This window comes from Canis lupus, chromosome 2 (assembly GCF_003254725.2).
Source record: "Canis lupus dingo isolate Sandy chromosome 2, ASM325472v2, whole genome shotgun sequence".
Taxonomy (NCBI): Eukaryota; Metazoa; Chordata; class Mammalia; order Carnivora; family Canidae; genus Canis; species Canis lupus.
Window position 1 is genome coordinate 63,223,224 of NC_064244.1, and position 142,130 is coordinate 63,365,353.

Genomic DNA, 142,130 nt, shown 5'->3' on the forward strand with positions numbered 1-142,130 from the left:
AGCCACCTGCCGTTCCAGTGTGGCCACCAGGGAGTCCAGCAAGCACAGGCTCACCTGGCCCCAGCAGAAGCACATCCTGTGCTGTGCCCTGTCTTCCTGCCTTCTCCAGTCCTGCAGGGGCCTGCCTGCAAGCACACAGCTTCAAGTGGGGGTGGGGGCGTCAGCACCCTTGGAGAAGCACCCGAGACTCAGGCCTGGGATAGAGCCCTGTGTCAGGCTCCCTGCTCAGCGGGGAGCCTGCTTCTCCCTCTCCCTCTGCCCCTTCCTCCGCCTGTGCTCTTTCTGCCTCACACTTTCTAATAAATAAAATTTTCGAAGACAAAAAAAAAAAGGTGGAGAACCAAGTCTCAGTAATTGGATAAGGGGTAAGGGCAAAGCTGCAGAGGATGCCCAGGTTTCTGGCTTAGGCTACTCAGTGGACTGTATCCCCCTTTACTAAGCTTGAGACAAGTTTTGGGGTAGGATGGAGAGTTTGTTCGGGGGCATGCAGTTGGAGCCCCTTGTTAACTGCCTAGAGATGGTTGTCAAGGCCATGGCAGTGGATGAGATCCCCAGAAGTGAGGCTGTGGAGAAGAAAGGGGGTCAGGACCAAGACTAGAACGATGTCGCCATTTAAAAAATGTTTTATTTCACAATACTTACAGATTCTGCAGGGATAGTACAAGAGGTCCCAGGTACCCAGTTCCAATGCAGTAGTTTGTAAAGGAGGATTCTGCAAAGCCTCAGGAGAAGCTAGAGGGTCCCATAGGGCCTGATGTCAAGAAAGTTCTTTCACTGAGCATTCAGTTTGGTTGCAAGAGAAAGTGGTTTGCACAAGCGACAAGTTGATTTCTTCCTCACTGAATAGTCTAAATGGAGGTGTCCAGGTCTGCGGTAGAACTCCTATTCCTCGAGGGCACAGGCTTCCTCCAGCCACTCCACCGTCTCCAGGGTAATGTCCTTGTCCTCATGGTCCAGAGCAATGGCTGGAATTCCTGCTATCACATCTGCTTTCCAGGCAGCAGAATGGGAGAGGGGATGGAGGAGAAAAGGGACAACAGGAATAGACAAGCTAGCTCTTAGAAAAGATTCCCAGAGCTGCCACAGGACACCCCCTTGTGTGACAGAATTGAGTTGCGCGGGAGTCTTGAGAACCGTAGTCTTCGTTTTTGAACTCAAAACCAGAGGCTCCGTTGCCAACAAGAAAGGGAGAAGGCGTACAGGGGAGCCACAAGCAGCCTGTGCCTGGAGTCCCAGAGCAGAAGAGCGGAGGAGATTATGAAAGGGAGACGAATACAGTCCCCGTGATGAGACACAGCCACGAGGTCAGGAAGAGCTGCGGAACCAAAAAGTCAACGGCAAGCTGGTGAGGACGGAGCCCTGGACGCTGCCTTCTCTACTTTTCCCAGAGGTGGCTTCGGTCAGGTGTGTGTGTGGGGGGGGGGGGGGGGGGTGCAGAAGACAGAGGTGATGGCCTTAAGGTGCTCCACAGTCCGACCGGGGCCATGGTAAGGCAAGCAGGGCGAGGGGTCCGGGGTGACAAAGGACCGCGGTGCGCTGGGGCGGCGAGGAGGAGGTTCTTGCGGCTTCTGGGACCACGAGGCCGGCGTGTGTGTGTGGGGGGGGGGGGGGGCTGGAGAGGAGCGACACCCGAGGTCTGTGGGGAGCCTGGGAGTGGACGCGGGGCGGACGCGGGGCCGAGGCGGCGCCACCGGGGCGGACCCCTGCCTCCAACGCCGCCCCAACGCGGGCACCTGCCCCAGCCTCGAATGTGTGCCGCCGCATCCGCAGGAGGCCGTCGCACCTTCGCCTCTTCCCCGCGGGCCGGGGCACCGCAGGCACGGGCACGAGGCCGCACGAGCACACGACGCCAGCGACCCGAGGCCGCCGCGTGGCGCACTTGTGCGTCTGTCAGTCCACTTCCATCGGCCGGCGGCCGCGAGCCCCTGCGGACCGCCGCCCCGCGCGACCAAGGCCCACCCGCCACGCCGCCCCACTCCTCACCGCCCTACTGGCGCTTCTCGGGATCACTTCGCAAGAAACGACGTGACCTCAAATCTCCATCTCCAGGATTTTCTCGTGAGAAAAGCCAAGCAATGAGGGCGCCCAGGCTGGGCAGCGGCAGGCGCCGGGTGAGCGGGGCCCGCCGACGCCCTCCCGGGCCGGGCCTCTGTCTGCGCTCCGCCGTCCTCAGGCACCCGCCAACATGGCCGCCGCCGCACGGCTCACAGCCCGCCCACACACTTCCTCCGGAGCCCATTGGCCAGAAGAGGGTCACGTGACATCGCCTCAGCCAATCACTGGCAAAGGGGATGGCTGGCCGAGGGGGCTTGGACAAATCATAAAACGAGTGCAGGAGGCCTCCTGCTTCTGTGCAGGTGTTTTAAGAAGGGGAGCCCGAGGCCGAAGGGAGGAGACGGCGAAGAAGAAGAGCACGAAGAACCCGAATCCCTCATGCCCAAAGAACGGCTTTACAAACTCAAATGTTCATATTTGGTTATGTTATAGATATTAAAACGTCAAATAGTGAAAAGACAGAGCTGGTTGATCCTGCGTGTCTTTCATTCATTCATTCATTCATTCATTCACATAACAAGCATACATTGAGTGTTTACTATGCCCTCGCCCGCAGGGAGCTCACAAGCTACTTGCTGGGTCTGGGCGGGCAGATAAGAAAAAAACAGAGCACTGAGCAAAGGACAGGCTGGCAGAGGCACGACGTAGGCATCCCCTGATGCAGCTGTTTCTTCACCTACTATGCACCTGCACCCCTCCCAGCCACCTAGGATCCTGCCGGCCCCACACAGCCACTCTCCTCCAGGAAGTCTTTCCTGATTCCCCAGGCGTCCAGGATCTACTCTGTCCCTGAGCCCCCTGCGATCTTGGATGGACCAGGCGCAGGGCTGCCACTGCCTTGGCTGCCTCTGAGGTGTCCTGTCTGTTTGTCCTGTCCTGTCCTGTCCTCCATTAAGGCTGAGGGATCCAGAGGGAGGGGGCGGTGTCCCCAGAGCTGACCCACAGCCTAGGCTGACCTGGCAGGCCCAGGCCCAGCCCTCACACCTGCCTCTGGGCTCCTCCTCTCTCTGTCTCTCCCATCGATTTCTTATTTCATAAAAATCAATTTCTGTCCCGTTTTTGCCATGTACATAAAAGACTATGGCATCAATTAGCCTTAGTTCTCTCTCTCTCCCCCTCTCTTTTTCTTCCTCGTCTTTTTTGGAAACCTCTTTGTAGGGAAAATCTCATATTTCAGCAATTTGCATTATCCACACACTCAGCTTTGAAGTTCTAAGTTATGGTAAGAAAAGGACCCACTTATCTGCCCATAAAAAATGTTCAAAGCTTATAAATTCCCTGAAACAGATGTACATTATCATTGGATTTGCCTTTCTTTTTGCTAGAGCATGCCTAATAGAGTTTCGGCCGCCCCCTGGCCCCCTTCCCCCGCCCCTGTTAGCATCTTGTCTCCACAGAAGCCCGCTCCCCACTGGGCCAGACTGACTTCAAAGGTCCCAGGCTGTCTGTTAGAAGCAAAGCACAAAGTGGGAACATAGGGGCCTTTTAAATCCCCCGCGTTTAAGTCAATATCATGCCTCCCTTCTTTCCCCTCTTCTGGTGGAGGGACATAAGTCAGCCATTCCTTTTCTGCCTTCCCGAGAGCCAATTCAGCAATTACCAGAGAAAGAGAGAGAGAGAGAGAGAGAGAAAGAGAGAGAGAGAGAGAGAGAGAATTGAGGACTCTTTCTCTCTCAGCCTCTGTCTTTGCCCTCTTGTTCTTTCCAACTTTACTTTCTGTTACTTCCCTCACTTAAAATGTCGTTCAACAAGGGAGGTATCACTGATCCCTGGTGTAGACAAACAAGTGGATCCTTAGTGCATTTGTGGGTTAAGAGTGTCACCAGCAACTTCTGACAGGCTGACATTGTGTCCTCTCCAGGCTCTCGTCATAATCTCCACAAAGTGACCAGAGGGCAGGCCCTAACCACCCTCCCCGCACCTGACCTTCCAACTTCTTGATGTGTCCTCAGAGTAATGAGCAAACTCTCCACCATGACCTTCCACCCCTGTCCACAGGCCCTGCCCATCCTGGGTGTCCTCCTTGCTGTGTTCAGCCTCACTGGCTTCCATAAGTTCGTTCAATGGCCCACGCTTTCTCCCACCCCAGGGCCTTTGCTCAAGCTTTTCACCTGGCTATTTCCTCCTTAACCTTGAGGTCTCTACCTGAATGTGGCTTCCTGGAGAGGCCCTCTCTAAACCTGGTCTCAGTCATGTCCCTCTGTTATTCTCTCACATGCCCCCCCAGAACTGATCACAGTTGAAAATAATGTAACTTTTGTGGGACTGTTGCTCCCCTACTAGATTGAAAGCTCTGTGAAGGGAGGAAGGAAGGATGTCTATTTTATTTGGTGCTAAGCATGGCTCCTGGCACAGAGTAGTTGCTCTGTAAATATTTGAGAGGACACATGGAAAGAGGAATCTAGAGATGAATTTGGAACAGGTTTGGTCCAGGGAAAGGTCAGCTGGGCCTGAGAGGAACCTCTCTGAACAGTGAGTACCAAGGTTGGGTCCCCTTTGGCTCTGACCGGGCTTAATCTCGCAGTGGTCAGCTCCCAGAGACAGATTTGTGGTAACCAAACCACACAGCAAGGTTGAGTGAGATACGTGAATACTAAATTCTCCACAGTGAAGGAGGGAAGGAAGGAAGGAAAGAAGAAATGGAGGAGGATGGGAGGGAGGGAAGGAGGGAAAAAGTTCACATAGACCCCACTAGAATACTCTGGCTAGGAATTTCTGAACAAATTACAATCAGATGTTGCTTTTTGAGGATAGAGTCAGAGGAAATTAAATCAGGTGACAATGGCCATCTGGGGAGGATCTGGACAGGGGACAGAGACACTCAAAGTCACTCAGGTCCCGTGTGCCTGGACTATACTGGGAGCCCATAGGCCAAGCACAGTGGTGTTAGCCCTCTCTTCCATGCTGCCCAGAGCATCCCCGGTACATTCCTGGCGTTCAGTCGGTCCAAATGTTGCTACCCATCCCCGAGGGCAGAATCAACAGATCAGTGAACCAGAGCACAAGTCTGTGAGAGGGGAGGCTCCCTGCACACCTGTCTTTATGAATGCAATCAGCAGAGAACCTAGAGCACCAGGGCAGGTGCTATGCTGGGTCTAGCCCTGGGGCCATGTGGGGAGGCCAGCAAGGCACTGTCCTCCAGTTGCTCTGCAGAGATTTAACTTGTGCTGATCTTTGCAGGGCCTTTGGGATCACAAAATGATCTTTGGTGAGCAAGACAGTGCTTTGGTGGCAATAGATGTTAACTAATCAGAGGCACAAACAAGTATGTACAGCCAACTCTAATTAGTCTTGATTTATGAATTTGCCTACACTCTAAAATGTATTTGTCACCCCCAAATCAATACTCACGACGCTTTCACAGTCAATCGTAGTTATGTGTGGAGCAGCAAAAATTTAAGCCACTTAGACATGCGTGTTTCCAGCTTATGTCAAACACGGCGATGATCTGCCCTCTTGTTTCAGCTCTTACACTACAAACAAGGGTCCCTTCTGTAGTCTATTTTGTGCCACACTTTTGGTACTGTGTGCCTTGCATTGGTGATTTCGCTGTTTAAAATGCCCCCCCAAATGTGGTGCTGACACGCTGTCTAGCGTTCCAAGGCACTAAAGGCTGTGATGTGCCTTACAGAGAAAAATGCATGTTAGATCAGCTTTGTTCAGGCACGAGTTACACTGCCATTGGCTGTGAGTTCAATGTCAACAAATCAACAAGATATTGTAAATCAGGTGTCCTTAAACAGAAACACACACCTAAACAAGGTTAGGTATTGATGGTGGATGTAATATGGCAACCAGAGGCTCGCAGGAACCTAACCTTGTATGTCCCCTAGGAGCAATGGCTCAGTATTTGTTAATTCAGGGTTAGCAGTGACTTTGCAGCACATAACAGGCTCAACTATAATTATGAACAAGATCAGTGCTATGAAGAAGGGGACAGTAGGGGACCATCTTGCTGCCACTGGGGTCTCAGGCTTCCCAACGGTCCCACCTTCCAAAACATCCCAAACTCACATTTGCCCAGACTTGGCTGGGGTGATGGCAGAGGAGAGGGTAGGACTGGTCTTTGTTCATCTTTGTCAATGTTTGAAGGCCCCTGGAAAGGGAGGGTCAGGTGGCTAACAGCTTGCCCTCTGCCCCTTCAGGTGTCACTCTGTGTTTAACCCTATCACACATTAACCATGAGCTTGGTTGGTATAAGTCACTTAGCAGAATAGTCAGTTTCCTCACAAGGGTGTCCTAAAGATGTCAGCAGATGCAGGCTGAGCATACAGTAGGTGCTCTATAAGTGATAGAAATGGCAAATTAGACTCCTCCGTGATGCTGGGGCTCAGGGCCTGGTCCCTTGAGGGGCTGGACCAGACTCTCTGAGGACAAGAAGAGTCCCAGATGTGGGGCAGCTAAGAGCTGACCCAGAAGCTCCATCTCCCCCACTGGTGGGGACAAGGAACTACTGGGCATGGCTCTCAGGGTGCCAGTCCTACCACTGCTACATCTGCCACTCCAAGACCCAGCTTGTCTGAACCACAGGCAGCTTCATTATGCAAATGAGATTTAAGGGCCCAGCCAGAGAGGGTGGGTTCTTGCCCAAGTTCCCAGGGCAGGTAACGTCTGGGAGGCGTGGAGTGACCCTATTGAAAGTGGAAAGGAAACAGGGCAGGCGAGGTGGCCCTCGAGCGTGCAGCTGACCTGCAGCGGGGCTGCAGCCCAGGCGGGGGCAGGGCAGCCTTCCAGACTGTACCTCCTTTCCCATGAGCCCTGTGGGGCCAGATCCAGATTCTCATAATAGCGGCTGCTGTCTCTCGAGGGCCTACTGTGTGCCAGGCTCTGAGCCAAGCACTCCGCACCCACTGGATCATGTACTCTGATCCTCACAATGCCCCAGTGAGGTGGGTACTCTGATGACCCCTGTGTTACAGAGAAGGCAACGGAGACACACGGAGAGGGTGGGCTGCTGGTCCCACAGCTGGGAACTGGCAGAAGCAGGTCTCAGTTATAGTCTGCTGACTGCACAGTCCATACTCTCCACCACCTGAGCTGGGCCCCCAAGCCTGCGTTCCGGGGCATGGCTACTGGATCTCAACACCTCCTCAAACTTCACCCACCAAACCAGATGTGCAGCATCCAGGATGTCATATCCAGAGGTTCTGGAGCCACATCCTTCCCCCCGACCTATCTCGGATCTGCAGACGGGAAAGGGCCAAACTCCTAACCTGAATGGTGAGACGCAGCCCAGAGAGGTGGGGGCCACGCCTAGTGCTGGGCCCCGATAGGGCAGTGCTGGGCTTCCCCACGTGTCTGAGAACCCCTTCTCATCAGCAACCTTTAGCTGCCCCCTCCAAGAGAGCCGAGCCATACGGGGATTTGTCCAGGGCATTGAATGTGTAAGAATCTCCTGTATTTCTCCCCTTGCTTACATCTCCTAAGACCCTGGAGCTAAAGCAAAGGGGATCTCATTAGACCTGTTTTACAGAAAAGCAAACTGAGTCTCTGACTACTGAAGTCACTGGCCCATGGTCAATAGCTCAAAGTAGCCCAGGCAGATGGAACCCAGCCAGAGTCTTTTGAGTTGGGGCTCTTTCTGTCCACTTTGCCTCTTTATGCAGTGATGGCAGGGTCTCATGCAGGATGGCAGCCTCCACGAGGGGCCCCCAGCCAACCCTGCCCCAGCTAAAGGAGGAATGGGGCCATGTGCTGAGGGAGGATTTCTAGAACTGGCCCCAAGGATCTTCCCCATGAAAATCCTCCCGTGCCTGAACCCTCTTCCATCCCCCACCCCCTGCTGCCTCTGTTAGTGTCCAAAACTCTGCCTTGGGCAGCCCTGGTGGCCTAGCAGTTTAGCACAGCCTACAGCCCAGGGTGTGATCCTGGAGATCCGGGATCGAGTCCCACGTCAGGCTCCCTGCATGGAGCCTGCTTCTCCCTCTGCCTGTGTTTCTGCCTCTCACTCTCTGTCATTAATAAATAAATAAAATCTTTAAAAAAAAAAAAAACTCTGCCTTGAGCAGGCCCAGGTTTCCATGGGCATCACTGGGCCCCGCCCAGAAGGTGCTTGAGCATCTTCAGGGTTATGAGCTGAGATGCTGCAGGGCCAAGCCGAGGAAGGCCCACGTGTGCCAGGGTGACAGGGCACCAGGACATTGGACCTTATCTGAAGGGGTGTCACCACAGCTCCTGGGGAATCACTGCAGTGGTGGGAAGGTGAGCCTGGAGGAATTGCATTTTTTGATCTTTGTGAGAAAAAATAACTCAAAGCCCAGATATTTGGGTGACACCTTCAGATTTGGGAAATTAGTTGAAAATGTTTGAGACCCCAGATGGGTCAAACACGACATGTTTGGTGGGCCGTGTTGGGTGTAGCCCGAGGGACCAGGGGCTGGAGGAGGAAGACTGGGAGGCTCAGAGCAGGCAGGGGACAGGAAGGGGAGGAGGGGGATAAGCTCTCAGGGTGTGGGGCTCTGACCACACACGTGGAGTCACAGCAGATGCTCCTGCTGGACTGCCAGTGACAGGCCTCCAAGAGTCTGGCTGCAGGTGGCTTTGCCTACACAGGCAGGATCACCACAGAGGCCCCTGCAGAGCCCCCGGCCCATGACTGAGGCCGTGGAAAGCCTCTCCCCAGACGTCACAGATGCTAGCCTATCCCCACGTCTCCCAGCAGGCAGCTGAGGCCACAGACTAGAGAGGGGTCCCAGGAGCTGGTCTGGATTCAGCTTCAGGAAGGAGTGTCAACGTGGATGGCACACGCCTCCTCCAGCTTCAGTTCTCCCGTCTTTAAAATGGGGACAGTAACCCCTGCCCACCCACAACTGGCGGTTCACAAACACAATAAACATGCAGCCAAATGATCACTGTTTTCCAACAGTGGTGGGATGAGGTTGTGGGGGGAACCCCCAATGCAGTGAGAGGTTGTTCTTTCCAAATAAAGCTCAATTTTGTCCTTTTTTTTTTTTAAATTTTCTTTAAAGAGTATAAGACTGTAGTTTTCTTCTCTTTTCTTTTCCATTCTTATTTAGCAAAATTAGAAGTCAGTGATGCTGTGTTGTTTTCCCAGACTTTTATCTGAACTGCGACTGCTTTGTAAAACTCCACAGTCAAGGACTCCCCAGCAGGAGAACACCACAAACCTTCCAGTCAATAAAGGACCTGCAATCCCCAGTGTCTTCCCTCCCTCCCTCCCTCCCTCCCTCCCTCCCTCCCTCCTTTCTCTGACATTCCCTCTTTCCCTTTTAGTGACCACCTACTGTGCACATGCTGGGGCCGGGCAGTGTAGAAGTCCCTGTGTGCCTGCCTGCGAGTCAGGTCGGGGATGTGACAGCCTAGGAGAAGCCAGCAGCCACAGCCGAGAGGCCGACAGCACTGCTGGCTGCCCCTTTGTCTGGGCACCAGCTAAGTTGGTTCCAAGAAGTGAGGCCTTGTTGTTAAAAGAAAAAAATAGAGAGTCAGCTTTGATGAACTTATCCAGAATTTTGCAATGAGAACTATCTAGAAATGAGTTTATTTTAGTGGAGCAGGGGGAAATCAAAGCCAGGGGTGCGGTAGGGAGTTGGCAGTGGTAATCCTGTAGTGTTCACAGTCCCTTAGGGCTTTCGTCCTTCTCTGCCCCCCCCTAAGATCTGAGTGGTGGCCCAGGGGTTCTGGGACTGCTGGCCTCCTCTAGTACCTCCCCAGACCCTGGCAGTGACTCTGTGTCTGGATAATCCCACCCTGGTCCTTCTTCGAAATCTCTAACACCCCTCCCTGCATACCTCTTCCCTGCAGACATGAGGGATCAGGACAGGCCCTCCAAAGGGTCAGCCCTTGGGACGCCTGAGTGGCTCAGTGGTTGAGCACCTGCCTTCAGCCCAGGGCGTGATCCAGGAGTCCCTGCATGGACCCTGCTTCTCCCTCTGCCTGTGTCTCTGCCTCTCTCTGATTCTCATAAAGAAATAAATAAAATCTTTAAAACAAACAAACAAAACAAAGGGTCAGCCCAGATGTGGCTCCCAGCGCAGACCCCTTGCAGGTGCTTGGCCATCACCGAGCCTGCAAAGAGGGTCAGCTGGTGGTGGCATCAAGCCCCTATTTCCCAAGGCCGGCCTTGACCAAGCACCTGAGCGCCTCCTGCAGCAAGCAAGGACCACACAACACAGTAGGAAGATTGAGAAAATCCACCTGCATCTTCCTGAAGAGCCAAGGGAGGAGGAGGATGTGTGGTGCACACACCAGGGCTTCTGTGGACCTGTCCTAGTTGGGAGCCATGCCTAGGACTCTCCCTAGAGCTGGCTGTCCTTGGGTGCCTGTGGTTTTACCAGGGGAGGGGCAGGAGGGCAACACCAGGAGAACTCAGCCTGCACCTGGAGGGCTGTTACTGAATTATCCAGTTTTGTCCACACCCGAGGGTGTGGTCATGGCCACACGCTCCAACATCAAGAGGCTTTTTGAGGCTCCCACTGGGACAGGGGCATGGGGAGCTCCCTCTGCCTCGTTTATACCTTAGTGGGTATACTCCTCAGGGTAGGGCTGCTAGGTTCCACCCTGCTTGTTTGGCATAGGTCCTGGGTTTCTCACACTGTGACCAGTGGGCCCAAGTGCAGCACCATGCCCTGGTGGGAGGGGGAGCTTGTCAGGAGCCTTGATGCCTGGCGCCACCCCAGACCCACACGATCTCACTCTACAGGGGTGGGCCTGGGTACCTGCATTTAACATGCTCCACAGGAGATTCTTACGATCCCTGAAGTTAGGTGTTTCCCTTGCATGGGACCTTCTGAGGTCATCTGGGGCAAACGCAAGGCTTGGGGTTCTCAACCTGGCTTGCCAGAAGTCACTTGGAAGATGAAACACCTTGATGCCTTGCTGGACCAGCGAATCAGCATCACTGGAGGTGGGCCCATGAACTGGTATTTGTACAAACATCCCCAGGTGATTGGGAACACTCAGGATGAGAGGTAGAGGTGGTGGACACTGCACTCTGCCCTCCCCACCCCTCACCCTCACAGGCTGGTCTCTGCCAAAGTCACGTGTGGGGGGTCTCCCGTCGAGGTAGAGGCCCTCTTGTCTCCACCAGTCTCACAGGCTGAATGCACCAGGATTCTTCCCCTTTGTGGAGAAAAAGTGGAGGGCAATAAGGCCCAGGGGATGGTCAGTGGGAGATGGGGAATAGAGGCCAGGCTGTGTCATTTCCTCCCTGGGGTCACTTTCTACTAGAAGATGAGTCTCTCACTCATCCCCCTCCTCATGCTGAAGGAAGATGCTGAGTGCAGAAAGCCCTCTGTGGAGACGTACATAAATCAATGGAATCATTCAAGGGCACAAGCCCCAGATGGGTCAGGCTCAGAGGTCTGCTGGTCTGGGAGAGGGGAACAGACCAGATCAGGGCCCCTGACAAGGCAGCAATGAAGCTTTAATGATTGGGGAAGGGTGCCCTTGGCACCGCTTCTAAGGAGTCACTTCTAAAGTATTCACCTGGACCAACCGTATCAGCGCTGCAAAACCAGCCGTGTGTGTGCCGAGAAGGGGTGAAGCTGGGCTGAGCCCACGGGACTTGGGGGGCAAAGGCAGGGCTGCGAGGGCAGAGGCTCGGCGGCTGCGGGGTCTTCGGGGGCACACCACCCCCAGGTGTGGGCCGGGTGAAGCTCTGCCTTCAAGGAGGAGGTGAAGGCGGGGCCAGGGGGGTGTCACCGGTTGCTTACACTGAGCACCCCTCAGGGGTCCCCTTTCATTCCCACGATGCTGACGGGGCTCACAGGAGCAGGGTCATTAGTGGCGGCAGCTGACAGAAATGGTACATGAAGTGCAGGCAGCCCTCCCCTCCTCCCGCCAGCTCCAAGGCTGCTCCCCTCTGGCCCCGTAATGATGTGACATCTACACGCTGAGAACAATGAGGGGGAAGCAAAAGAAACTGCTCCCGGCTGTCTGCTTTGCCAAAAAGTGTAATTGGCACGGCTGGGTGGGAAGTGCATGAGCTCTGGCCGCAGTGCTCCCCGGAGGTGAGAGCAGGCCTGGGAGCAAGAGCGCAGCCTCAGCCGGGCTGGCTGCCTGACACCCCCGATGTCCTCAGGGCCCAGCGACAGATGAGCGGATGCGGATGCGGATGCGGATGCGGGGCACCCCAGCCACCAGCTAGGCAAAGCCCAGTCCTGTCCCCCACCTCCAACTTCTCCAGGCCGAGGAGCTCAGAGCTCAGTGTCCTGGAGCAGCAGAAACAAGCAGTTTCCTCTGGAAAGGATGGCAGATTTGCGATCAAGACAGAACCCCCCCACCGAGGGGGGGGGGGCGGGATGGGGGACACACATGTGCTCAAAGCCTCACCAGGAAGCGTGCTTGATCTCTTCCAGTTTCCTTTCCCCTCCCTCCCCCTTTCCTTCCTTCCTTCCTTCCTTCCTTCCTTCCTTCCTTCCTTCCTTCCTTCCTTCCTTCCTTCCTTCCTTCCTTCCTTCCTTCCTTCTTTTTCCTCTCTTCCTCCGTGGCTCCTCTTCCTTTTTCTCTCTCTTCTTCCTGCAACTTCTAACTATTTGCTACAACTTCCTTGAGCAGTTGTTTACGATCTAGCAGCACTGACGTCGCCCAGGCTCTTGAGCTGAGCCTGTCCATGCTGGCACTGTCCCTCTTGCTCCTGCTGCCGGGCACCGGGACCGGTCACTCGCCAGGCCCCCCAGCGCCCCATGTCTGGCCCGGCCTGGGCTGAGACTCACAGGCCCGGCAGGAGGGGCTGCGGCAAGTCGGTGACAGCACCGGCCTCCGAGCAAGAGAAGGCTGCGCAGCTGTTGGAGGGAAGGGGGCCGCGCTCCAGAGCCGCCGGGGCAAGCTCTCCAAATGCATTAGGTCACAGAGTGAAGGCCTGAGTATGAATACTATGTTACTCCTTGGGTAAAAATAAAAAAGTGGGGGTGGCAAGGGGATTAAGCAGCCAAGGCAGTGTTTTCTTTCTTAAAAATAGATCTGAAATAAATATTGTAAACTGTCAGCGTTTGTCAAACTCGGGCTGTGAGTTCACAGTTACTGTTACAGTTTCCTGTTTCAAACCTTGTTTGAAATATTGGATAAAATAACAAAACGGGCCAGGGGAGCGAGGAATGGGTGGAGCACAGAAGATTTTTAGGGCAGTGCAAATACTTTGTATGGTATTATAACGATGGGTATGTCGTTAGCTATTTGCCCAAACACATAGAATGTCCAACACCAAGAGGGAACCCTGAGGCAAACTATGGACTTTGGGTCATTACAATGGGTACCCCCCATAGGTTCACCCTTGGCAAAAATGGTACCATTCTGCCGAGATGTTGATGATGGGGGAGGCTGTGCATGCATGGGGTGAGGAGTGTGTGGGAAATCTCTGTATCTTCCCCCCGATTTTGTTGTAAACCTAAAACTGCTCTGAAACAAGCCTTTTCAAAGAATTCAAAATTTAAGCAGGGAGGAATCTTACAGAAATGCATTTATTCCTATAAATAATGGCAGCTACCATTTCTGTGATGCTCCCCTGGTCTGGGCATATGTTAACTCAGCAACAACCCTATGGGGTAGGTCTCTTATGATCCCTCTTTACAAAGGGGAAACAGAGATTTGAAAAGTTCCACGTATCCCTTGGAGCACAGAGCACTGAGGAAGTCGGAATTTGAACCCAGGCAGCCTGGGCCCAAAGTCTGTGCTCACAACCACCGAGCCTCACCGGATGGCCCGGGAGGGGGTCAGGGAAGGCTAGACTCTGGGGATTCCGGAAGAAAGCGTTCTTCTTCCTGCATGCCCATTCTGTACTCTCTGAATCTTTAACATGTGCACAGGCTACGATTTTTCAAAATGGTATTTTAAATAAATCCCAGTCCCTAAGAAATAACCACATCCCGGCAGACGTGGGGTGGGAGGGATGGCGTGGGACCCCCTCTCAGAGGCTGAGGGGATGCTCTAAAGCCACCGCAGAGAGACTCCCTGTGTGGACCCAATCCCTGGTTCCTTTTCACCTTGTAGCATTCTAGTCCTGGCTTCCGGCCCCTTTCTTCCCGCAGACTCTGCCCCCTTGCCACCCCAGCAGAAGATCCTTTCCTGTCTGGCCGTGGGGCTCAGAGAGCCAGCAGCACCCATAGACTGGCGAAGCTCCTGGAGGTAGAAGCATAAACCCAGAGAGGGAGAGCCAGCACCCCGCACATCTCCGCTTCATTCACACCCTGGCTCCTAGCCTCTCAAAGCCAGCTCCCTCCTGCCTTGGTTACATTCCCAGCCGTTTGAGTTGGATGCTGAGTGATAGAAACCCACAGCTCAAAACAAGGGAAGTGCTGACTGAGTGGTGAAGCCCTCCAGGGATTAAGGGGGTCACAGGGAAGACTAGAATCCCAGCTCTGCACCTGCTGTGTGATCTCAAGCGAATTAGTTAACCTCTCTGAGCCGGATGCATTTCCTGAGCTCACTATCAGAAAAAACTCCTTACCAGCCATATTAGACCAAAACCAGAGGCTCTGCCAAAGGGGATGCTAGCTGGCAGCCAGGCAGCAGAGAGGCAGACAGTTGGCCACTCCTTCTTGTGTCCTGCCACTCACTCTCTGCCTGAAAGAATGGCCATGTGGCCCTCAACAACAGCTCCCTGGCCCTGTGGCTCCCTCTGGCTCCCAGGGGCTCCAGCCAATGGGGTCTCAGCAGGATGCAGGGCAGGAAGGAGTGAGGGCGGGATATGGATCTCCCTGTAGGGTCCCCGCAAGGCCGGTTGTATCCCCGCGTGACGGCCACTCACAGCCCCTTCAGGTGGCTCCCCTAGCCCCACCACTCTGTCTGCTGAAGATGACTCCCACCCTCTTTGCACCACACACCGCTAGCCCCAGATCCTGTATTCTTGCGGAGGCTTTGCCCACACTTTGTAAGCATTCCCTCAAATTACCCAACTGCAGTGTGTGTCACGTTTTTCATGGGACCCCGCCTGGTGGACAGTGGTCCTTTTCCTAGTCTTCCCAGGCCCGCATCAGATAAAATCGCACTCTGTGGAGGACGCTACTCCAGGGCCCCACCTCTGGCCACTGTCCCCATGGCCCTCCTAGCTTCTAGACTCCAGCAGGCCTCTCCAAATCTGTCAGACCCTAAGTCCCAAAAAAGGGGTTTGAAAAAAACTGCGAATGAGAGGCAAGTGCCTATTCGCATCTGATGGACAGTGGTCTGAACAGGAGGCGCACAAGGTGACATCTGGGCTCAGGAAGTGTCTAGAGAAGCAAGCCACTGACTTCTGTACACTGGAAAAAGTACCTGAGTGTATATTTATAGAAAGATACATCGAAACGGACAGCTGGCGCCTAGCTATAGATATAGGAAGCTCTGTTAGAGAACCATGTAGGTACGTATATATTTGCCAACGGTAGAGAACAGGAGGTTTCCACATCTTCGGCCACAACCAACAACACACGAATGCCCGTTCTTGGAAAACCACGCTTGTTTGTGTGGTTGGGTTCCCTCTCCAGAGGTTTCCCAAAATGAGAAGGCTGGTTTCAGGGGGCAGTCCTTAAATATGTGTGTGTCTTTCTAAAGAAGAGAGAAAAAGGGAAGGGAGGAGGAGAAGCGTATTTTCATGTGGTGCACGGCAGAAAAGATGGGACTGGCTTTGGGCAGGGACGTGATCCCACCGGAAAGGCGTGAAGGGGAACTCCGGAAAGAACAGGGGTTTCGAGGTTGGGACATGAAAACACAACAGCCAGGAAGGTCGCGCGTCCGCAGTCCGCTGAAATCCCTTGTAGCACATTACAATCAGTTAAGGGCAAAACAAAATCAGAATAATACTAAGAGGTAGCAGCTGTTTATCTTCTCGGAGATTTTCGAGGGTCTCTGGAAGCGGGCCAGGTAAGGGTGTTCTCCTGGAAGAGACTAGGGGTAGGGCACAGTTCTGGCCGAGGGATCCCCCAGAGCCGGCAAGGGTGCGGACCAGCCTGCGTGGAAACTGCAGCTCGGGAGCCCGAGCGAGCCTCCACCGTCAACAGGCCACTTCCAAACCCAGAGTCATTTCTTGGGTAAGTTATGCAGTCCTCACAACATATAAATAAAAGTTTAGTTCTGTGTTTCCATATATCTTCTACATGGAGGCTAGCTGAATATTAGTGGAGTAACAATAATTATTAATAACAATAATCGTCATAATAACAATAATTAATAGAATAATAATGCCTTGGGGGCGCGGGGGAGGAGGGGTCCTTCATATGGCAGGGCTGGGGGTTTCTGGGGAGGGGTCTATGTCTGGTAGAAGTGGTGGTAATGGTGGTGGTGTTCGTGATGGTGGTGGTGTTCGTGTCTCTGGACCGCCTGGCCGGCCGGGCTCTCATACACCACCACAGCGGGCAGGTCCCTCCCGCGGTCCCGCCCCACGACACTGCTGCCCACCGCCAGGGGCGCCTGCAGACCCCGGCCCCCCTGCTGGCTCTCCTTGGCTCGGTGCTTCTGCTTCTTGTGCCCGAGGGGCGCCAGCGTGGGGAGGAGGGCGGGGCTGGCGGCCAGGTGGGCGGCCGGGGACACCGCGGGGACGGCGGGTCCCACGGGGGGTTTGCTTCTTGCCCCTCTGGCCACGTGGCCCACACCCACGCTCTTGCCCTGGGCCTTGGGGGACCTCACAAAGTGCTTGCTCCCGTCCTGGGTGCCCCGGAGCCGCTGCTGGACCTCCGAGACCTTGGCGAATGGGGTGTCAAGGAAGTGGAAGGAGCCCGGGTCCGCGCCTTGGGGCTTTCGGTGTGGGACGTGGATGGCTTCTGGCTCATGGGAGCGAGACCGAGTGGGGTTGGAGGTGCGGGGGGGCAGCTCTGACTTCTGGGCCACTGATGGGGAGCCTAGGAACCAATTTAACAGATATTTAATGAGCACCTACTGTGTGCCCGTGCTGCCCTGTGCCCCAGAAACCACCTCCACCCCCCTGGCTCCGAGTGGTAACTGTTCTTTCTCCCCACCCCGACTGCTGCTCCTCACTGCCTCGGAGGAACCTCTCTGGAAGGGAACGTGGCCATATACGAAGGGGGAAGATCTGCTTCCTTGTTAGGTCCTTAAAAATAAGTAATTGCCTTTCCAGGAGAGAGAGGAGGAAGAGAGGCGGGTAGCTGTCTGAGGTCATGGGATCGGAAGGAAATCTAGAGGTGCGCTCCTTCACTTTGGAGGTAACCAGCACGCGTGGTAGGAGGAGGCGGAGGAAGGAGTTGGGCTTGGGCGTGTGAAATTAAGTAGGCTACCTCTTCATTTATCTCAGCCAGGGGTCAACAGAGGTCAGCAGCTGATGAGGGCTGAGAGCGGTGTTTTGCTTGGAACAGGGGAGCGGGCAGGAGCGGCCTGGGGGTGGGGGGCGCAGAGCTGTTGTTTTCACTGTATGATAGACCCTATCGATACTATTTGATTTTGTTCAACCTGGGGCATGTTCGTTTTTAAAACGTTTTTAACGTCATCTCTTCCGAGAAGTCACTTTAACCCATCCAATGAAAGCTGCACCTTCTCCCAGCCCGGGGTGGGGATGCAGTGAACGCCACCCCGCATGGCCCCCCCAGCTGTCCCCTCGCTCCCCCTCCCAGATGTAGGAGCTCCCTTACCAGGCCCAAACTGGGATGTGTAGTTCTCTATCCCGGCGAGATCTAAGTAGTGGTTTCTCCTCTCAATATTCTCATCCACGCAGTGGTGGTAGCAGCCAGACTGCTCCAGACGGCTGTCACCCTGGAACCTAGGGCAAGAAGGCAAGTGAGTGGGTGGGCCCTGGCCCTCTGTGGGGGTAGCCCCATGTCTACCGGGGAGCCACCAGGACAAAGCCTTCTGGACCCTTCATTCATTTCCTTCTGGGTCTTGGGAAGGGGCTCGGGTGGGGGAGGGTGGGGAGAGGGAGTGGTCATCGCAGCCACCTTTGTTTCCAGTTTCTTCCCTGACAGCAGAGATGCAGACCTTTGCTGGCCTCCCTGGGCCTTCTGGGGAGGACTGGAGAGGCATTTGCTTTGAACAGGTCCAAAGTAAAGTTGAGAGGTTACTGGTCAAAACTTAGGGAACCTCAAAGTCAGGCTTCAAACCACGTGCGCCCGCAGTGGACAGGACACCTAAGCCCTGGGCTGGTTCCCCAGAGAGCATGGGCAGCGGAAGCCCCCAGGCCACTGCGGCTAAAGGGGGCAGGCTCTGTAACCTGCCCCAAAGCCAAGAACGGGCCTTATGAATGTATATGTAAGGAGGGAGTCTGAGCTTCCCTGCAAGGCTCTCCCATCTGCCAGCCCCACCTCCCTCATTACTCCCCGACCCCCTGCTCCCTGCACCTCCCCACACCAAGCTGGGGCCCCTGCTGGGACCACCTCCCAGCTTGCCCCTATGCGTGGGTGCTTCCCACAATCCAGTTACGTCCTTTCCCTTCCATGCAGGTATTCCCATCTCCCCCCTTGACTTCTGGGCCGCTAATGCCTCCTACGTCCTTCTGCCTCCTAGGCTGCTGTTACTTTATATTCCTGTTTACTCAGTGACTCAATGTTTTTCTTTAAACACACTCTCTCTTTGCGTCCCTCTCTCCATCCCCCCTGCAGTTAAAAGAAATAACAGGTGGAAGAGAACCGCAGCCTCACAATCCCTTAGCCACAATTCTGACACCCAAAAAAGCCTGAAGACAAAGATTTTCTCATTACCTTGGGGCAGCCCAGCCTGCCCTAAATGGATGTGATGGGAGCCACAGCCTTTATATCATATCACTTTGTGTGGATATTCATATGTCTCCGTGCAGAAATTTCAGTGTGCTAAATCCCAGGGTGCTGCCCAGATGCCAAATAGAATACATGAGAAATACACCAGGAACATCTTTTCTAAAATCCAACAGATGCTCGATTCCAAAACATTTCTGGCCCAAAGAGTTTTGGACAAAGGAATGTGGACCTACATTTAGTTATTTTTTTAAAAATTGATTTGTGAGCCTATCCTCCGAAATCACTTGCCTCCAGCTCAGTCCCTCAGGTGCAGGTACACAGCTAGTGTTCAATATGTGGTCAGGTGCCTTGGGCTGCTAGCCACCCCCCCCCCACACACACACACCCCCACTGTACCTGAGTGGGGCTCGCTGCTTCTTCTCCCAGCTTCGGAGCTCCTCGGCAGGCTTGGTCTCCGCTCTGGGCCTCGTGCCCTGCAGGTCTGAGTCCCACCCGAGAAACAGCCAGGTGAGCAGCTTGCACCTGTGCCCACCAGCTTCCTGGCTCTGCTGAGGTTTTCTGAGCTCCCTGGCATGTCACCCTTGATAAATGGCCCACGATTGCTCACAATGGCTCTGTGGGAAGGGTTCTCCAAGCCAGGACCCGACAGAGGGGTCTCACATCTACATGGCCCCTTACCTCCTGCCCCACCCCACCCTCCCAGACTCACCTCCTCCCCAGACTCCTTGGCTAGCCTGCATTATAGCTGCATCCATGCCCATGCCCACCTCCAGGTTTGCCTACCCAGGGTCTCCCACCCGCAATTCCTTTCTTATCCAAATCCTGCTTTTTCAAGGATCTGCTCAAATTCCACCTGTCCACAAAGTCCCTCCCAGTAAAAGGGGCTCCTTTCCACTCCTCCCAGGTAGGGTGGTGATCCTTCCTGAGATCTGGGAGTGGACTGGCCCCTGTGGCCTGGGCAGCCCTCCAGCCCCTCACCAGGGTGATTGAGAAGGATGCCCTTCTTGCCCTGGCTTCCATCAGGGGCCACTGTGAGCTTCACCCGCAGCGTCTTGCTCGAGGTCGGGGAATGGTTGACAGAGGAGTCAACCACCTCGTAGATGGTGTGCAGCAGGCTGGTGATGTCCTGCAGGGGAGCAAAGCAGAAATCCACGGGGGGTCTTTAGCCACCGTGCATGCACAATACAGGAATCAGAGGGCTTGTGAAACCTGAGAAAGCGAAAACCCCCTGGCTCCCTCCAAAGTCAAGCCTAAGGGACAAACTTGCACATGAAAGGTTCATCCAGGAGGGGATCCTAGGACGGAGGGGATCCTAGGATGCAGGAGCCAAGGGGCAGGGAGCAGTGGATGAGCTGAATGAACAGGTACAGCCAGGGGCAACGGGACTCAGTTGCACTTGGGTCCTCAGAGGGACTGTGTGGAACCCACCCCAGAAAAGTCTCATCCCTCCCTGGTCGAGTTGCCCTGGGGGATGATGATGCTACATTCCCTGGACTTCCAGGCTGTCCTGCAAAGACTGAGCTACCTCCCACCAGGAAAAGCTCTTCTGGTGGGCACCATTCACCTCGGCAGCAGGTGAACTTAGAGGCAGGCTGGGGAGCCTAGGGGAGGGCCTCAATGGCACCTGCTTCAGGTCTCAGGAGCTCCTTCTTTTTTTAAAAAGATTTTATGTATTTATTCATGAGAGACACATAGAGAGAGGCAGAGACACAGGCAGAGGGAGAAGCAGGCTCCCTGCAGGGAGCCCGACGTGGGACTCGATCCCGGGTCTCCAGGATCACGTCCTGGGCTGAAGGCAGCGCTAAACTGCTGAGCCAACCAGGCTGCCCTCAGGAGCTCCTTCTGAATGAAACATGGAAAAGCAGATGTGTTGCTAACTGTTCTGTGAGAGCTTGACCAAATCTCATCTCCTCTCTGGGCCTCGGATATTACCTCAACCAGAACAGAGATGTCCGACCCAAGCTCCGTGAAGCATCTCAGAGACTTCTGACTGGGGACTGGAGGGATAAAATAGGTCTCCCTTTGTTCTGGGCATCTGCTAAGGTCATTTGCCTGAGGGGAGGCTTCCAGCTCTAAATGATGTAGGAAACCTTTGGAAAAGGTATTTGCTCTTTATAGGTCGGGGGCCCCAGATAGCCAATTACCCACCCTTATGGCTCTTCCTACACAGATAGAGCCCTCTCCTTACTCCCCACCCACAAGCCCTTCAGGCAGAGGTAGCAGAGGTGACACCAAGCACTGCCATGGCTAGGCAGGGATATGGATGAGTGACTTGGAGTGGGGAAGCACCCACAGATGTGGCACCCACTCAGCACAGCTGATATGCCCTGTGGCAATGGGGACAGGCATCTCAGAAATCCAGAATCTTCTGCTAAATCTTCAGAACCTTTGATACTGGAAACTCATCTAATTTTTGCCAACTCCCCATTTCCCCATCTCCCCAGCCGCTGGCTATCAGCACTCTACTTTCTATGTCTACAAATCTGACTATCCCAGGGACCTCAAAGAAGTATTATCGCACAGCAGCTGCCTTTTTGTGACTGGCTTGTTTCACTCAGCACAACATCCTGGAGGTTCATCCATATTGTGGCACCTGTTAAAATTTCCTTTCTTGGGGTCCCTGGGTGGCTCAGTGGTTGAGCGTCTGCCTTCAGCTCTGGTCATAATCCCAGGGTCCTGGGATCGAGTTCCACATCAGGCTCCCTGCAGGAAGCCTGCTTTTCCCTCTGCCTGTGTCTCTGCCTCTCTCTGTGTGTCTCATGAATAAATAAATATCTTTTTTAAAAAAAGAATTTCCTTTCTTTTCAAAGCTAATACCACACTGTATGTCTATGTTTATCCACTCACCTGCTGACGGACACTTGGATGGCTTCTGTCTTTTGGCTCTTGGGAGAAATGCTGCCGTGAATGTGGGTGTACAAGTATCTTGAGACTCTGCTTTGGGGAGTACATACTCAGCAGTGGAGATCATATGGTAATTCTGTTTAGCTTTCTGAGGGCCCTCCATGCTGTCTTCCACAGCAGCCACACCATCTGACATCCCCACTGATAGTGCACAGGGGTTCTGATTTTGTCACTTCCTTGGGGACACTTGTCATTGTTGGTCAGTTTGAGGTTTTTTTTTGTTTGTTTTTGTTTTTGCTTTTGTTTTTGTTTTTAGTAGCCATCTTACGGCATATAAGGTAGGATCCCACTGTGGTTTGGATTTGCATTTCCTAACGTTAAGTGATGTTTAGCACCTCTTCCTATGCTTATTGACCATTAATTTATGTATCTTCTTTGGAGAAATTATCAAGTTCTTTGACCATTTTTAAACTGGGTTGTTTGTTTTCCCGCTGTTGAGTTGCAGTTCTTTTTTATATTCTGTATATTAATCTTTCATCAGATACGTGATTTGCAAATATTTTCTCCCATTCTGTAGGTTGCCTTCCACTCTGCTGTGTCCTTTGATGCACAGAACTTTTTAATTTTGATGTAGTCAATTCATCTATTTTTGCTTTTGCTGCCTGTGATAATTTTTAACAAAAACTTCTGGGGGGCTGGGTTGGAACATCTCGGGGCTACATCAGGATTGTGGAGGCTGCCAGTTTGAGACTCAGGCTCTCTGGCTCACTCAGCAATCTAGCTCCTCTGGCAGGGCCCACAGAGGACTCCTTTTCTCCTCTCTTCTGCCCTTGAGCTTCTCTGCACCCACCCCCAGTTTGCCCCCTCCTCTTTCCATCTTAGGAAGCCCATGAAGGAGGTGCCAGTATATCCATTTTACAGATAAGAAAAGTCAGGTCCACTAACATCATCCATCCAAGTGTCCTCTCCCAAGCGGGGGGCGGGGGGGCGGCGCATTGATTTGGGGTCTAGGAATAGGCATGCTCCTGCAATCCCAGCTGAAAAATCAACTCCTGCCTGCGCGGGGCCCAGCATACAGAAGTGGGTGCCTGTGAGTATTTATTGCACAAATGAACAGGTACTTTCTTCTGAGTTGGGAAGTGAGCCCAGAGCCGGCTCTGGGCTGTAGCTGCAGCGAGGAGGGAGCCTGTCTGCTCTAGCGCAGAGAAACATGCCCACAGACGGCCAGGGAGCATGGAGGGGACTGGTATTTATAGCCAACTTTGAGGAGTGGCCTTGATGCTAAAAATAGACCAAGGGGAAACACGAGGCTGGGTTCTCCCTGGACTGGAAGCCAGCCTCCTTGCTCCTCCTCGGCAGGAGGAAGACACAATGCAGGGATGGCCTTCTGTAGGCCAGTCTGAGGCACCCTCCTTGGGAAATCTCCCTTCCTGGCTCTTCCTCTTGTAAAGGAAGGCAAGATGCAGAGCCAGATGGCAGTGTCTGGCCGTGGGTTTCTGCAAGGCCTCCGAGGTGGGGGGCAAGCCCTCTCCTGGTCAGCCTTTCTGAACCAGCAAGGAATGAAGACGGCAGCTAGCAGGGGCAGGTGGCAAGCAAGGGGCAGCATGGTCTTCGTCCCCACATGCATCAGAAGAGAAGGCGATGCCACTGAGAAGCCCAGGCTGGCTGCCTGCGTGGCCTGGACAGCCAGCCGGGGCCACGGCCATTCAGCTCAGTGACCAGGCATCCAGGCTACAGTGTGCTGCCCCATGAAGGTAATTACACCGCAGCTGCCATTCCCAAACAGGACGGGGAGGAAAGGCGGCTCTTGCTCCAGGAAAACCATAACCCCTCACACAAAGCATCCCAGCTGGAGGGACGAGGGTTCACCTAAGCCCTCCCCTTGGCCTTCCACAAGGTCTCCAACCAGGAAGCATTTCCACTGCTTCCCAAGTCCCCAGGCGCCTTCTCAGGGCTTTGCCTGCCCAGAATCCATTCCCCCACCCCCTGAGGACAGTACCTTGATTTTATTTTGGGAGCCAATTACACGCCCCCCTCTCACTTTTAGTCTCTGTGGCTCATGCATCGAATAACATCCTCTGGCTCCAGGATGTGGAATAGGGCCATCTGAAGCATTGCAAACCCACAGCAAAAATGACTGGATCAGGGCCATTCATGTGAGGCCGTGGGAGCCAGTGAGGTTTGGTTCTGGAATTTCTGAACTGGAAGGGTTGCTGAAAGCCCCAGACAGAGGAGGAAAAATATTAGCCATTACCTTGCTCCTGGCCAGGGGGAAGGCTCTACCATGGAGCCTCTGGATCCAGCCATGCCTGAAGTCAGCCTCCTGGACCACATTTCAGTTACATGAACCAATATATTCCTTTTTTTTTTTTTTTTTTTTTTTTTTTTGGACCTATAGCAGTTTGCTGGGAGTCTGTCACTTATATGCCAAGGAGTCCTGAAGGACTGAGAGTCACTCACAGCTTCTTCCTCCACCCTGTTCTAATATTCCTTAAGCCACGGGCTGAGGAAGAGGTGCCCTATTTTCACCCAGGTGTCCCCTCTGGTAGCTTCTCCTGTACCAGCCACATCCCTGAATTAGGCAGGGAGAGAAGACAGCAAAGCTTCCCTGGGAACACACCTGGCACCCTTGAGAGCCGGATGGCAGGCACATGTGGCCCCCGCCAAGCTACTCTCAGAGCCCTAGGCAGATCTGTAGCAGGTCACACATCTGAAAACCAGGGCCTCCAGGGGACGGGGAGGATGTCGCAGAGGGTCAGTGGGGAGAGAAAGGAGGCGGATGGGGTAAGGGTGAGGCCCAGGGTATGCGGGAGGCAGAGACCCTGCAATAGTTCAGACCAGCTCATGCCCCTGCTTAAACCAGCCCACCACCAGTGGCTTCCCCAAGCACCAGGAACCAAAGCCAGGGCCTGCCCTGCTGGCTCCGCCAAAGCCAGGTCTCCTGTGAGCAGCCACACCAGTCTCCTCCAGTGCCTTGAACACCCGAGCGCCCGGCATCTGTCTCCCGGCTCCACATGCCATGCTCGGCTCTGCGTCACCTCCTGCAGGAGGCTTCCCTAGACACAGGGACCCTTCCCTTCACTGGACCCATCACACTGTGCAATTGTCCCATAAGTGTTTGGGATTTGCCCCCTCAGGTGGCTGGATGCTGTGTCTGTGCTGTCCTTCGCCTTGTCCCCACACCTAGGGCATAGTGAATGTAGATAGTGGGTGCTCAGTATTCAGACAGATGCAGGGAAGGAGGGTGACGGGCACACGGAGGAGAGAGAGGTGTGGCAGGACGGCTGAGGGGAGAGATGCAGGCGTTCAGAGGGAGACGGGCGGTGAAGAGCAGGCCGGGACAAGGCCATGCGTAGAGCCACTGGCAGAGCTCTCAGGGCCCGGGGGTGCTCATTCCGGGATCGGCAGAGGGAGGCACCGCCTGGCCTTCATGTGCCCACCCGGCCCCAGCTCCTGGGTAGCCTGTCTGAGGTGGGAAGCGGCCTGGGTGGTCCCAGGCCTGCCCCAGCCAGAGCTCCCTGATCTCAGAGAGGAGGACGCAGGACAGGTCTCTGTGGGGACTCGGGGTCCTCCTCTGGAGAGACCTTGGGGCTCCACGCCTGCCTCCCACCCTCCCCCTTCCCCTTCCCCAGTGGGAGCAGTGCCTCTCCTGGGTGCAGGGAGCCCAGCTGCCCCTTCCTCTGTCGCCACTGCCCACTCACCAGGCAGCTCTGGGATATTCTTCCAGGACCCCCTGGAGCTCCAGCAGCCTTGCTCCCCCCGACACACCTCCCTGCCATCTGTTAGCCTGCCCTCAGGAGGAGGACCAACCCTAGGAGACACGGAAGGTGCAGAAGTGCCTAAGGGGGTGGCCTGTGGCAGCAAGTCTGGCAGGTGCACTCACCTCGCGGGTGACCTTGCCATTGTTGTCAAAGTCATACAGGGTGAAGGTCCACTCCTGCCGGCTATCCTCTTCCACAGACACGTCACATTGGAGCTCCTAGACATGAACATACAACACACAGGCATGGCTGGAGTACCCAGAGGCCAGGTCGCAGGCCTGCTGCCTTCCCACTGCCCTCCCCAGACCTTGTGCGAAGGGAGAGCACGATGACCCCAACATGGAGGGACAGGAGGGTGTGGGGGGAGAGGCCCGCCGGGCAGGGGAGGTCCAGGGAGAGACGCCGGCAAGGGTGCCCGACAGCCTCTGAACCTTTGAGGGCAAAGGAAACACTAGAGGCATGAATTGAGGCGAGGCTTTGTGAACCTGGATGGAGGGACAGAAGTTACTAGAAGACACAGGGAGCAGTAATAAGGAGCCATGGCAGGACTCCCAGGGTGGCCACCTGACCTGGGAGGCAGGAGAGGGTGAGCAAGCATTAAAAGGTAAAGCTCCAGGGCAACCTGGGTGGCTCAGTGGTTTAGCGCCGCCTTCAGCCCAGGGTGTGATCCTGGAGACCTGGGATTGAGTCCCACATCGGGCTTCCTGCATGGAGCCTGCTTCTCCCTCTGCCTGTGCCTCTCTCTCTCTCTCTCTCTCTCTCTCTGTCTCTCATGAATAAATAAATAAAATCTTAAAAAAAAAAAAAAAGGTGAAGCCCCAGGTACATGGCCCTTCAGAGCTTTGTGGCCCTGGGCATGGCTGCTCTGTGGCTTGGTTTCCCCTCATATAAATTATGGAAAAGACGAGTACTGATCTCCTAAGGCTGTTGGGAGCATGAACTGCCCACTGCCCGTGTCCCCTCGGTGCTCCTGGGCCAGTTCCTGACCTCCCACCTTGAGCATCCAGCTCCTATGTCCCACGAAGACCTGAAGAGCCGGGGATTGTAAGCCCAGGACACCCCAAGGCGTTCAGCATGGCCCTTCTTGGGGGAAGGAGGTTCCCAGCGGGACTGAGCCCCCGCTGCCCTGGCAGTGATCCCGTTAACCTACTGGTTTGGGCTTCCCTCCTTTGCTGCTCTCTGGGATCACCTGCCAAGTCCTTGCCTCCGGCTCTGCGATGGGGAAACTGGAAAAAGCGTGGAACTGTTTGGCACTGAGAGAAGTCCAATTAATGATAGTAACTGCCATTGTCTTTGCTGTAATGTTAACATATGAGGTACGTAATGCTAACAATGGCTTCATTATCATCACTCACAGGACCCGACATGTCTAACCACAGGAACCTGCACTGGGAAGTGATGAGCTCTGTCCCTGGCAGTGTGTGTGCAGGAGCCAGCAGAACACCAGATAGAAAGTTCTAGAAAGGCTGGCTGTTTTGGGAAAGAGATTCACAAGATTCTATAAAAACAAGCAAAGATCCTTCCAGGCCATTCTGTTTCACGTCTTGCCTCAGCTCCCCTCTCTTTTTGCAGGAAGACAGGTTCAGCCCCCGGGAGAGGGGTGGTACCTGGCCTCTGAACGCTGGCAGGGATGTGCCCGAGCGCGGCGTCCCTGCCCCCAGCCTCTGCAGCTCGAAGCCAGTTCCCTCCAGCAGTCCTCGGGCGGCCCACGCGGAGTTCAAAGTCAGCCTTCCCTCAGTTGTGACATGCCCGTCTGATACCTGCCAAGTGCCCGCTCTGCTCTGCAAGGCACCGTTTCATGTAGCACAGCACTCGCCCTGCACACATGCGCGCACGTGCACGCACACACACACACACACACACACACACTCAGAGCGTTTACCGATTCCTTCTCCCTGGCCCTTCTGCTCGGCTCTAAAGGCAGCTAAAGCCTCAGTAACTATCCCTCCCTCTCTCAACTTCTGTCATATGTGTCTTCTGTCCGCCCCCGCCCCTCACCTGGACTTCTCAGGTGAGTCGTCCTCATGGGCCATGGACGAGTCCCAGGCAGTTAGCCAGGCCCTTTCCAGAAATCAATACAATGCAGCTTGTTTGCACAGAACGGGCGGCACTGGCAGGCTTCTGGGCCTTGCTCCTGCTGTTCCCTCCACCTAAAGTGTTCCTTATCCCAAAGGCTCCGTGTCATCACCTCTCCCAACTCCTAGTCCTACACTCAGAGGCTCACTTCAGACTCACTCATCCTCCCAACCTCCGCTTGCAGCCACAGCACTGCATGGAGTCTGGAACAGCCACACGTCCGTCACTCTGCAGGCCTCCAGGCTCGGGTGGCCACCCCCTCCGCATACTCCCAGATCCCCCTCACATCCCCGACAGTGCAGTTACTGGGTCTGGGTCACTCTCCCAGGCCCCTCACCACACTGTGGTCCATGAGGCAGGAGCCATGCCCAGTTCACTTGGGGTCCCCAGGGAACCAGCGGGTGTCGATCAAGTGTGGTTGGAAGGGAGAGGAAAGTGCTTACGTGATAGTGTACAGGCACCCCTTTGAGCACGTTAGATGCATTAACTCCTCATGCTTACAATACCCGAAACAAGACAGATGCTGTTGCTACCCCCATTTCCCAGGTGAGGCCAGCTGAGCTGTGGCAGAGCTAGGACTTGAACCCTAGCCTGCTGGTTCCAGAGTGATGGCCTAGTGGTCTCACGGAGGGAAGCAGAGAAGGAAGGAGAGTGAGGGCAGGGCAGAGAGAGTGTAAGCTCCATGCCAGATAGGCTGGGCAGGGAAGGCCATCACCCAGTACAGTGATAGCAGTGCCAGAGCCAGCCGTCACCCCTCTCATGTGCTCTCCCAGACCTCTGGGCCACAGCCCAGTGGCCACAGCCCAGCTGCCACCCCACATTGCAAGTCTGGGTAGCCCGGGCCAAGAGGGGTGGCTGCACACGTCCTCAGGACCTGCATGGAGCTGGGGCAGCCCCAGACATGAAGGGAGAAGCCTCTCACTGCAGGCAGCTGTTCACACAGGAGGTATAAGGCCCTCACATCTGCATAGGCCTAGTTTACCTCCTAGAAGAGCACCACTGGGGGGACAGAAACCCTCCTCTCCAGAGCCCAGTGCCAGGAAAGGGAACTTACTTCAAATTTCAGCTGCTTCTTGGAGCCAGGGCAAGATTCGCTTGCCTTCTCCCTCCTCTTCTCATCTCCGCTGGTCAGCCCATCTGTCTTCTCTGGAGGCAGGGCCACTGCAGGGAGGACAAGTGAGACAGCATGAGGACAGTCCCCAGCTGGGCCTCGGGGCCACCACACCCACTGTGGCTTTGTTCTGGTGACCATGTGGAGGAGCGCCAGGGTGCTAGGCCTCTTTCTTCCCTGTCTGTGTGCTCAAGTCAAAATCACTTTGCTCGGGGCCTCTGGGTAGCTCAGGGGTTGAGCATCTGCCTTCGGCTCAGAATGTGATCCTGGGGTCCTGGGATCCCACATCGGGCTCCCTGCAGGGAGCCTGCTTCTCCCCTGCCTCTCTCATGAATAAATAAATAATATCTTAAAAAATTGCTTCACTCTCTGGCCTTTGGTAATGTCCGGGGTACACATGTGCTGGCCACTCAACTTACCTCCAGGGTGCATCTGAGGCCTCAGAGGCCTCCATTCTCCGCCCCTTATAAGTTCGGATAAGCAGCCTGTGGCCAGCCAGGGCTGTGTCAGACCAGGGGCAGGTGGCCAGGGAGCTTGTGGCCCGTGGCCACGGTCGGCACAGCCTCACTGCCTTTCCTGCTGACATTTGGGCTTCCTCCAAGATGCTGCCTGCCCGGGGCCCAGCGTACGGCACACTGGTGGGTGGTCAGGAGGACTGAGGGAAACGGAGGCGTGGTACCTCTCTCAGCTAGCCTGGGGAGGTTTAGTTTCTGCTTGGATCCGGATCCTTCTGATACTGTGTGTGACCCAAGGTGGGGCATGTAACTTCTCCAGATATCTCAACTAGTTTCTGCAGTGATAAAACAAGGATCAGAACAGCCCCCTCCCCACAGGATCCTTGTGTGGATTCAGTGAGCTACGACCAAGACCAACCGTCAAGGCCAAGAGCCCAGGGCCAGCACACAGGGTCCCCGCCATTGGTAGTCACAGTCAGGGGAATGATGTCCCCTCCCCACTCAATCTTGGGCATCAGCATAGTTGGTAGCTAAGTTTTCTCAAAACGGAGGCTTCGGGGATACAAAAGGGACACGCAAGGATCATATCAAACACAGGCAGTCCGGGATGGGGAACAGGACGGGGAGGGAAGAGCTGAAGATAAGGATGCTCCGGTCACCAGCCCAGACGGGTGAGGACAGGAAGGCCACGGTGGCAACAGACTGACCTGGCTCCTTCTACAGCTCCCCTCCCAGCTGGGCCTGAGTGCCCCCTTCTTTCTCTTCACCCCGGGTACACCCAGAGGGATGCAGGGGGGTGGGGGAGGGCCCCACCCTCGATGCCCACATCTCAAGGCAACAACTCCCTAGGGATCCAGCTGGAGACCCTGCCTCGGCCACAGATCCCAGTTCTCTCCCAGTGCTTTCACAGGGAGGTAGATAAGGACAAACCTCAGAGGAGATCCAGCTCCTCGGAGGCCATGGGGCGGGGGTGGGGGGCAGGGACTGATGCTGACCACTTCTGATATAGTGGATAAAACCAGGTCCTGCCTTCCCTGCTCCTCCAAAGCAAACAGTGTAATGGCCAGGAGGTGCGCCACTCCCATGCAATGCTGAGCCCTGGGGCAGGTAAGCAGGCGATTAGCCAGTGACCCAAGGATAGCTGAGCACACAGCCTGGGCCACCCTGATCCCCCACCCCAAATCTACTGGCATCCTGCTGGTCCGGACCAGCTGCCATCATGGGACCAGACAGGGTGCAACGCAAAGCCACTTTTATCCAGGCCACAAAGCGGTGGGTGCTGCTGTCACCCCCATTTAGAAGAAAGCAAAAAGGTCTGGAGGCTTAACAGAGCGAGTGAGGGAGCAGGGGCTCTCTCCATTCCCAGCCCTCAGCTATAGGAACCCCCAGCATCCAGTGGGTGCAGCTGAGCTTGGCGAGACTGTCCTAATTAAGAGGACTCAGAGTCTGGGTCCATCTCCTGGTCCTGCTGCTGACTGGCCTGGGCAACCTTGAGTAAAGCACTAGACTTCTCTGGATCTCAGTCTCCTCCTGTGGAATATGGGGATGAAATGGGTTCTTCCTCACAGGGTTACTGGAGTGGTGGGGGGAGGCAATGAGGAAGGTGCCTACTTAGCACTGTGGCCTACATGTAATAGGTACTCGATAAATGCTGGCTGTGCAGAAGATGGTCCATGGTCCCAGCTGATAGCTCAGATCGAGGTGATGCCCGTCACCCCCAAACCGCCCCACTGGAGAAACCAGGGTGCTCTCCTGGCCTGCAATATCCTCTATTCAGCCCCCCTGTGGGGTGTGGGGAGTCGGGTGGGAGCGGAGAAGAAAGGAAAACAAAGCCCAGCTCCATCTTCAAAGCTGCAGCCTCCCTCCACAGAGGTCCTGGCTGGAGATGTAAGCCAGCCAGGCTTATCGAAACCAAACTTCAAGTTCAAAGAGAAGTTATCAGAAAACCACCTTCAGGTTCAACATTGCCTTTCAAGTTCCACTTGATAAAACCCAAAGAAAAGAAAGCTCTGTCCCTGTTCCCTCCTTCTCTGGAGCACCCCTCCCCACATGTGGGTCCTCCCTACCTCCCCTCCTTTCTCCTCACCCACGGCAGGTGGAAAACATCCCCCTCGACCACTCACCCTCATCCTGTGTCTTCTCCAAAGACCAGCGTGGTCTGGATTGCCTTCTCTTCACCAAGAGGTCCTTCATCCCCACCCCATCCCCATTCAGAAAACCACCCCAGGCACCTGTGGCACTGGCCACTGATGGGTCATAGGACTGGGAGCCCTCCTGCCCCCAGAGCCCTGGGGGCCAGAAACAGGGAGAGTCAGCACCTTCTGCCCCCGCCAAAGTCCCTTCACCCTGTCACTGTCCCTTCCACTCCCCAGTGACCAGAGGAGATGTCACAGAGGTGATGGGAAAGCCTAGCAGGCCCTGAGTGCCAGGGGCAGGGGCCGGGACACAGGGCCCTGCTCCTACACCCACATATGAACCCTCTCAAACCAGACATTAACCAGCATCCGGCCCCACCACCCTTGCGCAGAACAAACCTCTCTCCCTCCATCCATCGTTGGGCTCGTGGGCAGGCATAGGAAGGGTAAAGGGTGCTCACTTGGGGCTGCCAAGGTCCCACCAACCAGCAAAGAGAATGGCATGTTTGTCACAATGGGCTTTGGGGCCAGATTCCGAGCCCATTCTCTGTCTCCTACTCCTGCTCAACCCAGAGATTTTTTTCCCCCAGAGATGATCTTCTGGGGGCGGGGGGTACATAATGTCAAAGGGACTCTGATCACTCTTTAATCACTCACAGTAACAACAGGAGATACTGCTAATTTGAAAGAAGAAAGGAAAGCTGGAGCAAAGGTAGGAAAAGGAAGGGAAGAGATGGAGTAAGGAGGAAGCAAAGCCTTTAAATTCAAAGACTCGTATTCTGGGTTTACATCCTGCATTCACATCACTGTCTGTGATGTACCTTTGGATGACTAAAAGCAGGGGCTGGCAAGCTACGCCCTGTCCACCCACCACCTGCTTTTGTAAATAAAGTTTTATTGGGACACAGTCATGCTCATAGGCACTGTGTATGGCTGCTTGGCTCTACACTGGCAGAGTTCGGTTGTCACAACAGAGACTATATGGCCCACAAGGCCTAAATGATGCACTCTCCTGGCCCTTTGTAGAAAAGTTTATGAACTGCTCTTAGGTAAATGCAGCCCTCCCTTCCCGCCAGGGTACCCTGATAAGCAGGATGCAGGCTGGATTTCACTGTACTGCTCACCTGCTTCACTGGAAACTCTTGTGCAGTACACAACCTGCCCAACCATGCACAGTACGCATGGAAGAAAGAAAACATCAACTCCGCTTTCTCGAAACCAATTCTCAGCTCAGATGAGTCTGGGGGCGGTGTGTGGAGCTCCTTCTCTTTGGAAACTGCTCCCTGTCGCTCCTCACACCACGGCTGCAAGGAGCCTGCTGGCTGTGTTTACCAGATGATGGATCTCTCCCACATTAGCTCCCAACCTGGCATCTCTCCACCCCCAGCAACTGCCAGATTAAATGCATTACTTGACCATCTTCACCGGGCTCCCTTTGATGTTCCCTTCTCAAGCTTCAAAATACCTTTTGGAGGGAGATCAGACAGCATTAAACAGAATTACTAATTAATTAAGCAAAGTTAAATTTTAAACACTGTTTGTTGTGTTCGCCAAAAGCCTGAACAGAACAGACTTTTTTCCTCCACTGAGATCAAAGACGGTCTCTTCCCTGTCCCTCCCCCAGTTTAAAAGAAGAGGGGGCTGGGGAGGGAAAGAGGGAAAGGAGAGAGTCAGAGGAGCACCAGCGAGTGAGGAAAGACCCGAATGGGGATGGTTGTTGGCGATGATCACGGGGCCAGCTCCCGGCCCCCACCCCACAGCCACAGCCCCAACAGGAGGCATCAACAGCTCATTTGGGACCACATGCTGGGAGAGCCCCGGTCACCTTCTCCAGCCTCTTTAGCCTGGCAAATAGCAGTGACCCCGGGAGCAGGATGGCACAGCCCACCCAGCCAGAGCTGCTGACAGCTGGCACCACCCAAACAGCATGAGAAGACGGCTACGAAATAAAACAGATCCGCCCTCTCGCAGCCCCACTTTCCCTGGCACCCAGGCAGGACCAGCACCTCAGGGCTCTTCCCTGCAGTGGGGGTGGCTGGGGGGCTTGGGGGGTGGTGGTGGTACTCGGGGTCATCTGGGAAACAGGTTGGGTTGTGCCATGTACCACTCTAGGGGGCGCCATTCATAGACTGGGCCTCATTTTGGACAGATGGCAGAAAGGTGTCTTGCGGGGGGACGGGGGGGGGGGGTGCTCCTTTCTCTAATTTGCACAAATGAATTTGTCGTGAGCAGAGCGTGGTCTATCCCCATCCGGCCCAGCACTTCATTCTGAGCAATCTGATCTGGGATCTTCCGATTCCTTCACAAGAGCCTGCCACATCCTGGCAGCCAGACTGCAAGTCTCGTGGGAGCCTGGACCCTGCATGCCCACAGTGCACAGCATGCAGCACGTACCACGCACATGCACGGAGCACTGTTCCAGCCCAGAATGTTAAACTGCACCAAATCCCATAGGCGGACACAAGGAAGGCACAAAACAAATGCACCACAAATTCTGGCTTGTTGGAGATTGGGAACCAGCGTGAGAAAGGGGGTGTGTGAAAGAGGTAGGTCTGTTCTTGAACCCCATACTTAGGCTAAAATCCAAACCCTGGATGATAGCAGCAAACGCCAGCTTATTTTAACACAATCCAGAAAGGCCTGGTTGATAATAAACTTAGGAAGCAGGGACAAATTTGAAACACCGTTACAACTATTATCAGCCCCCTCCCGCTCTGCCCAGAGACCAGAAATTACTAACACTCAGACGGGCTCTCTCTGCCCGGTTACCTACCATGTCCTCAGTTGATACGACATAAGATCTAACACAAGCCAGAGCTTCCTTGCTGGAGTTTGGACGCCCGCCCTAATGTCCCCACAGGCCCTTCTCAATTGTCCACGTACAGATTATCTGCTGCAAATATTTTAGTGGCCCTGAGGGTGGCTGGCCAGGATGTTTCTGACTCCCCAATCCTCCAGCAGCAGCTGTTAGAGGGAATGCAGATGAATTTTAATATTAGCCTATGCCAAATATAATTAGGCGGGTAAATCTGCTGCCAGTAAAAAGAGAAAGATATCATATGTGCATTCCAGGCCAAATGGTTTCTCGCATCATTTGTGCGAGACTCTCCTGAGGGAGCCAGGGTCCGAAAGACACACAAATCTGTTTGTCAATGAGCACAAGGGCAGGCTGGTGAAGGTAGTGGGTACGTGAAGTATTCTATTAGGGCCTCTCAAGAGCACCAGGTTGGGTAGGCTACTGTTTGCATTTTACCAAAGAGGAAACCAAATTTGAGAAGTGAAATGGATCAAGCCATTTATTTCTCCGCTGAAAATGATCTCTGGGCTCTTTATCTCCCCGGAACTGCTTTTCAGGTTTTGACTCAGCGGTGCTCTCATGCTGTTATCCCTGCCAAGAACACTTGTCCTGGCTCTCCAGCTCCAGCTCATCCTTCAGGTCTTCAGCTTAGGCCCTCCACCCTCTGAGCAGGTGCCCGCACACCCCCAGGGGCTAGACTAGGGTTCTCTGCTCAGGGAGTCTGTCTTATAACTGCTATTATCACTACTTGGTTTATTCCATCTTCTTACTATAGCCCCAACATATAGCATAGTGCCCATCACACCCCATTGAGGCACATCGATACTGTCACCATCATCATCATCATCATCATCATCACCGTCATCACCAAAAAAAAAACAAACAAAACAACAACAGTAAGTCACACTACCAGGATTTGAACCCAGAAGGTGGAGAAATAGAACAAAAACCCCCTTTTCCTGACTACCCCCCACATACACTGATCTCTCTACTCTGTCACACAATAGTTGACACCTGCTCCTGCATGTTCTGCGACCATCCTCCCTCTTCTGAGAATAGCATCTGGGTTTCCTCTAACAGGTCACCCCTCTCCCATCTCAATCCACATGGTTTAAGGAGAGCTGATCCCATGCCAGCTTCCGGGATGCACCCAGAACCCAGACCTGACACCATGAATTTCAGCCTGACGGCCAATGTGGCTGCTCCTAGGTCAGTACCAAGGGACAGGTCATCCTGAAGTCAGCAAAGCTGAGCCTGTGAGCCTCTCACTTGCACGGACCCTAGCAACGTGTTCACATGGTCATTCTGTTTCCAGACACTCTCAAAATGAGCTATTTTAACCTCAATTGGTTACAAACACTGTCTCTTTCCATTCTGACTTCCATAGGCCCTCTTGTGTCATGTGATGTCAGAGTGAACACAGGTATTTCTGGAATTGAGCTAAGGGAAAAGATGAGTTGGCAGTATAGTTATTTATGTTTAGCAGAATAGACCTATCATCTGGTTCAAAGTTATAAAAGAATTACATAAAAATAGATTAATGTTTAGCAAAATAGACCTATCATCTGGTTCAAAGTTATAAAAGAATGGCATGAAACATAGGTTAATAAAAGGATCCTATATTCTTCTTAAAGATGGCCCCAAAACTGGATCAACTTCAGGTGCCACACAACCTAGATCCACCTGGGCCAGTAAAGTGAGACCCAAACTTTTGCAAGAAGTAGTGAGACTTTGCATGGGGGGCAGGAGGCTCTTTCACTTGAGGTGGCTGAGCTCATAGGATGTGAGCGCCCAGAGCTGGGTAGCCACCCTTGCCATCTTAGTGGGAGAGACCAACACAGGGACATAGGGAGAGGTGACGGAGAGTCAGGGAGAGAGGGAGGGAGCAGGAGAGGAAGCGAATGTGTGTGTGGATGACGTGGTTTGAGCTCCTGGATCCAGCTGGCCCCTTTTAGGCAAGATCCACCCTAGATTTTTCAATATTGTCAGCCAAAGCTTCAGTGAATTTCTATTGAGTGTCTAAAAGAACCTAAAGCATCCCAACTTAACTCTGATCCCCTGCTTATCAGGAAAAAACCACCACCACCAAAAGAGACATGCAGGATTCTCCAAAGCAGTTTCTGGCACTTTCCACTGGTGGGTATCTACCCCTTCCTGAAACCAGAAATGCCAGCCTGGGTCTTTTGCTCCAAAACCATGCCTCCCTGGACTGTGTCTTACTATAGGGAGATTTTCTTTAAGAACAAGTTGTAGGGGCAGCCTGGGTGGCTCAGCAGTTTGGTGCCTGCCTTCAGCCCAGGGCAGGATCCTGGAGACCCAGGATCAAATCCCACATCAGGCTCCATGCATGGAGCTTGCTCCTCCCTCTGCCTGTGTGTCTGCCTCTCTCTCTCTCTCTCTCTCTCTCTCTCTCTCTGTGTGTGTGTGTGTGTGTCTCTCACGAATAAATAAATAAAATCTTTAAAAAAAAAAAAAGGACATATTGTGACTGAGGGGAAAGAGGACAGGAAAAAAGAGAGAAGAAAGAAAGAAAGAAAAGAAAGAAAAGAAAGAAAGAAAGAAAGAAAGAAAGAAAGAAAGAAAGAAAGAAAGAAAGAAAGAAAGAAAGAAAGAAAGAAATCTCCCCAACAAATAGCGTTCTGGCCTTTTCCGTCATCAGAGCAGAAGGTTGATGGCCACTCTGCTTTGAGGTCTGAATAGGGTTGAGACGAGAAACATCTGTTCGGGGAGGGAGGGGAGAATGCTGAGAGAGGGAGAGGGAAAGAGAAAAGAGCCTTTTTGGGCTAAAAATACCATGTCCCTTCCACTCTTCCTCCATCCCCACCCAAGTTAAAACATGTGATGAAATTCAACTTTTAAAATCTAACCCCGAGCTACTTGAAACTACTAAAGCCTCCTCGGTATCTGACACAAGTCAGAATTTCCACTGTTCCAGCTGAGCTTTTATGAAGAACAGACTCGAGAGAAGCTGCTGTCACCCGGGCTTCTGGGGAGGACTGCCGCCGAGCGGAGTCGGGCCTCACTGACACTCACAGGAGGGCAGGCTCTGAACTGAGAGAGCACAGCCAGCGGGGTGTGGCCCGCCTGCCCTCCGTCGGGGGGGTCCCCGCGGCTCCCCAGTCATCTCCTCCTCCTCTCGGACTGGCAGGGAACCACCGGCCAGCCCCCGTGATTGACCGGCCTGTGTCGGGGAGGTGTGCAGGGCCATCTGCAGAGACGCCCTCAGAAGTCCTCCCTCTCTCCCCCTCTCTGGCTGTCTCCCCCTTAGCTGTTCCCTGACCTCCAGACTCCGTGTCCAACTGTCTGTCTACTTGGCAGCTCTACTTGGATGTCCAACAGCCATCTGGAGCCCACCATGCCCCCCAACAAGCAGCCCTCACCATCACCTGGCCAAAGCTCCGCCTCAGAGGTGACCCCACCCTGGGGCACCTGGGTGGCTCAGTGATTGAGCATCTGCCTTCGGCTCAGGGTGTGATCCTGGGGTCCTGGGATGGACCCCACATGGGGCTCCCTGCAGGGAGCCTGCTTCTCTCTCTGCCTGTGTCTCTGCCTCTCTCTCTCTCTCTCTCTGTCTCTCATGAATGGATAAATAAAATCTTAAAAAAAAAAAAAAGATGGGGCCCCACCCTTGCCTTTGGTCTTATGCCAGAAGTCCAAGGTGGGGGCCCCAGGATCCCTCTCTTTCCCTCAACCACCTCCTCACCCCACCTCCCTCCTCCCACCCTACCCCCAGGCCCTCCCACTTCTCTCCAACCCCACAGCCCCCACGTTAGGCCCACCCATCACCCTTGCCCACACTACTGGAATCATGTCCCGTCATTGTCATTGTCTCCTGCCTCCCCCCACGTGGCCCATCCTTCCCAGAAGCTACAAGCACCTGGTTAAAATGGAAGTCAGAAGCTGGCACTCACCTGCCTAAAATTTTCCAATGCTTTCTCTTCAAAAGCAGCATAAAAGCCAAGCACGAGGTCTCACCCTTGTCCCTGGTATCTCCTCCTGCTGCATGGGGCTCCCTTTAGTTCTTCCCTAAACCCCAAGTTCCTTCCACCTTGGGGTTCTGCTTGCTTCTCCTGGCTGCTCTCCCTTTACATCCTCCCATGGCCAGCTCCTTCCTGGCACCTGCATCTCAGCTGAGATGTCACCTCCTCTGAGAGGCTTGTCACACTCTACCCTTCACTGGCTTTCACCTCTTGGCAGGGCACCACTACTGGAAACTTGCATGGTTATCCCCACATCCCTCGTGTGAACACCCTGCCAGCAGGGCCCCATACTTGCAGCAGGTGCTCAGTAAATACTTCCTGAATGAGAAGGCCTTGGAGGCCTGACTTCCATTCTCAGTGTGCTGTGTGGCCTTGGACACTCTCTGGGCCTTGGCTTCCCAACCCAAATGAAGGGGACCAATGGCCCCCGGGTCTGTGAGTGGCCCCGGGCTCCTCGGGTCTGTGAGTGGCTGCCATGTCACACCTGGGTGCTGGGACAAACCGACCAGAGCCGAGGGGGAGTACACGGGACCTGCCTGGGTGGCCCGAGGGAGGGGGCCACCTGACTTCAGTGATTTCATGCTGTTGATGTCATCTTCCAGTGAGTATTTATTGAGCACTTATAGCATGCCAGACTCTATGTCATGCACTGGGAGTAGAAGGAGAAATTCTAATAGGATTAAAGAAGCTTTGAAAATAGGTCTTCTTTGATCTGGACTAGTAAATAATTATAAACACCAGTTGGCTCCTCTTCAAGAAAGGACCCATGAAACAATAAGACTCCTAACAGCTCACATACACTGGGCACTTACTCTGTACCGGGGCTGTTCTCCACGCTTACGTTAATGACCTCACTGTCATCATGGGAACCCTGCAGAAGCACTCTGATTACCCCCAACAAGGAAAATGAAAAACAGAGACATGATGTGAATGCACCCAAGGTCACCCAGAGAGTTGTGGTAGAGCCAGGCTGGATCTGGGGTCTGACTTGCAAATTCCCAAAAGAGCCCGAGTAAAGGTAAGAAGGTGCCTCTCACAGATTCTGAGGCAGTGGTGGTGAGACAAGTTTCAGAGTTCATGCGGAGTCAGGTCCTGAGCTCGTAGTGGGGCTACTCAGACCCCCAGGGCCTCAGGCTCGACACCACTGCCCTGCATGGCAGGACCAGCTAGTCTAACACGTCCACCCTTGGGCCAGGGAAGCGGGGACCCTGGAGGCCCTGTCAAGCCAAACCTTGGGGGCTTGGAGGGAGGGCCTGGGCCCCCAAGGGGAGGGTCCGCCTGACTTCAACCTTTCTAAGGGTTCCTGTATGGGCGTTCTGTGGCGTCCACTTTTTAGAGATGCCAGGTAGACTGTACTATGCCTGCTTTCAGCCCCGAGTGGAGGTCAGAAGACAGGACACAGACAAGGTGTTGGGGGTCAGTGGGCAAGGCTAGAAGTCAAATCACTGGGAGGGATGGGACATCCCTAGGTGGAAGGGAGAGAGAGGACCCAGAGAGAAGGCGCCCGTGACCATTTATAGGTCTTTCCCTTCCGAAGGGCACAGAGCAGAAGTAGCACCCCATGCCCAGTGGGGACACAGTGCTCTGAGAGGCCATTCAGGGCGATGTGGGTCTGCCAAACAGGTGTGGCACCGATTTGCACCTCAGGCCACAAGCCACAGGCTGCCACCACCTGTCGTGTGGCCCAACAGAGCTAAGGAGGTGGGGAAGCCAGGTGGGGACAGGAGTAAAGTGTGGGGTTGGGCCTCCCCTGGGCTCAGACCCCGCAGGGTCAGCAGACGGAGGGTCCCTGTCCCCTTCTCCCCTGGAAAGCCAGCCCTGTGTCCCGCCCCTGCCACGCCCAGCCAGCTCATGGAGCTTGGGACTTTTGATGTTTACTTTGTTCTCGCCACAGTTCAAAAGGAGCTCCGCAGCCCTCGCAGCCCTCGCACCAAGCCCAGACTTAATCTGCCATCCCGCGAGCTCCCAGCTGGCCAGTTAAGGCGGTTAAGATGCTGGATTAGGGCCGGCTTTACATAACAACGCAAGAGCTAAAGCCGTCCTCTCCTGGGATGGCTAAAAGACTTCTTTTTATCTTCACGCCTCAGATGGCCTTTTTTCTCCCTTAAACAGCCCTCCAACCCGCCAAGAGGCAATGAACTTGGCCAACAGGAAGACAAAGGAGAGATTCAGGATTCGGCTGCTCGCCCTGGGCCGGGAGCACAGAGGGACGCTGGCCCAGCGCCCGCCCGCCCCCGCCAGGTGGATGCTGCTCCCCAGGGGCTGCGGCCGCACCAGTGGGGGACCAGGGAGCCAGACTGTCACGGGTCCAGCATCCCCCCCAGAGTGTCAGGGCCATGCAGGCCGGCCAGCAGCGGGGAGGAAACCAGAGCAGCCTCAATCTTCCAGCCCCGTTTACACATGGTTTTCACTTTCTTAATTCTGCTGTGAGTCTTCCCATTCACTCTTCTTGTGAAAGTTAAAACATTCATCCCAGTTAATACTACAGTCCTCTTGGTGAGCTCTTTCAAGTTTTAGTAGCCTCCTCCCAGGTCCAAGAGGAGCGCGTGTTTTTGACCATCGAGGCCTCCGGCTACACAGCAATACACACATGGTCTGTACTCACACAGGCAAGGAACTACGGGGCAGCGTCTCATGCCCCTTTTAACATAAAACACACCGGCCATGACGTACTGCATCTCTCTGCAACCTGATCTGTTTTATATTTTCTACTTCTGTGTAAGCTTTTGTTTGAAGAAGGAGGCTGAAAAGCTGGACCACCAACAATGTAGTCCAACCCCTAGTTGGGAAACTGAGGCAGGACAGTGATTCCCAACCCCCTCTCTCATGAGTGGTGGTGCCGACGTGCCTGGACATTGCCAGCATCTAGCAAGGTGCCAGGGCTGCCCTTCAAGTCCGGCATGAAGCTGGTGGGCCATAGGGTCAGATCGAGTGCTGCCAACCTGACACCCTCTCCTTAACAGGAGCCGGGACCCTCGGGCACCTCGTCTTCATCTCCCATCCATCAGCCAACGTCAGTAAGTGCTGCCTGGCCCGGGCCACAGGGCTTCATTCTCCCTGCAAGGAGCCCACATCCTTTGAGCACCACTGGGTCCAGCTCCATGTCCCCACTCATCAGGTTACAGGGGGCAAAGGGACCCAGAGTCCATGGGACCTGGCCGTGATCCACAGCGGGTGGCTACCAGAGCCAGGAGGGGAGCCAGTCTATGTGCTCCTCAGCCAGCATTCCTTCTGTTCATTACAACATGATTCATGCTCTGAAGGGAGACACTGAACAAAGTAACCCTCCCCTCCAGAGGGAAGTGGATTCCATGAGTAGGCTGTTTCGTGTCTGTTTGCAGGGAAAGACATCTCATTTGAAATCAATTATGTGGTTTTAAACTGAGCCTCAATGGACAGAGGAGTGCCTCATTTAGGAAAAATAACTAGGAGTTCAAAACATGATGGATAGACAGATGGTGATTGGAAGATGGGGTCAATGGATGAAGGGATGAAGGATGGGTGATGAACACATGGGTAGAGAATGAAGTATGTGCAGGCTGCCGGTAGATGGGTGGCAGGAGGGTAGGGAGAACAATGGATGGGATGGATGGGATGGATGGATGGATGGATGGATGGATGGAGCACAGCCAGTGGGTGGCTGGGTGATGGGACGATAAGGAGTGAGGGATCAGTGAATGAAGGGACACGCAGAGGAGTGGACTGGTGGGTGACTGGATGGAGCAGGTGGAAGGATAGACAAATGTAAGGATAGACAAACAAGAGAATGGCCTTGCTAATGGGCTACCACCGGGCGACTGAGTGGGAAATGAATACATAGCTGGAATGAGAGCCAAAGCCTATGAAACCGATGTCTGGGGTCACTCAATCCCCAGGATTTACATCCTGCACATCTTTACCTGACTTCCCAGATCTCAAATCACCAACTCCTGGCATCTCTCCCTGAAGCCAAAGATGACAGCTGAGGCTTGGGGGAGCCCAGGGGAATAAAGAATCAAAGCTGCAGAGCCCCTGAGTGCCATCACCAGCTCTGCAGGCAAACATGCTCAAGGAAAACAGCCTGCACAAAGCCTTCCATCCATGGGACTCCACACTTGATTCAGGACCTGCTCTTATTTGAGCAAAGTTTGATAGATCCCTGGGTCCCAACCCACCTCTAACTCCTGGGCTACCGAGTGAATCTCTTAAAACAGGGCTTCTCAAAGTGCAGTGGGCACACAAGCCACCAGGGGAGCCTCTCAAAGTGCAGATGGCCTGGGACTGAGCAGGACCCAATGTTTCTGACAGCTCTCAGGCTGGATGTGGCCATAGCCATCAGGTCTGGCCCACGCATCCCTTGAGAAGCTCTTGGCACTGTCTGGTCTCCTCTCAAAGCCCCAAGGCCTAGATTCCCCGAGACCCTTGGCCCCCTGGCTCTCCTGCAAGCTGCCTGTCCTCAACTCAACAGCAAGGTCCCTACTATCCTAAGCTCCCGCAGTTCAGTGATTCTCTTCTCTGAGTATAAAATGGGAAACATGATCCCACATAGCAAATGCTTTCCAATGCCATCTGTGCTTTGTGCCAACTCAGAGAGTCAAACAGGGGGAGGGCTCTCATTCCCATTCTGTAAGTGTGGAAACTAAGGCTCTTCTAGAAAGATGGTGTGCCTTGCCCGAAGTCAGGTGAGGGCACCAGTGACCAGCCCTCTACTCCAGCGTCCTCATCCTTCCCCTCAAACAAAGGCAAGAGTGAGAGCTACAGAAGTGAGAACGGAAGAGCCAGTGGGGTGGGGGTGGGGGGCTATTTGGAGGTGTGCTTGAGCTCCAGATGAGTTCCATGTGAACAGCCAAATGGGGAAATACAACAGCTACTTTATGTAGTGCTTACTACAGGTCTAACACTGTTTGGGGGGGCTAGGAGCTCCTATGGTCACACCCCAGTGGAAACAGTGAACTTAAACAACCTGTCCAATGTTCCCCAGCCAATACGGAGCAGGGCTAGGAACGAGCCTCAGGACCCTAGCTCCACTCTGGGCTTGGACTATGAAACGCTACACTCCCTGCTCCCTTCTGGCTTCTCACCCCTACCCCACTCCCATCGACAGTCAGGGTCCTGTCCTCCATCTGGCCTGCAGATTTTCTGGAGGGTACACAGGGCACATGATAGACCCAATGCTCCTTCCCCATCTCACTGCACCCTGGGAAGAGGGTGATGGATTCCCGTACCTTCTAGCCGAAAGTCTTCCTCTTCCTCCTCACTGAGCGTTTCTCTGAAAACTTCCCCCACGAGCTCCTAGAGGAAGACAAAGCAGGGATGTTAAGGAAGTATCAGACAAAGTCAGGTAGGCAACCGGCATCTAGACGTAAAGGCGGTGTCATGAACACATGCCTGGCTGGTCACAGGGATGCAGGGATCCTGGTCTGGTTCTTCTGATGGGAATTTAGGTCAATTAAGGTGGATCCTATCACTTGAAAAGTGAATTGTCACCATGCTTTTTAGGAAGTAACTTTTTCTCAGTCTACAGCCCACTGTAAAATACTGCACTCCTCTCCCTCAGAAAGGAAATTCCACCCTCTGCCCCTGGAAAGAGAGAGACAGGATGAGAAAATGTCCCTCATCTATCCCTTGGAGTCAGCTTGATGGACTCAGGACCTCCCGGGTGGGCTTCAGGAAAGGATCTCAGTGTGAATCCTTCCTCCAGCAGGGGGGTGCGGGCGGGCTGGCTCCATGGGTTTACAAAGAGCGCCTGGTGTGCACGAGAGTAGGTCTCTCCTGCCCTAACATAAACCCCCAACTCTTCAGCATAACATTCAGAAACCTGCATGCTCTGGCTCCGCTGATCTTCAAACACGCCTGCCGCCTCTCCCCAGTGCACACACCTTCCGGAAACTAGCCTGATCCTTACACATGCCTGGCCTGGTGCCCCATGTGTGGATTCAGGATGCCTGGTGGCTTATCCTATCCCATTTGGCAGAGCTGCTGGGATAGGTCAGGCTGCCCCTCGGGTGTTGTCAGGTTGGCAAGGGGAGTGTGGTTGGCCCACAGGCTGGGAAATTTCTGGAACGTCACCAAAGCTACCACCTATCCCGCCCCACCCCAGCAGGATGACTCTAGATATGGAAGAAGCAAGACCAGCACTCGTCAGACTGGCTTCTGCATTTATCGGTTTTCTGCCAATAAGAGTTCTGTGATCAAAAGAGATTGTTTTCAAGTTAGACAAGATCCCTTACTGAAGAACGGACTATGGTAACAGCAGACACTGTGAATATTCAAGTGGTAACTTAGGCTGCATTCCTCAAACCTATTGAGATCACAAAGTTTTGTGTTTAGAAAGCAACACATGAGATTCATATTCTGAGGAACCCACTTTGGGAAATGCTCCTTTTTCTGGGAGAGAGACAAAGTTTGGGAGTGTTACATCACCTTATCTCTTTTGATGCCACAACAGTGCTGTGGCAGCGCTTCTCGAACCACGAAATGACAAGCAATAAAAAAGCCCAAACTCAGCAGCTGTCACCAACTTCTCTTTTTGAAAAAAAAAAAAAAAAAAAAGTGCAAAGCGAAAGAAAAATAGAATGTACCCTCTCCTTGAAACATTAGAAAGGAAGAAAAAAATCCCACACCTCAGATACTTAACAGAAACACCAGTGCTTGTCTTGATTAACAAAACAAACTGATGTTTTCTAGATCTGATCTTAAGAACTGGACACAGCTGGAGAGAAGTCTCTTGTTTTTTATTGTTTTGTTTTGAAAAGATCAACAGCTAACATTTTATGGATTAGGGCTGGTGTTCTCCATCCTCCCTCTTCTTCAAATCGTCCTGGGGCATCATCATACACGCTTTCCCTGCTAGTTGTGAAAATGTGGTCATTCAAACTCCTAGCGTCCCACTGACTTCAAAACCAGGCTTCTCCATTCCTGGAGTCAGGACGGCTTCTCCTTCCTCCTCTGCCAATTATCATAATCACCGAACACTTCCTGGGCTTGTAAACTGGCTGTTTGTGTTAACAGCGCTGGAGTTGACAGGGAAGCCGGGAGCTGGTGACAGGGAAGGCGCACACTCAGGCGGCATCATTAGATGGCTGGGACACTCCGGCAGCCAATTAGAGCCCATCTTTCATGCCAGAGGAAGACGGATGCCGCCTCCCCCAGACAGGCTGGCAGGCAGCACTTCCTCACAGAGCAGGCGACCAGCTTCAAGGGATCACGCTGAGGTCTTCTGGAAAGCGGGCGCTCAGTGCTGACCTCGGCCCACCACCCTGACCGCTCCCGGCCAGGCGGCCAGGACCTGCCAGGCACATATTTTGAGCGCTCGCATCTTCTTGCTGGCACACTTGGAGCAGTTTAGAGACTGGAAGTGTCACCCCCAACAAAGCAGCCGTCTGGAACCCCGAGAACAATGCCTCACAGTGTGTATCACACACTCTGAGAACTGTCTGTGGGGAGGACCAAGCTCCCTGACACAGTAAAGACATGTCTCTGCATATTAAAGCAGAGTTCTGGCAAGTTCCGGGGTTGGCCTCTTCGTGCTAAACCTTACCCTGCTGTGTAGAACTGTGAAGGCTCCCCAGCACCATGGTCCGCTGACACGCTGGGTGGCACAGGTGCTTGATGCTGGCAAAAACCCATTTCATCTGGGGCACCTGGGTGGCTCAGTCAGTTGAGCATCTAACTCTTGGTTTCAGCTCAGGTCGTGATCTCATAGGTCATGAGCCCAGCATTGGGCTCTGTGCTCAGCAGAAAATCTGCTTGAGATTCTCTCTCTCCTGGTGCCCCTCCCCCAACTTGCTCACTCACTTGCTCTTTCACTCTCTCCCTCTAAAATAAATAAATAAATCTTCTTAAAAAAATTTCATTTCATCAGTCAAGCTAGGTGGCCCGGGGCATGGAGTGCAGTGTCTGTGGTCCTCAAGCTTTGAATCACGTAAACAAGAGGCAATGCAGTGTTGAACCAAACGCAGGATCACATCCTGGCTCCATAGCCCCCCTGCCCCTTGGACATGGGGTCAGCCACCGCTTTCTTGGGGTCCTCAGTCTATCTCTCTATAAAATGGGCATGATCACAAACCACAGCAATGACAGGACAGCTGACCTTATTGGGCATCTCCTAAGTGCCAGGCACCATGCCAGGAGCCCTGTAAGTATATTTATTATCTCCCTCCATCTTCACCATAGCCCCACGTGTTCCATCTCTCCAGGAATAAACGCTCATAAAAATGATCTGCAATTTGTAAAGTGAGTTATAACTGTTAACCCCCTTTTTTTTTTTCCTACAAAGAAAGTGTTGTCAGTCCTCAAGGGACATAGGAGGCAGGAAATAATGGTACCAACTGCCACTTGCATCATTTACCAAGTGCCTGTGGTACACGAGGTACTGACCAAGGGAATCCCCATAAGAACTTCTGGGGAATGAGGTTCCCGAGCCCTGTATTTAAATGAGGAGGAGGCTTTAAGAGGCCAGGCAACAGCTCTGGGTTGTCAACAGAGCCAAGATTTGAGCCGTTTCTTGCAGAAGCCTGACCTGAGCTTGTACAGTGGAATCAAGGCTCCTGTGGGCATGGGGACAGGGACAACTAAGAGTCCTGGCACACTTGCCGGGAACCGGGGATCACACTTAGAGAAGTACGAGAAGAACAGGCCTGCCAGCAGCTCCAGGGGTGGGGGTCAAGTACTCCAGCTTCTGTGGCAGGACTCAAGGGGCCCACAGCCTCTCCCCACTAGGCTGGGGACTCAGCAGAGCCCTGCTGGGAGGCCCATGGGCAAGGTCTGGGGACCTTAGGCTCTCAGTACCATCCTACAGGTAGAGGCTCAGAACCCTTGACAGCTGCAAGTCCCTCCATGAGGAGCCTCATGCACAAGGTTTGGGGCACAGAACTGGAATGGGCCAGACCTTGGTTCAAATCCCAGCTCTGCTTCATACAAGCTGCATCACGTGGGTGAAGGAACTTTCTCAGCCTCCCATCTGCATATAGGAACGATAGTATGCATGTCTCAGGGTGGCTGCGAAGATTAAGGAAGTTGTTGCATGGACAGTGCTTAATATTACACCTGATACCACGGCTGGGGCTCCAAAGACCAGTAGTTACTGTTTATTATTTCTTCTACTCTGGCTACTAGGTGACTACTAGAACATTGCTTGGAGAAGCTCAAAGGCTCACCAGCCCCAAGGCGCCGTCAAAGACACTAAGAGTCACTCTCCTACCTGGCACGGTGTTTTTAATGCTTCATATTTAATCCTCATGGCAATCCTTTGAGGTAGTGCCACTATTAGCAGTTTATCATCAGTTTGCAGATGAGCAAACTGAGGCACAGAGAGGTTAAGTGACTTGCCTAAGGTCACACAGCCAGTGAGTGCCAGAGCCAGGCTAGAAAGCAGGCTCCTGGCTCCAGAGCGCGTATCCTTCACCACTGCCCTGTAAGAAGCCCAAGTGTGGAGCTTGGTATGAGTGACTGTCCTTCACTGCTCCTTTACTCAGCCATCACTCTGGCCCCTGGTCCCACGCCCCCTCTCCTCTGGCCTTCAGGATAGTCGGCCTCAGACTAGGCTGTAAGTTGTAATCAAAGCCTTCCTGGATCCCCAGACTTCTTGCTGGCCCCAGCCTGATGCCCAGTGGCCGGGCTCAGCAGCCTCTCAGGCCACAGGGCCCGGGCCTCCCTGCCTCCCTCCCATGTCCCGGCACTGCTGCTCCTCTGCCCCACGCTGGGCCCCAGGAAGAGAGGCCAGCTCCTCCGGGCACTGAGTGTGCAGCCAGCGCCAACCCAGAGCACAGAATTGCAGGCATAAGGCCTTATAAGGCCTCCGGGGACGGGAAACCACATCAAAGCAGGGCTTGGGAGCGGGCTGGAGTTCGGTTAGGGTTTTTCCTCTTTGTCTTTGAGACTCCTACTCCTGAGCTTAATATCTTCCCCCCACCGCCTGCCCAGCAGTTCTTTGTCAATGTCTCTGTTCTCTAAGAGCTAACAGATGTTGGTGCCACGGGGTTTCAAAGAACACTCCTGGTGCCCATAGAACACGGCACAACTCGCAGATTCCAAGAATGCACGGGGCTGGGGACATGTCGGGGAAAGAGAGGGTGGGAGGCACAACCCAACCACCCTGTCACCCTTAGATGCAAGCAGGCTGCCCCTGGAGCCGCCCCAGGAAATTCCTGGCGAGCTCCCTCTTCCCAGCGCACTGTGCAGAGGCAGCCGGGCCGGGCGTGCCTGGGGAACCGGCGCCGCTGTGGGCAGGCCCCGCCGAGAGCAAGCTCTGGCCGTCCCGGGCAGGGATGCTCCATTCCCATTCCCAGCACCCGGCCGGACCCGGGAGTCAGGTGCCCGCCCTTGGCAGCTGAGTGACAGCAGACACCTTACTTAACCATCCCGGTTCCTTTTTTGCTCTGCTGTGACACAGAGATTTCAATGTCAAGAAAGAGTGAGAAAACATAGACAAAATACACATCATGAGAAACACCGAGGATGAACTTCTGTCCTTCTGGAGCGCCCTGCTTCTGCCGCGTGCTTGGAACATCCTCACATCCTATTCCTGCAAAAACCTAACGTCCAGTGATTTAACACCTCCGTGTCCGTAGCACCAGGGAGGCATGTTCAAGTTCACCAACAGTCGGAAACAGGAGAAATGCCCAGGAAAGGAAAGTGTGCTGGTTCCACACTGTGAAATGCTACACAGTGACTCTGAAGAACAGGGCAGATCCATAAAATCTGTAAATCCCAGCAGGAGGAGCGCCATGCCACATGGAAGACACAAGTAGAGCATGACTTGTACATCTAAGAAAACACCAGACACACACATACCGTGAGCACACCCAATGTACAGATGTCCCCCTGGTTACCGCCAGGGAGATGAGGGACAAGGGAAGTGGACAGGAAGTGAGAAACTTCAACTCTCTGAAGTGTTCTAGTACATTCATGTCTCACTTGGGCCACTGAAATCTAGTTTCATAAAAACCCACACAATAACCTACTTTATAAGAGGAACCTGAGGCTCAGCCAAAAGGTTAAGTGACTGGCCTTAAGATCGCTCAAGGAGAACAAGTAGCAGAGCTGGGTTAGAACCACCCAGGCTCTGGGGTTCCTTGCCTCTAGAATGGGGCGGCGGGCCAGGATGATACTCCTGGTCCCCTTGAGAAGAGGCCTTCTGGGGCTCCAGCTCCCTGACCCAGCAAAAAGCAAGAGTGGGAGGAGAGTCAGGGCCATTCACCTTCCAGGCCTCAAAGTCCCCATCTCCAATGTGTACCTCAACCAAGGGCTTTTGTGACTTTTGCTCCTGAGAGCCACTCTACGCAAGCACGTGGCAGGCCAAAAGTGCGAGGAATTACCTATTCCACCCCCAAACTGTGCAACATGAAAGCCAGGGCTGAAAGACAGCCACTGGCAAAGGGCCAGGGTGGGGAGGCTCCTAGGGGCCCTGGCTCTAGTGACAGTCCAGGAGGGGCTGGGGACTCCCTTCTTCCCGGGGGGTGGGAGAGAAACAGACTCATTCCTCCTGGATGTCAGCAGACCTTATATCTGCTTCCAGAAAAAAATGTCCCCTCTTCCCAAACAAGTGATGCATGGGGCAGATGCCTCAGATACTCCCATGAGGCCACTGCAGCCTCCTCTGGCCATGCAGCCCGCAGGGAAGGCCACGGGTTCTGCTTACCCAGCATCTGTTCCCCCCGCTAATAAGCAAATTGGAGTCCTCCCCTCGATCATCCTCACACGAGCTGGCAGGGGAGGTGTCTTCTCCATGCCAAGGCTGTGTCCAATCCCATCCCCGGCTGCTTGAGACCCCACACGCCAGGTAAGAGCTCACAAATGGATGGAGACACAAGCCAGTGCCCAGGAGAGCATGACCGTTCGACGAGGCCTTGGACCAACTGGTTTCTAGAAGTCAGCTCCTGAGGGCAGGCACTTGGGCCTGTTCTGCTCTAGAATAGTGTCTGATATATAGTAAATAATAAGTGTCTGTTGGATGAACCTTGGAGCCAGACCCATCCTCACCTGCCTTTCCTGGGGATGGGACAGTTATGGAAGCCACTTGACTGCCCTCTTGGCTTCTGGCAATTTGTGTTGGGCTTCTCCTACTTGCAGCTGAAAGCTCTGACAACCTCCCCTCCCCCTGCCACAGAATCTTCAGAACCAAGTTATAGTCCCCTAAAACCAGAGCCGAGATTCCAGCCAACTTGGAAGCCAGAGGGAGGAAGCTGCTGCCACCTGCTAAGCAGTGGGCACCTCCACAGGTATCCCCCCTGTGGAAGGAGGGGGGACGCTGAGCAGAAGAGGGAAGGCGGCTCTGAGGGCTTCAGTTTGCAGAGCTGGCCTGCGTGTCTGGCCTACGAGGACCAGGCCTTCAGGACTCCAAAGATGTGCAGCAGTAATTAAAATTCCTTGGATTTCTCCCCGACTGTTTTTATCTGCTCAAGATGTAATCCCTCTGCTCCCATTGGCACTTCCCAGCCTCTGCCCCCCGCATCTCGGGGGCTCCAGCCTGAGCTGACTTTCTGGATTTGAGGTAATGTTTATCAGGCAGGTATGCTTTAGCAGGATCCAGAGCCACCACATACCCTTCCTCCGACCCTCAGGCCTTCCACTCTCCAGGGTGCAAATAACTCCCAAAGATGGCTTTGTCCAGTCCTAGAGACACAGCCGGCCATTGGCAGCAGTGGGCCAGAAGAGTCCACTTCCTGGGCTGTTGTCACCCCAATCCAGCTGCTGGTATCCACATACCATCGTCCCAACTACCCCCAGAACTGGCTCTCAATTGGGCTGCCATGAGTAATTCACATTTTTCTTTAAATTGGCTCTCTTTCCCTTTTTCTTTCTGTTTAAAATCTAGTCTTGCCAATAATATCAGTGAAATCATGGGTGTGATGTCCTAGTTACCATTGGGGTTCTCAAAAAATATAATTCAAATGAAACAAAGGCAGAACCATTAAAATACAAGCTGTCCACCACTTATCTCAAGCCCCACCTCTACCTCCAGCAGAATGTATGGATCATGCTTTGGGAACTGCAAGGTTTAAAGAGCTCGAGCTGCAGGCGCCTGGGTGGCTCAGTGGTTGAGCCTCTGCCTTTGACTCAGGTCCTGATCCTGGGGTCTTAGGACCGAGTCCTGCATCGGGCTCCCTGCATGGAACCTGCTTCTCCTTCTGCCTGTGTCTCTGCCTCTCTCTGTGTCTCTCATGAATAAATAAATAAATAAAATATTTTATAAATAAATAGCCTGAGTTAGGGGCACCTGAGTGGCTCAGTCAGTTGAGCTACCTTCAGCTCAGGTCATGATCTTGGAGTCCCAGGATCAAGCCCTACATCAGGTTCTCCGCAGAACGAGGAGCCTGCTTTTCCCTCTCCCTCTGCCCCTCCCCCTGCTTCTTCTCCTCTCTCTCTCTCTCTCTAATAAATAAATAAAGTCTTTAAAAAAATACAAAAGAGACCAAGCTGAAGTCCTCTGCTCCCTCCTCCACCTGGAGGATCCCTCGGACAGGTGGGAAAGGGTGTGAAGAGGAAGAAGGGAGACACCAGGGAAGCAGCTCAGTAGATGCTCCTCCCACCCGGTCACAGGCCCTCCTCTAGGGCTCATGCTTTGGGAATAGGGATCCCAGGCTTGGGGAAAAACCGCTAATGCCAAGAGAAAACAGCAGAGTTGGGCATTACCCAGACCCTGCCTTCATCTCCAGCCTTTGGGACTTGAGAGCTCGCAGGAGGATGACCCAACACAAGGCAGGTTGTCCAGGGCTGGGTGGGACACGGGGCCTGAGGGCTGCTCTGCCGGCGTGATGGGAACTTTCCTACTAGACGGCAGTTCAAAGGAGTTTCTACAGTGGAAACCAGGATCCAATGGGCTTGTCAGGGCGTGGGAGTAACTGAGGTCACGCACACAGAGGACTCAGTGATAATAATTACCAGCATTTCTTTCGCAAGCGCCTAACGTGGGCCAAGTGCTCTGTTGAGCACGGTAGGTGCCCAGCTAAAGGCTCCGAGCAGCCCTGTGAGCCTGGCGCCGTTGTCACCCCGTAGCCAGGAGGGAGCTGAGGCTTAGGGAAGTAAGTGATTCCCACGAGGGTCCGCCCTGAGCCCTGGCTCCTCCGCTCTATGCCGTGCCACCATGTACAAATGATTTCCCTGTTTGTGCCTCAGTTTCTTCACCTGAACATGGGAATGACAGCCGCCGCCTGGCAGGCCCACTCGGAAGGAGAAATGAGACTGGATGTCAAGTGCCCAGCACACCCAGCAGGCAGTCAGCAGGCCATAATGCCGCCGGCCCCTCTCTGCTGTGCGTGAGGGGGGTGCCCTGTCCGTTACCCTCTGCCCTCTCGTCTCCTCGCCGACCCCCCGCTGCCTTCAGAGATGCCTCACAGCTGATCAGAGCTGGACCCAGGAGCACCCTGGGTCCAGCCATCCCACAGGCCCCAAGCTCCAGAAGGCCACCAGCCCTCGGTGCCCCTCCCGCCTGGCCCGAGGCCTGCCTCCCTGCTGACCCTGCTACACCATGGACCCGCCACGCCACCAGCCTGCCACACCGCATGCTGATAACGGCAGAGGCCACAGGGGCGGTGGTGTGCCTCTGATCACTGGGCAGCTGGGCTGCCTCTGCCAGCAGCTCCTGGCTCTGGGACAGGCCCAGGTCCGTTGGCAGGTCCAGCGGGTGTGCCCTGTGGAGCGGGGTGGCCGTGAGCCAGGCTGCTCATGACTGACAACACGTCACCCATCAGCCAGAGAACGGTGCTCCCGTAGGCCAGGGGCCATCTTGTTGGGGGGAAAGGAGGTGCTCCCTGCCCAGGGCAGAGGCTAGCCCAGCGGGGGACCCTGTGTGGTCTGGGGAGCCAGGGGAGCATGATGCTCCTCTCGGCCTCGGGCCTCCTGTTTCTCCTCACCTAACTAAACAGACGCAATAAGGTGCTCTCATTTTGTATATCCAAGGAGTCTTCATTTTTATGAGAGAATAAGAGACCAATGGTTTGGGCCAGATTCTGGGACCCTCCTCCTAGACAGGCAGACACACACACACACACACACACACACACACACACGTGTCCACACTTGGTCCACCCCATCTGGCCCTAAAGCTCTTACAAAAGCCAACTTCCTGCCTCTCTAATGCCTGTCCATGCCAGGCCTGCCTCTGTCCCGGCCTCCTTCTCCTGCCCTATAGGCCAGCTCCCAGAACCTCTCTCTAGCCCCCTCACTGGCCAGGCCCCACCTCAAGGCCTCCCAACAGCCCCCCCACAAACACCCCCTCCCCCGGTGCTGCTTCCTCTGCCTGGAGAGCCCTTTGCCCTCAACAGCTGACTGCCTGCTGCTAAAGCCTTGTGCCCCCCACTGCCAACCAGCGTGACTACTGACTTCCAACGTCCTCACCTCATTGCATTTGGGCAGAATCAAGAGTGGCACATCTGGGCTCCCAGATGACTCAGTTTGTTCCGAATCTTAGCTGTTTATGAGCCACCAGATCAGTGCCTATAAGTCTCAGTGTCCACACCTACCAAATGGGCCTGTGACACAGGCATGCCTTGAGGTCACATAAAAAGGCAGACACGGATGAACAGAAGGGTTAGCAGCACTGCTCATGAACCGGGGCTCCCAGGGTCCCAGGTGCCCACAGGGGGATAGCAGGTGAGGACAGCCTAGAGGCCGGTCCCTGTTGTGCTCATAAACAAAAGAGGCGTCCTCTCCAGAACATTTCTGGAAGGGCACACTACCTGTCGGTAATAGTGCCGCTCCCCTTGGGGAGCGGGGATGGGCCACAGGGACTTGTCCCCTTCAGCTGCCCAGCTTTCTGTGCAATCTGGATTTGTGCTGTCTCTCCCCGCCTCCCCTCTCCTCCTCTTCTCTCTCATTCTCTCCGTCTTTTAAAACCCAGAACACGCAATGCTTTTATGCTCAAACGACACTATGCTTTCTTAAGCACTGTTCCATTAAAGGCAGTGCTGTGGCTCCCCGCGCACTGGCCATGTGCACCGAGCTTCTGCGGGCTTCTGCGACTTCATGCATCCAAACAGACTCCCATTCGCCCCAAACCCGTCCTCCAGATTGCCTCCCTGCACCCAACCAGGGCTGTTCCCTCCTTCCTGTCCCTCAGGCCAGCAACCCGGGAGTCAGTCTGCCACTGCCCTGTCAACCCTTCCAACCAACCCCACTACATCCTGCTGGCTCATACCTCCAAAACGTACCTCGAAACCAGCACGTCCTCACCTCCTCCACACCCACAGTGCGCTCCAGGATGCCAAGAGAGGTCATCCTCTCCCATCAGGGCAATGCCTACCATCTCCTTTTCTCTGTCCTGGTACTCTCTAGTCCATTCTCCAAAGTCCTATGAATGCCCTACAGAGCCCCACCCGGCCCGTCTGCCCCATCATTGTCCTGCCCTGCTGTTACTCCCCTGCACATACTCTGCCCTGGCCACCCTCACCTCACCCTCTCATCTCCTGATTACAAACACACTGCCACCTCAGGGCCTTTGTACATGCTGTTCCCACTGCCTAAAACACTCTCCATATATCCCCTCCACTTCCCCTCCTTCAAGCTTTGGCTCACCTCATCACCTGGGTGATGATCTAAACCCATTTATCTATCTATCTATCTATCTATCTATCTATCTATCTATCTATCTAAATATTTTATTTATTTATTCATGAGAGACACACAGAGAGAGGCAGAGACACAGGCAGAGGGAGAAGCAGGCTCCATGCAGGGAGCCTGATGCATGACTCGATCCCAGGACCCCGGGATCACGCCCTGAGCCAAAGGCTGACACTCAACCACTGAGCTACCCAGGCATCCCTAAACACTTCTATTTAAACTACAGCACTGATCTCAGCTCCCCCTCATCCCTTCTCTGCCTCAGTTTCTTCTATGGCACTCAGCACCATCTGACACACCACATATTGCCTGACAGAGGAGGCACTCGATGAATACGTGCTAAACAACTAAATGCAGCTCTGACTAAATTTACGGACTCAGAAAAACATTCTCCGTATTTTCCTCAAAGAGAAAAGCAAGTCGCCAGAAAACAGAGAAGCGATTACATCTGCTAAAATTATCTACACGTGTTTCTGTGCACTGTGGTCAGAGAGGCCTGTCTGGAGAGGGCGGCCTCAAAATGCTCCCAGAGGTGGTGCCTGGGCGCCGGAGCCAGGGGTGTCAGACGGCTCGCTGTGAACACGCACGATTCCTTCCACGATCAGAAATAACGGCAAAGCATTTTGAAGAAAATATGAAAACACACAGCCACAGGCCACGTTGATTCGAGATCTCACCCACAGAAGTCTGCTAGAAGGGTCTTGGCCCTAGCAGGTGGTGTGGTCTGCAACTTTCCAGTGAAATGGGGTGGTTTTCAGATCCCACCTGGGAGGGAAGGAGGCGGCAAGGGGCCTCTCTGCACCCCAGAGCCCTGCTCCCTCCCATGCCCTGCACACAGGCCATGAAGAGAACCCACCAGAACCTGCCTGCTCCCCAGTGCTCCTGGCTGTGGGTGCAGAGGAAGCCGGAGGGGGAGGCTGGCAAGACACCCCTTTGTGGTCATGTAACGCAGACAGACTTAGCTTCCAGAAATGGCACGAGGCCAGCTGAGCATGTGAACAGGGGCTATCGCTGGGAGCGGAGGAGGGTGGTAGCTCTCTTGCCCGACCCCAGACCCCATTGGCTGTACATCAAATTTTCATTCTTGGGCAAACCAAAAATCCTTGTTTTTGTTTTGTCTTTTTAGTTGGGGAGGGGGAACATTGTAAGAATCTGAAAGGTGGCTGCCGGCCCCCACAGGTCCTGCCAGGGACCCCTGTTGCAACCATGATCCCCCGGGAAGCCCACGGAGGCCTACGAGATGCTGTGTGGCTGGCACCCAAGGTCAGAGGACATACCTGGTCTGAGGGCAAGAAGGCATTAATAGCAGTGCCCCGTGTCTGTCAGTCCCTGGGTCGTCTGACTCACCCACAATCCTAGAGGTCAAGAGGGAACCCTCACCCACTCCTAAACACAAGGAGGGAGGCTCTGAGCAGGGAGGCGGGAACACATGGTGTAGTTGGGAGGGACCGAGCCCCTCATCCCACCCCAAGAGAAGGCCAGGGCTCCTGAGACACGTCCCCGGTGTGTTTCTGGATGTCGAGGAAGAAAAGCCTTCAGACACGCAGTCCTCCAGGCACAGGCATCCAGGCCAGAGCAGAGCCCTCGTGCAGAGGTTCTGACCTGGGGGAAGGCCCAGAACCCCCTGAGAATGTGTCCCCGGTAAAATGCCACACAAATAAAACTGTACGTTGAACCCTTTCTGTGGACTTCAGGTTAAGGCCCTCTTGGAGGGGGAGATGGGGAGACTAAGGCCCCAAGAAGAGACTCCACTCCACCAGAAGCCAGGGAGCAGGTGCTCCGCTGAGTCAGCAAGCTCACTCTCAGACCTGTGTCCCCACAAGCAGGGTTCTGTGGCCCGTGCAGTTTGGAGAAGATGCCAGGTTCTTCACTGTGGGACTTTTCGAACCTTATTGTTTTTTTTTTTAATTTTTATTAATTATTTATGATAGTCACAGAGAGAGAGAGAGAGGCAGAGACACAGGCAGAGGGAGAAGCAGGCTCCATGCACCGGGAGCCCGACGTGGGATTCGATCCTGGGTCTCCAGGATCGCGCCCTGGGCCAAAGGCAGGCGCCAAACCGCTGCGCCACCCAGGGATCCCTCGAACCTTATTGTTGATCTCCATCAGGAGCCCCTCAAAGTGCTCACAGCATATGCAGGTTTCTCTGACTTCTCTAGGCCCTTTGCTAACAGCTTCCACTTCCATCTCCTGCCGTTTCTGCAGGGCCCTCGCCCCCACCTTTGGTAAGCTTTCCACACCAGCAGCCCACACTTGTGAGGTGTCTTCAGAGGCCTTCAGACAACTGCAAGCCTCCCCTCCCAGCCCTCTGCCAGGTGGTCCTGAGCCCAGCTTCCTCGCCTCCCATGGGGACCAATCCTGAAGCAGAAGTCATACTCCAAAGCTCCCTGCAGGAGCTCTCCCCCTTCCTGTCTGTTCTGGGAGACTATCCTTCATGGATCACTTGCACATAATCCTTGTCTCAGGCACTGCTTCTGTGGTATACAGGATGGCTCTCCCCTGAATACCTGGTTCGTTAGAGGAATCCCAACACATTTTGGTAAATTCACATGGGGCAGACAGGCTGACCAGCAAGCTAGCTAGTCTCAGACAAAGGTATGGGTCACCCCAAGGCCAGTCCAGAAAGGCGACAGGCCAGGGGCCCTATGCCAGGGTTCAGGCCTGATTGGCAGACAGAAATGGACATTTTCTCCCACCTATCACTCACCCCACCCCCATTTCAATATATGCCTCTCCCCATCTCTGGGGCCTAATTCAAGTACAGGGAGCACCTCATGGTCCAGTGACTTCTCTCACTGAATATCCACAACTCTCAGGGCTGGCTTCATAGACTGTACCTTCAGGAGGAATTCAAGGCTGAAGGAAAGCTTTTTATCCCTCCCCCCACCTCTGTAGTGGGCACCTCCTGTGATCTGGAAAAACAACTCCCTACCCCACAGCATCCATTCCTCCTTCTTCTGGTAACATTTTGATTTTCCCTGCAGAGCCACCCCTCTGGCTTGCCAGACTTGACAAATAAAAACACAGGACACTCCATTAAATGTGGATCTCAGATTTAATCACTGTTTAATCGAAGTGTCTCACACAGTATTTGGGATATACTTATAGAAAAAAATATGTGTTATTTATCTGAAATAAAATGGGCTGTCCTGTATGGTATCTAGAAACCCTATGCCTCTACCACTTTCATCCATGAGGCATGGACAGGGCTGATTTCTGCCCCGTAACCACAAGGGTGGGCACATATTCCAGGCCTGACCAGTGAGAATTTTTCACATCCCTGGCCACAGGGATTAGTCATGGCTGGGCACATGACCCAAGCCTGGGCCAAAGAGATGCAATCCCAGGACATTTGCTCTTTTTCTGCTGACATTAATGAAATGTGAGGGGTGGAAATCTGACACTGAAGAAAATATTTTACCTCTTTATAGGGAGACTCTGTCAAAAAGAAAAGCCAACACGAAGGAAAACAGATCCAGGAGTTGAAACAATAGAAAATGGGTCCTGAGAATGCTGAACACCTGGATCAAACTATACCTGAAACTGGTCCTTCCCCTAGACTTTTCAATGACATGAACCACTAAATCACCCATTTTTATTTAGACCAGTTTGAGCTTGTTTACATGCCATTCAACCACTGAATGAGTGCTGCTTAATCCAGCTTCCCCTGACTCCACACAGCCCTGGCACGATGCCATGCAGGGTCATGCTCAGTGAATATTTAAGTTACCTATGTCTCTGACTTTGCACTTTACTGTGGGAGGCAGCATAGGATTATGGGAAAGCCTGGGCTTTCAAGTCAGACAGGCCCGGTTCCCATCCCAGCTCCACTCCTGTCCTCTTTCCAGGGCCTGACCTAAACTTGAGTCTCTCTGACCCTCAGTTCCCCATTGGTAAAACGAGGACACTACTGCCTATATTCTGGGGTGCCCATATAATTTTACTGCTCAAACCAGGTCACTTTTGAGGGTGAAAGGGGAGTGCTATGAATAACAGGGCCAGGACAGCAGGAGTGACTGGCACTGTCATGGGTCCATGGGCCAGTGGTAGCCCTCCCTACAACTGACCCTGCACCTGGCCCCATGGTCAGTGCCTTCCATGCTGCCCACCCCCCTGTCCTCATCACTGCCCTCTGCCCAGGCCACTCCCACTATTGTCTCCTGGCTGCCACCTAATTCCTTGTCCCAGTGCACCTGTAATGTTCTCTCCTGGAGAAGCCAGCCCAGGACACCCAGGCTCAGCAGGGCCCCCCCACTTGCTGTCCACCCCCCGCCCCAACCTGTGAAGGCCTCATTGTGCTCCTTAGTGCTCTGGAGGACTACTGTTTGTGGATCGCCAGTCTCCCCACCTGGCGAGATAAACTCATTGAGGACAGGGACCCTACACGTCCTCCTCATGACTGAAGGCCCCACAGACCTGGAACGGAGCCCAAATTGCATCGAACAGCAGCCAAGAAGGTAAACAGCTGCCCTCCCCGGCCTCCTCTCCACAGGTCCCGTGTTCGCTCCGTGTGTCCATGGAAGCATCCTGGGGGAGACGTCAAGCAGAGGTGGATGGGGCTCTGAATCACGGAGCAGGGAGAGCATGGGGCAGGGGTAGGAGCCGCGCCTGCCAGGCCAGGACTGCGCTGATTGCGGAGCCCGGGACTCTGGGGACAGGCCCGGGGAGGCCCCGCCCATCTCAGCAGCCGCAGGCGGCGGTGGCGGCAATGCGCTGGCCGAGCGACAGTTTTCATTGATCAGGGGCCAATGTGGACTGTGCCTGGGCCGGTTGCCTATTCTAGAATCCAGCCCTGGCTCCTGCTCAAAACACAGGCCCGGCGTCTCCCTGCAGTCGCGGCCAGCTCTGTCCTCGGCGGCAGCCAAGTCACTGCCCAGGACGCAAATTGGGCAGGTGCAAAGGGCCTCTCCAACCCGAAACCAAGGCCATGACATCCCACACACAGCCCGGGTTGTTCCACTCATGAGCAGACAGCGTCCCCTTGGGCTGCCTGGCCCCCTCCCACACGGCTCTTCTGGCCCACCCCAGGGCAGCCTCACCCGCCCCATTTCTTGGTTCAGCCAGACTCCTAGGCTGAGGTCAGCTACCTGGAAAATGCTTTGCCGACCAGCTCCTTGGCTCACACCCCAATCCACACGGCACACTACTTCTTTATTTCCACAGGCTCCCTCCCCTGCTCTACAGCCCTGGACGGCTCCCTATTTCCAACCAACTCAGATCCCTCTGTAGGCTTACCCTGCCTTCCCAGTGCTGCTCACCAGGAGACAAGTGGTTATGGCAGGAAAAAAACACTGGCCTGGGAACCTCACATTCTGCCTCAGTTTCCCCATTTGTATAAAGGGAGGAGGGAAGATGGTATCTCTGAAGGCCGTCCTGCTACAACAGGCCATGATTCCAGGGGTTCATGAGAGGGTCGAGTCAGCCAGGCCCTGACCTCCACCCTTCCTCTGCTGTCTCCAGGCCACCTCGCTACCCACTCACAAAGCCACGGGTCAGTCTCTCAGGACTGTCTCAGGAGTGAAAGTGCTTTTGGACAAAGGAGAGATCTGTAAGATTTGAACGTGCCCCTCAATCAGATTCCGGCTCAGTCCCACACGTCTCCTGGCCCCAACACCCTGCTCCAGGGGCACTGCCGTGACCAGACAGCGAGGGATGAGTGGCTCACAGACCAAGAAACAGCAAATGCATACCCACAGTAAACCGCCCAGGAAGGACCAGGCAGCCTCAGCCTGACAATGCGCACCTCCAAAGGTGAGGATTATCAGGTTAATCTTACAATAGGTTGACTCCTAATGGCTGTGGACTCATAACAGCACCACAAGGAGTCTGTAGCATCGCTGAGTAGTTAATGAAATGATTCTACCGCAGACCACCTGGGTTCTGTCACCTTCCAGCTGAGAGATGGTAACTTCCCTGTGCCTCAGTTTCCTCCTTCGTAACACAGGGAAATTATAATATCTACTTCATGGAACTGTTGTGATGATCAAAGTAAGTAATATTTGCAAAGCACTTAATGCCTGGCTTATCGGAAGCTCTACGTAAATGTTTATTTAATAAATAAAAAAAAAGAGTTACCATAAAGTGTATAAAGACATATGTATTATAGAAAGGAAGGATCACCTCTCCTCCCTCCAAAACAGGATACTGTCTTGTGAATATCTTTTTATGAACAACTGTTGGTTCTGACACATAGGAGGGTATGAAGGCATGTGGGAGTTTTTGCTTCTTCCATTGGGCATATGTCAGTCTTATATGAGGGACTGTTACATTCCTATATTATCTGCGCAAGTACAGGAGGATCGATATGGGGAGATGAAGTTGAGCCCAGCAGTCCTGGAAAGGACTGGGCCTCTTCCAAGGCTGGACTGGCAGAAGAGGTCACCATAATGCCAAGGTCAAAAGAGCACTTGACAGAGGGCTCCCACATGATCTGTTTGTGTGATACCATCATAGAGGAGCAGGAACTGCCCAGACTTGAACCACCTCGGAGGAGGAAGAGGAGCCACGCTTGGTGGGGGGATGGTCCCTCTAATTATAGGATGGTACAAGTGTGGCACAGCCCTGTCCTAACAGTGCCCCCCGCTGGGCTGACTTTTCACGGGGCCAGGGGAGTGAACTGTGAGCACTGGCCACTTGGGGCTTCCATATGGAACATGCTGGACTGCAGAAACACAAACCCAAACAAACCTCAGTTTTTTGCACATCATCAGGTTATTTTTAAAAATCCATTTAGCCACTCTATCTTTTGATGCGGCAGTTTATTTATATTTAAAATAATTATTGGGGGCACCTAGGTAGCTCAGTCAGTTAAGCATCTGCCTTAGCTCAGATCATGATCCAGGAGTCCTGGGATCCAGCCCTGCATCAGGCTCCCTGCTCAGAGTGGAGTCACCTTCTCTCTCTCTCTCTCTCTCTCACTCTGCACCCCTCCCCTTGTGCACACACACTCTCTCTCTCAAATCAATAAATAAAAGCTTAAAAAATAAAGTACATATTGACAGGGAAGGATTCACTATTATCATTTTTTTCATTGTTCTCTGTTAGAGATTTTTCTTCTATCTTCCCTCTCTTGCTGTCTTCCGCTGTATTTGGTTGATTCTTTTTTTTTTTAAGATTTTATTTATTTGTTCGTGAGAGACACAGAGAGAGAGGCAGAGACACAGGCAGAAGGAGAAGCAGGCTCCATGCAGGGAGCCCGATGTGGGACTTGATCCCAGCACTGCAGGATCACGCCCTGAGCAGGAAGGCAGATGCTCAACCGCTGAGCCACCCAGGCATCCCTGTTTTGTTGATTCTTCGTAGAACTTATGTGCCTTGATCCCTTTCTCTTTCTCTTTAGTATAATTTTAAAATTTTCTCTGTGGTTGCCATGGGGCTTACATGAAACATCTCATAGTTCTGGGGCACTTGGGTGGCTCAGTCGGTGAAGTGTCCAACTCTTAATTTCAGCTTAGGTCATGATCTCAGGGTTTTGAGATGAAGCCCAATGTATGCCCCTGCACTGGGTGTGGAGCCTGCTTGAGATTTTCTCTCTCCCTCTCCCTCTGCCCCTCCCCCACTCAACCTGGTTTTATTAAAACAGGGGGACAGGGCCTGTGGACAGAAAGAGCTACTGTCTACCCCTCCCCCACTCTAAATAAATAGATAAATTTTTTAAAATCTTGCAGTTCTAACAGCATCTGTGGTTTGAACTGCAAACAGAAATTCCCCACTTCTTCCCCTCCCAGCCACACTTTATGTCACTGCTGTCACAATTTACATCTCTCTGTATTATGTGTCTATTAACACGTTTTTATGGTTATTGTTAATATTTTTGTCTTAATAGAATTCAAAGTGATTTACTCACTGCCATTAAAATATTCTGTATTTGTCTATATCTTTGGAGTTTAATGCTTTCTTATGCTATCACATTGCTATCGAATGCAACTTGAAGAACTCCCTTCAGCATTCTTGTAAGGCAGGAATGGTGCTCCCCACCCTAGCTATTATTTTTCTGTGAAAGACTTCATCTCTCCTTCGTTTCTAAAGGACAGTCTTGCTGGGTATAGTAATCTTGGTTGGCAGTTTTCTTCTTCAAGCACTTTGAATGTATCAAGGTCTTGAAGATATATTAGCACTCCCATTTTCATTGCAATACTATGCATAGTAGCCAAGATATGGAAACAACCTAAATTTTCATCAATGAAAGGATAAAGAAAATGTAGTGTATACATACAATAGAATATTATTCAGCCAAAAAAGGAAGGAAACTCTGCAATATCCAGCAACATGGATGAACCCTGAGGGCATTATGCTATGTGAAATAAGCCAGTCACAGAAGGACAAATACTGCATGATTCTACTTATGTGAGGTATCAAAAATAGGCAAATTCGTAGAATCAAAGAGCAGAATGGCAATCACCAGGGGCTGAGGAACGAACTTATAGGAAGTTGCTACTCAACTGCTGTTAAGTGTCAGTTAAACCAGATGAATAGGCTTACGGATCTGTCTTACAACATTGGATCAATGGTCAACAGTATTGTATTGTACCCATGAAAATTTAAGAGGTATGATCTCATATTAAGTGTTCTTATCACAATAAAATGAAAATAAAAAATGTTTCTATGTATACGTAAATAAAGAAGAAAACCTACAAGGACAACACAGGCTGAGAAGGCTCTATTATGACACAAGTAGAGTTTAATCCTTAAAAAAGAAGTCAAGAAAAAAAAAATAAGTAGAAGTCAAGAAAGTTGACTGGCATCTGGGCAATTGCTTTCAGGGGATTCATTTCCATATTCTCTCTACTTCTGTTTAGGATTGAAATTTTCTATAGTAACTACTTTTTTTTTTTAAGATTTTATTTATTTATTCATAAGAGACAGAGAGAGAGGCAGAGGGAGAAGTAGGCTCCCTGTGGGGAGCCTGACATGGGATTCAGTCCTGGGACCCAGGATCACGACCTGAGCCAAAGGCAGACACTCAGCCACCACCGAGCCACCCTGGCATCCCAGTAACTACTTTTTAAAGTGGCAGGGGTGGGGTATGCAGCAGGGCGAGGGTAGCTTAGCCTGAAGAACAAGAGCTTGACTTTGAATCAGCAGATCCAACACTCATAAGCTAGTGAACAACCAGGATCCTGTGATGTCAGGTTCTGGGAAGATGCTAAATTTCTTTCAGCCACAGTGAGATCACAACATAACGGGGAAAAGGGCCAGATGTAATGTGGCACTGTGGGCCAGACACCCTCCTAAGCATTTTGTGTTTATGAACTCACTTCATAGTGACAACTATGGGGTAGACACTATTTCCCTCATTTTTTTTAAAGATTTTATTTATTTATTAGAGAGAGAGAGAGAGAGAGAGAGTACACGTGTGTGCCTGTGAGCACACAGCAGGGAGGGAGCAGGGCAGAGGGAGAGGGAGAAGCAGACTCCCCACCGATCAGGGAGCCCGATGTAGGGCTTGACCTCAGGACCCTGAGATCATGACCTAAGCTAAAGGCAGATGTTTAACCATCTGAGTCACCCAGGCACCTCAGATTTTCCCCATTCTGCAGATAAGTAAACTGAGGCACATAGTGGTTAAAAGATTTGCGTAAGTGGCACTGGGATTTAGCCTGAGCCACCTGGTGCCAGAGGCTGTGCTGGATCTAACCACCTTGCTGAGCAGCCACTCCCTTTCCACCCAAAGCAGATCACAGCCCAGCAGAGTCAGATAAGGAACAAAGAAACGCTGGTTAAAGCTACAGCATCACCACACCTTTGGAACAGGTTGAATCAGAAGTGCAGCGTTAGGTCAGTAACCACTGTAGCTGTTGTGAGCGGGTTTGATCTGTCATTCTCAAGTCATCTTCTCGTCCCACTGGTTTATGGCAATGCAACTTGGAATGAGTATTTAAATCTTTTCTGAAGAATCAGTTTCTCCATTATGTAAGTTGAATGAATGGAGCCATGAAAGTGCAAACAGGCATCAGTGGCCCTCTCAGTGCACAGAAGTCACTGGGACGTGAGGGAGTCCTACTAGCAGCAGGGCACTGACCCATCGCCCACACCAGGCTGCTTCAGCCTCTACCTGCCTGTGTCGGCCACCCCTGCCATGAGGAACTCTGCTCCACAGGACCCAGAGGGACTCCCTTCACTGATCAAGCTTTGGTTAGTCATATGATACACCCAACGGTCTGGAACAGAGGGAATTCCAGAGGCAAGGCATGTCCCTCAAAGATCCTCAGGTTCTTTCAGATCCATGAAAAATCCATGTAAACTACAGGCCAATTTCTCCATAAATCACTAGGTCAGGCTCAGAAGCCAGAGGACAAAAGTTACCTTGACACCCAAGATACTACCTTGTCTCCTTTGGGTAATGCAATATTAGGCTGCATGACCACAAGCGTTACATCTTGTATCATGGGACATGATGATTCTACTATCACTGGAACAAGATAAACCCTACCTGGAAAATGAAGTTTCATTCGTAAAAACATGGCTACACTAGCCTTGGCATTCCAAGCGTGGGCTGAGGGCCAGCGGTCTCCACACAGCCTGGGAAGTTGTGAGACATGCAGTCCCCGGCCTCACCTGATCTTCTCAGTCTGAATGGGCATATGTACACGAAACCCATGTAATTCATATACACACACATTCAAGTCTGAGAAGCCTTGGTCTAGGGATGACCAGAAAGATGACTGCGTAATTAGAGCTGATATTTATTTACTTAGCAAACCCCGTGTGAAATCCTTTACAGGTATTCACTCACTTAACCCTCCCTCACGAAAAGTCTGAATAAGGACTAGGGCCATCTCCATTTTATATTGTGATAAAATGACTCAGACTAAGACAGAGACTCAGACTCAGAGAGGCTAAGTCACTTACTCCAGGGCACAAAGCCTCAGAGCGGGAGAACTGGTAAAGTGATGGTAGAGGTTGAGAACATTGAGGGTGGAAGAGGCTGAAGGCAGCCAATTCTGGGTGTCTCTTGAACGCAGAGCAGGACTCATGGCAGGGAGGGCCAATATTCTCTATCCTTCCAGGAACTAAAGCCATCCAACAAAGGAAGAGGCCACTCAGAATAGTGAGCTCCCTGTCACAGGGGGTATTCAAGCAGAGGCTGGGTGGCCTTCTGTACGGGCTATACTGGAGATGATTTCTACTTTAAGAAGGAGTCGGGCTTGATGGGTAGGGCTTTCCTCTTTAATCGTGGGGTTCTGGGAGGACCAGGAAGTGAGAATTTCCCCCTTTCCCACCAGGGGGTGGCTGTGGATAGAACAACGGCCCATGGGAGCCTAGGAAGTCACTCTGGCCTTAAGAGTCTGAACAGAGAATGGGGCCTATTTTTAACCCTCCAGCTCAAACACCATCCTGGAGCCGGGACACGTGGCACCCGTGGTCCACAAAGAGGATGCAGAGCGAACTGACCCCCAGCTGGGGATAGGTGGGGAGGTGGGCAGACACCCCTCACTCCCTCTGAAGCAAGGACACACCTGTGTGCCCTCCGTGATCCAAGCTTCCACAAGCAGGAAAAGCCCCCTGAAGGAGATCCTCATTCATTCATCCAAGGGCCCAGGCCCTGACTAGGCAGCCTCTACTAGCCGGCATCTTCCAGGAACTGTAATTTCCAGGTGGCTCACAGAACAGGGTGCAGAAGGAACACTCTGATGGGGACTTTTCTTCTTCTTCTTCTTCTTCTTCTTCTTTTTTTTTTTTTTTTTTTAAGATTTTATCTATTCATTCATGAGAGACACAGAGACACAGAGAGGCAGAGACACAGGCAGAGGGAGAAGCAGGCTCCCTGCAGGGAGCCCAATGTGGGACTCAATCCCAGCACCCCAGGATCACGCCCTGGGCCGAAGGCAGACACTCAACCACTGAGCCACCCAGGCGCTTGTCTTCTAAAATGTCAGACCACGGGAGCACCTGGGTGTCTCAGTCTGTTAAGCCTCTGGATTTCAGCTCAGGTCATGATCCCTGGGTCCTGGGATCAAGCCCTTCATCAGGCTCCACACTGAATGTGGAGCCCACTTGAGGTTCTCCCCTCTGCCCCTCCCCACCATCCCCTTCCCCTCTCACAGGTGCTCTCTCTGTCTGAAATAAATAAATAAATCTTAAAAAAAAAAAAAAAGTCAGGCCACATTAATCCTTCAGATGGACACAGCCTGGCAGAGAGTGAGCACCTGCCCACTAGCGTTGAAATCACAGCTCCGCATGTGAACTGACCACTCCGTTCCTCAGACCCTCTTCTGGAATGTGCAGAGAAGAGCCTAACTTACTACATGTACCTAGAACCACGCAGGCCCATGGTGAGCACAGCTCATGGGTAAACACAACCCGTGGACGGAAACATCCTCACAATTCCAAAGCAGGGCAAGCTTTATGATGATGTCCAGTAAGTAGCACAAAGACCACGAATTACTAAGCACGGCGCACTTGGCATGGCCACGGCACATGGAAGGCTCTCGATAAATGGTGGTGGGTATCACTGCTGATCATGCTACTATCATCCTTCTTACTACTACCAGTGTCTAACCGGAGAGAAGAAAATCAGCACAGAGCACACAGTGCAGCCCGGGGGTGGGGGTGCTGAGGCGCGGAGGGAGGCCGCGGAGGGCAGCATGGGGAGGCGGGGAAGGCCCTGCCCGGGGAAGAGCTTGGCGGCTGGATCTTGGAGGCAGCGAGGCCTCTGGAGAGCCAGCTCCACGAGCCTCAGAAGTCAGGCCAGCTTTCAGTTCCCGGCATTCCGGCCCCAAGTCCCCAGTCGGGCCCGCTGCCCAGGGCACTCAGAGTCTTCCAGGGCCCGGGATGTGCTTCCAAAGCAGCCTCATCTCCGACTCAGACCCAGAATTCCTTGGCCAGCAGGGACCATGTCTCTGCGAAGCTGACACAGCCCAGCTGCTGGGACACTCTCTCCTCCACTCCCACCAAGGCCCCGGCTAGCTCCAGAGTGGACTGAACAGGAACTGCTGGTGTCCCCAGGCCCTGCGCCAGCCACATGTTTGGTACAAACACCAGTGAGGCGTTTGTACCAGTGTGGCCACCCCTCTTGGACCCTCCGTGCCTGGGTTATGGCAGGTACTTCATGGTCAAAATCTGAATCTAATGACAGGCTTTCCCTGCAACAAAATGCCATGACAGGCCAAGTTTTGAGAAAAAAAGAAACAAAAGAGAATCCTCTCTTTACTACAGAGCAGCACACCCTGAATCTAGCAGCTTCCATGATTCTCAGGGGAGCCGGGGGACATGCCACCACCTGGGCCCCCCAGCAGGTCACTTCCTCTGTGCAGTCAGCCTGGACACCCCTGTTCCTAGGGTCTGGGACTCACTACCATCTACAGATGACAGGCTGGAGCCCTCGGGGACACAGGTACTGCAGGATAGGGCTAGGTGTCCCAAGGCCCTGCTGCCCACAGTCAGGGAGAGCTGGGCTCCACAGGGGCCATCCTGGATGGAATAGACCCCTTGGTTATACAGAGGCCAAAGAAGAGACACCAACCAGCCCGAGGAGCTCCCAGTTTCCACGTGCCTGTGATGTAGGGTCACTTATAAGTTGGCTGATAATTATAATCGCTAATATTTACCAAATGCTTACTAGTGCCAGACATCATGGTTTACATTTATCTTCTTTTTAAATCCTTGCAACAGTCCTTATATTATTATGCTCATTTTATAGATTGGAAAAATGAGGCAAGGGCTGAAAAATGTCTAAATTACCCATTTGGAAAGCCGCAACTCTGGGATCAATGGGCAGGAAACAGACCCCTCAGCCCAGTTATATCAAGCCGATTGTATTAATGGCCCTGATTTGTCCAGGCTTCCCTGCACCTAGGACCTTTGGTGGTATCCTCCCACACTGACTCTGGGCTTAGCTGTGTGACTTGTTTCAGCCAGTGGGACTGTAGCCAATGAGAGGCAGGCAGAGACCTGATACAACACTTGAGATTTCCACTTTCTCTCTTAGACATCGGCCGCTATGATGAGAGGTGCCTGGGCTCACTTGCTGGAGGGATGTGAAATGCACGTGAAGGAGAGTCGCCTTGTCCCAGCCAATTCTTTCTCAGACCAGGCAGCTGCCAGCTGACCTGCCAAGTGTCCTCAGAAGCATGAGCAAGCCCAACCCGAATCAGCCCGGCCCAGCCCAGGTCAGTAAAACTGCTCCAACCAAACCGTGAGGAATAATTAATGGGTAAGTCACTAAGTCTAGGGTGGTTTGTTACACAGCAAGAGCTAACCATATATATATTTGGTTACATACATAGTTACAGTTATATATAGTTATATATAGTACATATATAGTAATGTGCACACATATAGTTATATACTAAAAATGCATGTATCTATATATATATAGACACTCTGTCTTATTGCCCATTCTCTCTGACAAAGGAAATAAGCCTCCTGAGATTAATAGGGTGAAGAGTGATACTGTTTTGAATGAGAAACCCATTAAATCAAGGGGTTTGCTTTAAATGAGAAATTCTCCAAGAATTTCTGTACTTAAATGAAGCTTTGAATCCTGGAACTCTTGACAACACCCAGGAAGGGATAGAGCCACACCTGCAGTCATGATGGCCCTGGTCACTCCACCATACCTGTCCACCGTGGCCCTAAAGGGAGACCATTTATCCTTCTGCCCTTCTCTCTGATACTTAGGAGGTGATGCTCCACCGCATGCCAGCGGGAATCTCATCTTTCTTCCATGCAAGCTGACAACAAGCTACCCGTCTGTTTTTTGGTTTTTGTTTTTAAAGATATTATTTATTTATTTGAGAGAAAGAGCACAAGCAGAGGGGAGAGACAAAGGGAGAGGGAGAAGTTGGCTCCTGGCTGAGCAGGGAGCCCGACCCCAGTACTCTGGGATCATGACCTGAGCTGATGCAGACACTCAACAGCTTCAGCCCATCAGCCACCCAGATGCCCCACTCCTCTGTTTTGACTTTCTCCTGTTGTGCCATAAACCATCCCCAAACTTAGTGGCTTCAAACTACCACCTTCTAATCTCTTGTGATGCTATGGATTGACTGGGCCTAGCCAGGCAGCTCTGCTGGTTGCTGTGAAATCTCTCCCATGGCTGCTGGAGGCCAGGGTTGCAGTCATCGAGAACATGTCTGGGCTGGAACAACCAAAACAGTTCACCCCAGACGTGATTCTAGGACAAACACCAAAATGAAAGCAGCAGCCCGGGGACCCCAGGGTCCCTGCTGGCTCCCCAGAACCCTGAGGCCCCCTCCAGAATGAATGTGTGAAATGACTGGTGAGTGGCACTGTTCCTATTCCTGTGCCTACACGAAGACGTCTGGAAGGTGTGAGGCCACCATGCTCTCTGCAAAGACCTCAGTCTGGAAATGAGCACCTACAAGATCTAGCCTCCCTCAGGCCCTGGGAGCGAGATACTCTCCTGGGACAAAAAAGAATCCTATCTTGGCAAGAGCTCTAGGCAGAGGCCGAGGGGACTGCTGTAGGGAGGGCAGTCCTGGGAGAGCCCTTAATCATTTAACTAAAATCACATTCGAGGCATAATTAGCAGACAGCTCCAAATTCATGATCTGAGGCCCATCGGCTCTAATGGACTAATTAGTTGAGACATCCTTGGGCGGGCAACACACTCTGGCCTTCTCAGAAACATCCCAGGGAGCTCAGCAGATCAAGGCTGGCATCTGGTCCAGGAGCTGCCTTACTGTGGTCAGGCAAAGAGACAAACGCATTATTGGGCACGAAATACACCTTACGGCACACGCAGCTCAGGGAGACGAAGCAGAGCATCTCCCCTGCATGCAGTTCTGCTCTCCTCCTCCCCAGATCCCACTTGTCGAGCCCCTGTAGCCTCGCAGCAACTGAGAGCTATTGCAAAATAGCCCAACATCATCCTGGATCAGAAAACAAGTCACCAGCTCTGTGGAAGCCCACAAAATACCCAGAGCCGCAAGCTGACCACGGAGAGAGGGCACTGGCTGTTCAGCCAACCCTCTCAATCCAAGTCGTTTCTAAGCACGTGGCAGGCGCCCCACACGGCAAGGAGGACTCGAAATCTCAGCGGGCGGCTGGCAGAAGACAACTTTGCAAAAGCGAAGTTTGCATCTTTGGGAGGCCCTTGGTGCATCTAGTGTAAGGGCAGGTACACCTGGGGGATGCAGGTCACACACTGGGTGATGTCAGAGACAGTGCTTCACAGCATGAGAGCACTCAAATCTACGGCCCTGGGAAGATGGGGAAACTGGCCACCAAACTGAAAGAACACTAAGTTATACTAAAGCCTCATTTTGAGATTCAGAGTGTACCTCAGCACAATAAAGGCACTGAGAATTCCTGCAGTAACAGAACTTATTAATTTGGTTATTAGATCTATTTTTTTTTCCCAAACCTATTTTAACACAGAATCTTTAACACTCCCCTCCCCAGAATTCCTAGTGGGATACTATATTCGGGAAATATTATCCTATGGGAAGCAATACATCAGTGAGGTCAGATGTCACAAGTTCGATCCTATTGGAGCTAGGTTATTTAAATAAATAAAGTGGGCCATGTTTAATACTCACATAGGAAACATACAGAATTTTTTGTCCCCATGAAGAAATACACTCTCATTTTTCTTAAAACAAAGAACCATTTTGGCTCATCTTTCCCACCCTCACCTTTGATAGCAATTATTTTCTTTGCGAGAACTAGAGAAACTTATTAAAAAGAAACATATCTCAGGGTGCCTGGGTGGCTCAGTCAGTTGGGCTTCTGACTCTTAGTTTCAGCACAGGTTGTGATCTCATGAGTCATGGGATCGAGCCCCATGTCTGTCAGAGGAGAGTCTGCTTAAAGATCCTCTCACTCTGCCCCTCCCCCTGTGCACTCTCTTTTGCAAATAAATCTGTTTTTTTTTTTTTTAAAGAAAAGAAACATTACTCTATAAGAAAGCATGTGCAAGAGCAATGATGAAGGGCCACACAGAGAGAAACAGGATTGATGGGTGTCACAGGGCTCTGGGAGGTGTATACCGTGTCCAAAGGCACAGCCTCACTCAGCTCCAGCTGAATGTTGCCAGGCTACGAAGCTGATGCCACTATTACCAGCTTTTCCAATTTTCAAAAAGCAGTCAGAAATCTGGACTTCTAAGTAAAATCCTCCATTTTAAAGCACTGATCTTTTTTTTTTTTTTTTCGCAATTGAGTTGATCAAATAAAATATGCCAGGGGCTAGTTTCAGTCTACCCTTTTTGCAATCTCTGCCAAAAGGAAGGGCATAAAAAATACTAACTAAACTGGTGCTGTTGGCTTTTCCCAATCTTGTAACTTCTCCAGGGTGACACAGCACCACTTGCATTCCCAGGGGAAAAAGCCACCTCTGATGATAAGATGAGGCATCATGAAAGCAATGATCCAGACACAGCCCACCCTAAAGCCCAACCAGATCCCTAGCTACCCAGGAGGAACACAGGCTTGCAGGAGACCTCCTGGGCATTTTCAGAACCATGAGGCATGGCTCTCAGAATGTGACAGACAATCACAGCAGTGCAAGAAGTGCATGCAATGTGGGCATCCAATCAGAACCTGGGTGTGAATCTCCCAGCAAGGCACCAGGAGTCCCCCAGGGGCTACACATTCCACATGGAACAGAGGTCGAAGCTTCTGCAACATGGAGCTAGACATGGCCGCTGAGAAAATCAGCAGAAAAGGAGGCCCAGGCAAAAAGAGACCCTGCAAGGGACACAAACGACACAAAGACACAAGCAGGGGCTGTGAGTCATGCTCCCGCGTCCCTTCCAGGGTGTGGGGTTGCCACTGGGAAGTGACTGCCCAGAAAGAACTACATCTCCCAGCATCCTTTGCATCAGGTGAGGTTCTGTGATCTCACCGCCAGGGATCTTAAGAAGTGGTAGTTTTTTCCTTCTTTTATTCCCCTTTTGCCAGCTGGAAGCAGATTTGGAGAACCTGAGCTACAAGATGGAAGGAGCCAGGGCCACTAAATCACTACCTGGGCAAGGACACCTTCCAAACAAGATCCCTGTCTTACACTGGTACGTGAATGATAAATAAAATGCTAGCATCATGAGCCACTCCAACATCAAGGTTTATGCGCTCCTACAACTGGGGTCACCCCATCTAAAACAGGAAAAGAAAGAAAAATGGGTCAGGAAACAAACCCTCATCAGAGTGAGCAGCTCAAGGCAAAACCAAAGCAGGAAAAACTCACCTTGCTAAGTCACATCAGCTACCACCTCCTACATGCTGCCCACCTGAATGGCCCCACGTAGAGGTGAACTTTAAGACCCCCGGATGCCCATTATGCCTACTACCTTGATCAAGAATGACTTATGAAAACGTATTTTGCAAAAAAAAAAAAAAAAAAAAGTTTTTTTTGCCCACTTAGCAACCTTCTAGAAAGGTATTCCTATGCCCATGGGCAGCCACTCTCAGGCCAAATTCTAGTGTCTCAAATCTAGCTCTCCAGCCCAGCTCTCTCAACAAAGGACAACCAGAAATGTGATGGTGGCCAGGCACTGCTTCCACGCCAGACCACCACTTGATCGCAGCAATTTAGCTGTAGATCGATAATCTTATTAACCGCTTGTCATCGATACTTAAACCAGGAATCACTACCTCTGAGGGGTCTGCATCTTTGCTGCCTGGGGAGGGGTCGGGGACAGGAGGCAGTGGCCAAATGCCTTCCTAGGACATGGCAGTAGGGGCAGCTGTTCCTCTAAGCTCTGTTCGGGAGTTTGCCCGGCGGTCAGTATACACACCAGCCACCAAGCACCCATTCGTCCGGGACCCAGGCAGAGCCCTGGGAGGAGTGAGGGCAAATTAGCAGAGAGTCCCAACTTTGAACAAAAGGTGGGAATAAGCCGAGAAGCTAGCAACCAATCTCGGGAACTCAGAACCTTCTAGAAGACAGGAGTGGATTTGGTGGGCCCTGTGGATGCTCTGCCCCAGCAGAGTTTGTCAACCGCGGCTCTGTTGGGGCCAGATAATTCTTCGCTGAGAGGCTGTCCAGTGCATGTAGGGTATCTAACAGCATCGCAGGCCTCACCACCAGATGCCGGCAGCAGCACCGCCCCGGCGTGATGACCGAGAGTGCCCGCAGACCTTGCCAAACTGTCTCTGCTCCGGTGAGAAGCCTTGCTCTCAGGGGCTCGGCCAACGGCGACCACGCTGAAATCTAGGCCTGGTGTTTCGAGGGCCCGGTCCCCCCTTCCCTAAGCTGGAGCCCCCGAGCTCCCGAAGAGCCATTCTCGGGCCCGACAGCCCGAGTGAGATTCGTAGCACTGAGGCAGAGGCAGATCAGGAATCTGCCTTATTTCTCGAGGAATACCGTCACGACATCACCGTCTTCCCAAACACCCCCTCCCACAAATACAGGCTGGCAAAACCAGTCCCTCGAAGCCCAGAGCAAGTCCCTCTGCAGGAAAGCTGATCCCCCCCACCAACCGCATCCCATGCCCACACTTCACCCCTTCCTCCCAAAACACAATTACCCTCCTGCTGATGCTCCTAACGCCCAGGCCCCGAGCGGGTCTGGTCTGGGAAGCGGGCACCTGTGACCCGCCCGCCTGTAAAAACCCGGCCTCTGCTCGGGTCAATGTTCAGCACCCGAGTCCCCCCAGAGGACGGGTCTCCGCATCTTCTAGCCCCTAGTTAAAGAACTTGTTCTGAGCAAGTTTCCTTTACTTCTAGCAAAAATCTGGGTTACTAGGGGGAGGGCAGTGGAGAATCTAATAAATCTTAGAATATACTTCTTGGCTAAAGGCAAGAAAAAAAAAAGCCTACTTACTGGTGTCATGAAACACCTTTCCTGCTCTCTGAAGAGAGCCCCGTTCAGAAGTTACTATTGTATTCAAGCTGTATTAAATCAAGCTGTGAGCAGCACCAGGGTTATGCTTTTAAAGAATGCCCTGAGCCAATTCTGATGTTTAAAGGGAAAAGGAAAAGTTTCCAAGGCTTCCATAAATTCCAGCGAGAGGAAGTTTCAAACTTGGGTGTTCACAGTCCGTGGCCCCCACATGGAAACAGCTTGGTTTCATGTATTTGGTTTTACTGTTCAAACTTGAGGGTCTTTTAACTTTTTATTTTTACAGGGCTCAGAAGAAAAGGGAGAGGGAGCCATTTGCTCACCAAGTGCCAAAGAAAACCCCAGAGCCTCCCTCCAGAGGGCCTCTGCCTGAGGCGCAGCGAGCAGGGCTGCGGGGCGGGGACCCCCTGGCTCCTGGCACACCCCCAGCCGGCTCCTCCCGCCTGCTGGAGGCCAGGCCTGCAGGACCAGCTGCTAATTAACTCCGACAAGATCAATTCAGGCCGGAGCGTGAGTGCGGCGCGGGCAGGCCGGTCATCTGGCTGGGGCTGGGCTTCGGCCGCCCGCAGGCAGCAGGAGGAACAAAATGGAGACTTTCCAAAAACAAGAGGAGGCCCAGCCAAGACCGAGGAATCCTAAATTTAGTCCCTGGGGGGAGACGGCTGGGTCTGCTCGGCCAGGGGCACCAGCGAGGCCCGGCATCTCTCGGAAATGTCAACCAAACCAAACAGGCCCTCCCAGGCCACCTCAGCCCCAAGCCCTGACTGCGAGGAGCTCAGCCCTCACTCGGGAGGGGTGACTCACAGCGGCTTCCCGATCCTCAGTCCCGCTCCCCTCCCCCGTCCCCGTCCCCCGAGCGCCGTGGGCCCAGGAGGTGGCCCAGGTACATGCACTGCGCCCATTTGACGGGCAGGAACACGGGGGCCGAAGAGAGGCAGCGGGAAGGCAGGATTTGCACGGCCGAGCTCCGCTGCTCGATCCTGACCTGGAAGAAGGGACCCTGTCGCTCAGAACCTCAGTTTTGCCATCTGTAAAATGGGAGGAAAGAACGCTGACTTCAAACAAAAATCTAGAAATGCGTATGTGTCGACGTGCATGTATTATATATACACATACCTATGTGTGGGGTTTTTTTTTTTTAAGATTTTATTTATTCATGAGAGACACACAGAGAAAGAGGCAGAGACCTAGGCAGAGCGAGAAGTAGGCTCCCCTCCCTGGGGGGGAGCCTGATGAGGGACTCGATCCCAGGACCCCAGGATCTCACCCTGAGCCAAGGGAAGATGCTCAACCGCTGAGCCACCCCACACAGGTACCCCTATATGTGTGTTTCAAGAAGAGACTCCTGGGCTGCCCCTCCCCACCCAACATACAGAGTCAATAGCTGTCACTCAGGGGGCCAGGCACCCCTCCTGTGGGTAACAGTACCCCGATGCTCCTGGGGTCGCCACCTCTCCCCTCTCTCAGGCCCTGTGGCTGATATGTGAACCTGACCTGTTGCCACAAAGGTTCTCAAATACCTACTGAATCAGACTCGCCAGGGGTTGAACCCAGAAGTTATTTCTCATTAAATTTCCCCAGGTTATTCTGATACATACAAGGCCGGCTTAGGAACAGCTGCCAGGAAACCTCCAGAGGGCTCAGAGGCTGTGCTCAGAGAGGGTGTTAATCCCCCAGGAAGTTGCACATCTGCAAAGGGTCTCAGGTTCCAAAGGGCTGTGAGGATGGGACCCTCTCCCAGTCCTGAGCCAAGATGAGCTTCCAAGAGGGTAGATCCCATTGGGGCAGAGAGGAGGCAGCCTGCTGATCTGACCCCAGAAAGCACTCGCTGCCCCCACCCCCAGCAGCCACCTTCACGCTGCAGGGCAGATCAAGGGGAGGATGGATGCCCAGAGTCTCCAAACTGAACCTCCCTCCCCTAGTCCCTTGACTGTCACAGCCTCAGGCCCTAGGCAGGGATCACAGGATGCCCACCCAGCTACAGGGCAATTTCAGCATCAGGGGATCTCCATAGCAACCATCTAGTTGCAGTAATTAATGAGTCACTGGGTGACCAGACAGGGTGCAGGGGGACAATGGAGGGACAGGGACAGGGTGATGCTGAAGGGTAGGGGTGAGGGTTTTCCAGCAAGGAAGGAAATAGACCTTTCCATGGGGTAAAGACCTTTCCAAGGGGTAAAGAAATTTCCAGAAAGACTTTTCCTTTTTCTGTTTCCTTCTCCCTCACAAGAAGTAATTCTTAAAAGGAACACTTATTAATCATAATAAAAGCAGGTTTACTGAGCAACTGGCCTACACCAGGCCACAGAGTTTCATGTAAAAGATCTTACTGAACTCATACACCAACCTCAAGGGGGAGTTCAACAGGGAGTCCCATTTTACAGATGAGGAGACTAAAGCCTCAGAAGGATCAGGAAGACTGCTTAAGGCCATATAACGGGTCAGAAGCAGGCCCAAGATTCAAATTTCTCTGATCCCAGAGCCATTCTCCTACCCGCTTCTGAACTGCCCATTAGCACCCCTCTAACTTCAGCATTCTCTGGGATGGGCAGAGACTGGCTTTGGATCCAGTTCTGCCCGACTCGGAGGTTCACCCAAGCACCAATGCCACGTTGCCTCTAAGCTGGTTAAAAAGAACTATAGCAGTGGTGACAAGCACCCATTTTTATGAATGAGCTACTTGGCACACACAGGATTTCTTTCTCCCAGAGTCCCACAGTCAACCCCTTGAGCCCCAGCCTGACTAGAGTACAAAGGAAGGAGGCAGGGCACATGACCCTGCAACACCCAGCCTTCCAGCCAGCCCCAAGTACCATGTGGGGTCTTAGACAAAGCACTGGTTAATTCCAAAAAATATCCAGGATGGAAGCAACTTGGAAGTGACTGAGTCCAGCTACTGCCACCCACATTTACATACTGGGTCGCTGAAGCCCAGAGGGGAAGGGATGTGTCCAAAGCACACAGCAAAGCGATTCCATTTTGCAAACTTTTTGTTTGTTTGCTTTTAAGTATACTCCATGCTAGCGTGGAGCCCAACGTGGGGCTTAAATGCATGACCCTGAGATCAAGACCTGAGCTGAGATCAAGAGTCAGATGCTAACCCAATGAGCCACCCAGGCACAGAACCCACATTCTACGCTGTGCAAGGGCTAGAGCTGCAGAGGTTAATACCGGTAACTGCCGCAGACACCACACATCTGATGTCCCGTGGTAGGTGAGCCAGAACTCAATCACTGCATGAATAAATTGCTAATGCCTAATGGTGATAAGCATCCCAAGAAGTGGAAGGAGCTGGGTGTGTTAGGAGAAGGAACGGCAGTGAGAAAGGAAACTCACGGTAAGTAGGGCCTCGGGGAAGGCTGCTCCAAGGCAGTGACATGGAAGTTGAGACCTGAAGGGTGAGTCAGGAAGAATGTCTCAAGTAGGGAGGGCAGGATGTGCAAAGGGCCTGAGGTCAGAGCATGATAGACGTGTTCAGAAAGGACCAGCATGGCTGGGACCGAGGGAGTGAGGGGAAGGCAAAAGGAGATGAGAGGTGGGAAAGGGGCAAATCATACTGTCTTATAGACTATAAGAACGATCTGACAGGGGATCCCTGGGTGGCTCAGCAGTTTGGTGCCTGCCTTTGGCCCAGAGTGTGATCCTGGAGTCTCAGGATCGAGTCCCACATCAGGCTCCTTGCATGGAGCCTGCTTCTCCCTCTGCCTGTGTCCCTGCCTCTCTCTCTCTATCTCTCTGTGTGTGTGTGTGTATGTCTCATGAATAAATGAATAAAATCTTTAAAAAGAAAAGGAAAGATCTGACATTCTTCTAAAGACTATAGAAAAACACAGTAGGGATTTAAGGAGGGGCACAATTCTATAAAATCCTGAAGTGTCCTATAAGGTCAGCCTGGCTGAACTACAGAAGGTAACATCAGAGGCTTTGGAATCCTCCAGGAGGGATGTGACGGTGGCCTAGACCAGACAGGGACAGTGACAAGCAGTGGACAAATCTAAGATGCATTTAGTTAGAGAACTGACAAAAGTTATCCAACTGCCAGCCATTCAGTTAAGGGTTGAGAGGAAGAGTCAGAAATGACCTCCAGCTTCCAAATGGATCAACAGGTGGATGGAGGGCCAGGCATGGGCTTCACAGGAAGATGGAGAGAGCCGTACTGGACAGGTTAGGTTTGGGTGTGTGCACGGCATCAAGAGCAGGTGCCAGACAGTGGACTGCCCGAAATGCCCCAGGCCCCCACTTGCTCCTCAAAACCATCATGTACAGAAACTCCGGGGTGGGGGTGGGGGTGGGGGGTCCAGCAGGCTGAGCAGCTAGCAAGTCATCCTCACCCTAGCCATGCTGCTGAGCGGCCTCCCTGCCTCCTTGCACAGAAGGCAGGACCCCGGCATCTGTGATCTCAGAAGAGGGAATTTGGTTCTGTTATTAAAAGGCAGCAGTCCCCAGGCCAGGGTCCGTGTCACTAACAATTTCCAAGGCCTTGAAAGGGACCTTTAATCCAATTGTCTGTGTCGGGCAGTCAATGGGGTAGCCCCTCCTTCCCCCTCCACCTTCCTCCCAGCTCTCCCTTTGAAGGCGACCCCAGGGAGGAGATGCCCAGCTCAGCCCTGGCCTGGCCCTGACAGCTGGACGCCCGCCTGGCCAGGAGGGGTTGCTATGAGCCTGACAGAGGCCACCAATGAACAGCCCTCAGTGTGGAGCACCCCCCCACCCCACTGCACCCAGTGAGGTGCTGGTCCAGTTGAGGATGTGCTCAAACACCCTCCAGCCACATTCCACACTCGGTACAAAGTGCTGCACAGACATTAAGGTCTTCCCAGGAACGCATTTCCAGGCAGAAAAACAGGCCAACAGGCGTGATGTCACTCTGTAAGTTCTGGAAGTGCAAGTCCCCCCTGTTCTGCCTCCGGAGCCTCACTTAACACACACGAATAAGAATTGACAATAATAACCACCTTCTTTATTGGGTACTGGGCAAAGTGTTTCACCTTTCATCTACCCAACAGCTCTGCAGGATAAGTACCATTTCTCCTCCCATTTTACATGAAAAAACAGAGGCACAGAGCTTAAGGAACTCACCCGAGGTCACACAGCTAGTAAGAGGCAAAGCCAGTGTGTGACTCAGGTCTGGCTGTCCCTGGAGCCATGTTTCTCAGGATTTGTTATCTGCCCCCTGCCCCATTCAGGGCCTACATAGACTTTCTTTCCTAATTACTTGAAATTTTGATACTGCAAATATACTATGCATCTATTTATGTAGATCTATATGTATATAGATCTAAAACAGGTAAGAACTTGTTGCCTCCCCCTCCCCCTGCCCCGCCTCCCCACTGGCCCCAAGAATGAACTTTTGCCTACTTGGGCACAGTACCATCATCAAGAATGGTCTAGAATCTAGACCAAAGCTGCTCAAAAGGAATCAGATGCAAACCCTATATGTAGTTTTAAATGTTCTAGTAGCCACATTAAAGAAAAAGAAACAGATGAACTTAATTTTAATGATGTAATTTAGCCAATGTATCTAAAACATTGCCATTTCAAAGTATTATCATTACACATAATCAATGTAAAAATCATTAATGAGAAACTCTACATCCTTTGTTATCATGCTGAGCCTTTGAAATCTGCGCAGCCTTCACAATCCAGGGCAGCTTCAACAGCCGCGTGAGGCTCGTGGCGACCACAGTGGGCAGTATTCTAATCACCCTGCTGAGGCAATATCGTTTCTCGTCCCCAGAACCTTGAAAATCAAGCTCTAAGAGATTTTCTCCAACCAAGGAACCCGTAGGAGAATCACTGCCTCTCCTAACTGGTGGGTTTCACTTACTATGTTCGCAGGGCTGACTACGGAGGAGACACCTGCTAAGCTACAAAGATGAGTAAGAACTGGCTTCTACTCGGGCAGCTCACAATCTAAAGTGGGGACCAGAGGCAAGTGAAAAATGTGCCAGACCCTCCTGCACACCTGACTTCCCACCCATTTCCTATTCATCCTCATGCTCACCTAGAAGAGGGGGTGGGAGTCCTATTATTTCCAGCCCATTTTATGGATGAAGAAACTGAGGCTGGAGAGACTATGGATCTTGGCCAGAGCCCATCTATGTGCCTTGGCTAACTCAGGTCGGAACACAGGAGGTGTTGGCAAAGCGACAGGAAGGCTTTTAGCAAAGAAGGGGGCAGACTTGGGGAATGGCTTTCGGAGGGACGGTGAATGAATGTCGGAGGTTTATGGGAAGGAAGGACGTGAGGATGCCAAGGATAAAGAAAGGTGGTGTGTATCTGCAGGGAGTGAACGAGCCATGCGAGGATTCCTGGCAGAAGGCGCAGCACAGCGGACGGTGAAGGTACAGGGATGTGGGGTGCCGAGATGCCTCAGCACGTGGCCCGTGTGTGGGGCATCATATGGGAAGGATCCGAGTCCCATCGTCTAGCCATGGAAAAGCACCCAATGCCCAAGCCCATGGGCCCTAATGCCAGCGGAATCCAACTTCCCAAAATATTTACCAGAAGGCTCTAGGCACCAGACTCCATTCTGTAAACTTGGATGCCATTCCAAAGCTGAACTGATAGATCTCCTGGAGAACAAGATAAACTCTCCCTCACATTCTAAATAACGAAAGGGAGGTGAGGAAGAGAAGGACATAAATCAACCCTCTCCAACCGCCCAACTTAAAAGGGATTATGGTCAGCAGCAAGAAGGGGGCAAGGATGCCGTCTCCTTATCAGGCGCATGGCTGCTCCAGACACAAACAAAACTTTTGGCCGGCATTCTTCTTCCACGTCAAGGGGGGAAGTGGGGGACAGTCTCGATCCACCAAAGTCAAACCCATTCTCCTTGAGTACAATCATCTCGCTTCCCCTGATTGCCAGGCAAGAACAGTTCCTTCCATGAACTGAAATACTGACCAGCTCGAGGAATGAGGTCCATAAATCTCCAACCAGCTGGGGTGGCCCAGAGCTCAAATCCCTCATGACTGCATTATCAGACCAGAAGTCCTCGTTCGGGACTCAGGAAACAGGCCCGAGGCACTTGCGAGCACGAGCAAAGCAAGGCGCACGATGAGCTGCTTCTGGAATGTGGACTAAAGGAACGAAGGCCAGCCTCCCTGCCTCCAGTGATCATTGCGGACGCTATGGATTGAACAAACGAGTGAATGCTGGGTGTGGGCAATCCCACTCTATCCTCACAAGCCCAGGTGCCGGATAACTGGTAGCCCCATGTCACACACGGAAAAATGACACTCCAATTGCTGAGGATCCAGAGTCACACACCTGACAAATGGCACAGACTGCTCTGACCTGGGCCTACTGTCTCTCCAGCAGTGGGAGGGCCTCACACACCGGCATGCCACCCACCCCAGTGTCTTCCCCTCTCTGCCACATACCCTCAGGCCCAAGCCCATGTTTGACCACCACCTATCCCTGTTCTGTGACCTTAGGCTTTCTTCTGCCCACATGACAAGCCCAGAATCCCCAGGGAGGGGTAAGAGCTTGGGGGGCTCCTACATGCCCAGGAGCCCCCCAAGCTCCCTGCACCATCTCTGTCACCCACTCCCAATTCCAGAAATGCGACCCAGCCTCTTAAATGGCCCATCCAAGAAGCGGGCTTCCTAGCATAATATTTCCTCCCACAGAACGTGAGAATAAAGGGCTCTTTGCTTGTCTCCTGAAATAACTGGCTCGCACCATAAAGCAATCTTCTGCCCAGTAAAAATATTTCTGTAAAACTTGGTAACTCTATCTGTGGTTCCTTTTCTGAAAGTCAAAAATCTTGGAGAGTGAAACATGGCAGGGGCAGACTTTATGACAAGCTCATGAAGTCATGTCTACCCAGACATTCCCTCCTTAATACTGTGATTAATTTGCTGTTAACCACAGGGACTTTGTGTCTTAATACTCTCAAAGCAAAGCACCAGTTTGCATTTCTACAGAACAATACCTACCTCCCCCCAGGCCTGGTGTCCAGCCAGGCAGGCTACTGGCTGGCGCTTTGCTGAGATTGGCAAGTCCCGATCCCAAGCCCCGTAATACACAGGTGAGCCATCACCTGTGGCGTGTCCTTGGCCAGGCAGGAGACACAGTTTTGAAAATAAGCAGAGGGGTGTCCTAAGATCAGAACATAAAGATACCCACAACTAACCCAAACTAACCCTAAGACACCTGGATGAGTCACGGGAGCCTCTTGGGCCTTAGTTTTCCCAAATGGAAATAAAGATGAATCACCCAGCAACCCCTCAGCAAACACAGAAGTTCTCTCTAATCCTCTCTGGTTGCCACCAAACGGCAACCAAGCCCCTTCCAGGTGCTGTATTGGGCTCCCAACTGATGAAGCAGGTTTCCCAGGAATCTTCCAGAACCTGCCAGCAGCTCTGGAGGTCTTACTGAGCTACCAGCATGTTTACTGAGTGCTTACTGCAGGTGAAGCCTTAAGTTGGTACATGCATTATTTTAGTTAATCCTCAAAACAACTCCAAGATGTGGAACTTTTTTCCTTCATTTTACAAGTGAAGAAATTAAGATCCAATGTCAAAACAGTCAACACAGTTCCCTATAAACCTAGATCCAAAGCCCAGGACCAAAGCTCTGTGGCTCCTGGAATTAGGAGAAGACCCACATGAGAAATTAATAATAATAATAATAATAATAATAATAATAATAATAATAGTGAGGTTTAAAACAAGAAAACATGCAAACTCAGGCAGAGATTATTAATGGGGAGGTTATGGGTGCCCTGAAATTGGAGTTAAAGGGGTGAAAGCATTTACTTGAAGAGAGACACCAGCAGATTTAGCAGTTTCCCAAAAGAATCTTGTTACCTACTCCCTGAAGGTTAAGATCATTATCACTGGAAGCTAGGAGCTTGAAAGGAAGGCTATGACCCATGTGGGCTGCATGGAGAAGGTGACAAACTACCAGGGCTCTTCTAAGACCCAATGGCAAGGAGTAGTTCTCCCCAGATAGTCAGCTCATTGTCGGCTGCTCTGTCCCCACCCACGCTCGCCAGCTGCTGACAGGAGCGGCAGTCAGTGGGTTTTACTCCAGGGGCCAGGCAGCGCACAGATGTTGGTTCCAACCATCCAGGGTGCATTCTGCAGCTTTCTCTCACAGGTGCTTCTTCTCTGGGGAACCGCCTACCCTCTCCCTCTCTGCCCTAGAGGTTTGGGGCTGATCCCAGCCCTAATCCAGGATGACCCAGGATCCTCAGAGGCAGAGGGACTGAGTCCGTGACAGGCATGTGACCCAAGTCAAAACAATGGGAGCCCAGCTTGGGATCTGTCTACAATACTCCCTTCTGGCCTGGCATGGCAGCCCAACCACCGGGTGCCAGGCTGCCACCACCTGGGGAGAGCCTGCCTGAGAATGAAGCCAACCCCAAAGAAAGCGGCGCTAAAGGCACAGACCACTGACCTGGGACAGAATCGAAGCTCTCAGATCCAACGTATCTGAATTTGATTCACTCTCAGAACTTCCCGGTTACACGGGCCAATAACACGCCTTTGTAGGACACAGTGGCGATGGGTAGAAAACCCAAGAGATCTTGACTAATCCACACCAAGAAAGGTCACGCTTACTTAACCACAACACCCACCCCAAACTCGACACCCTCCTGAATTCTGAAGACACAGGCCCTCGGGAGAAACTCTGGCTTTGGCAGAAAAGTAATAGAGCCACACCTGGAAATCACATCAGGGTGTGCGGTGTGTGTGTGTGTGTGTGTGTGTGTGTGTGTGTGTCGGAGCAGGGGCATGCGTGTAGAAGTAGAGCTACAGAAATGCACGCCATTGATCTCAGGTAGACCGCAGGCACAAGCCCCTAAGTCACCTGGCTGCCTAACAACAGGGAATCAGTGCAATCAATTATGGCCTGTCCTTCGTCCTTCGAATGGAAGGCTTGAGAGCCATGAAGAGCAATAAGATTAACTGTACTAAAAAAAAAAAAAAAAAGATTAACTGTACTGATATGGACTGATTTCCAAGATGCGCTGTTAACAAAGCAAGGTGCAGAACCAGATGATGACGGTCAAGGGAAACAGTCTCTAACACTTTTTCATGATTCTCACCTTACGTCCATTTTTCAATTAACCTGCAAATACCAGTGCTTCCCAGTCCTATCGGTCAAGAGGGCTTGTGCTGTCTGCACACAGATAAGGGTGCATTTGCACAGAGCAAGTTGGGAAGCATGTCGAGGAACTGGAAACAGCAAGTGCCTGGGGAGAGGGCCACTGGGAGGCAGCAGCAGAGGTGGCAAGGAGGCTTCCTTTTCATCACATAACCTTTAGTAGTATTTTAAATTTATTTTCATCTTTTACCATATGCATTCCTTCATTTACGAAATGAAGAAAGGTGAGGACTCTTTCGAAAAGGCAGGGGAGATGCCAGTAGAGGCTCTCTTCAAGGGCAAGGAGCAGCGTGGCTCTGTATAAGGAGGTGGGATAAGGAGGGACAGGGCCTGACTTCCTGCCCCTCTGGGGCCGTGTGCCCTCTCACCAAGCTGCTAGCCCCTCTGAGCCTTGTCGCCCCAGAAAGTGCCCCTTCAGCTTCTGCCATGTGCAAGCAGGGCAAAAGACCTCGAGGACGCAGCGGTGAGCCACACAGAACCAGCCCTATGGACTCTGCCATCTGGCCTCAGTTCCCTCATGGTATTAATGCCAACCCTGGGCAGCTCTCTGTAAGTTTTAAATGCCTGACCAATGACTGGGAGGAGGGCTTTGCAGACCATCAAGCTCTGGCTGTTCCTCCTGGAGAAAAGCTGGCCCCTCTCAGCACTGCCCCAGGGGTGGGTTATACCTTCTGGCTCTGTACACCAGGGCCAAGGGGACAGGTCTTCAGCCACGAACCCCAGAAGCAAGATGGTATACGTGCTGCCAAAGCGAGCACTCCAGAAGCAAGATGGCAAGCAGGTCCTCCAAAGTTAAGGAGGCCGGGAAGGCCTGATTGGTGACAGCAGGAGAAGGTGCTCCAATCTGTCCACCTGGAAGGATACCACGATCCTTCCCATCCCTGATGTAGCAGTGGCCAGTGGGGCCGACTTCCTCCACACTTAAGGGAAGCCACACCTCCAGGGAGCCGGGTCTGGAAAGACCCTGGGAAGGGTTTCACCAGAGCTTTCTGGGGGCAAAACTCTCTTTCCACCACCACCTGCTGCAAATAACTCCTTAGATCCCCCTCACGATGGGGGTTACTCTGATGTTCCGCAGCACTGGATCTTCTCTACTGGTCCTGAGCCGTGGTCTCTGTGAGGGAGGCGCTAGCCTCATGCAACTATTTAAATTAATTCAAATACAATATGTTTAAATTTCAGCCCCTCAGTCACAGAAGCCCCATCCCAAGTGCTCCGCCGCTGGTGGCTAACAATTCCCTTACTGGACAGTGTGGACACAGAGCACTGCCATCATCACAGATAGTTCTATGGGACAGCGCCAGTCTAGAGGTCCTTTTAACATCGCCTCCCTTCCAGTTATAAAACAAGGGTCTTGACAGGTCTTGAAAGAAAGACCAGGTATCCACAACTACAAAACCCACTTGTAGGCTTAAGAAGCCACGGCCATGAGGAAATGCACAGGAGACAGAATCATTGCCTGAGCTGGGCGTGAGTCAGGGACTCTGCCAGCTTCTCCATGGGGCCGCTCGTGCGGTCCCGATGGCCCTACAGATGGGCCGTGCCTCCTGCTCTGGCCCCTCCTCGACGGCCTTTCCCACAGAGGTCCAGGCAGGACAGGCATCATCTGATAGAGAGGCTCCGATTCAGAGAGCATCTGGCAGAGAAGGGGCCCCAAGGTCTCTGCATCTGAGATGGCTCACAGGAGGTTCTGATGCAGGTGGTCCTCACTGGACCCTGCGCCCTTCCCAACCCCACACCCCCCTCCGGCCACTGTCTTCCCTCTCTGCCCCCTCCAGCAAAGCCTCTCCATTGGCTTCCTGCACATGTGATCCACTTCTTGTCTCTCATTCTCTTCTAAAATGTATGGGCTTTTTGAAAAATACAAAAGTAGCCCATGCTCATTGGACGGAAAAAAAAAAAAAGTCAAACAATGTGGAAACACATAATGTGAAAAGTGAAACTCCTTCTCTCCTCACCACCTCCCACCACTCCAATCCTCAGGGAAGCAGCCTTTGACAGTGTATCCTTCCAGATCTTTCTCTGTGCACCTGCAAATATATAGACATGGGCCTGAATAGACTTTTGTATCCTGTGAAAACGGGACCACGTTATACTTCTGTTTTGCTCTCGCTTTGCTCACTCAATAGCATATCAGGGCTTCCTTCCCGTCAGCCCGCTGCCCACCCTCACTCATCCTGGTTTCACAAGTCGCAGAGAGATCCATGACACGGCTATCCCATTGTTTGTTAGCTGTCTCCTAGTGATGGATATTTGAGTTGTGACACATTTTTCAGCCTTCCAAATAACACAGCCATGGATGTTCTTGCAAGTACATGCTCTGCTCACATGCAAGGCTTCCTCAGACCCCTCGTGACCCAGGCTGGCCCCGCCTCTGCTGTCATCCCACCAAGACAACTCCTGCCACACCCAGCCGTAAGCACTAGAATCCTAAATCCAACTGACACCTTGCACTCCTTTTGCCAACTCAGTCCCTGGGCAATTTCTCTCCAGGAGACCATCCTCTCTGCTAGACCACCTTGATGGGCCCCCAGTGAATGCCATCTCCCAGTATTTATGCCCCTAGGTAGTCCCTTCCCCTGGCTAGACCTGAGCTAGACTGGTGACCTGATTTAAACAAACTTGATTAAGCCTTCAGAAAGCCTGGCAGTTTCCATTGCCGCACTCCCAAGAAGCCAGACACCAAGTAGTGAGTCAGCTTAGCCTGAGACCACCATACTATGAGGAAGCCCAAGCTCGCTGTGTGGTGAGGCCACGTGGAAGAGGACCAAGGCCCCAGACATATGACCCAAGTGGAATTGGTGGCCTCTGGCTGTTCATGCCACCCAACTCTACCACATAGAGCCACAGACAAGCTGCCCCTGCCAAGCCCAGCCCAATTGCATAACATTAAGCAAATCACAAAAGGATTAAGTCACTACATTTGGAGTAATTTGTTATGCAGCAAAAGGGAACCCAAACACCCTCCTTTTCTTCAGCATATTTGGAGATGCAGAGGTGAAGGCCAGGAGAGGGCACATTAGCTACCTAGGCAAGAAAGCACCCCCAGCAATCTTGGGAAAATCTGTCGTGACCAAATAGTCAGCAAAGCAAAAGGCTCTAATGTTAAGAAAGAAAACTTTGGCACAGAGAGGTTAGGGAAAGTGCCCAAGGTCACACAGCTAGTAGGAAGCAGAGCTGGGGCTTGACACAGCATTCAGGCTCAGGGCCCTCACCAGCGACCAAACATCAGTGTTTTCCAACACTTCAACCCACAGCAAGAATTACATTCCAGAGGGCCTCTGTATATGTGGATTTGGGTGCAGATGTGTGTGTAGGTATCCATAGATCTAGATTGATCTGTCTATCCATCTATCTGTTATCTATAGACTTGTCTCTAAATTAAACAAAAGTTCAGGAAGATATGTATTTCCTCTTACTTTAAGCATTGTTCTCTCTTGTTTTTATTTTCTTTTTTTTTTTTTTTAAATGCCGATCGCTAAACTGATTTCATGAGCCACGAAGGGGATTATAACATGTGGCTGAAGGGGGAAAAAGTCTCATCTATAATGATGGAAGATAGCTCTAAAATCAGATTAACCTGAATTTGAATCTTGCTGGAACAAGAGCCCACTTTGAAGTCAACCAAGTGAGTTTGGGCAAGGAGGTAGGCTCCTGTAGTGCCTCAGTTTCCCCATCAGTAAAACGATAGCAACAGCGCCCCCAAACCTGCTCAGTGGAGCGGCTGCAAGCCTAAGCCTCTGTGTGAGCAGCCTGCCAGCCTGTGTGGCCTTCTGGAATGAGAAAAACATCCTTGGGCCTGAGCCCACTGGGAAGGCTCTGGTCTTCCCCAGCCCTCACCTGTGGCCTGAGGGTAGACAGGCCGGCCCTGCTAACAGGGCCCCTTTATGCTCTGCCCCTCTCCAGAGCCCCAGATCAGCACTCGACGCCAGGGGGCTCGGGCAGCACTCGGCAGGCCGGCTGATCAGCTCCACAGGCTCTCCCGCTACCTACCATCCAGCCAGAAAGGAGGGAAGCCAGAATGGCCGGACGTCAAGAAAAATATCCCATCACCTGCAGCGGGTGGACCAGGGCTCATGACAGGTTGTGACCTGTCACAGACCCCTGTCCCCACAACCCCAGGCAATGCCTACCCCACTCTGCTGGAGAATATGTCTCTGTCCTAACATCTCAGAGATGAGAATCTGGTCCTGGGCCAGATGCTCAGGAGAGAGTTGAAGACTATCTGCAGCAATCACATCCTTTGCACCTCCCTCTGTCTGAGATGACCCTTTCCTCAGCCAGCTCTTTATTCTTTGGGCCCCAGCAACTTAAACGTCACACCCCCAACCCACCCCCGCCAGTCCACAGCAGAAGCCCCCTTACTCTCCCACCACAGCCTGCTCCTTTCCTCTTCACGTTTAGCACACATCAGCGTGACCATTAGCAAGACCATTAGCAAGCCAGTCTGAAAAGCTGGAAGGGGAGAGGCATCTGCTTTACTCACCCTCAGCAGCCAGGAGGAAACTCATTTCGCTCTCAGAGCACCCCAGTGAGCTAGCAACCAGGGCTCTACCCACTCCGCAGATGTGCAAACTGAGGATCAGAGCCGAGCCAGCTGGCTGGGGACACCTGCAACTGGGAGTCAGGTTCTGCAAGCTACACCTCTGACACCTGCCGCATGGTGTGTGGCGGGGCGGGACCGGGGGCTGAGGACTACGAGGCCGGAACCGAAGGCGGGTCTAATGGAGGGTAAGAGAACCAATGCGAGATGCTAGACACGAGCTTGAAATGGGCCTAGAGCCGTCCACAGAGGGGCCCAAGAGCATCTCCCTGTGCCTACCCCACCCGGCCCTCCCACGGTGTTCCGCGGGACTGAGACACTGTCCCCGCTTCCCAGCTCTCCCTCGCCGGCCCCACCCTTGGATTTGCTGAGCCCGTCTCTCGTTGGCATAATACCAGGGCACGGCACACGGAAAAACCACGTGGAAAGCACGAGGCAGCCTTCACGCTCACGTGTACGCACAATCACCACTAACACACTCCTACCCACCAAAGTCTCGTCTCATGAGCCAGGGCACAACAGGCCAAATCTAGCTGCCTGGCTCCACCCAAAGAAACTATTTTCTAAAAGTTGTATTTGGTTGATGATTTTTTTTTTTTTTAATTAGAATGACTTCACACAAAAACCCAGATGGCTGAATTCTCTTAATGATCAAATGTGGCAACACCAGGGCCGCATTCCCACATGGTAACAATTGGCTGGGGCTGAGGGGTGCTGCCCCCTTGAGATAGGACGGGTGCCCCCCAGGGGCCCCCAGTCCCCACCCCCTCCTGAGTGTCTCCTGCCCAGCCTGCTGTGCTCATTAATAGGACTTCTCTGGCCCTTTAAACTTGAATCATCCTTTAAAGCCTCCTCACATGCCACCTCCTTCAGGAAGCATTCCCTGAATCTCCATAGTGTGGTGTTTCTTAAGGCTTTATAAGGTCAATAGCTAACTTGAATTGAGCGTTTACTTCTGTGCTAGGCAGTTATAACCATTTTACAGTTTGAGTCCCCATAACTGCTCATCCCCACTTTATAGATGAGGGAACTGAGGCCCAGAGTTGATTCTTCCATCACCCTCCACACCCCCATCCACCCCACCCCCCATGCTGCTCTGTGCCCCCAGAAGCTGACTCCCTTAGACCAATCTGCTGAAGCTTCCTGGTCTCTGGCTTCCAGCTTCAGCCAATAGGAGGCCCTAGCAGGAAACCAGAGGATACAAGGAGAAAAAGGTCGGGGTATTTCTCCCATCCCCGCTACGTTTGCACCATGTCTCTGACTATGGTTCATCTTCCATATCTACAGCTCCTGCCTGACCTTCCTCAGCTACAGTTCCTACAGGGATCCAAACCAAAAATATCCAACATTTCCTCCCCTGCCCTTTCTGCCCTGGGACGGTAACACCTCCCTGCCTCTGCCAGGGGCCAAGCAGTCCTTGGGTGCCTCAATACCCCATGAAGATTCTGTTAACCCTTCCCACACCTTTAGAAGTTATTTTAAACAATCTGGAGTACACTTGTTTCCTGCCAGACCCCTGGCTGACACAGAGGTTAGACACTATGCCCAAGGTCCCACAGTCAGAAAATTGAGCCACCGGGATTTGAACCCAGGATATTAGGCTCCAGAGTCCTTACTCTTTAAGAATCACGCTACACTGCCTTATGTACTTTTCTCCTTCTGGTCCTTTACCTGCTGGTGGCCTCCTCAAAGATCCCTTGGATGACCCCCAAGAGCCATAGTGCTATGTGTGGATCAATGCAGACATTCCAGAATCTCTCACTGAGCCCAGAAGATACAGTCACTTGATTCCTCTTTATCCTCCAAAGTATTTTTACAACTGAGAGCCCGTCCCCACATTCCTTCTTCCCAGGCACAAGAGCTACCCCACTTCTGTCCTGCTGGCCCCTCCCATAGGGCCTGCTACTTGTCTTCCCTCTAGACCAAGACAGAGGCCCATAGCATGGCTGAGAAGGCCCCCCAGGCCCAAACTGTGACCCCTTAGCCAAATGAACTTCAACCAGCATCTCAAACAAACTGCCCCCTTCATTACAGGGCTCTCTCACACACTGCTGGCCCATACAGCAGACACTCATAGTGCTATTACACGCCTCCCCCTCTTGCCTCCCTGCCACCCCTTCCCCAATTCACCTTTGGACTGAAATCACAGCTCCTCCAAGACCACCTCTGACCCAAAGCCAGTTGGCACTCCCTGCCCTAGATTCTCAGAGTTGCCTGAGTGTCCTCCAACATTCCCCTAACATTGTCTTCATTGTTCAGTATCCACCTGCCCAAACTATGAGCCAATCTAACGTGAATATCTATGCAAAAATCCAAAGTGAAAGATTGGCAAAACAAATAAAGCAACCTTTTTAAACAGCAGTGTCTTGTGACAAAGGAGCACTGAGATTAGGAATACAAAGAAGTTGAACACTAGGAAATCTAATGATGTAAATCAGGCATATAAATCATTTATTATATTAGCAAAGGATGACAACACCCCAACAGCATTTGACAAAACTCCATATTTATTCCTGCCTTCAAAAATATTAGCAAGCCAGGGGCTGGAAGAAGCTTTCTTAACTAGTTAAACAACAAACAGTTATTAAATAGTATGGGAGGTTCTAACCAATGCAATAAGATAAGAAAACAGGATGAAAGGCAAAGATGAACATTTAGTTCCACTGAACTCTTAAGTTTGGTGAGGGGGGAACTGTGCCAGATGGTTCACAGTTTCTACACCATCCTAAACACATGCAAATATCTGTGGAATGCACAGCCACCCAGATTATATCCATTCAATGTTCGCAAAGCACCCAGGACTCCTCCTTTGAGGTACGTATCACAACTTAAATTGCATCATTTGTTTTTAAAAATACTTCTCTTTTCCTACTAGAGTATAAACTCCATGAACACAGATACCATGCTCTACTGGCAGAGCAAATGTATACATGGCCTAAAATAGGTACTCAATATCTATTGCACAGACGTAGGAATGACTTGAATAAAATGCACCAATAGTTGTTAAATTATGATAAATCTTCTTCTCAGCTGGAAAACCCGAGGCCCAGAGAAGGGAAGTGATGCCACACCACTGGGAAGCCCCCCGCCAGGATCCCTGGGCTCTCTGAAAGGCCTCAGCCACACACAGGGCCACGCACACAGGGCACCGCCCACGTGGCTCAACAAGTAAGGAAAGTGAAGCTCAGACCAATTCCTCTAAGCAAACTCACACCCAGGGCACACCCGGGTGGGCAGAGCCGCCTCTCTGGGGCTAGGGATGACCCGTGGAGAGACCTGAGCTTTCCTCGCAAAGCCCTGTGACTGCTGCCCACATGGATAAACAGCCCCCTCGGCTTTCCCGTGAAGTTATCAAAGAATTACTTATGTCTCTGGAAATGCTTGTTTGGAAAAGGTCTCCACCCCACCTGGGCTTGGCAGGAGGGGCAGCATCCTCAGGCCTGCCCTTCGGGGAGTGATCAGGCTTTTCCTCCGGCCCCTGAAGGCTCTCGGCCATTCTTCATGTGGAGAGTCTGAAGCCAGCCATAAAGAAGCAGGCAGCCTCCCAGGATAAACGGAGCCCGGTGACATCAAAGACCGCCTTCCAGATTAAACAACTGAGGCCTTCAGCTCTCTCTGGCGTTTCTTCCAGGATATTCTGGGCTCCTGCCTCAGTTCTCCCTCAGATGGAATGGCAGATATTTTGTTTGTGAGAGTCTGAATTTTTTCCTTCCTCCGGGAGAGGGGGGGAGGGAGGAGGAGAGGAGAAGGAGGGGGGAGAGAGAGAGAGAGAGAGAGAGAGAGAGAGGAAGAGAAAGAATGTCTGAGAGACAAGAGCCACAAAAAGAACATGTGTGAGTGAAAAAGAAAGGAGAGTGAGGGAGCAGCCGGAAGCGCCTGCTTTGGAATCCAACAAGCAACCTAAAAATTCTAAAAGTTTCTAAACCAAAGCACACTGTGAACCTACAGCCAGCGAACGAGGCTGCAGGAACCCCCAAGCTGGGAGCTGAGGGGTGCCTGGCTCGCCGGTGCTAGCAGATCCCTTGGTGGGCCAGGGCACTGGCCCCTTGACTAGAGGGTCCCTTGGCGCTCCCTTTGCTCAGACACATCAGGTAACCCAAGGCAAGGGACCCTCTTCCCTCAGACACAGGCTCACAACAGTTCTCTGGGATTGGCTTGTCACTGCCTCTTACCCCCTAGCCCTTGAGGTGCCTCTTTCTGCCTTGAGCAACCAATTCCATCCCATCCCTCAGCGCCCCCCCCCCCCCCGCCAGACCCCAGCACAGCTGGGACCCTCCTCTCCCCCCAGGGTAGCCATCCCAACAGCCGTCCACGACCCTCCACATGAATCAGCTCTAAGGGACATGCTGCTGGCTGAGGTGGCACACTGACTACCCACCCTGCTCCTCCACCCCACACACCTGTCCAGGGGGACAGGTAGCTCAAACATGCCAAGAGCCACTAACACACAGGGCTTCTCAGAAAGCCTAAAGCACCAGGAAAGCTTTGTAGTCCCCACAGGCTGCAAGCCACCTGGGAGTCCATGCTCCCAACCCAACCAGCACCCAGTTCCCAAGGACGATGGCAAGGCTGGGGCCTCCATCAGCTCTTCCAGGCATGGATGCCAGCCTTCTCCTCCCACATCCTCTTCCTCAGGGCCTGTCAGGTTCCTGCTTCAGTGCCACCTTCACGCAGCTTCTCCCAGGGCCGGTAACGTGCCTATTTATGTGCTGGTTCCTTTGTCTCCTTTATTAGGCTAGGAGCCACAGGAGGATGGGGACCACAACCCCTTTATTTGTCACTGTATCCTCGATGCCTGGTACAGCTAGGGAGTTAATGATGAGTAACAACTCATTGTTGATCATAACTAACAACAGAGTGCCTGAGAGAAAAGGCCTACTCACACTCTTCCACCTGCCTGAGGAAGAGGATCTGGGAGAGAATGAGGCAGGGATGGTGGCCTAAGCTAGCTTCATTCATTCACTCACCCATTCAGGCAGCAAACACATCAGGCAGCGCCCACTACGTGCCCCGGGCTACCACAAGAGGAGATGTATTACTCAGAAAGTGATTCTTTTATTGCTGATGTGCCGGGTAGCTGTTTGAAGCCCTCACAGGGATAGTCTGTCCCTGAGGATGGTACTGGAGCTTCCCAGTGCTAGGAGCATCGTGGCCCACCCTCTCACCTCACTCCAGCCATCCCCACTAGGTGAGGGGAAGCAACATTCCCCTGAATTCTGGGACCCCGGGACACATGCCATGCTTGCTTCCTGGTTCAGCCTCTCCCCAGGCTTACTACAATTTGTAGTAAATGTGGAGGGGCTGTTTCTGAACGAGGGACTAGAACATGCATCGGCCTGACCCAGGGGAACTTCTTTCTCAGGGAAGAAAAGTTTCAAAGGCAGGATGAGATGCTCCTCGAGGCCTCCCAGAGACCACATCACAGAGATCCATTAAAGCCTTCAGAATATGACACCCTTGCCCACCACCCGCCCTCCTGAGAGACCCAACCCTATTAGAAGCCAGAAGCCCCATCTGGCACCTTGCCCAGCTCCCCCCCCCCCCCCCCCCCCCCGCCAACACCCAGGCTCTCCTCCCCACTCCCCCAGGATAAAGAAAGCTGCCAGGTAGGGCTAAGAGGCTGGCCCTGGGTGCCACAGGCAGAGACCCTCCATGGAGAACCCAAAGATGCCAGCAAGTGGAGGCCCAGATGCCTCCACCAGCCTCAAAGCAAATCATCTTTTAATTCTGAAAACACCAAATATTTAATTTATGCTTTACCTCAAATGTCAAGTCTACCTCCCGGCACATAGCTTCGAAACCACGTAAGGAGGCCTAACGCTTTCCATATGGTGAAGACATGGGGCCTTTTAATTGTGCCAACTGGTATCATTCAAGGGTGATTCCCCTGGAATCCGGCAACTCGGGCAGCAGCCGGGCCCAGAGCCAGCCTCCAATCTCATCGCCCAGGACCACACGTCCACGGGCTCTGACCCAGGCTGCGCCCTCCCAATCTTCCCCAAATGTCAAAATGCACTAGGTGCCCCCTAATCAATAAGCAACCCGCCTGGCGGCCACCATCAACCCACAGGCTTACCAGCACCACAGCTCTCAGCCCGACTCTTAAGGTAGCCCTGCCATAAAAGAACAGAAAAGCCAAACTGCAGGGACGGAGTGGGGTTGGGGGATTGGCCTTAAATCTGGTCCCACACATTCATGTAAGCACACGCAGGTACACACCACGCGAGCACACAGGCACCCGGGTTCTGCTTCTCCAAGGGCTAGGCCATCAGGCTCTCCCTGTCTACTCCACGGCTCCATTCCTCGACAAGCTTTTTGATTTCACCCATCCTATTATATGACATTTTTGTAGACCTGGTATTTCCAACTGGTTTTCTTGTGTAACTGCCATTACAGCTTCATGTTTACCTCTCCTCCTGCATCCCTTTGAGGTGATTATGCTTTATTCAAACTTCTAAGTGTTTAGCACACTGTTGTCTGATGTTTAAATCGTTCGCTTTACTGTTCTTCTCTCATAGTACTTGGACATGTCACATTTCTCATGAGTTTTCTCCTCTGAACACATGACTCCTTGAAGTTCCATCACACCCCACAGGGGGAGAGCAGAAGCCCTTAGCCTGTGTCCCTCCAAGCACGTCTATAGCATATGGCAGGGCAGGCGAAGGCGGGAAGCCTCTGGATTCATAATCTGGGCTCCTATCTCCCCCAGCCACCTCGGTAAACCTCCCAGTACCTTTCCCCCTTCTGAAATCTTTTTGAAGAATCATGTGCCATAACCCTGCCAGGGATGAGAATGTTACTATACCTGCCTCCCAGATGAGCTTAGGTACAATGGCTTATGCAAGGTGACAAGCTATAGTGCCAGAGCCTGACCTCATTTATTTTTGTACTCAGGATGGCAGGTGTAGGTTAGTGCCAGCAAGGTCACCCTCTCACATCCCAGGACCTTCCAAGCAACTGGGACCCACCCTGGACATTTACTAAGCTACTCAGGCCCAGTCAGGAAGGAAGAGGGCAAGCAGGGGCCCTTTCTGCTCCTACCTGGCCCACCACCCACCTCTTCCCCAAGTGCTCAGCAGCTGGTCAGCATGCCGCCTCTCTGGAAATTAGTAAGGGAGGCACCCTCTGGGCATATGCTCTAGCACAGGGCTTTGCTACACATGGCCCCCATTGTCTAGAAAGTGCTCCAGAGAAACAGAAAGACAGAGTCCACACCAACCGGCTGACAACTTTATAGGGCTATGAAGAGGAGTAAGATCATGTAAGCAAAGTGCTTGACATATACAGGCACTTAATATATAGCAATGTTCATCACAATAATAATAATGCCAGTTGGATGAACCCCTAATGTGCTTCCAGCCACTTTGGTGAAAGGCCAGGTGAAGAAGTAAAGACAGAGACCATCCTGGGCCTGGGGCTGGAGGGGGGCCCTGTCTGCCAGCCCCCAGAATCCAGCTGACTTTGGAGCCCACACCGTACATCCTGATGATCTATTGGAAGAGCCTGCAGCCACCCTTTCTGCGCTGCTGGGAATCACGGAAATTAAACTAGACAGGAGATTGCCCACTGCTGTCTCATTCACTATTTCTCCAGGTTTCCCAAACTGTGGACATTCCATTTCCACAGTCACAAATTTGACCGCTTGTACTTAATGTTTTTCTCAGAATCAACTTTCAACACTCTCTTTCAATTTAGCTCCATCCTAAGTGATAATATCCGTGAAATCGTGGGCTTGATGTCCTAGTTACTATCTTTCCTGGTAAAAGACATGCTTGACTATTAAGATAACAAACATTCCTCCAGGCAACACCTGAAATCGGTGCACATGTCCCCACCAAGCAGCGCCACACCCTGGGCTTCCCCTGACCTCTCCTAGGGTGAACTGCCATCCCCACCCCTGTGGGTTTGGTGGCTGGGCCAGAGCTGGTAGAAACTTGGGTGCCTGGGTCCCAGTCACCAAGCAGAACTCCCCAAGGAGCAGAGGGCCCCTCCTCTTACTACCTTGGATGGCAGGGCCCACCCTCCACCACCTAACATATGTCACACTGATGGCTCCATGTCTCACATCTTCAAAAGTGCTTTGAACAAAGGTTAATGAACCCTCAGTGTTTCTCTGAGAGACGAGTTGAGGAAACAAGGCAAGCACCACCCCATGCTGTCCTCAGCTGGGGGAAGAAACTAAGCAACAAGATTCCATGACTTCACCAAAGCCACAGACTTAAGCTGGGGCCCCCTCCCCACCCTCCCTCATTTCCCCCAATGGCAACTTTTACTGGCTCACATTCCTCTTGCTGGGAATACTACTATTTAATTAAAAACGACAGACTTTTGTTTTCCTCTCCTTCCTTCCTCCTCCCTCCCATCCTCCAGGACTGGATGCCAAGGAGACCCACCAAAAACATGCGGGTAACATTTGTTATGGCTTTGAAGATAAAAGTCAATTGAAGTAAGCCCTCGCTTGTATTTCAAGTTTCCCCTAAAGCATGGAGCAAGCTGCCTGGCAGTTGAGGAAAGGAAAAAAAAAAAAAGGAAAAAAAAGAAGGGACTGCAAATAAATGTCATTCTGCAGGAATACTTTGTAAAAATAAACAGGCTGAAAAAACCCAAAACTTGATTAATGGAAATCCACTCAGTTGGCCTCTGTCTTGAGCTGCAAATGCATTTGTTCATATGGCTAAATCGGATCATTTTCACTAGGCTTTAAATAAGTAAGTAGATCAAAAACTATAAATGGTGGGGGAAGAAAGGGAAGTTTATAGTTCTCTTTCTAAAGGGCCCCAACCGCAGTGCCCCCCACCCACCAAGGTTTGACCTTTACAAGGGGACGGCAGCTCCAATTCCAGCCCAGCCAACAGATGAAGAAAAATGAAGAGAAAGCCCCCAGCTAAGGGAGGCGGTGGAGGAGGAGATGGGGGCTTCTCCCAGACGCAGAGATTATTTCATACATGCACAAGAGTGCATGTAAGTCACAGGCCCACCTCCCAACTGCAACCAACCCAGGTGCCACCTCCCAAACACACACACACACACACACACACACACACTCACATCTGAAAACTCCACAGGCCCCTCCCTCCCTAGCCCATGGACAAGACCAAAGAACTAACCAGACCTGAGACTCAGTCCGTTCCCCTCGAAGTTAAAAAAAAAAAATTAAATGTCACATCAAAAAGTTGATTCATCCTTTGATCCTTGGCTTGCTCGAGTTCCACGCAGACCATCTGAAAGCCCCGTGCAGAGTTCCAGAGCTCATTGGACATCTGTGAGCACCAGTCCCAGGCCAAGAGCTGGGGCTGGACTCACTCCCCTGTCGCATCTACTGCTCCCCCCAACCCCCAACCTCAGGAACAACTCCAATCTCAGTGACCCACTGGGGTAAGGCTCAGGGCAGGCCCTGGCTACAGCAGCAGGAGACCCTCTCTCTCCCTGTGGGCCCAGTGAAGGGCTCTACCAGATTTCAGAGTCCCCCAGGCTCTGCTACCCACATCACAGCCCCTTCTACTAGGGTTCCTGGGCAGATGGTACCGATGAATGCCACAGACACTTGGAACACATGTGGAGGCCAGTACAGTCCCACCCTCCACCCAGACACCCCTACATGCTTTCCCTGTCTTCCTAGCACCCCCCTCCAAACCCACCCTTTAATGCTGGCCACAGAAACAGGGTAGAAATCAGAGCAGGCCCCCAAATCCCTCCAGCACAGACGAGCTTCCCCACAGACTGGAGCTGCACCACGGCCTGCCTCATCTAGGACCTTTCCCTCCCCAGACAGCCCTCTACCCCCAGCTGGACGGGAGACTGACACCTGAGCCACCTCTCAGGTTCCCCAAGACAGGAGGGGTACCTACGGGGTGGGGCAGGGGCGGCTAAGAAGGGACTTCTGGACTTAGAAGCTGTGCCAAGAGGGTGCTAAAAGTTGGGGCGGGTGGGCAGGGAGACCCGCCTCTGGGGCCGAAAGGTAGGTGGGGAGCGTACCCGGGTTCCTCTGCCAACGGTGCCCGCTGCCCGCAGCTGTCGGGGTCCAGAGCTCCCGCCCGGGCAGCGCTGCCTCCCGATCCACTCCTCGATGCCTTTCCGAGCCCAGGCGGCGCTCACCGCGAAGCTGTCACCTGGGGCGGGGAAGACAAGACGCCCCTGAGTCTGGCCCCTGGGCCGAAAGTTACCCGAGAGGGGAGGGAGAGAGTGGGCGCGGCGGAGGCAGCGGGGCACCATCCGAGATAGGGACGCAGGTCGCCGGGAGAGAGGGGTTCGGCGGAGACCCAGCGGGGAGCGCGAAGGGGGAGCAGCACCCCGGAGGAAAGGTCTGCCGACCAGAAGGGCAGGAGCCAGGGGGCAGGACTGCGGAGGTCTGGGGTGAGGGTCCGAGGGCCGGTGCAGTGAGCACGGGATGAGGGGAAGAGGGGCGCAGGGGGCGCCGGAGCCCAGATCTCGGGAGACGGGGGTGAGGCCGGGAAGCCTGGGGCAAGCTCTCGGGGAAGGGGTTAGAAGTCTGAGGAGGGGGCGCAGGGAGCGCGGAGGGCGGGGGCCGCGGAGGGAGGGGTGCGGGTCGGGAGAGGGCCCAGGACGGCGAGGAGGGGTAGGTGGGGCAGGAAGGGGGCGCGGAGGCTGCCCCCGCAGCGGGTCTGTGGGCTGGTGGCGGAGTTGGGGGCGGGGGAGGGGGCCTGGGGATAAGAGCCCGCGGGCGAGGCCAGTCCGTCCTTCCCCCGTCCGTGCCCCGCGCGCCTACCTTCCGGGCTCTCCCTGCGCTTGCACACGGCGGCTGCAGGCACATCGCGCGCGGCGGCGGCGGCGGCGGCGGCGGGAGCCGGAAAGAAAGGAGAGGCAGAGAGTTAGCGGTCGCGGGGGCGCGGGCGAGGGCGCGGGCGAGGGCGAGGGCGGCCGGGGCCAGGGGCCGGCGCGGGCGGGGACACTGACCCGGCTTGGAGTGAAGTTTCCCCATGCTGGGGGCGCGGCGGGCGGCGGCGTCCCTAAGCCATGCGCCCGGCCCGCGGGGCCCGCGGCTCCCCCGGCTCCCCCGGCTCCCGAGCCGCGCCTGGCTCTCCTCCCCCGGAGCAGCCCCGCGCCGAGCCGAGCCCGAGGCGGCGCCGGGACGCGCTCCTGCCGCCGTCGCCGCGGCCCGACTGACGCCGGGGCGCGCCGAGCCCCCAGCCCGCCGCCGCGGCCCGCGCCTCCCCGCGCGCCCATTGGCCGGGCGCGGCGCATCAAAGGCGAGGCGGGCCGCGGAGGGGGCGGGGCGGGGGCGGGGCGGGGGCGGGGCGGGGCCGCGGGGCGGGGCCAGGCGGCGAGGGGCGGACACAGCGCCCCCCTCCAGGCCGCGGGCTCCAGTCCCGCGCGGGGGGCTGCGGGGCCGGGGGGTGGCCGGGAGGTCGGGGCCGGGGGGCCGCGAGGGGGAGAGGGCCCTTGGCGGTAGGCGTCCTGGGAGGACACGCCCCGGGGTCCCGTCTCCTCTAGATGGGCCTCTGCTCCCGCTAACAGCCCTGCACCTTCCCTCCGCTCGGCTTCCTCGAAGAGCGCTGGGCAGGACTCCGGCTCCAGCTCACAGGTGACGGGACTGAGGTCGAGAGAGGAGACGCGGCGGGGGCGCGGGGGTCGGCTGCACTGCCCCTTCCCGATCCTACCAGGACCTGACTTTTGCAGAAAGTGTTCGCTCGTTACTCGCCCGGTGCCCGTGCCCGTGCCCGTGCCCGTGCCCCCGCCCCCGCCCCCACCGCCCACAGCACCCCGCTCCGCCCCTCTGCGTTGTGATTTGGGAGTCCGAGAGGAGCCCGCACCGCGCCTGCAGCCGTTTCTGGGCCCAGCCCACTCCTGGCGGCTGCGAGCGTCCGAAAGCCACGAGTTGCCAGCCAATCGCTCGCAGGCCTCACGCCGGGGGCCCGTGGGTGCCCTCCCGGGGTCGGGGCGCGCTGCCAGCTGCGCGGCCCGGAAGGGGGTAACCGCTGGGTCTTTGATCTTCCTCGGTTTCCGCTCCCCGCTGCAGCTCGCCAGACCCAAGGGCTTGTTTGTTTTGTCTGGGGAAGTCTCTGCGGAGGGGAGGGCGACATCAAGGGGTTCCACCCCACCTTTGTGGATCTCAAGGAGAATGCCTGCTCTGCTGGGACACCGTGGGCCTGTTAAGTTCGGCCTGGTACCCAGCAGCCCCGGCGTGGGAAAAGAAAGCCCTGTGCTAAGTGTGAGCACACGGCTATTACCCTGGGACTGAGTTCTCTGCAAGCCTCAGTTTTGTGGTCTGTAAAATGGAGGCTCAAGTCTGCCCTTCCTGCCAGCTCCTTGCAGCAGCATTGCCCAAGAAAGACAATGTGAGTGACATGCATAAGCCTAAGTTTGCTAGTAGCCACATTTTTTTTAAGTAAAAAGAAACAGGGATTAGAGTAAGACTCATCAAGATGAGCACTGAGTAGTGAACAGAAGTGTTGAATCACTGTATTGTACACCTGAAACTAACACAGCACTGTGTGTTAATTATACTTCAATAAAGAAATTTAAACGAAAACTAAAAAATTTTAGAAGCTTATAAGAACACTAAAAGAAATAACATATAGGCCATCTCCCTCTTCAACATAGAAAAAAAGTAAGAAGAAACAGATGAAATGAATAATATATTTTATTTAACCAAAACACCAAAAATATTATAATTTCAACATATAATGAGATATTTTACATTCTTTGTGTTGCACTAATTGTTTGAAATCTGGTGTGTACTTGCCACTTAGTGCACATCTCCACCCAGACTAGCCACATCACGAGAGATCAATAGCCGTGTGTGGCTGGTGGCCACTGCGTTGGGCATCAACATATCTCAAAAGGACATTGGGAGCTGCAGGGGCCTCGAGTCATCAATCTCTTACAATGTCTTACTCAACAATGTCTCAACAGTGCCTTACTTCCATCATCCAAACTTCATTTCTCACACACCCTCTCCAGTGAAAACAAAGGCTAATCTTACAAGCAGGTATATTGATGCCAGTAACAGGCTGCTTTCATTTGAGGAGTGCTGGGACTCTCCAGAATATTGTCATTGTCCATTTTATGTTGCACTCCTTTAGCCCGGACCTACTACATGCCAGGCATCATCCTAAAGGGTGGCTAGCCCTCACAACCACTCTCTGATGCAGGCTTGTACTTGTTTTACAAAGAAAGGAAACCACTATGCTCAGAGAGGTGAAGTCACTTGTCCAAGGTCACACAGCTAGCCAGTGGCCTGGTAAGAAACTGAACCCAAGCCTGTTGATCCGATCGGCCGGGCTGCTTTAACGGCGTGAGGCTGCTGCCCAACACAGTCTCAAACCCACACCCCACCATTAGAGAGAGTCCCTCATCTGGAAACAGATATTGAGGAAGTGCCAGTTCTGTGACAAACACTGTTTTAGGGACTTACAATACATCAGGGAACAAAACAATCCCTATTCTCACTGAGCTCCCCACTCTACCAGGAGGAAGTCAGACAAGAAACAATACACTCAGCAAATGGGCCCATAGTGCACCAAGTCAGAAGGCAACACAAGCTATGCCCTGGCTCTTAACCGAGGGCAGTTGGTACCCTCATGGGACATTTGACAATGTCTGAGGGTCGCAAGTAGAGGGCTGCCACTAAACATCCTACAATGCACAGGACAGCCCTCCAAAACAAAACACTATCCAGCCAAAACATCAATACCACCAAAGTGAGGCCACTACCACCCACCGTCCCCCCTCCAAGCTGTAGGAAAATGAAAAGACAGAGCAGGATAACGGGAGTCAGGAGTAGGAGGGAGGTGGGGGGAGCGGTTTGAGAGTCTGATTCAGAGCAGGAGCTCTCCTGCAACCCCTCCAAAGGAAATGGCATTCAGTCGGGGTTGCTGTTGGTCTGTCTCACCCGCTACCCCCCACCGGTGCCAGGGTGCCTCAAAATCAAAGCAAAACTCTGAGCGTTCTTTCTCACAGTACTCAAAAAGTTGGTTACTTCCTTAAACCGGTCATGGCTTTCTTCTTTCATGAGAAAAAAGTATCCCCTCTTCCCCTTGGGAATTTCTTTTTACAGTTCAAAAAGAGATAAAAGCAAGAACTAAAACTCCGCAGTTACCAGTTTGAGTCTTGAGGGAAGTAAATCCCAAATGTCCAGCCCAGACACAAAGGCCCCCCTTCACCTTCAGCCTGGCCCCTTCCCAGCCGGGCAGGCGCCGGGGACTTCGCTGCTGTTGGAATCGTGACACCCCCGCCCCCACCGACCTGGCCCTGGGGCGAGAAACCAGAGAGGTGGGCCTTGTGGTGAAACCTTAGCCTGCCCAGGACTCCGAGGAGGGGCTCCGTGGGCGCCACCAGCCCACCGTCCACCTGGGGTGGCTATTCGGCTTGTGCCGGCTCCCCGCCCCACGACTCACTGTCTTTTTATGTGTTTTAATAATTTATCTGGCCCACTTCTTGGGCTGAATACTTACAGTGACACATCTTTTTCTTTGAAGATTTCCCATCCTTTGGGGGAGGAGAATGAGAAAGGATGGGAAGGAAGAGATAAGAGAGAGAGATTATAACAGAAACGGGTTTCATGGGGCTTGAGATTTAGCAAGGCTGGTTTAGGTGAAATCTGTTAGACGTGGAGCTGGGAGGTTTTTTTCTTTTAAAGACTGCATCAGCCTGGTTGGCCCACCCCCACGCTGGTCCCCAGGTGAAAGCCATCTGCATTGGCTCCCTTCAAATGCCACCTCCTAGAGGAAGCCCTCCTGATCTTCCAGCCTGAAGAGCTCTGACCACTCTGATTAGCCCGGGTCCGCTCCCCTGCCTCTGGGCCTGGCACTCCTTATTTTATAATGATGGCACTAAATTTTCCTCCTGGAATCTGGGCTCCTTAAAAGAGAGGCGGTTCTTGCCTGAGTGGCATCTCTAGATGCAGTATGCAGCACTGCCCATAGGAGGTGCTCTAGACAGAATGAGGAGAGCCCCCCCCAGTCCCACAGACACACCACTCCCCCACCTCCCACCCTGGGTGTGTGGGTGTGTTGTCAGTGAGAGAGTGAGACGATGCCAAGAATATGCTCTGGGATATACTGAAGAGAAAATTAATGCCCAACCATGCTGGCTCCCCCTTGGTCCCTGGGTTCCTTCATTCTGTAACCCCCCCAACACACACACACACACACACACACACACACACACTCAAACACACACTGAGATTTGGCATTGCCAAGTGTCCTGAAAACCCAATTTGGGTGAGGAAGGGAAAGTTGAACTAGTCTGCATGAGACAGTCACAGGAACTTGAGAGATGGCAACCAGCAGAGGGAAGAAAAGCGTGTCAAGGGGACCAGAGAGTATGAGAGGAGTTCACTACACCAGGGCCTAAGGAAAGGCAATCCCATGAGGAAGGCAGCAGTCAATTAATTTTCAGGACAGTGAGGTGTATTGTGTGATTGGCAGTTGTCACCTGCTCGGCTCTGTGGCAGGATCACCCTCCATTACTGCAAACCTCTGCCAAAGCCTAACCACATCTCCGGGTTCAGCACAGGACAGAAGAAAGGAATGAGCCCAACATAGAACATCATAGGGCCACAGGCCACAGGCGGTCTTCAGAGTGGAAGTGTTTGTCAGCGGGGAAGATGGGAGCCAGACCAGCCCCAGCTTCAGTCCTTGGAGATGAGATAGAAGAGGGTGGGATTCGCCCGGAACAAGGGGTGAGATCTCTAAGCCATTCTAGTCAAGTCTTACAGGGGAGAGCCCCCAAAGACAGCGACTTGAGCCTAAGAATTGGTTGAACTGAATTGTATTTTGTGCCACCAGCTTCTCCCAAGTTCAGAGCACAGGCTCCCAGGGAGGAGGAGAGAGCGAGGGAGCCAGCCTGGCCTCGTCATGCTGCTCCTTGGTGAGACCCTGCTCTCTCCCCTGCAGTCCCTGCCACTCGGCCCTTGTCTTGCGCATCTGTGAAGCCATCCGGGTTACGGTGCCCATCTGTCTACTTTCCAACTCCTTTCACAAAAGGGAGAGAGAAATTTCCACTTTCCTGAGCCTTTGTTTTTCAGTGACACGCTGTCCACCTGGGGCCTCATCACCACACTTGGTCTGGCCCATCCACATAACAGGAGGAGGGGGTCTGGTCAATCAGCGTTTCCCAAAGCAGGTTCCGTGAGGAACACCAGCATTGTGCGATGCTATTATTATGTGAGAGAAAGGTCTCCATGGGCCTGGGGAACCTGTTTTAGGAAGTTTGAGTAAAGAGAAATGAATGCACTTTGGAAAATGCCAGACTAGATGGCTTCTGAGGTTCCTTCCAATCTGAGATTCCAAGTCCTAATCCAGGGACCTAGCCTAAAAGGGTGGCAGGAAGTAAAGTCAGTGAGGACAGGGCCAGTGCAGGAGGGCCCGATAAAGGCATGCACCCACATATGTCTATAGTGGGCACTGAACATGTCTCAGCATGTATATGTCCACCTCCAGGCCTCTGAGCAATCAGACACCACTATGCATGAGGCTCCGTAGCCACAGCTTGAGGCAAGAAGGAAACACATCACTATAGGAAAGCTCCTGGTCAATGTGCCTGCCTCCCTGGCTTTCTCTTCTAGGTTAGGCTCCTCCCTCTCTTCCTCCCTCCCCCACCTCTTCCCCTCCTCCTACTCCATTGCCTTGGCCACCACCTTCTTTCGTCTCCTGCCGTCTCCTGCCATCTCCTTCCATCTCCTGCCATCACCTTCTCCTTCCATGCCACCGAGCACAGCTCCACAGTGGCCAGCTGCCCTATCAGGACCACATGACCCCTTGGCTCCTTGGTCACAGCTGGCTGGGGGTCTGACCCATGAGCCTGCTCAGTCAGGGTCTCTTCTCAGAATTTAAACAAAGGGACGCCGGGGTGGCTCAGTGGTTGAGCATCTACCTTCGGCTCAGGGCATGATTCTGGGATCCCCAGATTGAGTCCCACATCGTGCCCCCTGTAAGGAGCCTGCTTCCCCCTCTGCCTATGTCTCTGCCTCTCTCTGTGTCTCTCATGAATAAACAAATAAAATCTTAAAAAACAAAAAATAGAATTTGAACAGAGAGGCCCAGGGTCTGGGATCCACTTGCTGGCAATCCAAAACCAAAGGGCTCCATAGTTCCAGGGGCCAGAGCAGCTGCTTGGGGTCCATGTGGTCTTAGGAATGAACAAAAAGAAAAAAAAAAAAAAGGAATGAACAAAAAGAAGCAGGAGTAGAAGCAGTCAGAGAGAAGCAGAGAGAAGCAGAGGAGGGAGACAGACTGTGCCGGTCCCTGCTGCTGCCTGTTCCCAGCTCCTGACCTGGTTAGCTCTGCCTATGTGCTCTGACCTTGGGTCCCTGACAGACCCTTGTTCCCAATTTCCCGGGCCCAGGGTCAAATAGCCTCGCTGAGGGTTCCTTGGAATTTAACATGCATAGGAATTCCCTGAGATGGTGTGAAAATACAGTCTGGGGTGGGACCTGGGAATCTGCATTTCTAACCAGCTCCCAGATGAGACCTCTGCCGCTGGTCTGTAGACCACATTTGAAGCTCAGGAGAGTTACACCTTCCCAGCAGCTGCCAGGTTTATAACTTGCTTCTTCACTGACTAACTAGCATACTGAGAGAAGGAGGGACCAAAGCCAGGGGGGAGGAACCCGAGAAATAAAGGTGTTCCTCTTTCATTAATTAAGTCAGTCAACAAAGATCTGTACCAGGCTCTTATATTAACAAAATAGACAAAAATAAGTCAGTGAAATAGATGGTATGTCTATGGGGGGGGGGGAAATAGTGATGTGTCTATGGAGGGAAAAATCAAGAAGAAATATCAAGGAAGGGGTTGCAATCTTAGGTAGAGGGGTCAGAGGGTAGTCTTTGAGTGAGGACTTGGAAACAAAAAAGGAAGCCATAAAGATGCATAAGGAAGCCAGAGGGAAAGCAGGTCCAGGCAGGGAAGAGTGAGTGCAAATGTCCTGAGGCAGGGACATGATATGGATGCTTTGGGAACAAGTGGAGCTGTGGCTCTGAAGCATGGGGGGGGGGGGGAGTGGGAATAGGGTGTGCAAGGGGGAGGAGAAGATGAGATTGAAAGGTGGCAGGGCTCATTACAAGAATCTTGTGGGCCTTGCCCAGGACTTTAGCTCAACTCGAGGGAGACAGGGGTCATTAGAGAATTGTGACTTGGAGTACCCAGGCTGCTGCGTTGCAAGCAGAATGTGGGTTAGGGGGTGGCAGCATGAGACCTGGCAGAAACAAGGCCAGTGACAAGGTGATTGCAGCAATGCTGTTGTGACATCATGATGGTTTACACCTGAGTGATAGCAGCCAAGGAGGTGAGAAGTCAGATGTGACCGTATTTGGAAGTCGGAGGCGATGAGGTTAGATAAAACAATGGACATGGGGTGGGAGAGAGGGGGGAGTTATGGAAGATGCCAGAATTTTTTACCTAATCCACAGGAAGGAGGGAGCCTGCAGGTGGAGCTGTGTGCAGCGCAGGGGAGCTCCCAAGCTCAGTCTGAGCACCTTACTGAGAGGCCTGTTGCATAGCAAAGCAGCAAGGTCAAGTCGACAAGTGGATCCGTGAGCCTAGGGTCCAGAAGCAGGCTGCAGGCTGCAGAGATACACCTGGCTGTCATGAGCCTATAGACCGACAGCGGCCAAGAGGTCACTGCCCCCCTATGGCCTGACAGCAGATGCGATCCCTTGGTGAGTGAGTGTAGCCCGGGAACGGAATGGAGCCCTGGGGCCCTGACAAATTTAGGGGTCGGCAGGTATCTCCTTAGAATCCTGCTCCCCCGGGACCTCCTGACCTCTCCTCGTCCTCACGGGCTGCGCTCCTAGACAACCCGCTTCTCTTCTCCGCCATCCTTCTCATACCTGCTCCCCACCGCCTGCACCGCCCCCCAAGCTGGCAGATTCCTGGCGCGGTGTCTGAACTCTCAAAGCACTTCTTTGTTCAGACCAGCCCCGGGAGATAAATGAGACAATGTGTGTGGACCGCTCAGGGCGCCCAGCGCGGACCCGCGGCCGCGGCTCTCCCTGATGTGGCCGTGGCCGTCCCAGCACGGCACCCGCCCTCCACTCGGCACCTGCCTGGGTGCCGGCCTCACCGCCCCGTGCCTGGCGCACAGTAGGGGCTTCGGAAGTGTTTGCCGCAGGCAGGAATGACAGCACGGGGACCCATCTGACCAGAGGTGACACTGCCCCCCGCGGCCTCTGCTGGCCCTCTCCAAGCCCCTCCCACATCATTTGTGTTTCTTCTGACTCTGTGGCCAAGAGGTCACTGCCCCCCTATGGCTCCAAGCGGCTTCCACTCCCAGCCCGGGCAGGGGACAGATGGAGGCCGCTGCCCCCACACCCGGCCGCCACCGTGGTCCCCGCCCTCTGAAACCACAGGGATGAGTGTTTTCTCCTCCATTTGCATCTTCCCACAGTGGCTGGCGGGGTACGTCCTCCACCTGGCGCCTCTTTTAACATCACGATCTGCCGGACTTCTCTGGGTGACAAGTATCTTTGTGCTGAGCGCCCCCTCCCCAGCCTGTCCCTCGGTCCCTGCGTTCTGACTCTGGCCAGCTTCCGTCTGCACAAAGGGACCATTGAGAGGCAGGCGGTGGGACGCCGCCTTTGATCTGGGGTTCTAATAACGTGTGTATGTTTGCGTCTCCAAACAATGCAGCAACCTCGCAGGATGGACAGAGGGGGTGGGGGAGGAAGAGAAGGTCGGCAGGATGGTTACACCGGAGGCTTGCTTGCGAGCCTTGGCCCCGTTGGCCGGCACATCTGAGAGCGCCTCCGTAGATTCTCCCTGGAAAGGTGTGCTCCTCACACAGAGGAGGGCCCTGGCCCGGTTCAGTCTGGCAGTCCAAGCTCTGAGAGGTCACTGGGACGATGGCACAGGAGCGCCATGGAACCGGGCTTCACAGGTTCACAGAGGGGAAGGCGAGCAGCATAAGGAAGGGGCCCGGACCAGGGAGGCCCAGCCTACAGGCACCGCTACAGCCCAACACCAGCTCCCTCTCCAAGGTCCAGAGTTGCCAGATCTTTTGATTTTTCAAGAGTAGCTGGAAAGCCAGGTCTCTAAGTGAAATCTTCACATATTTTTTAAGCTGGCAACTATTGTGAAAATTTTAAGTATGGTGGCAGGCCTTGTGAAGCATGCCTCCCTGCCGGACCCAGCCTGGGGCCGACGGTCTCGCCCTCTGCCTGAGTAAGGGCACCGAGAGAAAATGAACACCAGAGACAGGGAGGCATCTGGTGGAAGGTCATCGTTCAGACCAGGCCCTAGGCTCTCTCCAAAAGGGAAGAATTGTGGTGGAGGTGCCAGCCCGATGCCTGCTGCTTCAGTGTCCCCCAAATACCCTCACCATCCTTAATGTTATTCCTTTAGTTCCTTGGCAAATGGGTAGTAAGTTCCCCCAGTGTGCCAGGACTGGGCCGGGCAAGAAGGATGCAGGAATTAACCAGATAAGGCTCCTGCCTGCCCTCCAGTCCAGGCCAGGAGACAGGTGTGAGAAGCAAAACTGTACTGTGGACTCACAGTTACCAGGCCCTGTGCAAAGGGCTATCTGCATTTGGTTATCTCACATCATCCCTACAAATGCCCTGGAAATGAAGGGACTATGATGGTCATTTCCACTTTATAGATGTGGAAGTGGGCTCAAGGAGAATGAGAGAGCTTCTCCACAAAGTTAGAGAGACTAGCTCCCCCATTGCCTGCCAGCCAAGCCCTTATATGCAGCCACTACTGTACACTGGCTCATGGGCTGCGTGATGGGTCACCCAGGTTGATGCCACATAACAAACACCTGGAGTTGTGCAGTGTGTAAGCTGCAATTGTACATGCCAATCCCATGGTAGAAAAAATTACAACCAATTAAGTGCTCTTCAAGGTATATGTAGAGCCCTGGGGCTCAGCCAAGGAATGTTGAGTCTGGTACCTCCCCTCGAGATCCTTCTTTCCAGTGTAAATCTTGCTTCTGGTGAAGATAGAAGTTCCTCCTTTGCCCAGACCTTCTGCCTTCCGTGGGTACCTGAGAGAAACAAAGACCATGCAGAACATTAGCACTTCCTGTCTCCCATATCTGCCCTCAGCTCTCTCATCTGTAAATGGGGATTGTAGCTAGGAAATGAGCATGCCAGAAACTATTGAGAGGGATCCTAGGCTATCCGAGGTGGCTTGCCTTCCTCGCCTGCCAGCTGGGTGACCCTGGCCAGTTACTTGGCCTCGCTGTCTCCATCTGCAAAATGGTATGCAGAGTCCAGCTCTCAGGAGGCACTGGCCAGCACTGATGCTGCCTGGTCATGGTCATCATCTCTATGACCTCCCACCGTGGGACCATGCTCAGGAGGGACCGGGCCTCCCTGCTGCACAGACACTTCGATGGCTCCCACTTCCATCTGGCATCAGGTCACCTTCCAAGAACTCACTAGGCTGCACATCACAGCTGACCTTTCGTGTTTGCAGCATAGGAGGTAGGTGACAGAGCTTCCACACCACCTGCTGCCCTCCAACCTCAGATGAGCAGGGATGGGTGGGGCATGGGGCAAGGGCCAAGGCTCCTCCATCATGGCCTCAGATGTCTCCAGGGAAGGCCCTGGTCATAACACGTTGCCCAGGGCTGGCCGGTCCGGCCCTAGGAGAATGGAACTGACCCCAGCAGGAAAAGTGGAGAGGAAGAAGGGGCTGAGAATGGAGCCTGGGAGTCCCTACCCTCTCTTGTTCTGTTCCTCCCCTAAACATTAACCTGCCTTGTTAAGAGCTCGCTATCAGCCACCCAGATGGGCCAGGACGTACAGAGGACTAGCAAACTTCCGAAAAGTTCTTTGGCCTCACTAAAAACCCAAACAATAGTCACAAAACAGCAATAAATAAGGGTTTGAAATGGAGGAGAGCTGCGGTGCCTCCCAAAACCAATGCCCCTTCCACACAACTTAGTATTTCAGTGCACAAGTAACATTCTGGATATCTCTAACACCGGGTCAAAATCATTCTGATTTCAAAAAAAATTGTTAATGCCAATAAAAATGCCAGCTTTTCTGTTCTTAAAAATTAGCAACCTGTGCTGGAGAGCCAGTGTCGGGGTGTCCACACTCTCCCCCCATCTCCCACCCAAGCCCCCTTGAGCGCTACCATCGGGCCGGTTCTGTGGATGCCCAAGCAGCCCCCCGAGGCTGCGACCTCTCTCTGCTGTTCTGCTCCCTACTCTCAGTGCTCCAGGCTCCAGCTAGTCCTTCGACACCAGCATAGATGCCACCTCCTCCACAAGCCAGCTGCTGGCCATCACGTTTACTCCCAGTTGGATCCCCAGGGAGGTCTCACCTCCAGCCCAAGGGAAACAGTTCCTTACAGTTCCTCACTGCCCTCAGAAGGAAGTCGAGAGCCAGCTGTCAACAAACTGATAGGGAAGGAGGAATTGAGGCCTGGGTTTGCAGGATGAGCAGGAGCGGGTCCTTCCCACTTTTAGGCAGCCACTTCGGGAAGAGCAGTCCCCAGACAACTTCTGGCTGGAGGCTCAGCCCCATGTGGCCAGTGGAATCTGTGTGATAACAGACTGTCCGCACAGGCCACCTCCTTTACGTCACACCGAATGCCAAGTCCAAGGTGACCCAAAGGGACCGGCACCAGGCTGCCCTCCACCTCGTGCAGGACAGACACCAAGCTGAGTGCTCTGCACGGTATTGGGACAAATCCAATGTCAAGGAGATGAGATACGTGGGAAGTGTCACCTCGCATACAAACAACCGGAGACCAAGGTGAGTCATGAGCCAGTATGTGGAAACACTTGCCACAGAGCCTGGCAAAGAGACATGTGATAAAAGGGGCTCTCGTTATTATTATTATTATTATTATTATTATTATTATTATTATTATTATCAAAGTACCAAAAAATAATGTTTTCTTCAGCTCTTTTTGGTTGTAAATGATTGGAAGTGACAAAACCCAACCGAAATCAGCCTAAGCAGAAAGCAACTTGATGGGCTCACATAACCCAGGTACTGGGAAGACAGATCATGAGCCGCTTCAGACTCACAACCTCACAACCTTGTGCTCCCAGTGGAAACAGAGATATTCTTCTCCCCCTCAGGAGAGACAAATCCTGGGCAATGACTCTGATTGGCCCAGCATGGGTCACATGCACACTTCTTAACCAATCACTACAGGAGTTTGGTTGGCCCAACCTGAGTCAGATGCCAACCCAGTGGCCGGAGGGAGTTGATTGATGGCTCTGCCCCCCACCACAGTATTGGATGGGAAGAACAGGCCCCCCAAGGGAAGGGGGAGACAGGTGTCATCAGCTTACCTGAGGAAGGCAGAATGTCCTTTTAACTCCCCCCTCCAATGGGCAAAACTCAGGGCCTGTCAGAGAAGTATTGGCCCCACTTTATGGATGGGAAGAGTGAGTCTCGAATCTGTGAAATAACTTGCCAAGGTCATGCAATCTATAAGTGGTGGCCCTGGGACTCAGTCTAGGAGTGTCGACCTCCTTCTGTCTATTCCCTATGGGTCTGGTATGAGGACGAGAAAGACTGATCATGAGTAGGCACTGGTATCTCCCGGCTACTGCCTGGGCCAGTTCCTTCCATGTCCAGAATGGAGCTTGGCCTTTGGAGATGTCTTCAAATGTGTGGGCTTGACCTCTCAAAGTTGACCCCTGGAAAGGAAAATAGAAGACAGGAGGGACAGAGGAATGAGAGACTAAACAATCCGAGGGTCAAGTTAGCAACTGTCCTTGGTGACATGGGTGACATGGAGACCAGAAACCACAGGTCTGAAAGAAAGCTGGCTTGGTGAGGGAGCCAGAGGATGAGAAAGGAAAAGAAAAATCTGTCTCATACTCTAACCCAGGGCTGCCCCGCAAGGCCTAGTCTCAGTGATCCAGAAGATGATTTTTTGGTTTTCTCCTGATGCATGGAACCAGAAGATATCCTTCTTCAGATGGCCTTGGGCCTTCAAGGCCAGAGCGAAACCATGATGGGGGCATTGCCATCAGGACTGGCCACCTGGATCGATGGGCACCATTGGGAAGAGGCTGGTGCTACCCTTGAGGGTATATCACTCAGTCTCCGATGGCATCTGCAAATGCCATCAAGATAATGACAGGCCACTTTTGTCCATCTCCCGGACCCGCCCATGCTACCTCCTACTCTGGCTTCTACAACCCTCCTCTTCCAGGAGCATCCAATATTTCTTTTTTCCCACCTCCCCACTATCCAAACTTGCCTGTCCCATGTCCTCTTCATTTGGTGCTCGTGAGAAGCCCAGCTCATCTGACTGACCGATGCCCATCAGAGAGATTAGAGGTGTCCCTCCCTGGTGAAGGTGCCAATCACCTTTCCCTCCCAGGGAACACACTTCATACATGACAATGTGGCCAGTCTATGTGGGAACCCCACAGCTGATGCCAGGGTTTGAAGTAGCCACCGTGACAAACCCTCAGGGCAAGGCTTCCTGGGCATCTCAGTTCTTCCTTCTATGACCTAAAAGGTGCCACATTCTGATAATTCTTCCTAAATGTCTCTTAGATCTGCATTCCCCTCCCTCCACTCCATTCCCCTCCCTCCTTCCATTCCCCACACTGCCACTGCCCGGGTGTGATAGATCAAAGATGGCCACTCTTACTTGTCATTCTCCCTATGATGCAGACTATGTATTTTCCCCAAGTCTGGGCTGCCCTGTGACCACTGAACCAAGAGAATATGGTGGAAAGATTTGTACAAGTGCTAGGCCTTTAAGAGGAGGAGCAACTTTGGTTTTCTCCCACTTGGAATGTTTGCTTCTGGAACATTCTCTCTCAGAACCTGACTGCAATGCTGGAAGCCCCAGCCACATGGAGAGGTCATGTATGTGTGCTCGTAGACAGCCCTAGCCTAGCTTCTAGCAGACAGCCAGCAACTACTGCCATTTTGGATGCCTCACAGAAGAAAGTCCCCAGGCGACTGAGGTCCCTGTTGACATCACATAGAGCAGAACTACCCCGCTGAGCCCGGTCAACCCCCCAAATCACAAGAGACCATTTAAATGGTGGCTGTGTTGAGCCACTGAGTTTTATGGTGGCTTGTGATACAGCAAAAGTGTCTGAACACCAGGCTCACGCTTTCATCATCTCTTCTGGTTCAGTTGTAACCAGACGCTCCCTGACTGATCTCCCGGCCTCCACATCCGTCTATCGCTCAAAGCTGTTTTCCAAGTACAGGACTGATAATGTCCTGCTTCTGCTCAAAGCCTTCCATGGCTTCTCATTGTCTGTAGCAGGAGGACTTATCCCCTAGGAGTGCACAGGAGAATGACCAGGGCAGCCTTTTAGAAATACAGATATCACACTCAAAGGCTTGGAATCAGGGCTTCAGACTGTGGAAACACTCCTGGTGTGGTAGATGAAATGACATCAGACATTTATTCCATGTCCAGTTCTACATGATTCATGGTGAGCAGAGGAGGCTCCCCCATACCCAGGAGGTTGGACTTGGCCATGCGATTTCTTTTGCCCAATTGAACATGGGCAGGGATGACCCTGTGCCAGCTCCAAGGCAAGACCTTAAGAGGCATTTCATATTTCCACTCCACCTCCTCACACTTCTCCTATTCACCATGAATGACTTTGCCCCAGATAGCCTGTCAACCTGGCTCCCAAAATGAGATGTGCAGAACAGATACAAACTCAATGCGCAGCCTGGCTCAGCCAATTCTAGTCAAGTTCATCAGAGTCACTCCAGCTGGTTTTCAGACCAGTAGTGAGAAAAATATATCTTTGTTGCCATATCCCACACAGGGTCACTTGTTACACAGCACCACCGCAGCAACAGCTGACTAATACATCAGGTGATTGTAAAGCTCATTCCCAATTAAGAACCACTGGCCAGAAGGATAAAGTCGCAAATGCTTGGCCTGGCGCTCAAGACCTTTCTCCGTTCCCCCTCTCCCCACCTCTCTCTCTGGCCTCATTGCCTCACTTCCTCCTTTGAACAAGTCAAGACTCTGAGTGCTAAAACAGAATCCAACCATGACTAATCCTACCAGAAAGGGGACTCACAGGGAGCTGTAAGATCAGGCTGAGAAAATGGGCAGAAAGCAAGAAATGTCAGGCGGCTGGAACCAGGGCCAGAAGACACAGAGCTAAAGAACAGGCCACCACTGGCTACCTGGACTCTGGGCACTGGATCCTCGGCCACTGCTTTGCAGACTGGAATCTATGGCTCCCCCTGTTTCTTTGAAGAGAGAAGCATCCCACTGGCCCAGCCACACCCTAGGCATTAGAGAAGAAAGAACCCCTATATGACTCCTAACAAGAATAGGGTCAGATGCAAGGCGGCCCAAATCCCCATTATCCCTTGAATCTTCATAGTCTTTTCAAAGATGAAAACTCTTGAGCTTGTCCTAGTACATAGTAAGTGCCACATGAATGCTTCTCAATAAATATTAACATATTCTAGAATATTCCAAAAGTTTTTCTGGGCCATGAACTAACTTGGGCCCTTTTAATTTCCCTTTCCCAATATGGTAAGTTCAGATCCTTTCTTGGCCAGCTCAAAATCTGCCCCTTCCCTGAGGCCTTCCTTGATCTTCAGGTGGGAAGCAATGTCTCTTTTTCTCAGCACTCCAACATTCATGGTCTGCCTGTCTTTTCTTTTTTTTTTTTTTTTTTTTTTTTTTTTTTTTTTTTTTTTTTTAAATATTTTATTTATTTATTTAGGATAGTCACAGAGAGAGAGAGAGAGAGGCAGAGACACAGGCAGAGGGAGAAGCAGGCTCCATGCCCCGGGAGCCCGACGTGGGACTCGATCCCGGGTCTCCAGGATCGCGCCCTGGGACAAAGGCAGGCGCCAAACCGCTGCGCCACCCAGGGATCCCCCTGCCTGTCTTTTCTGATGCTGAGCAGCAGCTCGAGTCATTAGTGAGTTTGTGAGGCCCAAGGTCTTCTCAGTGCTGAGGCCAATGCCTGGTGCCTGGTAGGTGCTTAGGAGGCCCCAGGCGAACAGCTGAGCAAGAGGCCTTCTCCCAGCTGTGAAACTCCAGCCTGCCTCTACTCCCTCAAAATGCGAGCAGTGGGAGCCCGAGCCTTCTCTAGCCCGGGCCTCACCATTAAAATCATTTCCAGCTTCCAGTCTCCTGGGGGATATGAAAGAGCCTACTGGGGATCGGGGGTTCACCCGCATCTCTTTGGATCCCTCTACCTAACCCCTGGTGTACTTGGACTCCCAATAGCCAGCACCCGGGTCTCATTGTTGACAAGCTACCTTCAAGTGACTGGAGAACTCAGCCAATGCCCAGCAGTGATGAAGTCACTCTCCCAGTCCTGCTGTTCCTCTGCAGGTCTGAGGCATAACTCACACATCTCCAGAGCACCCCATGTGGGGTGAGCCATATTACCTTCTGGGGGCCTCTGCCTGATAGCTCATCCTTGATTATTATCATATTCTTGATATCACATCCTTGTTTGATAGGCATCACATCCCTGATATCGCATCCTTGTTTGCTGGGCATCACATCCCTTATATCACATCCTTGTTTGCTGTTTATCACATCCCTGATATCACGTCCTTGTTTGCTGGTTATCACATCCCTTATATCACATCCTTGTTTGCTGTTTATCACATCCCTGATATCACATCCTTGCTTTGCTGGGCATCACATCCCTGATATCACATCCATGTTTGCTGGGCATCACATCCCTGATATCGCATCCTTGTTTGCTGGGCATCACATCCCTGATATCACATCCGTGTTTGCTGGGCATCATATCCCTGCTTGAGTATCTGTGCCCTGTTGCTTTCTCTTCCTGGCCCTACTTTCCCACGTCCTGCACATTCCATCCTCTTTGGAGCTGCTTCTGGGAACCCAACCTAAGAGAGTAGAGAGTGGGGGAAGCTACAGTGATAAACACAGCCACCATTTATTGAATACCACTCTACTTCAAGATCCTTTCATGCCTTACTTCTTCCATTATCTCAACAGCAAAGAATTTTTATCCCTATTTGAAAAAAGAAATGGAATCTCAGAGAAGGTAAATAACTTGCCCAAGGTTATGTAGTTACTAAATGTTGGACCAAGACGCTCTCACTACTCTATATACTACTGCCTCCCATTAGAATGATGCCACCAATAAGGTCTACACATATATCTATCTATAAGTTAAAACTTGAGAATAAATTTAACTAATCCACTAAATAAACATGGGTAATGACAGTGTCCATCCATGTGGAGATTAAAGTTGTGACAGTGATGTTTTTATCTATCAGAGTATACATCCCCTCTTCACCCCATCTTTTCTGGTATCAGACAGAAGTGAGCATGCAATCCTAATTTCTTTCCCCAGACCTAGCCCTTGAACTTAGGGGTGGATGTTGGCTGCAACCAAACCATCAGGTGACTGATCCCTTGTTCTGACATCCTCTGAGATGTAACCTCCACATCCGGTCACTCAACCCTTTCTCCAATCCTCTGAGCTACCCTGAAGCATCCCAATAAAAGCCCAAATGCCTCAAGTGACCTGAGGCAGTCACTTGTCAAAAAACCACCTCAAGTGATACAGAAATTGGTACCAGGAGCGGGGTGTTGAAAGTGACCTACCCTAAAATACAAAATTGTTGAATATGATATAAGCCAAAACACTCCCCCTTAGTTGTGTAAGCAGGCTTTTTGCCCCTACCACCAAAAGGATATGGGGGCAGAATGAGTGGTATATAAATGCAGAGGGATGGAACAGCCCCCTCCATAGATGAGCTTCCTTCATCTGTATCCTTGTGTTCATTCTTCCCTCTGACTGTGTGTTACAAGTTTGCTTAATTTCTTTCCTATTTAAACTCAGCCAGTGCTTTCCCAGGTAACACAGGAGAAGGAGCTGGGTGGTCAGCTCAGATATGGGGTCACCTGTCATGTCAAGCAGGCTGGGTACATCGTGGCACAGAGGAAGACCGTGGGCCACGAGGAAGAGAGTCACTTCGGTGCTGCCCCTGACTCGCTGTGTGCCACTGGGTGAGAGTCTTCCCTCTCTGGGGCTCAGCTCCCCTTTATAGAAATGAGGGGGCATCTCTATGATCCCTTCTAGATCTAAGAGGTTCAGATGTTTGGGTTACACATGAGGCCATGTGGCCTACATAATGCATACATACTGACAAGCTGGGAAGAGGCAGCAATGCCAGAGTGCTGAGTCAGTGTAGGCATCTCTGGACTTTCTTCTGAGAACCTCTCTGAAGTTGGGAGCCTAGAGGTGCCACATTTTCCTCTCTGGCTCCTGTCTCCCACCCACTCTAGCAGAAAGAGTTAACTGTGCCCCCACATCTCTGCTCATACTTGTTTCACTTTTTTTAAGATTTTATTTATGTATTTATTTGAGAGAGAGCAAGAGAGAGAATGAGCAGAGGAAAGGTCGGAGGCAGAGGGAGAAGCAGACTCCCTGCTGAAGCTGAGCAGGGTGTTTAATGTGGGGCTCGATCCCAGGACCCCGAGATCAAGACCTGAGCCAAAGGCAGGTGCTTAACTCACCGAGCCCCACTTCCCGTATTTGGTTTAGAGATACAATGGCCACACGACAAGAGGCTCTGTTGTCCAGCCTCCCTTGCAGCTAAGTGGGGCCATGTGTGATGGGGATGTGAGCAGAGGAGACGTGTGCCTGACCTTCATCTTGTCCTTCCCTCTCGTGGTGGGCTGGAGCACGATATGGTGCAGGGATCTACCTTCAGCCTTGGGAGGGGGGGTGGGCAGAGAAGCAGATGGCTGTTGCCTGGGCTCCTGACCCACTTGGTGGAGTCCACCTGCCACCTCCCCCCCAGACAACCCCCCCATCTCGGCATTTTACGGGAGAGAACCAACCTTCTGTCTTGTCTATGTCGCTGTACCTGGGGGCAAGATTCTTCTGGCAGTTTACCTGCCTGCTCCCCGTGTCCTAGGTGATACCTCCTCTCCCAGTTCCCCCCAAAGTCTCCGAGGCCTGCCATCCTGGGCCAAAGAGCTAATCTCCACCAAGAAGAGAGGGAAAGGAGGGAGACAGGGCTGGGCAGGAAAGGGGAGGACGATATTTTTCACTCATTCTGCTCCAGGTATTTATCGCCAGTATCTACAAAGCTTGGATTTTATCATTGGCAACAAACACTCCCCATTATTTTCCTTGACATGACAGGCATGTTTCATTCATTTGCAAGAAAATGTCTGCCAGCACTCAAGTCTGATGAACCAGAACTTCCCTGTGAGTTGTTTAGTTTTTTTCAAGGTAAAAGTAGTGTTCGGTGGGTGAGGCCCACTCACAACTCAAACTACTGCACAAATATGTCTCCTAAAGACAACTGTTGTGGGAAGCCTGAGTGGTTCAGTGGCTGAGCGTACGCCTTCAGCCCAGGGCGTGATCCTGGAGTCCTGGGATCGAGTCCCACGTGGGGCTCCCTGCGTGGAGCCTGCTTCTCCCTCTGCCTGTGTCTCTGCCTCTCTCTCTCTCTGTGTCTCTCGTGAATAAATAAATAAATAGGCTCTTAAAAAAAAAAGACAATGGTTGCATATCAGTCTGCACGAAAAACGCTGGATGGGTTTGGGAGCAGAGAATATTAAATTGACTGTATCAAGTGTTGTGAAATTAATGCATTAATACATTTTCCTGCTTCGAGGACATTCCCCAGTGATACTGTCTCTTTCTGTGTTTCGTCTTAACTGTGAAAGCATCGTGCTCCGGCATTATCGGTTTACCCACCATTGCACTGGCACCTCCAGTGTGAAAAGGGCAAATAACATCTCGGTATTATTATGAAAATAGTCCTGACCTTTAGCCCCCCTGAAAGGGTCTTAGGGACCCCTGGGCATTCGCAGACCATGCTTTGACACACATTACCTTTATATATATACACACACACACACACACATGCCCGTACACACATGCCCACACACTCAGCATCTATCATTTGAGTTTTAAAAGGGCATTTAAATATCAGAAAGAAGAAAGACGTCATCTCAGAAGAAAGGAAAGTCCATTAGACTGAATGCATTTAGATTTATGAACAACCCTCTGCATTGTTCTTACTTTTCGGGTTTGCCAAGGCCAGGGGGCAGATGTTGGCAGGGAAGACTGTTTCGAAACCGCCTCCAGCCTGACACACCCCTTCATGTACAGATGAGAGAAATTCTGCCCTGAAGGGCCACGCACTAGCAGGTGGGCTCACAGTTAGAAATGGTTCAAGGGGGCTGAACCCTGGCTTTGCTTTTGGCCAGGATACCAGCTGGCAGGAGGACCCCAGGTGAGCTTTCACCCCTATTCACCCATCCCAGGAGAGCTGGGAGCAGAGCAGTCCCTGTGCAAGGCCCCCGGGGACGTATGCCTGGGAGTGGGCTGTGTCTCAAGCAGGTGCAGCTCTCCCTCCCCTACTGAGGATCCTGGAGGATCAGTTTTATTCCTCAGTGAGGCACCATTGCCCAGCTCCTTCGTCCCTACCCCACAATCCAGTGCCCATTTTCCGGGGTTGTTCCCTAGGAGACATGCATACTCACATATCTGTGCACAGCACAGCACACCCCTATCTGCCCCACACCCACAACTCACTCTCACTCTAGGGCTCTGGGACAAAGGAGAGCATTTCAAGGGCCACCCACCCCCACAGCCGGGTGAGCGGGTGTCAGCCATGAGGTATGGGTAGCTGGGACCCAGGACTGGATGTGACATTAAGGGAGAAAATTTGGAGGTGGTGGGCCTGGGCGGTGGGTGTGAACGTGCAGTTGTAGAGGGGGGGGGGTGCTGGTTACTGAGGGCTCATCAGCCAGGATGGTGAGACCCAAATAGAGTCAGATTTTCCCCTGGAAAACCCCTAGTGTGGCCCATAGAGTGGCATATGTCTTTCTGTGGGTACAAGCCTTTCCCCCAGGATGCCAAGCCAGTGGGCAGAGGGGCAGATCTCCACCCCTTCTTCAAGGAATCGACTTCTGTGGGAGGTGGCAATTGTGAATTTTATGTCAGTTTGACTCAGCCACAGAGTGCCTAGACATCTGGTCAAGTCTTCCAGGGTGTGTCTGTGAAGGGGCTTCTGGGTGAGATTAGCCCTCAAATCAGTAGGCAGAGTAAAGCAGATCGCCCTCCCTAAGGTGGGTGGAAATGCCAGCTGACCTTTGCCAACAAAGGGAGCCTTAAGCACCCCAGAATTTCTGCAAAGGGCGGGGACCCCCTGCAATGGGCTTTGGGCCCCACTTAGATTTGCATTCAGCAGTGTGGTTGGCCTGTTAGTGGGGCCAAGGTATGACTTTGTGAATCTAACTCAAAAGTTTCAAAGGTTGGATGGATTTTAAGTCTGTTGGCCAGTGAGGAGAAAAATACACAAGGGTGGCTCTAAAGACTAGCATTCTGGATTTGCTTGTCCTTGCTCAGAGGGGAACTGCAGGCCTGGGGACCTAGATCCAAATCACAGCACTGGAGCCGCTGCCTTGGGTCCTCTCCCTTGGAACCACCAGGAGGCTGGAGACTGCTGCCTCCCTGGGGGCCTCCCTGTCTTATTAAAAAGTCACTTACCGTGTCACCGGATACACAAGAGCCAGGTTCATGTCCCTCTGACATCTACTCACTGGTAATTCAGGAGCGACCATGTCAAGTCACACCACATTGGTTGAAACTACTAATTAGAAAGAGAAAAAAATAAAAGCTAAAGGAATTCCATGTCAAGGGAAGAACTTCACTCTTTTTCATACACAGAAGACAAATCCAGACTGTCCTTGGGCAGTTTCCCCAGAAGCAGGACCCCCCACCCCCTGCAGGGAGGAAGGGGAGCGGGGGGTGGGCTCTGCTACCTTGGCACAGAGCAGGGAGAGGTGTGCTGGATGATGTGGGTGCCAAGAAGGAGGAAGACCCCGTCACCCAAGGAAATTTCTGCTCAGAGATCCCTGCCACATGGAGGGGACCAGTGTGGTCAGGGGTGGAATTAATATTCTCCCCACAGGCTTTCTCAGATGAACAGAACCACCAATTTTAGGGGAGAGAAACCACATGTAACCAGAAATGGGGCAGTGATGATGACAAGATGGTACAGAAGGTAACATCACTGGCTTTGAGCACCCAGCTCCTTGCCTTCAAATACCCACAACTCTGGGGTGCCTGGGTGGCTCAGTTGGTTGAACGTCTGACTCTTGATTTTGGCTCAGGTCAGGATCTCAGGGTCGTGAGATCGAGCCCCACATCAGGCTCTGAGCTTAGTGTGGAGACTGCTTAAGATTCTCCTTCTGCCCCTCCCCTGCTCACTTGCTCTCTCTTGATCTCTATCAAACACAAAACAGAACAAAGCAAATACCCACAACTCTGCTTACCAATGTCCTTGGGCAAGCTACTTCCGGTCCACCCTTCACCTCAGCTTCATTTGTGAAATGGAGATGATGATCGCCCTGCCACCGCATCAGGATGTGTAAGGATTCAAGGAGTTAATAAAGATACAGCCCTAGGAGAGTACCTACTGAATACCTATTCCAGGCTGTCGCCTTCAGTGCCATATCCTGATGTGGTAACACAGGGGCTTCATTGGCCAGCAGGACCCACATTCCCAGCTTACTTATATCACCTAGAGAATATCATGCAACCTCTCTGAGCTTCATTTTCCTCACCTGAGAACCCAAATGACTGTCTTGAGTGTTACCACAAAGAAAAAATGGAATTATGGAAATAATAACTCCCTAAACTCTAAATGGCATCCTGTAGGGTTGTGCAGTGCACAATCTGAGCAACTGTATATAGCAGGCCTAATGACGAAGGTAAAGCAGTCGGTGTGTTGGAGATACCAACCCTGTGCCTCTGTCTGCATAAGCTTACATATCAGACCATTGACTTGAGCTCAGTCTTTTCCACGCACCTTCCTCCATACTGAGTATGGCAGGTGTCAACGCTGGGGAAGAACTGCCATCCCCAATGTGCAAGTGCCTCTGCCCTCAAGGAACAAAAGTTTCTAGCAAGAAGTAGCCCAAGCCATGCTGTCTTGCAGGACCAAACTCCACAGATCAGGCTCCAGAGAGTGAAGCAACCCACAGCAGAGCCCCGGGAGCAAAGGCCAGAATAGCAGAGGCTCCTTCCCCGTGGGAAGGTCACTGGGGAAAGTCTTGACTCACATGTCTTGAGGGTGGCCACCCCTGGGTGACAGTGGCAATGTCTGCAAAGGTGAAGGGGGGAACGCTTCTGAAAATGTGGTCAGGCTGTCTCTCCTGGGGGCCCTTCTAGGTGCACCCAGAGTTGGGGTGAGGGCGAAGACTGGGCGGGGCTTGCGAACTGGCCCCTGCACCAGTTAATTCACTTCAAATGGGACAGCTCAGGGGAAATCCTGAGTGACACCATTTTTCTATTATCCTTCATTACCACCACTTAGATCTTTTATTTTATTACAAACATTCTTTAGCCCGGCACGGGCTGATCTCCTAATTGGAGCTGCTGCCTCCACCCCCACCCAGATCAAAGCCGCCCTGTTTGTTTGTGGAGGATGGAGGATGAACCGTCTTGCCGGCCTTTGAACATGAAGGCCCCTTTGTCTTCCAGCTGAAGTCATCCCTGGCCCCAGGCAGGGAGGAGGCTGGGGGTACAGGGGGAGGCGGTGTCTGCAGCCTGGCCAGAGGCTCGGACCGGGCTCCACTTGAGGAGGGGACAGCTTTCCCAGCACGAACCCTCCCTGCCTGCCTCCAAGGAGGGGTCTCAAAGTGGCAGCCCCAGGCTGTGTTATTTGACCCCTGTGATGACTTTTGATATGAATATTAATTCAAATATTAAATGACTTTTTAGAATATATCGGCAATGTAAGCATTTCTTAAAGAAATCTAGTATTTCCTTTCTAATTTCTCCTTAAACATCAGATTACCTGACAATCCTGGGCTTCTATAAAGGAAATGACATAGCCGGTTTTCTGAAGGCTTTTCTTGATCCTTGGAGCAAAGGAGTTTTCAACTCTATTCACATATCTTAAAAAACAAAACAAACAAACAAAAACTATTGCTGTAGACTATTGTTCCCCCTGAAGCTCCTTCTTGTATATCCCTGGGTCCACCAGAACCTCTGCCCTGCTGTTGGAGATGGTAGGGGGTGGCAGGGAAATTATTGTGCCCATTTTGCAGCTGAGAACCCAGAGGCCCGGTGGCATTCAAATAACCAGCCTGAGGTCACCCAGAGGTTAATGATGGGTTCCAGAAGTAAGAATAACAAGACAAAGGGAATTAGCACTTACCTGTCCTCTCCTATTTTTTTTAATTTTAATTTTATTTTTATTAATGATTTTATGTATTTATTCGTGAGAGACACACACAGAGAGGCAGAGACATAGGCAAAGGGAGAAGCAGACTCCCTGCGGGGGAATCTGAGGCAGGACTCGGTCCCAGACCCCAGGATCGCGACCTGAGCGAAGGTAGATGCTCAACCACTGAGCCACCCAGGTGCCCCTGTCCTCTCCTATTTTGATATTATGGTCAATATAGCTATTTTGGAAAAGAAAGAGCAACAAAGGTGCCTTCCTATATGTAGGGATGATTGATGTTAACGCTAAAGGATCTATTAAGTGCAAGGAGCTAGACTAGCTACTCTTCACAACAATCCTATGAGACAGGTTACAGTTCCTACATTTTGCAATTGAGAAAACCAAGGCTTTGGGGGCTCAAGGACTTGCCCGAGTTTACACAGTGAGGCCAAGAGTTCCACGCAGGTCTGCCTGCCTCAAAACCTAGGTAAGCAGTTTCATTCTGGGGTTCATCGTAAGCTGGGTGATGGCTTCTCAGAGCCTTGGGTTTTCCTACACAACATGGGGACCACCTGGCTCAGTAGACACCTGTTCTGCTCTGGACTAGACCTCCCCCCCCACCCCACCCCTTGAAACAGTGTTCCTGACCCAAGTTGGTCCCATCAGATCCTTCCTCCTGGAGAGGCAGGAATGGGATCCAGTCCATCAAATTGTGTTGGAGATGACCAAAACTGGACCACAGGCAAGCGCGATGATGAAGTGTTTGAAGGGAAAGAAGGATGAAACTGATGTGTGCAAATAGACACGCAGGCCAGATGGCCCCAGGGAGCCAGGGTTGGGAGGGGGGGAGGCTTCTGAGGTCCAGTCCACCCCAGCCCTTGCCCTTCGCCATCACCCGTATCCTTCCTTGAGGCACCATGTTACATTTAAGGTGATTTGAGAGATTATCTGTTCTTACAGCCGCATAATCCACAAGGTAAATAGAGAAACAGATCTGGGTTCTAATTCTGCCTTTGTCTCTGGCTGTGTGCTTTTAGGCATAGGGAGAAAAGCAGTTTATTTTATTTTATTTATTTTATTTTATTTTTTCAAGCAGTCTTTTTAACCTCCTCTTGACTATTCCACTTTGCAGGTTATTCACAAACCGATTTTCATTGTCCGCTGACTTCTTTCCATTGGTTTCTGCATGTTTAGGAAAGGCGGAATTATTTTATCTTTGGCTAAAATCCCCTGCAAGCTGTGAAGGCAGAGGTGCTTACAACTAAAACCATGGATGGAGGATATGAATTGTACTCCGTGATCCAGGTGTGTAAAATAAAGTCCCTATTTTATTTTTCTAAAATCAAATTAAACAAGATTCCAAGGACCCTCCCAGCAGCCTGACTAGGAATGTGCTTCTGGCCAGTGCTGATGGGTCTCCACCCCAAGGCAGAGCTAGACGATCCCGTAGGGCACCCCCTGCACATACACCCCCGGAGGCTGCAGCTCTGAGGCCTCCAGCCTCACCTGGGCATGGGACCTTTGCAAAGCCATTCCCCTCGGAGGCACTGCCAACCCCTACTCCATGGGTTCTGTCCCTTAGGGGCCCGAGGATCCCACACACCCCTCTCCTCTCTCAGGGAATTTTGTTTTCCTCTCATTACCTCCTCTCCCTAAATCAACCTCCTCCACTCAGAATCGTTCTTCTCGGGACGCCTGGGTGGCCCAGTGGTTGAGCGTCTGCCTTCCACTCAGGGTATGATCCCGGGGTCTGGGATCGAGTCCCACATTGGGTTCCTTGTGGGGACCTTGCTTCTCCCTCTGCCTGTGTTTCTGTATCTCTCATGAATAAATAAATAAAATCGTTTTTTAAAAATCACTCTTCTCTCTTTCTTTCCCTCTGGAATGATCTAGAACAGTGGTTCCCAAGGTAGAGTCCTGGACCAGTAGTATCCTCATCACCTGGGAATTGGTTAGAAATGCAAAGTCTTGGGCACCCCCCAACAAGACCAATTACTGAATCGGATGCTCTGAGGGTTGGAGCTTGGTAATGCATGTATTAGCAAGTCTTCCAAGTGGTTCTAGTGCATGTTAAAATTTGAGGACCCCCAGTCCCGGATAATCCTCACGGTGGTTTATAAGTTTAAAACCAAAGGCCAAGAAAGTAAGATGTCTTGAGACAGCTGCAGGTTCCAATCTCTGCTACATAGCATCCTCCCACCTGGTGAGCAAACAATAAACATCTGAGCCCTGGGCTAGTAGGGACAAAGGACTCCCCTAGCATGTATGGCAGTGTGGGTTGTGCACTGCACAACTCCAGGGGGCACCAATCACATAAACTATCGCGTGAGTGGCACCACATGGTGACCGTGGGAGAACATCAAGGAACCAAGAAACATAAGGAGGGGTCTTGTGGTCTTTTGAAAAGGTGGATTTTGGGGATTCAGTCCCAGACATGGGGGCATTGGGAAGATGGGAAGAAAAACAGTGCAAAACCTGAACTCAGCTCTAGGGGGCGCTGTCTATGTGGACAACCCACATCACAGGACAAACATCACCGTCATTCAGAGGGTCTCAAACTCCAAGGCCTGCAGGAGCCAGGCTGGCACATAAATGGGCAAGAGGCTGGAGAATAGGGTGAACACAGAGAGGCAGGAGCTACCCAGCCTCAACCACTACTGTCACATGGGATACTCGGCTCAATCTTGTCAGACCCTCCCCTCCCCTTTTCTTTCTTTTTTTTTTTCCCCTCCCCTTTTCTTAACCAGAAATCCATCTTTTACATGAAATCTCTTGGCATCTCTTTAAATATTATAAACAGATTCTGATTTTTAAGATCACTTTATATTGTATCCAGAATATATAAATTACTCTCAAAACCTAATTAAAAACAAAGCTAAACAAAAGATTTGGACACATCACCAAAGAAAATATACAGATGGCAAATAAGTACACGAAAAGATGTTCAACATCATTAGTCATTAGGGAAGTGCAAATTAAAACCACACTATGATAAAACCATGTGTCTATTAGAATGGCTAAATTCCTTTTTTAAAAAACTGATAATACCAAGTGCTGATGAATATGCAGAGCAACTAGAACTCTCTTGCATTGCTGGTGGGAGTACAAAATGGGACGGCGACACTGGAAACCATTTGGCAGTTTCTTATAAAATTAAACATACACTTCCTATCCAACCTAACAACCCCAGGAGAAGTGAAAATTTATGTTCACACAAAAGTCTGTAAGTATATGTTTATGACAGCTTTATCTGTAATCACCAAATGCTGGACATAATCCAAGGGTCCTTCAAGCGGGTAATGGATAAACAAATTGTGGTATATCCACGTAATGGAATGCTAATCAGCAATAAAAGGCATAAACCACTTACAAATGCAACAAAATTGCCTCATTTCATATGCATTCTGCTAAATTTTGGAGCTCTGAATCAAAAGACACTTTAGTGTGGGGTTCCATGTCTATGATATTCTGGAAAAGGCAAAACTATAGAGATACAAACAATAGGCTCAGTGGTTGCCAGAGGTTGAGGATGGGGACAAGGATAGACCTAGAAGGGCATTTGGGGTATTTTGAGAAATGAAGGAGATTGTCTGTATGTTGCTTATGGTGATGGTTTGTCAAAATTCACAGGACTAAATACCAAAAAGGGTGATTTTTACTATAGGTAAGTTGTACTCTAAGATTATACCTTCTAAAAAAGCATTACCTTGATAAAACATGAAAAATAAAACAAAAATCACGTTGAGGACCAAGCAAACCAGCCCTACGAGTGGAATCTGTGAACTTCAGCCTGTGGCCTGGCCTGTGCTGAGCTAAGCGGATGCTAGGAAGAGGTTTGGAAGACCCAGCTGCCTCAAGGAGCAAGCCGCAGAGGTGAGACCTGAGACCATGCTCCTCAGTGATGGGTCTCTTCCCTGTCTTCTACCTGGGGTTACATGTAAGATCTCAAAAAAAGACTTCCTTACCGAAGATTTTTGGGGAACTATCAGTGTCCGGGAAACAGAGAAGGATCTAGGGATAAAGACCCCAATGTACGTTCTCACCTCTACCTCTCGTCCTCCCTCAGTCTTACTGTCCATTTGCCCAAAATGAGAAATGGGATCCCTCTTGCTATCTGTTTCCTGAGGCCTCTAGGAGACCCAGTGAGATGGGATTATGAATGGGCTCTGGCTCTGAAGGAGAAGATGGTCAAGAGTATGGGGAGGAAATCATATAATTGTCTTTCTCTGATTGACTTATTTCACTCAGTATAATACCCTCCAGTTCCATCCACATCATTGCAAATGGCAAGATTTCATTCTTTTGGATGGCTGACTATATTCCATTGTGTATATATACCAAATCTTCTTTATCCGTTCATCTCTTGGTGGACATCTGGGCTCCTTCCATAGTTTGGCTATTGTGGACTTTGCTGCTATCGTGATTTCACTCATATGTGGAATTTAAAAAATGAAAGAGAGGAGCATAGGGGAAAGGAGGGAAAATTAAATCAAGATGAAATCAGAGAGGGTGACAAACCATAAGAGACTCTTAATCAGAGGACACAAACTAAAGGTCCCTGGAGGGGAGGGGGTCAGGGAATGGGGTACCTGGGTGATGGACATTAAGGAGGACAAGTGATGTGATGAGCACTGTGTGTTCCATACAACTGATGAGTTACTGAACTCTGCTTCTGAAACTAATAATACACTATATGTTAATTAATTGAATGTAAATAAGTAAAAATCAACAAAAAAGAAGAGTATGGGGAAGGAATCACAGCATAGGGAGCACTGATGGATCATTAGTATTCCAGAAGATGCCCAGCCTCAGGAGTAACCAGGGGAAATGCCAGTGAAAACAGCAGGGAGGGACAGTTTCTTGTTTCTCGGATGGGCGAAAACGAAGCTAATCCTGAGAGCTGGCTGTGGGGGCAGCGAGAATGTAAACCAGCCTGAGAACTTTCCGTTCAGTCCTCAGCCGGAGCGCGCGGCGTTGTGTGTTGGAATCTCCTGGGCAACCGCCAGCAATCCCGAAGCCCAGGTGAGACCTGACCAACTAAATGCAATCTCAGCAGTAGCACCAGCATCAAGATTTTAAAATACTGTTAAAGTAGGTGCTTTAAAAATGAAACAAACGTCAGTGCGTGTGTGTACAAATACAAACACGCATTTACGTAGAGTGATTAAGGGAGATGTGTCTGATGGCCTGTTCCCAGCATTCACATTTTGCTCAGATCCAAGGTAATATTTAGAGGTAGTCTGGATTCCATCCCGGGCATGAATCCTGACTGATCAAAACTCCTCTCACCAACCACTGGTGTAGAACCAGTGTAGAGTCAGTTTGGGGCAGTGAGAGGTAAGGGGCGAGCTACAAGTACTTCCAGCAGAGGGTCTGTTGACCTCAAAGAGAGACACATGAGAGCAAGTCAGCTGTCTCCTCCCCACTGGATGATGTCACATGAGCATGCGATCTTGCAGCCATCTTGAGGCCATGAGGATGGACAAGCCAAGAGGTCACACTGACGCTAAGAACAGTGGAGGGAACAAAGGGATAGACGTGAATGCCCAAGGGGCACCTGGGTGGCTCAGTTGGTTAAGTGTCTGACTTCAGCTCAGGTCATGATCTTGGAGTCCTGGGATCAAGCCCCAAGTTGGGCTCCTCACTCAGCAGGGAGTCAGCTTCTCCCTCTCCCTCCTCTACTGCCCCTCCCCCTGCCCATGCTCTCTCTTTCTCAAGTAAATAAACAAAATCTTGAAGAAGGAGGAGGAGGAGGAGGAGGAGGAGGAGGAGGAGGAGGAGAAAATGCCCAAGAGACTGCAGAACCAAGATGGAGCTACCCTGTCCCTGCATTTCTCCCACGTCACACAGTAAATGGCCTAGTGGTCGAAATCACCACTTGTTGGGATCTCTGTGCCTTAAAACTGACAGCATCTCCATGACCTTCCAGAGAGAGGCCCAAGAAAGTCCAGTAGTCAGACTGCAGCAGGTGACAGGCTGCTACGGGTACTGGCGGAGCAGGACTTCCAAGCCCCTTGTGGACTTGGCCTGGCCTCCCAATTTCCCAGGACCCAAGGCCTCTGGCTGCAGGAGCCTCCCTAGTCTGTCTGGCTCAGTTGGAACCTGTCCCCATAGGGGGATGGGTGGGCGTGTGGAGTCAGGGCTTCTGGGAGCTCACAGGTGAGAGAAGCGCCAGAGGTCTCTGAGGCCTCAGCTTCCTGAGGGTGAGGCAAGAACAGTTTGCATTTCCTCTGCCCTCACAGACCTGGCAGGGAGGCAGGAGACAGCGGAAGGGTGATTTCGAGGCCCGGGCTCCACAAGGAAACTGAGGGCAGAGCTGCTATGGAAACAGAGTAAAGTGCCCCAGCAACAGCGTGCCTTCACTTCCCCAGCCGCCGGCCTCTACATGCGGAGGCTAGAGTGTGTACCAAGGAAATGCCCTGGCCTCCCGGTCCCCTTCTACCCAGGGACCAGCCGTAAGTGGCTGCTCAGCCCCCAGGCCAGAGGGCACCCAGCCCTGCCCCGAGGCACCCAGTCACAGTGAGAAACAGGACAGAGCCCTAGTTCCTGGCCTGGAGGACTGATGCCAGGCAGATGCAGAACATCCAAAGCAAGGTGGTTCTGGCAAATCGGACCTCGGTCTCCTCATCTGTAAAATGGTGATAAATAACATTAACATCACAGGTGTTTTGTGGGGCTTAAAATGCCTGTACCATATCAGGCCCATGGTTGGTGCCCAGAAACGCTGGTCTCCTTGCAGAGACCACCCCCATTCTCGGCATCCACTAACCCAGGTGACGCATCACCCAGATTCCCGGGAAGCTGTGCTCATCTCTCCTTAGCCGATCAGCCATGCCCAGAACTGGAAGAAAGGCCTTTGTTCCAGTGCCCTGTTCCGAGAGGAAAACCACAAGGAATGCAGGAGAGATGAGGACCCGCTCCTCCTCCTCTGAGAACCAGGGGACCAAACACGGAGAACAGAGAAAGAGCAGGTGTCCCCAAGTAGCTGAACGGAGGAGAGAGGTGGTGGTGAGGAGCCTTGAGGGTCCAGCAGGAGCACAGAGACTAGATTTAAGAGTTGGTTGTAAATAGCAGCGGAAAAAAGTGTCCTTGCCCCCGTTAGCCTGTGGGGCCCTGTATTTATCTCCATTATGCAGATGGAGAAGCTGAGGCCCCGGAGCTCACACACGCACCTGCTAGGCAAGCCCACCTGGGACTCAAACCCGGGTCCCCAGAATCATCTGGTTTAAGGTCCCAGCTCTACCACCAACTCATTCAGGGGGCTCAGGGGAGTCATTGATCCCCTCTGGGCCTTGGTTTCCCCACATTGTTGATAACTAGAAGGCCTTCCCCATCCTAAAGCCCCAGATCCCAGACCAGCACGATGGGCCCGCACCAGCTCTCCCTCCACATCGGGACTGGCCGCTCCTACGGGACATCCCCCCACCCCACCAGGCATACTCTGGCACCAAGCCCCAGACTGCCCTGCCCTGGGCAAACAGTGGCCAGGACCCCCTGCCCCCAGGGAGTTACCCCAGCTCTGAGCACTCGGCTTTCTGGAAGAATGACCCCATTCTTCTCACTCATTGCTGTCCCCAGCTACCCCAGGCCACTTCCTCCTCCCTGCCCCCTGCAGATAATGCCTCAGGCCCAAGCTAGACCCCTGCTCCCAGCCCAGCCCCCCACTCCACACCCCAGCGCACACACACACTCACTCTCCCCAGCCGGTCGGCATCAGGCATCTGCTGCCCTTCTGGAATCTGTGTCAGGCAGAGTAGGGGCAGGCAGGCCTCCAGCCCCAGAGGCCCAGGGCCCCTGCACGCCCTCTGGACCCCCCAGGGTCTGCCCAGGTTGCTTGGGAAACCATTTCAGGTCATTTGAGATGATTAGGAGTCTTAACTCTGTTTTGAGCTAAACAACGTGAAGAAACAAACCCCTGTCTGTCAAAGTCCGTCAGAGCTCTCCCGGGGGGCCCGGGAGCACGGCCCACCTCTCAGGGGCTGACTATTCTCCGCGGCCTTTTCATTCAGCTCCGCAAACATCTATAGGGGAGCTCCTACTGGGCTGGCATCAGTGTCTGGGGAGGTTAGAGAGGATGGATGGGTGGTGTGGAAGAGAGGAACCCCAAGAGGAAGCACACTTGGTTTCTGCCCTCCCAGAGCAGAGGCGTTTGACATCTGTGCCACACGGCCTTCCATAGAACAGCCAATTGTGTCCTCTGTTTCTACATGGTCCTGGGGATGGAAAGGAAAGACCCAAAATGCTGGCCATCACTTTCTCATGGGAAGGAGACACTCTCATTGTCCTTCCCTGGGTGTTCCAATTTAGCGCCATGAGCAATCACGACTTAAAACCAGAGGACAAAGGTTTGTGGGCTTAAATTCTTTTAAGGCAGAAATGATTCATTGAAGGTGGCATTAAAAGTAATTCTGCTCACTATGAAAATTTAGACAATAGCAGAAACCATAAGGAAAGTGAACCGTCATAACTGATCGGCCAGGAGAAATCTTGTCCTGCTTTTTAGGACCCACAGCAACGAGAAGGCCCTAGGAACCAAAGTTGGTGGGGGCCTGACTGTGAACTCCCTCCCACAGTGGGGCTCAGGCCTGGGCCAGTGGGGGCTGTGAGCACTGGCTTCCCTAAGCCTGTGCTCCTGGGAACTACATTCCAGGGGAGGTAGGGAGCACCCCGCCAGGAGAGGAGTTCAGCAAATGCTGGTCGGTGCCTTCTTCTCAGTGTGCTGGGAGGCACCTGTTCCCAGACATTGGCTATTGGACAGGAGTCAAATCTCACCCAAATTTGGCTTATCCATTTGATTTTGCCAGTTTTTAAAATCTATGTCTTATGCCAAGCAAAGCTATTTAGGAAAGGAAATCAGAAAAAAAAAAAAAAAGTAAATAAAAGTAAAATAAAATGAATGAATAAAATAAAAAGGAAATTGGCAATTATTCAGTATCACCAAAATTTCATAAAAGTGTGGACATTTAGGGGCTCCTGAGTGGCTTAGTCAGTTAAGTATCTGATTCTTGGTCTCAGCTCAGGTCTTGATCTCAGGGTCGTGAGGTCAAGCCCCACGCCAGGCTCCATACTGGGCGTGGAGCCTGCATAAAAGGAAAAAACAAAAAAAGAACGGACATTTAAACACCAAAAATAGGAAGGACTGTCAGAAGAAAAAGCTTTATGAAAAACTCAGTGAACTTCCCTTGCTTGCTTTATCCTGCTGTGGGGGATACAAGGCCTAGATGAAGGGCTGCAGCCTAGAGCCTAGGGGCCAGGCTGGGAGACATGGTTCCATCCTCTCTCTGGGCCTCAGTTTCTTCATTTGCCTAGCATTCTTTTTGCTTACATTTCCTGAGTCCCCTTCCACCCCTTTTTATTTCTCTCCCTTTTTATATTTTTCAGTGACAAACGCTTTGTCCTGATGATCACCCTCCAACATACCATACCTAGCAGGTTGTTTTCAAAGTGCAAACACCTGGATGGACCAGTAGAGTGACAACCCGACAGAAGCAGAGGGGAATGGGCTCACCCACAGGAAGGGGCAGGGAGGCAAGGCCACAGGGGGAGGGAGAGCTGGGAGGCAGGGAGGGGGAAGGGGATCGGCAGAGGGAAAGGCAAGAACTCACTGGGAGCTCGGGGATATTCCAGAACAGGGTGTAAGATGTCGAGGAGGGGGATCCCTGGGTGGCTCAGCAGTTTGGTGCCTGCCTGCGGCCCAGGGCACAATCCTGGAGTCCTGGATCAAGTCCCACATCAGGCTCCCTGCATGGAACCTACTTCTTCCTCTGCCTGTGTCTCTGCCTCTCTCTCTCTCTCTCTCTCTCTCTCTCTCTCTTTCTCTCTCTGTGTGTCTCTCATGAATAAATAAATAAATAAATAAATAATCTTAAAAAAAAAAAAAAAAAAAAAGATGCCAAAGAGGCCATGAGAACATTTCCAGAGGTAGAGTCATTTTCAAGACGGTCTTTCTGAGCATAGAAGTCGTATCCCTGTCAGCCAGTGGGGTTGGTTCACTGGAAGGGCCCCATTAGGAACCCCACATGGAGGATGGAAGGAGAGCGCCAACTCCAGCCTGCCCTGCCCTGCACTGTTGCTCCTCCGGGAACCCCCGTGAGACATGCCATCCTCCTGGGGCTGAGATCTCACTAGGAACACACGATGGGAGCAAAGAAGTTTCCAGTGCCTACTTGTGCCTTCGTGCACCCTGTTCCCAGGGTGAAAAATCTGGCCACACAAATCAAGCGGGAGCCGTGGGCGATGGAAGTCAGGGCCAAGGCGAGTTTGAATGGTCTCCTTTACTCCTCATGGCCCAGAGGGGAAACTGAGGCCAAAGATGCAGCTGAATCAAAACAACAACAACAATTCTCTCCATCATGATAAATGTTGTTGAATTCCAGCGTCCCTGTCCCGCTCCAGGACTGAAGCCGCAGGAAGGGACACGGGAGCTGCTGGACTTCCAGATGCCGAGGCCGAGGGGCTGTACCTGGGAGGAGAGGGGCCCCGGGTGCCCCTCTGACCGTCCCACGTGGGTGCCCCGGCAGCAGGCGAAGCGGCTCCCGTTGTGGACTTTTTGAAGCGGTTAGATTTTCTCTTCTCCCCGACCCTCGGCCCCACCCCCACCCCTCCCAGCAAACGGATAACAGGAAACAGCCAAAGCTTCTTAACTTTTCTTTAATCTTCCCCTCTCTGGCAAACTGAAAAATCAAACGATAATTGTCTGGGTGATCTCATTATTGTCAACAAAATCCAAGCCTTGAAGTCAGAATCCACTGAAACGCTGACACATTAAACACAAAAGGAAACTGTGCTTGCATGTTGTTCAATAAATAAATAAGGCTGGCGGGAGCTCGGCGCAGGCCTGGCACGCGGAGGCCGGGCTGGAGGGCGGCGGGCCGGCGGGCCGGGAAGCGTGGCCTCTGGCAGGACCAGGTCCGAGGCACCATGTCCCACCCTTTCTGTTTGTATCAGCCCGGGCCCTGGAGATGAGGGAGCACCCTGAGATGCGGGAGCACCCCTGGTGACTGCTTGCCCCCCAGAGGCCTAAAAGGACTGGGACGTGGAGCGGGTACCGGAACCCAGAGGGGGTGACTTCGGGAAAGGCCACCAGGTGGGAGCTGTGGCCTGGCAGGGAGAGGAGCCGGGAGTGAACAGCTTGACTGGCCCGGGGTGGTGCCTTCTGTTAGCCAAACACAAGCCAGAGCCAGGGGGAGACACAGATGGAAAGATGAAAGCCCCGGAGCGCAGAGGGGTGTCCGGAGGGGCAGCCCATCAGGCCCCTGCAAGGCACACCCGAGCCAACCTCAGCTTGTGTGCTCCCAGAGACGGGGAGCTCGCCCGGCCTCCACCTGCCGGCAGCCTCCACCTGCAAGCAGCCGGCCCACGTTTGAACATTCCAAGCCTCGGTTCTTGGTGAAACCAAGTTCTGGGTTTGGGGAGCAAGGTGCACCCATGCTAGGGAGCAGGCTGTAGTTTAACTGTCAGGAAGGGGAGCCTGGGGAGAGCCAGGGCAGAGCCGGCTAGAAGGCCTGCTTCATGGGTGCCTTGGTTTTGGTAAACACAGAAAGAAAGGGTATCCCCCATTTGATTGCCTTCTCCTTATGCCTCTGGTCTGGATTTTACTGCCATCTTATCAGAATCCTAAAAAATGTCACGATGACATATTGCGGATCAGGCTTAGGGAAAAGGGGTTACTTTAAGGAACTGAAGTATGCTGGGGGTGTCACTCCCTGCTCCCTTCCTGTCTTCGGTGTTCTAGGCTTGAGGGGACAGACCAGGCCGGGGTGGAGGGTGTTGTAGGTTTGTGGGGACAGACCAGGCGTGGGTGAGGGGTGGGGAGCACTGCCCGCACACAGGGCTTGGTCCTGACTCTGTTCCCTCTGGCCTCCCTGTCCTTCCACCCCAGGTGGCTGTGGAGGGGCTGGAGGGAGGGACAGGTGTCATCCGGGGAGGCCAGAGTCCTCACCTGCCTCAGCCACTTCCTGGTTGTGTGGCCCTGAGCAAAGCCTTCCCTGCTCTGGGTCTCCATTTCCCCATACAAGGGGAGGACACTTTGATTCGTATTTCTGCCAGCCTGAGACCCTAACGAGGGAAAGAACACTCTCCCTCACGCAGCAGAATCCTCTTCCCTCAGGGCACCTGGGTGGCTAGGTGATTGAGCATCTGCCTTTGGCTCAGGTCAGATCTCGGGGTCCTGGGATCCAGTCCTACATCGGGCTCCCTGCATGGAGACTGCTTCTCCCTCTGCCTATGTCTCTGCCTCTTTATGTGTATCTCACGAATAAATAAATAAAATCTTTAAAAAAAAAATCCTCCTCCCTCCCCAACTCCCTTCTAGCCAAAAGGAGCAACTGGCTGCTTCTACCCTGAAAAGTTCCATCTTATGTTTTATTTGTGAAAATTTCCCGTGAGCACCTAGGATCTTTGCAAAGAGCCTCTTGTGTGTCTTCACATTTGATGTTTTGCAAACAACTCCCCCTCTCTTAAATGTTGGGTCATAGCAGGAGCAGAAACAATGAGTGGAGACCCAGGCATCCATGACATCCTCCTCAAGCCAGAGATGGTCCCAATGCCCCCCACTTCCTCGTGCCATCACTGCATGCCTTTGCCAGGAGAGTTCACCTCCCTGAACCTCAGTTTCCTTATCTGTAAATTCAGGGTGCTAATAACTACATGACTATTGCACAGATAGCATTGGTTTGATGCCTGGCACATGGTCTGTCCTTCTTTCTGTCCACAAAGAACTACTGAGTTATGGACCTCCTGTTCTGCCCTCCTGGGAGGCTTGGTGCAGTTGGATTTCCTCTACAAAGCCAGATGGTTCTGACACTCGCCCGTCCAGTCACTGCATCGGTCCTCCACACTCCATTCCCTGTCTTCCTTCTTGTATGCCGGCAGGAAAAATCCTCCCCGGGAGACTATGGAAATGAGGCTGAACAGCCTTCTACAAAATGCAAAGGACTGCATGCTTCTAAGGAACTAAGAAAATATGTTTATCTTTTCATCTATCTATGCCTTGTCACCTTGAACAGGTTCTAAACTCTTTGAGGGTAGATAATAAAGGCAGGAAACTAATGTTTATTGAAGACTGTAGGAGACATTAAGTTCTCCCCAATATCTGGTCCACATTTCCTCCCTGGATCTGTAGAAAGCCATGTATCCCAACACCCTTGCTGCTAGATGAAGCCATGTAACGAGTTCTGTCCAATTAATTGAGACCAAAGGGGCTCTGCCCAATACTCTAGCTAATCTCTTCCTCTGCCACAGTGAACATGGGACCTTCTTGCTGAAATGGTGGAACTCGAATTTGATCTTCTGGATTGTGTACCACACGAGGGGGTAAAGCTGCCCTAGGGAGTGGCCTAGGCCTACAGCAAATTTTATAAGAGTACAAAATCAGGGCACCGAGGTGGCTCAGTTGTTTAAGTGTCTGCCTCAGCTCAGTGTCCTGGGATCGAGCCCCGCATCAGGCTCCCTGCTCTGCGGGGAGTCTCCTTCTCCCTCTGCCATTCCCTCTCTCGTACACACATGTGCACAGGCATGCATGCTCTCTCTCTCAAACAAATAAAATGTTTATTTTTAAAGGGTGAAAAATAAACTTCTGTTGTGTTAAGCCACTGAGCTTTGGGGGATGTTTGTTACTGCAGCATAACCTCACCTAAACTGACCGATATAAACACTATCCTGTGTGTATCTGTTCATATATATTATTACCTCTCTTAATCTTCACCACCCCTCAGGTAGGGATTATATTATCTCTATTTTCCCGATGAGGAGACAAACAGAGTCAGACATATTAGGTCATTGGCCCAAAGTCTGTAAGAGGTAGACCCAGGGGTAGAACCCAGGTTTATTTGCTTCCTGAGCTCTGGGTCTTAACGAACAGGCTCCACCACCCAGGAAGGGGAAATTGGGGAGGCAGGCATGGAAATGCCCCTGGTCAGTTTGGGGTCTTTGTTGAGTAAATCATAACCCTTCAAGTGTGGCCTTCCAAAGTCTGGGAAAAAAATGTTCCCAGCTAAAAGTAGCTACAGCAGAGGGTCCCAGCCAAAGTCCAATGAGAGGCTGGCAGACTTCTCCAATGGCTTGGAATTCCTGCTGGCCAGGGTTCCACTGGCATGGAAGTGTTTACGCTTGCCTCAAATTAGTTCTCCCACGCCTTCCAGGGCCCTAGCCCTTATTTGGGATGGAAAAGGGAAAATGATTCCCAGTGGGGATTCAAAGGCATCAGAAAAATTCCACAGGGGCCACCGCCTCCCTCCATGGGACCAGGGCTCAGAGCCGTCGTATCTCTTGGTTCTTCACACCTGGACCCCATGCCCAGCAGGGCAGCCAGAGCGGCAGGACAGGAGGCCCCTCACACACTAGTTCAGAAGAAAGGCGTCTCTGGAAGGACCCCCACGAGGCCTAGTACACCTCCGCAGCCAAATTAAGGCAAGAATCGAGAAAGAAGAAAAGATCTAACTCATGTTTCTTGTCTGTCAAAAGTGGGTTTTTCTTTCTCCCTTTAGGAGGGTGCTTGGGGATTGGATTCCTTGGGCTGTGAGGAGCAGAAGCCCCAAATAAAAGTGTCTTTGTGGAAAGCAAAACTCCCAGAAGACCATGCAGCACATGCCCTCTTTGTAATGCTCAAAAGCAGGCAAAACAAAATAACATGTTGTTTGGGCGTACATTTCTATCTGACAAAACTACACACACGTACACACACATGGAAATAATAAACATAAAATTCAGGGCAGTATTCAACTGGGGGGCCTTCAGGGATGGGGTGATCAGGGGGCCAGTTCGGGAGAAACCCAACAAGGGAGTAACTACAGTGGTCGAGATTCTAGTTCTTGAGTTTTGAGTTGAGTGATGGGTTCATAGGTGTCCGTCATATTAACAAGCATACCAGTGGCACATCACAAACCAAGGCTTGTGATTCATCCAATTCCATCTATCTGTAAACTTAGATCTATCTTTAAATGGGGCCTCAGTTAACAGCCGACACTGAGATACCATTTCCTGAGTGCCAGACGCTGTTATGTGTCTTCACACATACAGACACATTTACAGCTCACAGCAGCCTTACGAAGTGGATCTTCTTTCATGTTCATTTTACAGATGAGAAAACTGAGGCAAGAGAAATAAGCATCCTGCCCAGGGTCACGCAGCTAGTGAGTGGTAGGTAGCCAGGCTTCAGAGACCTTGCTCTCGATCGCAGCTAATAAGGATGCTAACACATTGTGGAACTACATGCCCAGAGTGGGGCCAGGTTGGTTCTGTGGCTTGACGACGTCGCCAGAGATGCTGCCTTCACCACATCCACCCCGTCTCCCCACTCCCACAGCCACATCATACTTGCATTTTCAGGCAATCATGGGCAGTTTGGCAGAAAGAGGAAATTCCACTGATGAGGAAATCCTTTTCCAAATCTTCCTTCTGAGACTTCCCTTCAGACCCACTGACCACACTGAGTCCCATGCCCAGACTCAAACCAATCACGGGCCAGCATAATGGGGTTAGAACATCCACAGTTTGTCCCCTGGGACTGCCAGGGTAGGTGGGAGGGACTGATGGGGGGCAGCCAAGAGCTTTTGCCTCCACCTGCATGTGGGGCTCCCCTGCAAGGAATAGCTCTGAGAGGAACAGATTGGTGACCCCACCTAGGACCGTAGGAGCTCCCGGGACAGCAACTGTGTCTGCCACTCTGCTCTGCCTGTGTCCTGCCTCGTCAAGGCCCATTAAACAGAAGGCACCCAGTCCTGGAGACTGCTGGACTCACAGTCCCCTGCTAGGGGAAGAGGAGACAGACTGTCCCTGGAGCCCAGATGGCTGACGTCTGTGTCATCCTGCCTCTGACCAGAGATGACTGGTCAAGACTCAATCCCCTGACTAAGGAAAGCTATACCACAGGCTAGCCGATGGTCCATGGTACATCTCAACAAAAGATCTCCCTGGAAGGAGTGTTGGTGGTTTAGTGGGTGTCTTAACCCAGACTCCCAAGAAGGCAGAGCCTGGGTCAAAACTTATCTGCTAACATGTTACCTGTAGATACAACCCCAAGGAAGCAGGAATAAGGGGAAAGGGACATGAGGCAGGGAAAAGGGGTGACTGGATCCCCTTCAGACGTGGCAACTTATCCCCCCAGCTCCCGGGAGTGCTGCTGGCAGGTGGCTCCCCACTGCCCACTCTCTTTGGAATTGGTCTCCTGAAGTCACTGGGCCCCAGGTGACTGTTCCTTCCCAGAGCAGCCCATCGATGGCTGATAGCATAGGGGCATAGTGGCCCTATCCCTCGCTCACCCCAACTCAGGACCACTCTGAAGGGCCCCACTGGCCTCGGTACTCCCACTGAGACTACATCACCACTCGATTCTCCCTCTGTCCAGTGCTGATTCCAATCTGCCTGTCCAGAGGCAGTGACCCCCAAGAGCATGCCAGTGAACTCCAGGCGCTGCCTCCTGGGGAACCCAGAGGGACAGAAGGAAAGCAAAATTCAAATATGAGCATGATTTAGTCACTGGGCCCGGCTTGTGCAGAAATCCAGTGGGCTGGCCTGCTCTGTGGAGATATGACCACCTCCACAGAGGACCCATGGAAGCATTGCATCTAGAAGAGTCTGCCTAAGGGAGAATAGTGAGAAACCTCCACCTCCTAACTCTCAGTCATCCAGGCTTCCTTCACAGGGTGGTTACTCTTCTTTCATGCATTATTTGGCCCCTCCAGGCAACTGCCGGGGCCTCCAAGGGTCCCGAGGGACCCATCCCAAAGGCTGGAGCTGCTCCATCCCCCACCTGGGCAGGTGCAGTGGAGGCCCTGTTGGAGCCTGAGCATTGCCCCCAGGGGAGCTGAGAGAACCAGCAGTGCTGGTTGGTCTAGTGCTGCCAGAACAGGGATGGTGGCCAGGGCGTTCCACGTGTTAGAGCAGCACAAGCCACTGCATGGGCCACTCCAGACGGAGCACCAAGAGCAGACAGGTCGTATGGATCCGGTGCAGGTCTAGTGCCCTGAGCCAATCTGAGTCCTTCCTCTGGACTGGGAGGCATGAAAGCGAGTCTGTGAGGAGCAGGAGCAGACACTGGGAGGATGGGAGAGAGAAGGAGTCATGGGACCCTTGAGAGCAGAGGCCTTGAGTGAACAGAAGTCAGGTGGAGAGAAACCCAGCACAGTGCGGGGGCCGCCTGGCAGCAGGAGAGTCACCTTCACGGTATGTCCTCAGAGCTGAGGAGCCTGAGTTCCACACTGAGAGGACAGAGAGACAGCCCCGTGGGACAGACAGATGGACCAGTGACCACCTTCATTCCTTGGGTCTCATGTGATTTTACTGAAGTAATTTGAGGGGCCCTAGCTCTTGTGGCCTGAGCAGCCTCATGTGAGGGGCAGGGAGTCCTGAGTCTCCAGCCCCTGCTTCTAGATGAGTCCAGGGAGAACCAGGCCCCAGGTTAAAGATGGACGGTTGGGGAAAGAGACTTGCTCTGCAGAGTGTGGTGTGAAGATTTTCGCCCAAGTGCTGCACTATCTATCCTGGCGACCCAGGAGGAGGCCCTGGAGCAACTGGAGTTGGGTGGGAGAGGAGACCACTGGAAATCCAGAGAGGAAGCTGACACCAATAGCAGATTGAATGAAGGGGCCACCGGAGAAAGAAACCAGGTGAAGAGAGAAACCAGACTTAGTACAGAGATCCCCCACTCCTTATCCACAGAAGGTGTGTTTGAAGACTCCCAGTGGATGCCTGAAACTGTGGATAGTACCGAGCCCTATATATTCTGTTTTTCCTATACATACGTGTCTAAGAAAAAAATTTAATTTATAAATTAGGCACAGGAAGAGATTAGCAACAATAATGATAAAATAGAACAATGATAACAACACATTGTGAAAGTTATGTGAATGTGGTCTCTATCTCTCTCTAAATATCTATTGCCCTATGCTGTTCTCACCCTTCTTGTGATGATATCAATGATAAAAGGCTTACTGATGAGATGAAGAGAGGTGAATGGCGTAGGCACCCTGATCTAGCGTTGGGCTACTGGTGACATTCCGATAACTTGTCAGGAGGATCATCTGCTTCCAGATTGTGGTTGACCGTGAGTAACTGAAGCCACAGAATTCAGAAGAGCAGATAAGGAGGGGACTATAGGACATGTTTCAGCCTTGGGCCTTTTCATCTGCATTCCTTCTACCATCAGAAATCACCCTTCCTCACCCTTCTGCACTGTTAGTAAGAATGTAAATTGGTGCAGCCACTATGGAAAACAGTATGAAGTTTCCCCAAGCAATTACAAACAGAACTACCCTATAATCCAGCAATCTCACTTCTGGGTACCTACCCAAAGGAAATGAAATCAC

The 142,130-nt window shown here is 52.4% G+C and overlaps 1 protein-coding gene and 2 long non-coding RNA genes across 8 annotated transcripts; 1 reads left to right on the forward strand and 2 right to left on the reverse strand.

Annotated features, from left to right (window-relative positions):
• Window positions 1-605: 605 nt before the first annotated feature.
• Window positions 606-9,209, reverse strand: LOC118354047 (uncharacterized). Its single transcript, XR_004813963.2, has 2 exons — window positions 1,984-9,209; window positions 606-1,315 (listed from the first exon to the last, which is right to left on the reverse strand). It is a non-coding gene; the product is annotated as an uncharacterized LOC118354047 (long non-coding RNA).
• A 6,124-nt stretch (window positions 9,210-15,333) lies between these two features.
• NKD1 (NKD inhibitor of WNT signaling pathway 1) lies at window positions 15,334-99,787 on the reverse strand. Of its 4 annotated transcripts, XM_025447182.3 has the most exons (10): window positions 99,665-99,787; window positions 99,477-99,509; window positions 98,726-98,859; window positions 43,008-43,074; window positions 28,380-28,486; window positions 25,372-25,467; window positions 19,623-19,770; window positions 19,041-19,125; window positions 17,568-17,695; window positions 15,334-16,823 (listed from the first exon to the last, which is right to left on the reverse strand). In XM_025447182.3, the coding sequence occupies exons 1-10, from the start codon at window positions 99,687-99,689 to the stop codon at window positions 16,234-16,236; spliced, it is 1,413 nt and encodes a 470-aa protein (XP_025302967.1). In that variant the 5' UTR covers window positions 99,690-99,787; the 3' UTR covers window positions 15,334-16,233. The 4 variants fall into 4 exon arrangements, with proteins under 4 accessions (XP_025302967.1, XP_025302970.1, XP_025302969.1 ...); XM_025447185.3 differs by lacking the exons at window positions 43,008-43,074; window positions 98,726-98,859; window positions 99,477-99,509; window positions 99,665-99,787 and adding an exon at window positions 31,426-31,546; XM_025447184.3 differs by lacking the exons at window positions 43,008-43,074; window positions 98,726-98,859; window positions 99,477-99,509; window positions 99,665-99,787 and adding an exon at window positions 31,015-31,307.
• LOC112659942 (uncharacterized) lies at window positions 31,517-37,401 on the forward strand. Of its 3 annotated transcripts, none has more exons than XR_004813840.2 (5): window positions 31,517-31,738; window positions 33,259-33,572; window positions 34,381-34,495; window positions 34,904-35,032; window positions 35,893-36,258. It is a non-coding gene; the product is annotated as an uncharacterized LOC112659942 (long non-coding RNA). The 3 variants fall into 3 exon arrangements; XR_003136595.3 differs by lacking the exon at window positions 35,893-36,258 and adding an exon at window positions 37,092-37,401 and having other exon boundaries at window positions 31,518-31,738; XR_007407549.1 differs by lacking the exon at window positions 35,893-36,258 and having other exon boundaries at window positions 31,533-31,738; window positions 34,904-35,180.
• Window positions 99,788-142,130: the final 42,343 nt, after the last annotated feature.

What these genes read in the sequence shown, in the direction of transcription:
- NKD1 (XM_025447182.3), bottom strand. Translation starts at nt 99,689, where the DNA reads ATGGGGAAACTTCACTCCAAGCCGG. An exon ending in GCGCAGGGAGAGCCCGGAAG is followed by an intron (nt 98,860 to 99,476) that starts GTAGGCGCGCGG and finishes TCCCCGCCCCAG; the next exon opens with GTGACAGCTTCGCGGTGAGC. An exon ending in ATGGCAAGGTCACCCGCGAG is followed by an intron (nt 19,771 to 25,371) that starts GTGAGTGCACCT and finishes GCTCCCCTGCAG; the next exon opens with GACATCACCAGCCTGCTGCA.